Genomic DNA, 144,179 nt, shown 5'->3' on the forward strand with positions numbered 1-144,179 from the left:
GGATCCAGAACTTTCGGATCCGGATCCAGAACTTTCGGATCCGAATCCAGAACTTTCGGATCCGGATCCGGTACTTTCGGATCCGGATCCAGTACTTTCGGATCCGGATCCGTTTTGCCATCCCACATGCGCTTCTTTGGAAAGTAACAATGTGCTTATAACATATTGTTACCAGCTAATATACATATAACAGTTGGGCTGAAAAGTTCGTAGGCTAACAAAGTAAAAAATATTTTTTTGACAAAATTCGATTTTATTATTCAATATAGTTGCCTTCGAGGGCGATACAACGATTATAGCGGTCATACAATTTTTCGATGCCATTTTTATAGTACGATTTCTCTTTAGCCTCAAAATAGGCCTCAGTTTCGGCGATTACCTCTTCATCAGTGCTAAATTTCTTTCCAGCGAGCATTCTTTTAAGGTCTGCAAACAGGAAAAAGTCACTGGGGGCCAGATCTGGAGAATATGGTGGATGGGGAAGCAATTCGTAGTCTAATTCATATAATTTTGCCATCGTTTTCATTGATTTGTGACACGGTGCATTGTCTTGATGAAACAGTACTTTTTTCTTCTTCAAATGGGGCCGTTTTTTCGTGATTTCATCCTTTAAACGCTCCAACAACGCTATGTAATAATCGCTGTTGATGGTCTGACCCTTTTTGAGGTAATCGATGAATATAATACCATGCGCATCCCAGAATACTGATGCCATAACCTTGCCAGCCGACTGTTGCGTCTTTCCACGCTTTGGATTCGGTTCATCACGTGCAGTCCACTCGGCTGACTGTCGATTGGACTCTGGACTGTAGATATGGAGCCGTGTTTCATCCATTGTAATATATCGACGGAAAAATTCGTGTTTATTACGGTTGAATATCGCTAAACATTGCTCCGAATCATGAAAACGTTGTTGCTTTTGATTGATTTTGAGCACGCGCGGCACCCATTTTGCACACAGCTTTCGCATGTTCAAATATTCATGCACAATATGTCAACACGTTCCTTTGATATTTTTAAAGTCTCAGCTATCTCCATCAACTTCACTTTACGATCATTTAAAATTATTTTGTGGACTTTTTTTATGTTTTCGTCGGTAACAGCCTCTTTGGGGCGTCCACTGCGTGCATAGTCTTCGATGCTCATTTCGCCTCGTTTAAATTTAGCAAACCACTTCTCAACGGTTGATTTTCCTGGTGCAGAGTCCGAATAATGTTTATCAAGCCAAGCCTTGGCTTCAACAGTATTTTTTTTCGCCAAGAAGCACTGCTTTATTAACACACGAAATTCTTTTTTATCCATTTTTTCACAATAACAAAAGCTGCTTCACTCACAATGCTATATCTCACGAACTAATTATCCGGCAGCTGTGAAATTTATACACGTATATTTTGAAGGTTAGTACTAAGTAAAAATCACATGGATTTAATTCTAGTAACGCCATCTATGAGTCAGCCTACGAACTTTTCAGCCCACCCGATATATATATTATACATACACACACATATATATAGTGTGTGCGCGCGTGCGCGATTTGTAATTAATTAATACACTTACAAGGGAGGTCTAAGTCTCCCCCTCCGATTTCCATGAAACTTGCAGGGCCCAAATGAAGAAATACGTGTTTTTTTGTTTCGGCAAAAAAATTGTTCTAGGGGGCAACCACCTCTCAAATGTCAAGATGAGGACAAATTGAAGTGGGGATCTGACCCCTGTGTTCCCCTCCGATTTCCATGAAACGTGGCAGGTGTATAGTAGGGATGGTCAGATCCGGATCCTAGCGGATCCGAAATCCAGATCTTTATTTTAATTTGTAGAACTGTAACTGTAGAACAATTGTATAATTTTTGTATAACATTTCTATCTTGTTATATGTGTTAAAGGTTTCATCCTGGAATGTAATGTCTCACATTTATGTGTGTTTTCATTCCCCCCCTCAAATGTCAAGATGAGGAGAAATTGAAGTGGGGATCTGACCCCGAAACCACGTAAATATGGCATAGGAAGAAACAAGGGGCATACGGACTCTATATACCTGTCAAATTTCATGAGAATCGGAGGGGGACACAGGGGTCAGATCATCCTCACGTCAATTTGTCCTCATCGTGACATTTGAGGCGGGTTTTGCCCCCTAAAACAGTTTTTTTTAGCCGAAACAAAAAAAAACACGTATTTCTTCCTTTGGGCCCCTCTATACACCTGCCAAGTTTCATGAAAATCGGAGGGGGACACAGGGGTCAGATCCTTACTTCAATTTGTCCTCATCCTGACATTTGAGGGGATTTTGCCCCCTAAAACAGTTTTTAGCTGAAACAAAAAAAAACACGTATTTCTTCCTTTGGGCCCCACTATACACCTGCCAAGTTTCATGGAAATCGGAGGGGGACACATAAGTCAAATGCCCACTTAAATTTGTCCTCATATTGACATTTGAGGGGGGGGTTGCCCCCTAAAACAGTTTTTTAGCCGAAACAAAAAAAAACACGAATTTCTTCATTTGGGCCCGTTTATACACACACCTGCCAAGTTTCATGGAAATCGGAGGGGGACACGGGTCCGATCCTCACTTCAATTTGTCCTCATCTTTACATTTGAGGGGGTTTTGCCCTCTAAACACGTTTTTTAGCTGAAACAAAAAAAACTTATTTCTTCCATTGGGCCCCACTATACACCTACCAAGTTTTATGGAAATCGGAGGGGGACACAGGGGTCAGATCCTCACTTCAATTTGTCCTCATCTTGACATTTGAGGGGGTTTTGCCCCCTAAAACTGTTTTTTAGCTGAAACAAAAAAACACGTAATTCTGCATTTGGGCCCCACTATACACCTGCCAAGTATCATGGAAATCGGAGAGGGACACAGGGGTCAGATCCTCACTTCAATTTGTCTTCATCTTGACATTTGAGGGGGTTTTGCCCCTTAAAACAGTTTTTTAGCTGAAACAAAAAAACACGTAATTCTGCACTATACACCTGCCAAGTTTCATGGAAATCGGAGGGGGATACTTAGATAACCTCCCTTGTAATTATTTAACACTGCATATATTATAATGTTTTATTTTAATTTGTAGAACTGTAACTGTAGAACAATTGTATAATTTTTGTATAACATTTCTATCTTGTTATATGTGTTAAAGGTTTCATCCTGGAATGGAATGTCTCACATTTATGTGTGTTTTCATTTCCAATACATTCGAATGAATACATATTCGTTTCAATGGCATTTACAAAATCACCTCTGACATGTGTGCACGAGTGTGTTAGCCGATGCGTAGCAAAGTATTTTAGGAACAACACTTGAAAAAAATTCTTGTAGGACTAACGAAAAATTTCTTTGTAATAGAAGATCATAATACCTTTTAAGTTGTGGTAATATTATAATGGGATTGAGATACGAAACTCTCGGATCCGGATCCGGATTTTCGGATCCGGATCCAGATCCGAATCTTTCGGACCCGGATCCGGATCCGGAACTTTCGGATCCGGATCCGTTTGGCCATCCCTAGTTCAAACCCGGGACCCCTTCATTAGAAGGCGACGACGCTACCACTGCGCCATCGGGAAGGCCCATACAGGGAGAAAGTGATGAGAAATACAGAGACAGATGAAGAGGGAAGGAGAGAGGGGGCAGATGGAACAACAGTGGAAGAAATATATAAGGAAAGTGATAGAAAAGCTGAATAAGATAAAAGGGAGTAGACAAATAGAGAAAGGTAAAGGAAGATAGGAGACAGATGAAACAAAAAAGATAGAAGATGATAGAGGAAGAGGTGCAGAAAAAAGAAATAGAAAGAGGAAAATAGAAAACAGATCCCGAAAGAGAGAGAAAGTGGTAGACAAAAATAGGAGTTTGAAGGGATACAGAAAGAGAAAGAAATAAAAATACAAAGAGAAAATGGAAAATAGAGAATCAGAAAGAGAGAAAGAAAGAAGGGATATAGAAAGGGAGAAAGGAAAAGAGATTAAATAATATATTTCGCAACTGCAATTCTGTGGACAAGATATTGCGTGATCAGGTGTTTAAAGCATCGAGGGACGTTATTTTAATATTAAGAACCCTAAAAATGATCCGTCTAGCTAGCTAACAATGAAAACATTTGAAAAACACTTGAAAAAGATGGCGGCAACAGCAATACGTATACAAGACTACAATAAACGAATGGTTGCTTGCAAAGAACCATATAGGAGTACATAGAAGGGAATTAAACAATGAACTTGGGCCCTTAAATGAAATCAAATTGAAGTCTACTTGAAGTCATAGGCGGAGTTCTGGAGGGGCCAGGGGGGGCCTGGCCCCCCAACTAAAAAAAGGATTAAAAAATAACACATGATTAAGTTCAGTTACTACATTTTTGTTATGAAGCCATCAGCAAATCTTGACGTTTGGCATGATGGCATGTGCGGTTTTTGCGCCGCAATAGCGGGTCTTTGACGATTTGATTGATGTGTACAGTTTGAAGAAAGAAAAACGTGAAATGACTTTGTGTTCAGTCAACAGTTACTGCTGGGGCATCAAAGGAACTTTTCAATTTAATTTTTCTAAAATTTCTGAAGCTTACTATTGTACTGTAACTTTTTAAAGGTAATACGAGTATTGTATCAATGTAAATTTAATGAAATGCAAAATGCAATAATCGTACTGTTTTGCTTATTTTAAAACTGACAACCAATATACAAATTAATATTTGTTTACTTAAGCGAGGAAATTTAACATTTTCAAATCTAAAAGGCCTAAAACTCAGTGTTTTTTTTGTTTTTGTTTGTTTTTTTAAATTTCCGGGGGAAGGCCTCCGAACCCCTTATAAACTAGGGGATATTCAATAACCCTCAGGTACATCATATGCTTCTCCCAAAGTCTGCCCCCCCCCACCCAAAGCAAAAGCTCAAACTCCGCCCATGATTGAAGTATATAACCAGAAGCCTTTTAGAGAGAAATAAGAAAATTGGAGGAAACTGGTGGTATTATTATTACACACACAACATACAAATCAAAGATAATTTTATCCTGAATTGACTAGAAATGCTTCCAACTTCTTCTTTCATATTCTGTATAATCCAGAATCCGAACAACCTCTGCAGGCTCGGGTACCCTTTTCTACACCCTCAATTTTTCGCACATTTCAAATATTCTCGTTACAAAAATTAGTTCTTCATAATAAACGATGTTTCTAAATAGCGCGGAAAGTAATTTTTTAGATCTACGTGCTACGAAACTTACGTTTTTTATGAAATTAAAATTCTTTGCGTAACGTCAAAAAGGTTTTTCACAACTTTATGATGGCGAATGATGCATTCATGTCACAGGCGCAAGTCTGAAGATTTCGGATGATCGATTTATGTCACAGGCGCACGTCTGATTTTTTTCTTTTTCTTCTTATGATTGACTTGTGCAATAGGAACATTTGCGATTGCGATATGTTCTCTGTGCGATATATTGGTAGATTGGACATTTCAGACATTCGATTTCATTTATGCGACTTCAGAAATTGGAAATAATAATATTTTTTTCGCAACTGCATGCCGTAAAGGGGAGGGTTGTTTTTTCTAAATGACTTGTGGGATGGGATAATTTGCGACTTCTAGTTTTTATGATGGGAAGGGAGTGGAGGTTGGTATTCTGTGGAAAAGGCCAACAAGGACTTTCAACGTAGGTGTTACTTCATTTTTGGACTTACAAATTGAAATTCGACCCACAATTCAATACCTGGCCTTGGTAAAAAGAGGTAAGTTACCTTCTTTGGTTTAATTTTAGCCTTCATTACAGGGAGATGGTCTGCTGCCCCACGAACCATTGGCGCTAGCCCCACGAACCATTGGCGCTAGCCCCACGAACCATTGACGCTAGCCCCACAAACCATTGGCGCTAGCCCCACGAACCATTGGCGCGTGGATAGGTTAGTTCAGTTAGGTTGAGATCGATAGTTAAAATTTGGTGTCGTGTTAGTATCACGATCTAGAAATTGGAAATAATTGCGAACCATTTCAAACGACAAAATTTCAACTTTAAACGGCTGTACAGTCGTAAATACTTCTTTCCGCGCTCCAATTTTTTTTATTCACAAATAGGATCAAATAATGTTCATAATGAAAAAAAGAAAATTCAAAATTCGAGGGTGTAGAATAGGGTACCCGACCCCCTCTGCAAACAATATCGTCTCCCGGAACGACTTAAGACACCAAATTTTAACAATGTTTGCCTAACCTAAACGAAACTAACCTAATCACACGTCAATGGTTTGTGGGGCTAGCGCCAATGGTTCGTGGGGCTAGCGTCAATGGTTCGCAATTATTTTGCAATTTCTAGAAGTTTCCGACAAATTTTAACTTCAGATTCGTCATTAGCAGGCCTCAATTAGTAAGTATGCCAAGTATGAAGAAAATCGGAGAGGGGTCTGGTCATCTTAAGTCATACCCGTCTCCCTACTTCGTTTTTTGATGAACATTGCTGACATTACTAACTGTTATTTCCCATTGCCCGTGAAAGAGCTCGTGGTTGAAAACACAATTTACAGGTACAAGGTTGTTTCTCTTTTCTTTCCAAACTATAAAATCATTTCTAGCAACCGTGGGAGGGGGTGTTTCGTTACGGTGTAGTGGCACATTTAAGACTACATAAAAAGTGAAGGTTGGCGACACCTGATGTAGAGATACCGTTCGGTAATCGGTACTGCAACAACTATTTAGTTGGACTCTTTTAAGCAATGGGGGCACATTTGACGTACAGAAATACAAAATCTACAAACCTGCATGCATAACAAAATTAATCACACAACCAATTTGAAATTAAGAACTACAATCGAGAAATTGTGATCGAAAAGTAAGATACTTACGTCGTCTAATTGATCGGGGGACTGGGAAGTCGACATGCATACTACTACTTGCTGTTGTTATCTTGAACATGATGTACCGAAGTGTGCGCGAGCGAAGCACGGGTCAGTCAGCACACAGATAGAAAACATTTAAAATATGTCCTTGTGCCAAATGCATCACGATATCGAGAACTGAATCAAGTCACAGTGTCAAGAGCCGTCTGAGACTTGCGATTGCTTGGTTATTTCCGTTGGCCCTCTCCACTCCTTGGTAAGTGTTTGGCCAGGTTGTTTTTCTTTCTCTATACATCTAAACCTTTATAGAGCTATATTACGTACAGATAGGAGACCTATTTGCTAGACTTTTATACTTATTTGCACAACATAAAAGCACAATACATACAAGTTAAAACAACATAAAAATAATACAAATTAAAATTATATTCCCATACATAATACGCAAAATTCAGATATTAATCGATTAATTTGGTTTATTTTTCTTCGCTTTTCTTCCACTTTTGGCTAACTCCCATGCCCAAGCTCAGATTCGAACCCTGGGCAAAAATCAGATATATCCTACTTACATGATGATTATACTAATTTCCACAACGTAATAATAATACAATACACAGAAACGGGGAAAATTACAATTGTACAGATAGGAATAAAATTAGTAAAAATTCAAATGTGGTGAACTGATTAAATACAAAAAGAAGACAATTACAATAAAATAATATCTGTATTTTTCATGGGATTCGAACCCGCAACATCTGACTTCGTAATGAGTTAACATAATCTCCTAGGCTAGCTAGTAGACAAGGGCTTTTTCCTTCCAGGGGGAACTTATATTTGTTAACCTGACTTCTTTCATGTGACTATAAAAGACAGAGTTAGCAAGGCATGCAAAATAAAGTATCTAGCTTTTGTGGAGTGTTCAAGATTTCCAAACAAAAAACCTTCATCTTCAAATGTCGATTCTAGAATCATCGTTCAGAAATTCAATGTCATCTTGAACATCCTTTTTTAATAGTAAGTCAATAGATCCATTCAGGCTCCATTATAAATAATCGTAAATCGTAAATCCTTGTCAAACATTTTATCCACATAACCTTATACGAACAGTGGGATCCATGAGTATTACCGTGCAAATTGTTCATGACTATTTTCATAAACTTTCTTCTTCCATCCTATGTGCTTTTAAGCGATGGATTTTTATGTATGCTGGTGCAGAAGTTATCAACAGCTTGTTTTGAGTTTTGTTATACTTCTTGAAGCTCTTATTGGGTCAAATTAAGTGCATGAACATGGTGATGGACAATTTGCACTGTAATACTCATGGATCTCACGGTATCAACCGATTTGTATCAAATGTAATTAGTTGGCACAACTTAAAAAGGAACAAGATACGGCTTAAATTAAGTTCCATACAAAATTGCAATTCTTATCAAGTTGAAACTCCATGATCAATATTCTGTTAAAAAAAGGAAAAGGAAAGACATTGAATTATCTTAATGGACTCATGCTGAGGTTTTACTACCCCCACCCCCACCATCTCCTACTTTTAGCGTCCAAGACCGTCGACATAATTTTGAAGAGACATTTTCCGATACGATTGGAAATGAAGTTCATATTACTGTTAAGATAGAGGAAAGCAACAGACGCTACTCATTACCGATAACATCAATCTACCACATTAAAACATCTACTATGCTGCTGGCAAAACTTACCCTTGTACAGTTTGTATATTTCGATCTTCATATCGTATCCAATTATATTTTGAAGTTAAAGTCGACGTAAATAACTTTGTTGTTTGTCAACTTGAATCAGAATATTTAAGAAATGTCAAATCCTGAGAACTGAATCGATGTGTACAATACCTCCTACACATCCAAATGCTCTGACATAGCTCTGTTTTACTGCCTTAATTTAGAACTATGTACCAACACTAAAAGATTAAATCTTACAGTTCTCCAATATTGTAGGCCGAAAAGGATTTTGCCGTAATTTTATACCTAATCTTCACCAAGTATCGCCAAAGACCTTGTAAATAGGATGGAATATGATAAGTTGCTGGAAGGAATTTTGGCGGGCAATTTGCTTTTGACAACTATCTTGCAAAAGAACAAACTTTATCTTGGAACTAACTGTTCCCTGCGTCGTTCGCATCATTATTGTCCTGGAAATGCTTGATGGAGAATAAGATAGATGATCAAGAACTTCATGAATTGTGAGGCGAACCTTATGGCAGGGAGCGCTGTCTTGCAGAAACATCACTTGCCAGATATCCGCTAGAGTATTTACTGTAGGTTTACTAAATTTGGTAGATGCACATGCAAGCAGTCACATGCTCAACAATATCCACGTATAATTTCCACTGCACCTCTTTCCATCTTCACTTCAACCCTCCGTAGTGTACAATATTTACACACCATCGCTAAGTAGCGACAAAAAGAAAAATCTTTCAAATACACCTAGTCCTATGATAGACGATTCTTCAAATTATATAACTCTATATATTGTGTGGTCAGGTTTGTAAGTTAGTACTGAATTTACCAATGAGGAAGCTTTAACATCCAGTTTTCTGCAATTCAAGAACCTAATTTGAGAAAAGAATCCACTGGGTAGAAAATAATCACAGTCTCATGAAAAGGACACATTTTTATTACAATAAATTTTTAACAACTACAATATATGAACTGAGAGCATGAAATCTCTCTAAATTAGTCAAAAACAACGATTCATTATATAAACGTACGTAGAATATTACGAAAACGTACAAAAGATTATAATACATATACAATGTATACATGTCATTAGCTAACATATTTATGAAAACACTATATACACTATTTAATGCATATATATATAACGGAGCTTTGCCCCTTCGATTTAAGTAAATACACATCCGAAACATTACTTTTCATGTTTATAATATTTACTACAGCTTCGAAATTTATTGTACATTCGCCGTTAAATACAATGGATAATCAAGTGATATATATATAGATGTATATTATATGCAAAGATGCGTATATTATTTCTGTAACGAATGCTTTACGTCTTTGGTACTACGTACTTCTAGTATTATTATTATAATGGATTTAAATTGTACACTTCTTTGAGTTGAAAGTACCAATATTTGTTCCCGTATCAATATACCTATGATACACACTTGTGGCCTAGTACTTACTGTTTGTTTACTATAACGCTAATTTGCTCTTAGTATTAATATAAGAGTACTAAAATTTCTTCCTCAGAATAGCTAATATCACTTAAAAGTGGAGACCGCTTTGTTGAAGGAAGAAGAGGCGTATTTATTTAAATAATAATTTCTTACTGCCCAGAAGAATTGCTTCTTTTAAAGTTATAATACTAGGGTATATATATTTAATTTGCAAAAAATATGAAATAAATTAAACCAAATGAATTTTCTGAATTTGAACACGGGCAAAAGACAGTAAATTGACGTTTCTGAAACCTGTGCAAAAGTCTAATTTGTACTCGGTAATACGTAACAGAGCTAGTTAAGTTTGCAACTCCAATAGTTATTTTTCAAAGTAATGCTATTACTCAAGTTTGTTACTGTTGAATAGGGCTTTATAGAAAAATATATACTACCTATGTCAGTGTTGAATTTGTATTCAAGTTTCTGACCTTCTTTGAACAACTGTTGAGGTGCTGATAGTTTCAAAAACACAGTAGGAAAAACAGATTATGGGAAGCTGTAAACTTAAAGAGTTAGTGCAAAAACAGGACGTAGTAACCGTTTTGAAGTGACAAAGATAGTTATACAACCATAAAATATGCCTACAATTTGTATAGTTCGATTGATGCTATGCTAATTTAAATTTAAGCTGGAAACCATTAGCTGTTTTCGAACTATTGTACGACAGTCACATGGTCACAATAATAGCTAATCAAAGACATTAAACTTTCAGTTATCATTGCCTGAATGCAGAACTTGCATTTGCAATTATGCCTTTGTTTTCTATTTCAACTGTGCTATCATCGTAGGCAAGGAATACTCTGGCGTACACAAGAGTAACATCCTTTACTGGCCTAGAATAATCTATAACTATTACTTTGCTCTGGACGTTACTGGTTCATTTAGTTTCCAGGAAAAGATCAAATTCATTACTTGGCAGCTAATTCAGTGCTACTGGATGACTATTTAATATTAACAGTAGATAAGGGGCTATACTTGTAATAACCTCGGAGCTTACCATTCCCTGACAAAGTTGATAGAACACACAACGGTAGGGCACTGGAAATGCCTTTGGTGACGGATGTAGTTTTCAAGGACACTTCAGCTTCAGAAGCTCAAAGTTTCTTCTGTGTGTTTCTGAACAAGCACGATGTCTAAGGAAATCTCAGAACACAGAGCAGGGGAAAATACAAGTTGAGGTCAGCGACACACTGAACAAAAGAGAACGATTCTGAGGAAACAAGTCTGCCTTTGCTCATAATTACTATGAACCTACACAAATGAGACCATTGCTCATTGTAAAAGCATTCATGTTACATAGAATAATTTATGATTACTATTCTCTACAAATTCTCCTAGTTCTTGTTGCAAAATGGATAATGAAGAGCGACACGTCAGGTCAAAAAATTATCAATAAGGCATTCAGTAAGTACTTTCTACTCTAAATTTTAAGTACGAACATATCATTTTTTAGATATGTTAACATACAATGCCCATGTGATTCAGCTGTCGATGCTTTAAGTAAAGCGATAATGTTGCAACATTCAATTGTCCTCACCTAAAGTATCTTGTCAGGCACTGTGGACTTTGTTCCAGGCCAATGTCAAATGAGAGTCGAAGCTTCGGTAATCTTACACCCGCTGCCAACTTGAATAAAGGTAACTTTGCTTCGACTGGACAAGGTTATTTACATCGTTATGTACAAGATCATATAAGAGAATGACTGCAGAAAGACCTAAGGACGATGTGTTGAATAGTAGAAGGTAATGAAGATTGGCTCAACTGTCCTAAGTAAGGAGCAGGACAGTGGATGACGAGTCTGTGCAGGAATTATATTTCCATGTTCACTGTAATTCAAAGAACCATAAGTTTACCTTGAACAGGCAAAGATTTGCAGGAACAAATATTCTACAACGAAGAACGTAGAAGTTCTTGAAGAAGATGATGTTTTCAAACCATAAGAGTATCTTGAACAGGCAAAGATTTGCAGGAACAAATATTCTACAACAAAGAACGTAGAAGTTCTTGAAGAAGATGATGTTTTCAAACCATAAGAGTACCTTGAACAGGCAAAGATTTGCAGGAACAAATATTCTACAACAAAGAACGTAGAAGCTCTTGAAGATGATGATGTTTTCGCATTTAACTTGAGAATTCTCGCTCTATTTTTTTACACTTCTTCACCTTTAATAAAGACTGGCGTTTCCTCTCGGCATTGACGACCAGAAATCAATATTAACCAGCGGACGGCGAGTTTACTGGTGCGGCACAAAGCAAGCCGGCCGTGCAATTTGCAGCATCCAACATGCCCCTCGAATACCAATTTCAAACGACATTTCCTCCTCTGCGAAAATGTTTATTCTCTTCTCCAAAATGTGAGACTGAATGTTCGAAATTACATCAATTTGTCTCTCACTGCAATTATTCATATGCTGATTACTTTGCATACGTTCAATGCTCATTGGTCGAATTGTTGCTTCCATTACATGAATATATAATTTGTACGATTCATTGGTTACAAGTTAAGGCATGTTATACTTAAGAGTTTGAATGTATTCATGGACGTCCGGAAGGGGCCCCTAGAAAATTAATATGAACCTAAAGTTATCACACATATTACTTTATTTCAGACAAAGTAATTTATATTAATTATTAGAAAGGCATTCCACGAACATGATAACTTCAAACTGAAGGAGTGTTTTTGAGCGGGCAACATTATTATGGTAGAAAAATGCCTGGTTTGACTATCCCCGTAGGAAAAAAAAATACCCTGCTTGCTCCTTCCTGGAAAAAATCCTGTGGACATCCATGAATGTATTGTGTTCTATTTGTAGAACTAACGTTCTAAATTCATGACAAAAAGTTAAAATTGATTGTAGTTGTTTGATTTGCCGAGATAGGATCTTCCGTTGAATATAGTCTGAATAAAACTCTATCGTATGTATAGTTTAACATAAAGCAGGAACTACAATTGATTGGTTTGTTTATATTTAAGGCAGGATCTTCACTTCTTTGCACGCTTTAAACTCCAAGGCAAGAGTTTCAGTTGATTACATGCTTTAACTTCAAGACAGAAGCTTTTACTGTTCATACAATTTAAGACCAGAATTTTAACTTCCTAACAACAGTTACAATTATTAGTATCTTTTACACCTAAGGCAGGAAATTAAGTTGTTTTCATGCCTTAAATTTAATGTAGAAGTTATAATAACTTACATGTTTAAAATCTGAATCAAACATACATTTGTGTGCTGTATGTTTAATCGTCTAGTTATGCAATTTAAATATAAGGCAAAAATCTTTGACCGTAGGACTAAATCTACAACACGTCTCTAATCCAATGTACTTTGTCTTAAGTGAGTGCTATCAAATGATTGTACTTCTTGTAGAAGTTAATAGAAACAACTTCGTTATAAATTCTATTAACATGTGCTACCAATTATGCTATTACGGCAAAGAACAACCAGTAATGGTTTCTAAGGCTGATCACTGTCTCAAAATAATTCCATGTTCCACTTTATCATTTTTTATGTACGGATTTATTGTTTCCATGTCCTGAACATGTCCCATGCTGCCGCTTCTTTATTAAGTTTGTAAATACACCTAATACAACGGAAAGAGGCCACACCAACCCTGTGGCCGTAAATACAGATTTTCAATAGTCTTGTAAGCATCATGATAGTTATAAAGGCGCATTGTCAGTCTTCGGTAACTAGCATATCTTTATACATAATTAATTATCAGACTTGGATAATTAATATTAACGGGACTATTCTATTTTACATTCTATACATCTAAACTTTGAACAACAATGTTTGAAAAGTACAACAATTAGAAGTACATTCTCAAATACAATGTGTAAGCATTGTTAATAGATGAAATGCAATTAACAAGTTGAATATACATTAAAAATTTGACCATTTCTTCGCCACGTATTTCGAAATTCTCCTTTCTGTGGGTTTTATAGCGTCCTTTTGAATAGTAGAATAATTTTTTAAAAGAGGTTTCAAAACTATTGTACGAAGATATTCTGTTCCATTTACCAATTGAGAAGAGGGATCAGCAAGTCTGCCTAGCATAGTTTGTTCCGTCCTTATTTTAAGTGGTGATATGAATTCATAGAAGTCAGCAATTGTAAAACAAGTAATATTAGTCATAATAATCTGATGTGATAAATTGTCTCCGTTGCGCCACAACCTTTTGAGGCCCAAGGCCTGCGAAGAGGCTTTTCGATGGGATGACACGCTCGAATTCCATTGTCGCAGTTTTCCTGGACCAAGTCCGCTACTTGTTTTCTTAACTTCTAAAGCTATATATTTTTAAGAGAGAATTTACACCGAAGCGACATGCGACCGCTTCGGTGTCAATAATTCTCCCTAAGTATTATGTTCCCGATAGTGAATTTGAACAGCAGAGCTCCACAAGTGAAAAAACATCATACTAGATAGAAGTTTCTCTGGAAAAATAGTCATGTTGAACTATTGAAATACTGCTGCAGTATTTGCACATTAAATTTACACACTTAGAAGTGAGATTCAGGCCGCAATAATACTATGCATTGTTAGTTTAGTGTACAGTTGTAACATATTTGCATTGCTTTTTGTTCTCGAATACAGATAAGTATGACCATGAATAAGGGTTTGAAAGTAACCTTTCCTGTAAGGGCAAACATATTCAGATTTAAATTGTTTGAGCATGGTCGCTGATCCCTTTCTCGGCTAGTCATATTTACTATGTTACTATTACCACAGAGAAGATAATTTTATATAAAATTATCTTCTCTGTGCTATTACTAAGTAGCTATTTCCGAGTAACTTTTCTACTATTATACCTGAATTTTTGTGGTATTCAGTACAGAACAAACCAACTATTAAGATATCTTCACTGATACTCATTTAGTTGTTTCACATGACCTTGATAAATCAAAACATTCTGCATGGAAAACAAACGTAATAAATACGAACATGTACCAGATGCAGATCGGAGAAAAATTAAGTCCTTATTTCCAACATATATATTATATATGATGCAACTTATATGTTTATTTTCGTGCACCATTGGTCATAATGCTCATTTATGCCGTTTCTCAAATCGTGCAAGGGCACAAATAGACAAAACGATCTAAAAAAATATGCTTTGAGTCACCATCTTTACCTTAAGATGGTAAAACGGTCTTCAATAGCATACAGGAAAGTCGATTGGGTATTTGATCAAGTGATCACTTTAGGACACATGTCACTGTCAAAATATGGTTCAAAGTGGATGTGATGGTGTTCGCCAATGAGGTATTATTTGTCGTGGTTGTGTAACTCATGAATGGATCAAGGGGTAAGTACATATTTTGCCTCATATTTTATAAGGAACATTACGAAAGACAAAGTAGTCGCTTGTGGTGTGTGTGTATGGGAACATTCAAGCTTACAAATTCGGTGCTTAACTCGGGTAAATGTTGATCACAAATTTTAGGTTACACCATAGCAGACAGGGTTGTGTTTGCCCTTGCACTCATTCGCTACTTTTCCGCTTGAGCACACCATAACTGAAAAAGTCTCGGTTTCACAAAAAACACACACACAAAATAATGAAACAGAACAAGTTTCAACACGCATTCTCGCGCTGTTATCACCAAGTTGAGTCATGACGGGGGAGTGAAAACGGTAACAAACTGCAAGGAAGCACTTGGTTAGGTTGCTGTGGCGCTCTAAGGCACAAACGATCAAGTGCCGAGCAAGGTCTCGGTAATGTTCGAGACCGTCGGGTCGTGGAGGACATTCCACACGATACCCGCAGACACGGAGGTGAGGATTAGCACCCACGAGGCGTAGCGGACGTGCGACTTCCAGCCCTTGTGCTGCTCCACGCGGAATATGGCGAGTCCCAGGAGGAAACCAGCGATGGCGCCGCTGGAGTGGGCGGCCCAGCCGATGCGAGGGTACACGTTCCCGTGGAAGTGGTGGTAGATGGAGAAGGCAATGTCCGCAAAAGAGATGACGATTACTGCGAACGTGCGGTAGATCTTGTAGCGGAGTTGACGAAAATTCTGGAAAGAAAACAAGAAAGATTGACTATTTCAACACAAAATATTCTGCCAAGTTCCAGCACAAAATATTACAGTTCCTTTCAGGCACGTATCTAGAAATCCATTTGGGGGGTGTCCGACCAAGTGTCTCAATAATAATAATACAATTAGAATAATTATATTGAATTAAAATATTAATGTAATATGTAAATTAATTAATATTGTATTATTATTATTACATAAATAGGCAAAAATATGGTAAAATAATAGATAGCAGCATGTATTCATTATCTAGCTTACGTGTAGTTAAGATCGACAAAAAACTGTATAATAACAACTGCACTGGCACGGAAGTTAATGTCAAATAGATAAAGAATTGAATATTTATTGAATAACAAAATGGAGTTTGATTCAATTGACGAAAAGTAAACTTGCTGATTAATACTTTATGTATATTATCACAAGTAGTAGTGTGCATAAATAATGTTAGTACTTGGTAAGTCTTTCGGGAGGGGGATCCGGACCCCCTGGAATCCCTAAATACGTTCTTGGCTCCTTTATGAATAGGAGTTTGGCTGCGTAAAATTGGTCATGATAGAAACAGGCTAGGCCTAACAGGAACCATATTGGTGCGTTCCAAGCGGACGTCCGCCATATTGGTGGTCACCATCTTGAAATCAACTCAAAAATTTTAAATGGGAAGTGGGTAATGTGATATATCAAATCAGGCTAGGATTTCACGAGAAATGTAAAGGTGAAGGTTTTTTCGAGGTATCTTTAACCAGTAGCGAGTTATGACTGCATGATTATAACAAATGTCTCATTTCCCAGGTGTGAGAAAACAGTGCGAGAATGTTCCTAATACGTGTTGGTAGTGATGCAAATTATTACAGTTCCCAGGCGTGCCAGATCGTGGTAGGTCCTTGTAACGTACAGTACTGGATGCAGACATTTTGTCTTATTCTTATGCAGCGTATGCAATATACTCGTATTACTCGACCAGATGTGTTCAGCTAGAAAAGCCCAGGGTACAAATGCAAATAAACAAAGACCAGCTTACACGCAAATGTTTACAAACTGAAACACAGTCAAATTATCGCAACGAGCAAAATGAAACGGCGGAAGCTAGATTGAGCAGGAAGCGATTATGCTATCTTTAAATTGGATGAGCTAGCATTCTAAACACGCTGCAACATGGCACCAAGCCAATATTGCGTTGCAGCCAGTACTATTGTCAGTCGTGCATTTTCGTGACAGAATGTAAACCAAAATTGCTGTCTAAGCTTGTGAAACATATAGAAGTAGGACCTACGTAAATTTTACGTTACAATTAAATGTGCTTTTATTAGCTTTATAGAACTATTTTCCACTATTTTTTTTGGGGGGGGGGAGATAGGAAATAATACATGTAAGCCAGAAAGTGAATGGCTTGTACACACACACACACACACATTATATATATATATATATATATATATATATATATATTGGTTTGGTTTGAGTTGCTGTTTTAAGTCCACTTTATGCACAGTAAGGCTAATCGGGACTGGACCTACAGTTTAAAGTGGGATCCATATATATATATATGGAATTCCATGTGAAAGAGCCCCTGAACGTCAATTTTTAAAATTAAATGCAATGCTGTAACTTTGATTGAGTGAAAAATCTAAAATTGTCTTCTGGATAAAAATCCAAGTATTATACATAATTAAGTTAGAAAGTATTGATTGATTGATTGATTTGGTGTTTAAGTCCACTCTATGCACTGTAAGGCTAATCGGGACTGGACCTACAGTTTCAAGTGGAATCCGAACCAACATGTGCCTCCACCGGGTATCGAACCCGGGACCCTTTGATTACAAGGCGACGACGCTACCATTGCGACATCGGGGAGGCCCTAAGTTAGAAAGTAGAAGGAATTTACATATTATTTGTTTATTTGAACTTTTTGATTTACTTGTGCTTTCTATCGTGTCTTACCCGTAACATCAAAAAACAATTAATTTCTCCTTTAATTGTTACATTTCCCCTTCAACTCCACTAGAATATGCAAAGATCCATTACCTTCTCTCTTTGTCTTAAATCATTTATTTTTCATCATTTGAGGATTGACAGAAATTAAAATAAATTTCTTATTAAGTGAGGAGGCAGTGTTTCGTCTGTCCCATCCAAGACACAAATTGTTCACTTACAGCTACAAATCTGGGAAAGTATTTTCAGGGTAGTTACGTTTATTCTACAGTGTTAAGTTTCATATTTCATTGCACATAAACTGTAAGAAAAATGTTGCTTAACTATCAGTAGAATAGTTACTTTAATATAAAAAATGTAGTCTGCCGCGTGTTCCACCCGTGAAAATGGAATGTCCCACACACACACACGATAAAAGTATCACTTTCGAACGACTTCCTCTCTTCTTGGTAACTTCTCTTTCCATGGTTTCCCCCCTTTTCTGTTTAATTTCTTCTTTATTCTCTCTCTCTCTCTGAATATTTATACTGTTTCTCTTTTTATCTCTATGTCTTCCTTCAACAGGTGTCTCTTTTATCTCTCATTTTCTTTCTTTCTTCCCTTTTCTGTTTCTCTGTTCTTTCTTCTCTCTCTATCTCTCTGTTTTCTTTTCTCTATCTCTCTCTCTCTCTCTGTTCTCCATTTCTCTCTCTCTCGGTCCCATTGGTTTATATATCTTTTGTTCTCTTCTTTCTTCTTCACTTCTTGGCTTTGGAATTTTCTCCTTTCTCTCATTCTCTTCACCCCCTTAAGAAATGTCTTATGACGTCAATATATTCAATTTCATTTCGGAAGCCATAGTATTTCACTATAGTCACCCTCTCTTCAACATTGTGCACCCTGGGCTGCATTTTGCAGACTGCGTCTGGCGTCCGGAATGGGAGGGCAAGGGATGGGGGGCACACCGTCCCCTAGAAATTTAATGTCATCCTAAAAGTATGTACTACCAGTGGCGGCGATGTCCCCGCAGTTTTGGAATCCACTCGCCTCCACTGTATACTATACATACATAATTTCATTACAGTCACGTACATTTACGTATGTCTTGTCGTTGCAGGAACATGGTAACTTCAAATTGAAGAAGTGTTTTTTGAAGGAGCAACACTATTATGAGGAGAAATATGTTCAGTTTGCCCTTCTTCCATGGAAGAAATTACCATGTTTGCCCTTCTCTGTAATAAAAATACCGCGGACGTTCATGGCAGCCAATAAAATCCTCTATGTGTGTGACTTGTGTCGTGTTCTGTCCGTGTGTTTGTGATTGTCCCTTGATCCATTTCATCTTACCGCCATCCAGCCTCATCTTCTCGATTAGCCAAAAGTGCCAGAAAGTAGAAGTAAAATGAAACACACAAATCAAAATGGACTGTGGAAGTTCTTCGTACCAGGCGCTGCATTCCATAAGCATCCATAGATTTCAGACCCTGTTGCAGTGTATTCAGATACACCACTGGATCAACACTGCAAAGTATTTTCGTGATTGAAGTACGAAATGAACATTCCGAGTCCCATTAAAATTTGAGAACGTCACGAACGGATTACGAAAACAATCTTTCCCTTCACCATTGGCCGCATTAGACCTTGACCTACAAAATAAAGATGGCGCTCCGATGACGCTATCTTCTAATGCCCAATTATACCTTACTTCGAGTGGAGGGGAAATGTTTAGCATCACGCATATACGGTCAAGAAAATTACTGCAATTTGAAGATGTGATAGCGGCAAAAGATTCGGTGTCGATTTGCAGCGCTGTTGGCGTGAAGTGTCCAAGATGTGGGAGGATTGATGACAAGTTGCTTTACAAAGGAACCAACGAGGAACGCTTTTCGTTCAAGAAGATAATGAAGAACTTCGCTTGTATATAATTACAACACAGCCAACTCTGAACCAGTGCTCAGAATAGGGTACTACTTTACTATAGGGGTGACACCTATAAATAATTTATTTCGCACTTTTTTACATTGCTAACGTACTATTCTGCATTGAGGAACATTTTTTTAGGTGAAATAGTGAATTTCTAACGAAAGTAATGTCTATTTCTTACATTTACGAGTACTTACTGTTACTCGTTATTTCGATTCTGTAACACACATTATGGCGATAGCGTATTGGTTCATCGCGCGTTGTGAGTGTGTTTTGTCGATTTATGCAGTGTTGCAGCCTTGTTCACCGGAAAATACATACTTTCGTGCCCGGATTTGAAATGATGCTAATACCTCGCAAACCATTGACGTTAGCCTCACAAACCATTGACGTTAGCCTCACAAACCATTCACGTTAGCCCCACAAACCATTTTCCGTAAGGTTAGGTTAGGTTAGGTTAGGCAAGCATAGTTATTTTTTTTAAAAAAAAATACTCGACACGTCATGTTAGTGAAAACACGGCGAGATTGAAACACTGACTACGGGGTTTACGTCATCTAACACACGGAACATTGTGCTCTCGTGCAGAAAGCAAATGGCGGCAGCAGAAACAGCGTGTCGGACAGAGACTTTCGCATTAAAATGGATCAAAACTACATTCACAAACTTCCACAACGCTACAGAAACTGATTTGCGTAAGTACTTTCTCCTGTAAAAAGTAAGAAATCCGTCACCCTTATAGTAAAGTGTTACCCAGAATAGAAATGCTCGGTCCACTCTTGAGAATAGGTGCTGATAGGGGCGTGCACAAGAAAAGAAGAAGAAAAAGCTTTCGACAATGGTTTTGATAGGGGCCATAATTTTTATAAATAGCCGATAGTGGCGGAGTGGTCAGCACAGCGCCCTACGACACCAGGTGTCCCGGGTTTGAATCTTGGACCTGGGCATGGGTGTTCTTTGTGTGTGTCACTTTATCATCATCATCATTCATCCTCATCTTTGCGACTAATCAAAAACGTGTCAGAAAAGAAAAGTAAAATTAACCGAATCAAACAATTTTCATCAACAGACTATTATTGTTACAAATTTACTATTATTTCTTTCTCAACGTTTTAAACCTTCTATTATTTTCCTCGTTAGGCAGGGTGACCATAAAGTCTCATTACAAACACTTAAGTGCTTTCCATTCCCCATATCGTTTTATAATAATTCAAGCATTTTCTTGCTTTAGCAGTGACGTAATTGCAGTAGAAAGACTTCTTTTTGTTGTCATTGATTTTGTTTAGAGAAACAAGTTCTCTTTTGTTACGGTACTTGTATAGACAGTACTCAGGTAACACATACGTATTTAAAAAAAAATGGGAAGCTCTACAACTCCCTATCCTCCTGCGATGATCTCTATACAATTTCCCAATAATAAATATAACTCTTAAACCCTTCGCATAATCAAACAGTTGGGCATTAATGATACGATCAAAATATACTAGGTTATTCTGCTTAAGTTATGACGTCATTTGGAAAAAATGGCGCAATTGTGTAATTTCATAAAGTGACGGTTATGAACTAACCTGTAGATTTTCGGCTCCTAAGCATTGCTTTTTTGAGACAAACTAATGAAATTGGGAAAAAAAATATGAACGAGTGAAGGTGGGCATTTGCTCAAAAATCTAATTTATGAATGTATTTGAACTTATTGTGTAGAAATTGATATCAGAAGTGTGTCTTTAATTATTCAAAATTTATGCTGGACATAAACAGCCAAATTAAAGTTTTAAATCCAATAAAGTTGTTGTTGTTGATGATAGTTCTGATCCAATTTGATGTTGTTGAATTTTTGACAACTGTAATACACTGACTAATTTGGATTATTTTACTTAGCTTTTCTACCAGTTTTGGCTAATCGCGAAGATGAGGTTGAGTGATGATATGATGAAATTGATGCAAGGACACTCACAAAGAACACGCATGCCCAGACCTGGATTCGTACCCGGGACTCTTGGGGTTTTGAGTTTGCCATTAGCAGTTTTGCCATTAGCAGTAGCTTAACTAACACACTCTGCGCCTCCCCGCAACTTTGACTTGTGCGCCTCTACTAGTTACAAAAAATCGTCTTTTCTATAATATTAATGCATGCCTACATTTATATTATATACTAACTAATTGCTCGGCGTTGGCCGGGTATTTATTTATCCCAATCTTCTATTAGACAGGAAAATAATGAATTGTAACTATAGTGTAAAATGAACTTGCAGTTGAACGGCATTGGGAGTGTCACTATTAATCTTAGCGACCCCGAAAACTATGGATTTCACACTAATATCGGTCGTTTTACATGTCACCCCCTTCCCACCCCCACTCCTAGGGGTGCACGATGTGTCTTGGGGTTGAACGGCATTGGGACTGTCACTTAGAAATCCCGAAAACTATGGATTTACACTAATATCGGTCGTTTTCGATTACTTTTACATATCACTTCCTTCCCATCCCCGTCCCTAGGGGTGCCAGGGGTGTCTTACCCTCACAGTATTTCTTTCAAGTGATATGTATACCAAGTTTGGTTGAAATCGATCCAGGCGTTTGAGAGTTGTGGCGGAACAAACACATACATCCATTTTTAAATATTAGATTAGATATATGGAAATACATAGCCTGAATCAATGTAAAAACTGGTACGAAAGTTTTAGACAACAGACAAACTGTAAAATAGAAAATATATACAAGTATATTTCAATTTTTAAGTGCGTATAAGGCGCTTGGGGTTATATTTAAATTATATATGAAAATTCAATGTTACTACAAAAATTATGATATTGTTAAATGTCCATTACCAGTACTTTGCGTTTTGTGATGGAAGCAAATTATTGTGTGCTAGTTTGGCCAAGTCTAGTTTTCGAGCCAGTTCGCTTTCGATGCTTAACAACGCCAGTCCACTCATGTCACTCTTGTCAATGTGAATCTCAATTATTATTTTTTTGTCAATTTTAGCTTTGAAAACGACCTCTCAGCTGATGATGACGTCACAGGTAGGGTCAAATACAGCATATAAACAGTGCATACGTCAGGAATGCTACTAACCAGAATTTTGTTTTCTATCAACAGGAATTCTGAAACTTCGCTGATGTTCCACATGTTTCCTCTTTTAATTTCAGTTGGCACTACATTCCGAAAACAACTTCTGTGGCTACGGTGAAAGATACATACATTTTCATATAGCTCCCAGAAACTAGTATCGGATTCCATTGTCTGTCTGTCGGCGTGTTCCGTTAGAGCGATGGGCTTAAAAGGGTGAAGCTTTCTTTGATTTGTTTAATACTCTGAAATCTATTATTTACTTGATTTACTAGAATAGCTAAAGTACGGCAGAAAATCTTTACTTTAAAACAATCCAATGAGTCGAGAAAGCTAACTTCTTCTTGTCAGTTTGTCAAATATATTTTTTACTTTATTTTTTCGTTTGGTAGAAATTGTAAGTAGAAGCGGGGAGTGGTAAAAGTCAGCGTTGCCAGCCATTTTCTTCGTCTACCCTTTGATGATTTGAACTATTCAGCTGATGAAGGATTTCTGGTAATCCACTTTCTACTTTTCTAGTGCTTAACATTATAGGGGGAAAAATATAATGTGTTTGTTTGAAAATATATTTTAACACGGAAAGGAAAACTTGCTTAATTTATCATTCTTACTGCGCCCCCGAAGCTCGCGGGGGTGTTATCTACGCCACTGGCCATTAGTTATAATTGGACATTTATCAAGAAGCAAAAACTCTTCACACAAAACAAGCAAGTTTGAGCCGTTCAAGGAAAATGCTAACATCATCAGTTCTACTCTCCAAATAACCTTGAACCCCAAACACTGCTGCAGACTTTATTCTTTTTTTTTTGTGGGTTCGTTTTTAGCGCAGAGTCGAGACAAAGGAAATAAATTTCGCAGCCAACCCCCAGGGAGCGCTCGCCGCTCATGAGCTGGGTAATATATTCGCTGCCACGGATGGGGGGTAGAGAGCAGTCTGTGGCTACAGGGAAGAGACGACCGACCAGCGCAATGCTCGGAGTGTGCAAGGGGGAAGGACCACGATTTTGGGTAAATCTGAAATCATAAGCTTTCTCTCGTGCCATCAGAACAACAAACATCCGATTCGTTGTGCTATTGTCAGCTGTTTTCGATTTTTCAATACTGCCAAATGACCCTATATTAATAGTAGGACTGGGCCGATAGTATCGGTATCTGAAAGCATCGCTTGAATTTTATTTACCGATACCTGCCGATACTTTCCCGGCGTTTCGAACGAATTATCGAATTATCCTGTAAGTCAAGAGCCCCGCCCCATGAGATTTCTGGGAGGAGTTAATGTAATTCAAATTGTGAAATTGCAGCGATATTTTATAAAAGGTAAAGGTAAAGTGTTCCCCTGTGCATAGCACCACGCCATGAAGGCGTATAGGTGGTGTGGGGGTAACGCCCCACACTTTCTTGATCCGGTCGTGAGTGGGAATGATGTGATCAGCATCACGCCCCTGACCGCCTTTACCCCCCAGGGTTTCCCCCAGGTACCCATGTTATTCGACGCTGGGTGGGCGCCGGGGCCGCTTCCACCGTTAGAAAAGTTCCCGGATATGTTATAACCAAAAATATTGTTTTATGTGACTTATAGGCCACAAGTTACAGCAACTATTATTATTAATATTATTATTATTACTACTATTTATTTGAAGTAGGTTTACAGTCTATTTTACACTGATTTCAAAAACAGCTTTTTGTCCTACATGAATTAATGTTAAGTATACAGTTATGCAAATTGTATGTAGATAGACAGAATATGGAAATTACAAATGTATGTAATTTTTAAAAAAAACATAAAAATAGAAGTAGTAATAGTAGTGGTAGTAATGATGATGATGATAATAATAATAATAATAATAATAATAACAAAAACATTATTATTATTACTAATAATAATAATAATAATAATAAAAGTTTCTATGACCCTGCCCCCCTTAGTAAAAATCCTGCGGGCACCCTTGCTGAAAGTTATGCAAAATTTGAGTTTTTCATTGATTTTGCACCAATATTATGTACAAAAAAAACAAGAAAAAACTATATTTTGTGATTACTTAACAGATTGGTTTTAAATGTTTTAAAGCAAAACTCTGGTAAAGTGATGCTTAACTTAAAACAAAATAAACTTAAAACTCCTCTCCAGCGAGCAGAAAAGATATCATAGCTTCCACATGATTAGGATATCCACATTGAAATGAGGCTGTGCTCCGTATCTCGGTATAGCGGCTTCTCCAACCTTAGGTTTCCTATCTCCGATTGGTCAGTGGTCCATCATCACTTTCCTGTTTCCTTTTGCACGCTTTTACTGTGTGTGTGTGTGTGTGTGTCTATATATATACATGCACACACACGGGGGTTGCTCAGAAAGTAATGCCCCACATTTTTGCTGTGCAAATAGAAGGGTAGTAAAACATTGAAGTATAATGCCCACATGTGTGTAATTACATCGTTGTCCTACAGAGTGCCGCAGTAGTGCTCCGTGAAAATGACGTCTATGAGTGACACACGTTACAAACAATGATATGTAAATGAATTCTTCGTGGCATGGGAAACACAAACGGTTCTGTGCTGTGTATGGAAGTGCTGCGGTCGATATGAACACCGTTGGATGTTGGATGCTGAGATGTTTGCTTTATTTTACTTCGCTTTTTGTGCCACGTTTGGCTAATTTGCGAAGATGGGGATGAGTGATGATATGATGAATGGACACTCATGAACATCCATGCCCAAGCTGGAATTCGAATCCTGGATCCTGGCGTCGCAGCGCGATGTGCTAACCACTCCGCCACGGGGACTGGCTACTAGGTGCAGAACGTGGAAAAATGAAGCTGCATGATTGGCCGTGGCGACACGAGCTGGTACAAGGGATGAACTCATAAGAGGCCGTAGACATTGATGGAGATTATGTAGAAAAAGGAAACATGAAATTATACTTTGAGTAATTTTCATACATTTTGAACATATAGTTTCAGAGAGAAATATTGTAGGGCATTACTTTCTGAGCACCCCTCGTATATATAATATATATCGTCGGGAGTCTCACCAATAGCATATTTTCCATGTGAAAGCATTTCACAAAGCCCATCTCCATGGTTCAGCATAGGGTTGAAGAGCATCATTTATTATGCACCCCAAGCACAAGACTGTTAACGTACCATGTTAAATTCATAAACGACCCTCTTACCTTATCAGCGCCACAATTATCATCTGCAATATGATCCCATTCGCCCGTCACCCTTCCACTCCCCGCATGAAGGTTGCCTTTTCCCTCTCCACCCCCTTTTCTGTTCCTCGGAACCTATTCCCCAATTTCGCAAATGAGGAATAACCACTTCAATTTGCATCCAGGATCAAGTGGTCATTAGATTCCCTTAGTCTGCCCTCACGAAGAAAATAGTTGCAATGAAATTGTGCTCAATGACGTCATTAAATGGACTCAGACTGATCGCTTAACTTTACAATTCGTCCTCACTTGAATTACGTCATCCCGATGTAGTAACGTTGTCGCCTTATATTCAAGATATCCCGAGTTCGATATCCGATTAGCCTGTGCATAAAGTAGACTTAAATTTTCATACTCAAATCATAAAATCATCCACACATTAATATATATTACTATATATCTATTATCTCCTTTCCAAAACAATTTTTGTTAGTGTTACTAGTAAATTTCTTGCAAGTCGTTGATGACGTTTTTCCTCCGAGTCAGTGTTGCCAACTTAGCTCTCTTGGAGCCAGATCTTGCTCTTTCGTGCACTCGTTTGCTTGTGAACTGGGTCGCCCGCCCCCGTGCCCCACTATGATACCATCACTGGTTCCGACCCACATATACAAACTTTTGCCATGATTATACATTTTGCACGTCACGTGATATTGTTATATTGGCTGCGTAGCCCCAGCCCCTCTTATATCCCCAGCTACTTTTTTTATAGCGCCGTGTTTACGTGAAATTGACATAATATTGTTATCAGGGAATCCTTTATGTTCGATTTCATACGACCATGAGATGGATCATGCCGCCGGATCCAGATGGTGAAAACTAAGAATAAATTGTCATCAATTTAGAGTTAACGGTAATAGCAGCGCCCCACCCCATTGACAACTAACATTACTCTAGGAAGCACTTCGTAAATCTATCTCCTTGAATGTCAGTTTTAACTCCACTTAAGGTGAAATTTAGCTCCTTTATGCGCACCAGGTTTGGCAACACTGCCAGGAGGCAAGGAGAAATGCATTGGGCACATGGGAGTATTTTTTTATTTGTTATCTTGGGAATATCAAACTTCCGATGGAATAGAAAATGATATCAACGGGAAGAGGGCAGTTTGAAGAAGTGACTGCCCAGCAGACAAGTCGAAACTCCCATTTGATTAGCCGTAACTTGAAGTTGATTCCCCATAAGGAATACATGGGATTCCGAAAATTCTTATTCGCCATATTTTTTACAGGTCGTATCTAGCTTAATAATCAACTTTGAAAAACGCTTCGACCTGCCACATGTGGAGAAATTCATACTCTCCTGTACCCCAACGTTTTTCTTCAGTAGCATTGCCCATTCCGATGATATTAAAATAAATGCACACATGGTGCGTAACTGTATCTCCTCGCCTTAGATTATTTACCTTGGAACCTTCTAGCCATTCCAGAGATTATTAAATTTTGCCATTATATTATTTATGCGTAATTCGGTAAATATAGCCTGTGCTTGATTGTATTTCCTTGTTAGAAGAATGATACATTTTGATTAAATATTTGTTTTTTGGATAAAAACGTTTATTGGTTGATTTGATTTATTTTACTTTCTGCCAGTTTTGGCTAATTACGAAGATGAAGATGAATGGTGGTATGATGAAGTAGATGAAGGGACATTCACAAGCACATATGATCAGTACACAAGAGAAGTCCCATAGAGGATTACCTGGCTATGTCTTGATCTGAGAAAGGGTCACCCCTTCCAACCACAAATTCGTTATGGAACTCGATGTATAGAATTTGTACTTACTGGAACACTGGAATTTGTACTTACTTAAAGGAACACATACGAGGTACAGAAATGAGACTTCCTGATGCACAGGAATCTGTAATGCTATAAACTTACCAACAGAATATTGGCGAGTTGTGAGATGAGCAAAGCGTAGACCCCTCCGGATGCGCCGACCATGTACAGTTCGGGTTCCAGAACAGACGTTCCCAGAGATCCTAGAAGAAAGAAATCGGGAATTTACTGTTACCTGATGCAGTTACGTGGTACAGGCGTACAGCTGGCTGCAAATATAATAGTATGCCATTGTCAATAATCGAAAGAAAAGTGCCAGTGAAGTAGAGGAGTCCTCCGGTATCAACGCAATGCGTTCTGGTTACGATGGTAAGGATATGGCCACACTGGATCCGGTTTCGGCAGAACTTTGACACTAGCGTACACGGCAGAGAACTGCAGAACCAACAACACAATGAGGGTGCGAAATCCTAAGGGAGACAGGGGGATTTTCCCCCACAAACAATCTTGGCCTCAGAAATCCCTCCATCACCAAAGATTATCCGGGAGGAGATTTTTCTTACAGCAACAAGAGAAAAGCAATTATAGTTTGACTTCAAATGTACTTTACTAAGCATGAGTGTTGCATGCTCTCTCTCTCCTCTCTCTATCTCTCTCTCTCTCTCTCTCTCGATATTAACAGATGTAGTACACCAATAGCAATATACGCACAAAAAAGTGAAACAAGGATGCAAGACAAATATAACTATGAAACCTAATTGATTTTTATTAATAGAAAGCAAAAACTAAAAAAAAACCACTTACACATACTGAAATTATTTCAGCTATTTTGTAATTCATTGACATCTTGAATCAGTCAGTAAAGGAATTACTTTGTTACTTTATAAATATCCGATATACTATATATAAAAGTAACAATTAATTTCTTTATATTTAATAATAATAATAATTCATTTTTAATTATCAATTTACTTGTGTGTGTGTGTGCGCGTGCGTGGTAGCTAAAGATGTTCCTTCCGTCCACCAGTCTTCAATGATTTCTCACCCTAAACACAATGTAAATAAGTGTGAGCGATCATATACTGGTGCCAAGCTACTTTGGCCACATATAAACACAAGGTTTAGCGATAATCCACCAACATTTGACAATGTGCATCATGGGCGTAATTTTCCATCTCATAAAAATATCATCCAGGACTATTTTGCTAAATAACTTACATTTGTGCAATCATAGAAAATACACTTCAATACTTTACATCTCAGGTCCAAGGAGGTTAACAAAAATATCCTTCACTTATAAATTCAGAAACCTGAAAATTAGGGAGGGGGAGAGTACCCCTAACTATTGGCCCCATCGTCGATAAGTGGATTCTAATGGAAAATTTTCAATGGCAACTTCTACCAGCGCTGTAGAGTTAGGCAACACACATAACGCTTTGCAAGGAAGAGAGTATTTCAGGATATAGGTGTCCCATTTTTATTGCAGGTGAGTGTACATGTAGCACTTGTTATAGGCAGTGCTGTAGTCCGTCAAGTGACCATATTTCCATTAACTTTGGATGTTTCAATTCCATTAAGTATATGGATAAAATCATTTAACTTCTACAAGAAATTCAATGTAGAATACAGATGATAATTATTTATTATTATAATGACAGGCATTCATAACTGTCATAAAAGAGGTATCTTATATATCTAAATGGATGCATGTGTGTGTGTGTGTGTGTGTGTGTGTGTGTGTGTGTGTGTGTGTGTATGTTTGTTTGTTCCGGCATATATATATATTATGTATTAACTGTCTATGTTTGTGAATATGTGTGTGTGTAAAGGAGGAAGGAGGGTGAATGTGTACGTGTGTACATACAAGTTGTAAATGAAAATGTAATATTTTGATATTACCTTTCTGTAATTGGAGACTTGTCTCTGTTGAAGGGAAATAAATAAATAAATAACTCTCGAACGCCTAGACCAATTTCAACCAAACTTGGTACACGTATTATTTGCAGCCTGGAAATAACATTTTGGGGTAAGACACCCCTGGCATCCCTAGGGGTGGGGTGGGAAGGGGCAACATGAAAAAATTATCGAGAACCACCGATATTAAATTCCGCACAAACAGACATCCGTGACTCTATGCAATCCGCACAACGATAGTGTTTCTCGGGTTGTCTAACATTCAGGCTGTGTTGCGAATGGAATCCATAGTTTTCGTGACACTCCCAATGCGGTTCAACTCCAAGTTCATCACCTATCGGCATGGGGGGGGGGTGAGAGGGGGTGGATAAAATGCCACAAATGACCTAGATTAGTGTCGAATTCATAGTTTTCGGAGTCGCTAAGCTAATTGGTGACATTCACGATCACATTTAAAATTAAGTTACATTTTACATTATATTTAGAATTCATTAGTTTCCTGTCTAATACAAAATTGGGATAAATAAATGCCCGGGCAACGCCGAGTAATCAGCTAGTATTATAATAGGGAAGGTATTTTAATAAACAAAATATGAAACAATATTTTATTGATTGATTGATAGATTGAGTTGGTGTTTTAAGTCCACATTATGCACAGAAAGGCTAATATGTAAAAACGTTTACACCTTAGGTGCATCTTATGTAATCAATTAGATGAAGCATAGGAAGTATTTAGGGGCAGGAGTGTCCACAGGCGGCTTTGTGAACACACACACTGCGTCCACCCAACTTTAGGGGGGAGGTCTTGTGATGGAAATTTTACGTGAACAGAATAGCATTGGACATAAGTTGAATTAGTTATCAATTACCATTGCTGCTATGTGAATAGCAATTTGTAGACTTCCAAGGGAATTTTAACGGGTAAAACTTATTATCGCGTAAGGAGGTGCCAAATCCAATTCTTACATATTAGGTCTCAACGGACACGTGGATTCTGGTGGGGGATTGAGAATTAAACGGTGGGAGGGGGAACAATATCAAACTCTTGAATATCAGTGTTAGATTATGACGGGTATTTTAGTTAAGTGAGATTGAGCATTAAATTGGGGGGTATCTAATTATTGTATATTACTATTGTCTTAGACTGTTGCAGGAATTCTGATCCGGGGACTGTCTTGTTTTGGAGGAGGCAATATCCACATCTCAATATCAACAGTAAGTCTAAACTTGGTATGGGGAGATATGAAGCTGTTGATAGTGTTAGATATTAGATTGTCAAGAGATTTCTGGGTGGGGGAGAGTTTGAATATTATATTTTGGGGACTATATTTAGCGATATGGTATCCATACGTTTTCGGCGTCGAACGTGCGAAAAGAGAAGCTGGAAAAGAGTAAATAACGTGGGATGCTAAGAAAGTATTGACACCCCATTAATTTTTAATTGTTGAAAGCCTGGAAAGAAATGGATGTAAAAATTTTCTTGCTCGCTTCGTTCGCAATAGTGTGCTACTGAAATGCGTGTTTATTGTTTTACTGAGGCGAATTTTTAAGTTTTATACTGTAGCTGCATTACAAGACATGAACGATATTCTCGACATTGCTTAATAACATTACTTCTTAAAATGCAATGCTTAGTGTTAGTATACTGCTTAATTTAAAGCACGTGCGTCATTTGGAAGATGCGATATTATTGTATTTGTATTATTGATTCCCTGTATGCGGTAATAGTTGTACTAAGTACACTACGCGATAAAGCAGAAAAAATAAATATCAAATTCGCATTTCTAACTCTGTTCAGTAAAGTTAACCTTTCTCATTATTAGATTCATGTGTTTTTCGCATTTTGTTGGTCTAAACTTATATCTTCCACACTTAATAAGTGTTCGTGTCTTCGTGAGTCTGCATAATAATGATTCCGCTTTGCACAGGCGATAGACATGAACGAGATATCCTCATTGCAAGGCCGCCTGCGCAACGGACTGACGTTCGTGCTGCACGCCATCTGTGATGAGATAACTAAAACTCTTGTAGGAACGACAGTCTGTGCCGATCCACAAGTGTCCGAGATTCGTGACATGCCAATATTTCGTTAACTTTGCCACGGAAGTTGTTCTTTTGTTGTTATGACACTTTCAGAGTACAGACAAAAAATATACGATACGTAATCAGCAACAATAAACCTTGAATACTTTCGCCGCAAGCCACTTTAATTTTTCAGTCTACAGGTGGCACTAGTGTTGGTTTGTATATACCGTAACTACCCCTGCCGTACCTTCATATTTTCTTTCCTACAGGGAATATTATTTTCCTCAAGGTTTTAGTATGGTTCACGACTTTTGTTTCATAATATTGATTTTTTCATGGTTGGTGAAAACGCTTTGTAGTGCCTGTAATCAACATGTAAAGTTGATCAGAAAGGATGCATTCCATTGCATTGTAACTGAATCTGGAACACAATGTGGAAATATCCTGACAGAGTAATTGTTACCATACAGATCAACAACCCTCGTAAGCTTAACTGAAGAAAGTACAAACTTGAAACTTGACGTTGTAGATTTCACTTCAGCAAGAACCCCAACGTATGTTGAAGTATCGCGTGTAGTCACGTGACTAGCGAGAGAGGGAAAACTGACAATTGCCTGACAGAGAAACAGGTAAGCGTGAAGCCCGGGTACAAACGAACCAAGGAAATCAAATTAGCGTAATCCTGTTACTCCCTCAACAGCCAAGGTTTCTTTTGTTACGTAACAACTGCGACTGACATACGTCCAGACCTTCAATCCATCTTCGGCGTTTTTCAACTGCTTTTTCAAAACAATGGACAAGAGTACATAGTTGACTAGCAAATTGCGTTTATAATTCACCCCCCTTCCCTCCGGCACGATATGCACGAAGTAGACAGGATTCGTTGATGCTGGGGGAGGGAATAATGATTGGATCATCCTACGAAAGTTCTCATGCGATACGGGTGCCTGTTCCCAATATATTCCCTGTTGTTAGTAATTTCCCGTAATTTTCCATTCCCCTCGTGCGTGTAAACAGCAGATGCTTGCGAATCCAAAACGACTGTTTGATTGCTAAGTCAACGAAAACACTTTTATCAGGCCTTAGTGGCGAGACTGACAACCTAACACTAAAAAACTTGACAACCTAACACTACCCAATACTTGTGTATTTTACTTATAGATTTTGAACCCTTCCCTGATGGCCATGAAAAGAGGCAGTTAACTGAGTAAAAAAAAAAAATAGCGCCAAATGGTTAGTACTCAGGTGCGAGTGGGTCTCGATTCGATCTAAGCTGAAAGCTACAAAATTTCCGGTGTCGACCGAGCATCGTGGGGGGAAACACTACAATTGCGTAAAATGATTCTAGTTATTTCGCGAATTCCTGTGTATAAAGAGTGTAAAACATAATTTTTTCTACATTGTAATGACTTCTTCGTAAGAAGCAACATTTTTTTTCAGTATTGCCTAGCAACAAGTTTCACCAATCGTTGACGTGTTTACCTCACTTCCGAACGGGTACGAAAGACAGATCTTTCACTGTGGCCAGATTGCCACCAGTGCGTAGTTAGAGATCGGTTAGTTCATCGAACTATCCAGCCTGACTATTGCCTATTTTTGGGGGAGCAGGAAAAGGTTTATAAGCCCTTGCCTTATGTCACCCAACAGGTCGATAGGTGCCAGGGTTTGCCCCGAGTTGATATTTTCCTGAAGATGAGGCCTGCTCGAAAAGGTTTTACAGTATAAGTAGCCTTATTACGCCCGGAGCGATAACATGATTTGGCACTCAAATAACGAATTCGATGTCCCCGTTCTTGGAATAAATGTACGTGTGTAGTATTCATACTCAGTGGCAGCAATTAGGGGTTCGAGGGGGGCAGTTGCCCCCACGTTTCGCCATTTTTGCCTCGCACCAGGGACGGCGACAGGGGTGGGCACGGGTGGACAAGCGTCCACGTAAAAATTCCTGTGCCCACCCGATTGCCCACCCAATCAAATTCAATAAGTACATATACTTGGGGATATGTGAATGACTCAATAAATAAGTGTATTCTGGTGTTCATAACATGTATATTTTAATCCATTAAATTAGGCACACACAGGAGATGTACTATGTAGATTTTCAGCGAAAAATGCAGGCTCGGCCAGGACTCGAACCCGGGTCTCTGGCAATCCGTGCCATTGCTCTAGCACTGAGCTACCGAGCCGGCCTGGCTTCCCCTGCATTTTTGCTGGCGCTGTTTTACCTGTGTGAAATCGTCTCTGCAAGTGCTGCTGCAACGGGATCTGTTGCCTTTGAAACATTTTTCGCTGAAAATCTACATACTACATCTCCTGTGTGTGCCTAATTTAATGGATTGACATCTCTACGCTGGGAGGAACCAGGCAACGTCGACGTATATTTTACTTGTGAATATTATCTGTGCTAGAAATGTTCACATATTATCAACCCATAAAGGCCAATTTTGCCATTAGAAAGTGAAAGAGCTTATGACAATCAGTTTTTGTCACCTACTTTTTTTATCCTAGGTTTTCGTTATTTTATATTTTTCTGTAACTTCGTATCCGCTTGAAGCTTCGGTAGAAAAACGCCACGTTCCTGAACCTTTTGTGTTTTTCTGCCTTTGTCAACTTTTCCCCCTTTCGGTCGTAGGAGCTCGGGACCGACAGTGTGCTGTGATAAATCCTTCACTGTTTTTGAGCGACTTTTGTGCATTTGGCGACGGAAAAGTCAACTTGGGAGGCCAATTACTGGAAGGAACATGTTACGTACCGGATGAGGGTAGAACTATTCTTTTCACCCCATTTTTAACGCAACACGTGTGCTTGAAGAAGCTGGACCAGGCAAAAAATGGACGCTTGACCACCAACGTCGTAACTTCAGATTCCCGCGCCTAAAAGTCAGTCCGTTGTATTCGAAGTTTCAAGCTGTCTTTATATAGTGGCAGAACGAACAAACAAGAACAGTCTAGCGCCAGTTTTCGAACCGACAACACCTCTGCGACAGTCGGAGTAAAGATTCGGGACTTTGTCTTTTTCTACCGCGCCGTGTATTTTATCCTGCGTGAGTGAGTGACAGTGACTAGTTGTACGAATACGCAGTGTTAATTGGTGACCTGTGCACTGGATTCGCGTTATTCGTTTTGTGACGAGGAACATTAATACCACTATGGCGGGCTAATCACGAGAGAAGGAGGGCCTGGGGTCTTCCTAGCCTGCATGAAGCCGACAACGCAGCAGATCATCGCTCAGCGTCGCGACGTCACGCCACTAAAACGCCGCCACAAACGCTACAAAAGCCACAAACGACACATCACCACAAATGACGCCCACAGCCCGATTAGAAGCCAGGAAATGATACCGCCGAAAGCCGAAGCCGAATCAGCATCCTAGAGTACTTCGACGCCGACACCGACGCCCGACGAGAATTCTACGGAGAGAGAGAGAGAGAGAAATTGGAAGATGAAGCGACACCAGCCCACACTTAGATCTACCGTCTAGAAGAGAAGATTGAGATAATGAAGCGACACCTACTGCGTCTTGAGACGACGCCGACGTCCCGCGTGAGATTAGCAGCGAGAATCCACGAGTACCCCCGGTAAGGAACTTCGCCCATTTTTTCGCCGTCCCCCGAGTAGAGAGAGAGACGATGCGAATCAATTAATCGCTCCATTACGAGGCCGACAAGATGACAGAGAGGCTGTTTTCCCTCGTCTATGGTCGCCGGATGTAGAAGCGTAGAAGGAAAGTGTGTCAAAGAAGATTGCGAAGTGCCGCTACAAAGAAGTAATGTGGGGAAGTGTTAGTGTTGCAAAGAGGACCGCGGATCGACGTCCCGCCGCCGTTTAGAGGACTACGGTAAACGTCGCTGAAACGTCTAGAACGTCGAGATGGTATAGTATACTACTGTTAATTTTTTATATGTGTGAGTGATCATCTACCCAAGCCTCCAAAGATCGGCCGTCGGACGAAAAGATACCAGTATTTAAAATTAAAAGTCGCAAAGGAATTGATTAAATTATTTCTTGCCAACGTCATCTAAATTTCACAATTGTTAATTCGGAAGAGATATTCACAGCATACTGTTGTTTTTCCACGCTCTGCGCCGAGCTGTTGAGTAATAATTTTTATTTATGTCACCTTATATACGTTACTCGGTAAATATTTGATTAAAAACAGCATAAATCGTGTATCTATTGCAGAAATCATCCCTCAAGTTTGCTAAGTGAGGAAGTAAGTTAACTTCGTGCTATTTTTTAACATATATTCATACATAAGTGTCTTCATTTTTTCTGTAAACATGTATGCCTTGCAGTTGATATCTATGTTGCACGAGTTGCGTGCCCTGCCTAATGTTACTGAAGTTCCAAGGCGCATTAGTAATAATTTAAACAATAATTGTTTAAATGTTTTGGTAAATTGCAAGAATAAAAAGTTTACGTGTCATGCCCGTTGGCAGAATGTAATGAGCACGCGCAGATGAAAGTTTAGTATCTTTAATTCTAAGCCAATTAACGTCTTCGGGCGCAGTTTAATATTCATAGGAAAAAACTAAATATTGCATGGTGTCTAAAAAAGGGCCAATGTATTTATCTTAATGTAATTATTCCCCTGCGGTATGAGAGAGTGTGTGAATGCTTGAATGATAGTGAGGGGTTGTGTAATCTGTCTATTTTTGTGTGTTATATAATATACATTTTTGTTATTTATGATTTGACTATGATTTGTGTTCATACAAATAGTATACTAATCCTCATAACTGGTGGTATTTATATTTTAGTTCAACGTTAAGTCAGCAAAGCATTTCTGCTGGCTAACATCAATTATTATTATTATTGATTATTATTATTATTATTCAACGTCACTTTATGCACGAGTCGGCTATTCGTCGGGGGTAAAAACCGATCCGGTCACACGTACCCTGGAATCAAAACCGTTAGCTGGGCCCGGCACCTAGGAAGGGGACTTCGGTCTCCGGACTAAGTGTCAAACATAGGTCACGTAGTAAAAAGGTCCCGGTGAGAATTTGGCGCCCGAACAGGGACCGGTCTATCTTTTACCCTCGTCGAGGGAAGTACATTTTCATTTTTTTTAATTGATAGATAGCGTGAGGATTTTTTCATTGCTTTGGAAGAACTTTTATTGGGTATTTTGTGTTTACGTGTATTCTTGTGGCGTTTTTATTATTTTTGTGTCATTTAGTATTTTGAGTTTGCGTTATTCATTCTTGGCGCGTATTTGATTAACGTAAGGGCAATTAAGTAGGCGAATATCGGCAAGGGCGAATTTTCTAGGAATTATTTCATGCACATTTAGTGGCGACTTTATTTGTGTGTGTGTGCGTAGGCTTTTATGTAGGTAGCAGAAAGGGGACCCGTCGTGCCCTCCTCTCTGCACTTTGATAGTTATTTGTTTGTATTGTTTTTTCTGTAGTGCGTTTCATGTTTTTGAAGTGTAGACTTATTTTCTGACTACCTCAGGACATAGTGAGTGTTTTTAAGAATCTAATGAAATTGCGAAGTGATAAAATTATTTACGGAAACATGAGCGAAGCACGGAATTGTGTAATTTGTGGGATTGAAATCCCATTAGGTGTAATAGACCCGTTGAACGAAGCGCAGCCGCGTTGTAGTAATTGTGTTATTTCGTCAGGAATGTCAGGACACGGGGGCTTAGTCGTAAATACTGAATCCACGCCACCTTTTGAAGACCTGAATCAGCTGGCCGTTTCCCCCCCGGAAGAAGTCGCTCCGATGGAAAAAACAGATGATGCATTGAATAATGGCGCCGGCACCAACGACAGGATGTTCGAGATGATAAGACAGCTGATCCGAGCGGAGCATGCAGAGACACAAAAGCGGATAGAACAGCTTGAGACCCGATTCCAGGAAGTGGTGCGTGTTTCGGCGGAACAAATAACTGAACGTTTTTCCACGCGCTTGCAAGACTGTGAAAAGAAACTCGACGCAGAAGTCGCTCGCTTGGATTCCCGTGTTGATGACCAGGACCAGCAGTTGGCAACACTGTCGCGACGGACAGACCACACGGAAGAGAAACTGGCACTTATGAGGAAATCCTCGGCCCAGCTTGAGGCGAGCTGTCACCAAAACTTCGAAGGTATGAGAGAGCGCGTGGCGAAAACAATAGGCGAGGTTGATGACAATTCCCAAAAGATACAGGCTTTGGAAAGAAGAATGGACATTTTGGGCCCTTCTCACCCTCGCGACCGAGAAACGCCGGAGGCCAGGAGAACTTTACCACCCCCTGCTGCTTCTAATGTTTCTTTGCTCAACCACGATGAACCTTCAGCACCGAGGAGGACAAACGGCGAAAGGGGGGCAAGGAATGATACATCCCCACTCCAATCACCCAGCTGGGAAGACCGTCGCCCTGCACCAGCTATGACCAGAAGAGCCCTTTTGCCCCTTGAGTATAAAAAGGAGTTTCAAAGGTTCAATGGAGCGGACCGACTTTTGCCTTCTTCCTTTTTAAATCACTTCGAGGCAATCGCGGAGGAACTTTCCATGGAGGAAACCGAAAGGTTAATTGTACTGCGGGGATTAATGGAAGATCGGGCGAAAAATTGGTTTCAAACGAATGAAAGGCATTTCACATCTTATGAAGCTTTCCGGGAGATGTTCCTAGGGCACTTTCAGCGGCCGATCCAAGTAGAACGCATGTTAATGGAACTGCGCAACGAAAGGTACAACCGAAACGCGGGAGTTACTTACGCGCAATATTTCTGGAAAAAATATAATGAATTCAAGGCACTGCAGCCTCAAATGACGGCTCCAGAAATAATCGCGGCGCTGATATATCATTTTCCTCAAGATGTCCGGCGTCACCTTAATGGCAGTTGTGTGTTCGACCCCGAATCGATGTCGCTGACGCTGGAGAACCTGTACCAGTGCTCAGAAGAAGAAGAACGCGACAGGGCAGAGCGCTGGAATAAGCGTCCCAGAGGAGAAGATGATCGTCACGGCCGGAACCGACCCCAGCGAGTTCAGATGGTTCAGCGAGGACAGCACCACGATCCACGCGCCAATGATCAAAATTTTCACCCCTTACCACCTTCGCCACAGAGAGAACAGCGGCAGTACCAGAGAGGCAGACGTGGAGGAGGAAATATGCGTCGACCGCCGCACGGCACAGTGCAGGGCAACCGCGACGATAAGTTTCAACTAGGTCAGATATGTGATGGGTATTACCGACCCCACGGTCGATCAAGGAGCCCGCGGTCGGACCGAGGAACTGAAGAGCGAAATCAGGTGCAAACAAGCAGTGACTCTCCAACACCTGGCGTCTCCGGACTACAGCCTTCGGGATACCGTTAAGTTCAGCTCTCATATCAGTGACTTCACAATTTGATTTGTTTTGTATTATTATTATTTATATGTCACCTATTTCTATATTATTAATATCATTGCTATTTCTCAACATTATGTATTTTGGTATTATGTATTATTTGAGCCCTGTTTACTTGTGTATTATTATTGTGAATCATCAAGGAATTTTCGTGTGAAGTTTTATATACAGGGTGCTCACATAAAAAGTTTTTTCATGTATAGGTTCACATACAGGGTGTTTCAAAAAAAGTATTCATATACAGGGTGTTTTGAAAAAAATATGTAACCTTCAAAAATCTCCCCAGCCGAGAACGATTTTCAAGCCTACATTTTTTTTTGAAGTTAAGGGGGGCGAGATATGACAATCAGTTTTTGTCACCTACTTTTTTTATCCTAGGTTTTCGTTATTTTATATTTTTCTGTAACTTCGTATCCGCTTGAAGCTTCGGTAGAAAAACGCCACGTTCCTGAACCTTTTGTGTTTTTCTGCCTTTGTCAACTTTTCCCCCTTTCGGTCGTAGGAGCTCGGGACCGACAGTGTGCTGTGATAAATCCTTCACTGTTTTTGAGCGACTTTTGTGTATTTGGCGACGGGAAAGTCAACTTGGGAGGCCAATTACTGGAAGGAACATGTTACGTACCGGATGAGGGTAGAACTATTCTTTTCACCCCATTTTTAACGCAACACGTGTGCTTGAAGAAGCTGGACCAGGCAAAAAATGGACGCTTGACCACCAACGTCGTAACTTCAGATTCCCGCGCCTAAAAGTCAGTCCGTTGTATTCGAAGTTTCAAGCTGTCTTTATATAGTGGCAGAACGAACAAACAAGAACAGTCTAGCGCCAGTTTTCGAACCGACAACACCTCTGCGACAGTCGGAGTAAAGATTCGGGACTTTGTCTTTTTCTACCGCGCCGTGTATTTTATCCTGCGTGAGTGAGTGACAGTGACTAGTTGTACGAATACGCAGTGTTAATTGGTGACCTGTGCACTGGATTCGCGTTATTCGTTTTGTGACGAGGAACATTAATACCACTATGGCGGGCTAATCACGAGAGAAGGAGGGCCTGGGGTCTTCCTAGCCTGCATGAAGCCGACAACGCAGCAGATCATCGCTCAGCGTCGCGACGTCACGCCACTAAAACGCCGCCACAAACGCTACAAAAGCCACAAACGACACATCACCACAAATGACGCCCACAGCCCGATTAGAAGCCAGGAAATGATACCGCCGAAAGCCGAAGCCGAATCAGCATCCTAGAGTACTTCGACGCCGACACCGACGCCCGACGAGAATTCTACGGAGAGAGAGAGAGAGAGAAATTGGAAGATGAAGCGACACCAGCCCACACTTAGATCTACCGTCTAGAAGAGAAGATTGAGATAATGAAGCGACACCTACTGCGTCTTGAGACGACGCCGACGTCCCGCGTGAGATTAGCAGCGAGAATCCACGAGTACCCCCGGTAAGGAACTTCGCCCATTTTTTCGCCGTCCCCCGAGTAGAGAGAGAGACGATGCGAATCAATTAATCGCTCCATTACGAGGCCGACAAGATGACAGAGAGGCTGTTTTCCCTCGTCTATGGTCGCCGGATGTAGAAGCGTAGAAGGAAAGTGTGTCAAAGAAGATTGCGAAGTGCCGCTACAAAGAAGTAATGTGGGGAAGTGTTAGTGTTGCAAAGAGGACCGCGGATCGACGTCCCGCCGCCGTTTAGAGGACTACGGTAAACGTCGCTGAAACGTCTAGAACGTCGAGATGGTATAGTATACTACTGTTAATTTTTTATATGTGTGAGTGATCATCTACCCAAGCCTCCAAAGATCGGCCGTCGGACGAAAAGATACCAGTATTTAAAATTAAAAGTCGCAAAGGAATTGATTAAATTATTTCTTGCCAACGTCAACTAAATTTCACAATTGTTAATTCGGAAGAGATATTCACAGCATACTGTTGTTTTTCCACGCTCTGCGCCGAGCTGTTGAGTAATAATTTTTATTTATGTCACCTTATATACGTTACTCGGTAAATATTTGATTAAAAACAGCATAAATCGTGTATCTATTGCAGAAATCATCCCTCAAGTTTGCTAAGTGAGGAAGTAAGTTAACTTCGTGCTATTTTTTAACATATATTCATACATAAGTGTCTTCATTTTTTCTGTAAACATGTATGCCTTGCAGTTGATATCTATGTTGCACGAGTTGCGTGCCCTGCCTAATGTTACTGAAGTTCCAAGGCGCATTAGTAATAATTTAAACAATAATTGTTTAAATGTTTTGGTAAATTGCAAGAATAAAAAGTTTACGTGTAATGCCCGTTGGCAGAATGTAATGAGCACGCGCAGATGAAAGTTTAGTATCTTTAATTCTAAGCCAATTAACGTCTTCGGGCGCAGTTTAATATTCATAGGAAAAAACTAAATATTGCATGGTGTCTAAAAAAGGGCCAATGTATTTATCTTAATGTAATTATTCCCCTGCGGTATGAGAGAGTGTGTGAATGCTTGAATGATAGTGAGGGGTTGTGTAATCTGTCTATTTTTGTGTGTTATATAATATACATTTTTGTTATTTATGATTTGACTATGATTTGTGTTCATACAAATAGTATACTAATCCTCATAACTGGTGGTATTTATATTTTAGTTCAACGTTAAGTCAGCAAAGCATTTCTGCTGGCTAACATCAATTATTATTATTATTGATTATTATTATTATTATTCAACGTCACTTTATGCACGAGTCGGCTATTCGTCGGGGGTAAAAACCGATCCGGTCACACGTACCCTGGAATCAAAACCGTTAGCTGGGCCCGGCACCTAGGAAGGGGACTTCGGTCTCCGGACTAAGTGTCAAACATAGGTCACGTAGTAAAAAGGTCCCGGTGAGAAGCTATTGAAAAGAAAACTGTGATCAAATTAATACTTTATGATTAATAGCAGCTAGTAGGCTTAGGAGGCTCAAAATTATGCAGGGTATGATCAAGATTAGATCAAAATTTAGGGTGAACTTGAGGACTGAAGCTCCAGGTCTTCACTGGGAAAGACTGCTTTGAAAAGTACCACATAATTAAAAATTAGGTACTTCGGACGTGGTCAGGTTAACAATAACAAACCACACCATGTAACTTGGCGAGAAGTTATAACTGAAACTGTGTAGAGGGGATTGGAGTGAGGTCTTGGTGATGTAAGCTTCGGGCCTCCACATACGTACATAAATCGCGGCCTGAGTATAATTAAAATAATCTCCAAATAAAGAAATAAAAACATCATCTTAGCGTTACTTCCTCCAGCAACACAATAAATTATTTCGACTTTTTAATTATTATTAGAATAATTTCATCAAGAAGACTTAGATGGGAAAGTCATGTGACACGAATAGCAGAGGAAAGAATAGTTTGCAGGATTCTTGTTGGGAAACCTGATGGTGTAAGAGACCAGTAGGATGGCCAAAACGAAGATGGGGGGGGGGGGGATAACGTTGAGATGGACCTAAAGAAAATTAGCTCTGCATTGAAGTTCCAGAAGTGTCCCTTTCTTTATTTCATTACAATTTTTATATACCTGTCATCTTCAAATACCAATATGGTATGTGAAATATCAACTTTATATTCGTTCTATTAATAAGAAGTAATCACAATAATCACTACAATACCGACGTGAATTAAATTTCGATCAACCAGTTATGTATGGAAAAAGCTGCAGAATTATTCAATTGCTATTGAGTGGCTTATCATATTTAGAAATCCTCGTTCGACACATGAATTTTGCCACATCAATCAGCCGAAAATGTAGACAGAATCTGTAGATGCAGCTGAAGTAAAGAGAAAAGTTATGTCACGAAATATCTTCAAGACGTTTTTGTGAGTGTTTTTAAGCCCACTTTTATGCTCAGATAGGCTAATAGGGACTAAACCTACAGTTTAACGTGTAGTTCGAACCAGTGTGCATTGAGGGGGGGGGGGTGAACACAGGACCTCTTCATTATAATGCAACAACGTTAATCCATTGGAGAAAAAAAATATACAGAAAGAACTCGCGACAAACGTGTCATTTTACCACCACAGAAGATGCGTCTATTTTAAGAGCGTGTATTGCCTGAGACAAATATTTGAGACTTTTGGAAAACAACGTCATTGTTCACGGAATTAGCTGCCTTGATCTAATAATGAACACTGTGCAATGTGTCTCATTAGTAGAAACTACCACCTCAACTTTCGAAGTGGTATGTACTAATGAAACTCCATTTTGGAAGAGTAAGTTGTGGATGATTTGTTTTATTTGAAGTCATCTTTCTGCTAATTTTGATAATGACGACGATAAGGTTCAATGGTCATTAGATGAAAGTGACGAAGGGGACACTCAAAATACAAACCCCCATAAATTATTACTTCGACTGTGGTTCCAGGTGTTAAGGACTCGTTGCCCTGCAAGAATAAAGTTTGCAGGGTATGCTGTACAGGACAGAGGTTGACATTCTAGTGTGTTCGAAATGGTCATGCCATACAACCCAAGTCATCTATGAAAAATAGATGGATTATTCCTGGTACGGTGATTAACTTCGATGAATTCCTTGTGTCTGAAATCATTTTGTTACCTCAAAAAATATGTTCATGTAACCATACGTGTATTGCATGAGTAACATGACTTAGTTCAGAAAACTAATATCAACTGAGGTAATAATCTCTTCAATTCTGAACAGATTTTTCAATCTTACCTGTTTATTTCTTATGGGTGATATTTTGTCAAAATAGCCTTTCATTAGCCTAGGAATACTTCATGGATAAAGAACAAAGAATTGGTTTTCCGTGTGTGTTTTAAATCACTCAAAATAAGACGTTAATTTTAATCGAAACATTGAGTGGCGGCGATTAGAGGGAATCGGGAGGTGGGGGATGCAGTCCCCCCGGCACATTTTGCCACTTTTTGCTCCCGCACTATGACTTCTTTATGCTAAGCCTTTTCTACCAAAATAAAGTATATTGCCCTTGCCCCTCAAATGTTGGCCCCCAATCGCCCCTACTGCAAACATTCAGATAGATTTTTCAGTTGTACAAACCTTGTAAGCTAAGAAAAGTGACCCCCAAGGAGTAAGAAAACTCTTTCAGTCAAAAATTCATACGATGAAAATACTATGCTCAGGAAAATGCATTTAAATTACGAGAAACATCACGATTGTCTACCATCGCACTTTCTATCACTGTCGCCGAATACATAAAATCAAGTATGCGCCTGGTATTTTTTTTATCTCGAAGGGTAAAATGTCATGCAACACAAATTTAAACCTAATTCACATTTATTTCATTATATTAACATGTATGAAACAATGTGACTGTGAATGTACGGCTGCGCATGGATAAACACTTCGTTGAAATAATTGTGCCCATCAGAGACAAAGCGAAAGGAAATGGAACAAGTTGCAAGAATAGATTAGAAAAGAATAAAGAGGAAAACACGAAAAGGAAAGGGAAAATTGGCAGTGTAAGAGAGAGGGGGATACATATACGTCTTACGTGCACACATATGTGGTCTTAACTTTATACTGCCCACCCTAATCTATCAATATGGAACTTCTGCCCACCCGGTCGAAAATTTCTGGCGCCGCCCCTGCCTCGCGCTACGCTAAACCTTATCTACAAAGGGAAATTTGCCCCCCCCACTTTTGGCATCATGCCCCCCCTCGTTTTGGAACCCAATCGCTGCCACTGTTCATACTACATATATAATATGAATATACGCCGTTTTTAGTATTCTTTGCATATTTGTTTTCGTAAATTAACAGGCATTTTGTTTAATTTTAACAGTAGAATATTGTACATTTTACATTAACTTCTAGAGTTGACGAGCTGTATCTTTGCGGCTATACCCTAACTGCGCAGTAGCAGGTTGCCTTATCCGTCATTCTCCTTTCATTCTGTCCTTGCTGTCGACCAGTAAAACGGCAAGTGGGTGGGCAACTACGGAAATGTAGTGCGAAGTAGGTAAGGCCACCCGCAAAGACACAGTTCGCCAAAGACGGTGGAGAACAAGATGCTTCAACTGGCCTCGAGAAACATCACACGTACGTAACGGGCTAATTTAGCAGCAGCCCAACAGATGTCTCTATCTTAGGCGTTGTTCTTTTATCGTTCTAATACCTTACAAATAGTCCTTGGGAAGTACGAAATTCTGTTATTGCACAATATTTGTTTCGAATTGAAACAGATTTTAAGCACAAAATACATAAATTTTCAATCTGCGGTTCCTGTTAATAAACGCCGTAAGTAAGTGCCGCTGTCCTTTCGCAGTATCTGCGATCGTGACCCGATTCTCCCTAGATGTTATTCTGAAGAAAAAGATACCAGCTAAACCACATTTAAAAGGTTATAGCCAGTCAGAAGTAGCATCTCGCGTACTGTTTGGAAGTAGTTTAGCGCTTGACCAGAGATGGCAGCACTGGACATGCTACACGATTTGCTACATAGGGTATTCGATAATCGAGGCATCTTGTTTCCTCCATTGTCTTTGCAGCTCTAACAGTGTAGACATAATTTGAATTGTAATGAACCAATCGTTCTTACCTGCGAGCACCCCTCCAATGTAGACAACGCTCGTCCTGAGATGTCCCTGTTCGATCTCGAGCGGCGACGCGAGGAGGACCTGGATCGCTATGTTGAGGGCGAGATGTAGGTCGCTGGAGTGCAGGAGCATGTAGCTCAGGAAGCGCCACACCTCCTCCTTGTGGTACGGGTCGTACACCAGGAGGCGCTGGATGCTGGATTCAGTTTCCTCGCTCAGCCGGCACCACACATACACTGACACCTGGCGGAGAAGAGAGAAGGTGGTAAATGCATTGAAACTTCTCTACTTTATTAGTATTTTGTGTTTTTGTCAGTGGCGAAGCGCCTATGAGGCTTTTGAGGCTTAGCCTACCCAAACAATGTTGAAATCAAAATGTTCTTGTACCCTGTAACAATCAAAGTTCGTTAAAACGAATTAAACTATGTAATCCGAACGTTTGGTTCCGCCAATACTTCCAGATATCTTGTCAGTCAAGCCAGAAAGAGAGAGCGCGTTCGGTCCGAACTGTGAGGCTTTTGACGAAAAGCCTCGCGTTAAAAGGCAGCTACAGCGTGAGCTCTGCGTAGGTGGAAGGGGAGGGGACTGCCTATTCGCTGGGTGAAAGCGGCTAGCCTCAGAACCAACCTATTGTGCTTCTAGTCTTCTTGTGCAAAGTGCGTCGTTCACGCCCTGCATTGTTGAATGTTAATTTACTTCAAGTGCATGCGCGCGTGTGTTTGTGTGTGTGTCACATAGTGTATTTATGTTATAAAAATATACTACTGTGAAATTATGTGTTGAAAACTCTAGGATGATTTGCAGTAAAATAAATGTAAGTGAACAAGACTTCGTGGCTCTAAGATGCTTAACCTACGAAATATTGGAGACACTGACTGTCCAAATGGAAATACGTTTTGGAGATCTTGAAAAGATGAAATTTGTTGAATTGGTAGACCAAAATAGCTTTGGGGGATATAAACTACATTTTCCTGTCATGAAATTAAATGCCTTCTGTCCACGTATCCATTTTTCAACAAAGAACGATTAGAAAATGATTTAAAGAATATCTATACTGATGAAGAAAAGCATTTATCTCCTGCAGACCTTCTAAAATTCAATTAGCAATGATCTTCAAACAATCTACAAAGAAGTAACACAACTTATCAAGTTAGTCTTGACATTCTCTGTTACAACAGCTTCCTCCGAAAGAAGTATGAGCATCCTCAAGAGAGTAAAAAATTATCTCCGTAATTCAATGAAAAATGAAAGATTAAGTTCTCTCAGTACAATAGCCATTGAAAAAAAACTGGTTAAAGAACTTTCTATTGATCAAGGCTTCAAGGAAAGAGTAATTTATGTTGACTTTTGCGACCAACAAGAATCGACGCATGGATCTTCTGTATAAAAAAAATATAAGCAGATTTTTCAGCCTACCCAGTATTTACGTCTTAGCTTCGCCACTGGTTTTTGTTCTTATTTAGTGGAGACAACTTACGAGGTCAGACAATTAAGTAATGAGACAGATTTTATATTGTGAAAATAAAACAAAATAATTGAACATTGCTTATTTATTACTAAAAGTACATCCCTCCTGCATCAATACAGCAATTGGTATGGTTGGCCAACGATCCATACGACATCTGCAAGTCTTTATGTGGTATGACTTGAAGATTGGACGTCTCAACCTGTTGGCTGGTCCTGTGTTCATCAAAAGTGCGTAATTTCAGCAGCAGCTTCACTTTCGGGAACTGGAAATAATCACAGGGGGATAAATCTTGGGAGTAAAGAGTGCTACGATAGTAACAACCAATTACACCAATTACACTTTGTAAAGGGTTTGACCATTCGTCCGGGAGACCGAAGTCGCCAGTTCGAGGTGCCAAACAACTCTACCGCTGGTCCGTAGGTTCAGGGTTCCGCGGCCGCCCGATTGGACGGTCGTCGGTCCTTGGTTCGCGTCTCCGGTTAAGGAAGCACGAATCCTACCACCAGCTAACGGTTTAATTCCAGGTTCATGTCACCGGGTCGGTTATTTACACCTCCGGCGGTAAGCCACGTCGTGCATAAAGTGGTGCTGTTATTCATTTATAGCAATAATAATAAAAATTATTAATAATAATTGTGGTAATAATAGAAAACTATAACCCTTCTGGTCAATGGAGACAAGCTATACAGCTTCAAACTCAGGACTAAAACCAAAAATATCGACCATACGAGGATATACATCTATACATATATATAAATGAATCAAGAACACCTGTAGGATAACGAATATATACGTGTATTCGGCAAAAATAAACACAACAATGATAATATAACCCTTTACATATCCCCTCACACTCATTCAATCATGCACTCACACACACACGCTGCAGGGATGAACACAAGATACCATTACATGATAAAATATCTAACCGCCTCTTTGGTTTATTTCCCGTGTACCTTCGAATATTTGAGATTTCTATTAGCCCCTTAGGCTTGCTTTCAATGTAAATACGCGCGGCCAGCGCTCTGTCACGTACGAGACGCGATTAGCTAGGCGTCATAGTTACCAAAAGTAAATAATAATTGACATTACACTTGTTGAGGCACTACTATGCAAAAAGAATAAGCATACACTAAATGAGTGACAAGAGGAATTTAACTTGATTACAAGTACACGAGTGCTGATAATACAAACGACTGTAATATAAACTAGGATATATTCAAAATGATTAACTCAGCTATACTATTTAGTACCTAGTTTTTCTAGTACCTATATATATATCAAAGAGCACGGTAAAAGTCGAATAATTAATTATATAAATACTCGGCGCGAGAATAGGAAAACAATAACAAATAGTAGGTCTTTTACATTTATAGAATTTCGAAGGGTCAGCGAAATAGGTTCTTAATTTTTGAAGATTTATAGTACTTTTGATTGGATTGGCCAAAATAATTAGTAATTGCAGGCAACATTGTTCGATTTCATCTCGCTTTGTCTTATGACGAATGTTCACTCTCACACATAAAGAGATAACTGGAGGATACTATACCGACTCATTGGCGGCGTGGTCCTCGCTGATGTCAACGGTCCTCGTTGCGGCGTCCCGACGACACTCGTGGCTATGCCAGTCTGTCCTCCTGGCGGACGAAAACTGTCTCTTCGACGTCGACGTAACCTTCATTTTTCTTCCCTTTTTCCATCGCTGCGACGAAGATGGGCGGAAAAAGCACCTCGCTTCCATCTGTTTGCTCGGGGCGTTGCATCCGATCGTGGCTTCAATGGCCGTTCGGGGATACGCAGGGCGTCGGGTCGTCTAAGGGCTGACGTCGTTTCATCTCTCTCTTTTCTCTCTATCTCTTCTCCTTTTCTCGGCGTAACATCCGTCTCACCGATGTGGTACTGTCGTCTCTCACCTGGGTTGGCAATGCGAGTTGTCGCTGCGGCGTGGCTTTCATATCAGACACCGTTATGCAAGCGTCGTGGTGCGGTTCCCTTGACCTAAGGCGTCGTATAGTTAAGCAAGGGTCGTGGCTTCTTCTCTTGGCTTCATGGCAGCAGTAATCGGAAACACGAAGGTCCCGTCCCTCTCGTAGCTTTCAGCCGCCCATATTTATTCAATGTCCCTCCTTGCAAAAAAGGGAAAAACACAACTGGAGCACGTGAAACACGTAATTAACACGGCCTCAATTCCTCGCACTGTCACTGTGATCACACACTCACGACAATTAACACGACGCGGTCGAAAGGTTAAAACAAAGCAAAGTGCCGTAACTCGCGCAAAATGACGCGGAGATGGTGTTCGGTCTGAATATGGCGCTAAACTGTGTCGGTCCTCTGGAGTCAAGGGGTATTTAAGGAAATCTTGAAACTTCAAAAATCAACCGCCTCGAAGTTCGTTTGCTTAGAAAAAATGCTGGACGGTGGTCCTTCTTCCAGCCTCATTGTCCACTTGGGGGGTTTGGGGGCGAAGAGAAAAAACAGAGCAGTCTTCACACGTGTTGCGAAAGAACTCCCCCTCGGTCGGCAACTAGGACGTTCTTCCTATTGCTGGACAAGTAAAAGTCACCCTTAGTGTCAAAAATTCCACAACTCGGTATTGTTTTCCTACCCTCGCCGTCTAGAACCGAAAATCTAAGAAAAGCCAAAAAGCACAACTGGCTTCAGAAAGTTGTTAAGAGTATTTACGAATTTCTAAAATACACTCACATAAACTACAAAAAAGACTGGTGACAAAAGTAATTGTCACAACTTTCACCCTCTGGAACAATTTCATGATGAATAATGTCCTTGCTATCATTAAAAAACACAACATTGTCTTCACCCTTGGCTTTGAGAGCTGCATTTTCTTGCCTCTTGGTAAATTTAGTGACTTCTATTCAGCGATTTGTCGGTTCATACGAGGACCGTAGTAAAAATGCTCTGTTTTGTCCTCCACAACAATAGAATTCAAGAAATGTTTATTCCCGCAAGCAGTTTTCAGGATGTCCTTCATGAAACTTGATGTTCACTCGCTGCTCCATAGCTTTTACCTGACGACACCCTTGCACCTCCTTCACGACATGGCGGCGTAATTCCCAGCATGTCTATCGCAAGTTCATGAGGTGTTGCCAGGTTGTGGATTATGGACTACACTACATCAGGAACGCGTTACTTCAGAGATAGAATGCACATGTGGGACAATATAAAAAGTCTCATTACTTAATTGTCGGACCTCGTATATAGGGCCGTGGGGTCCGAGCCCACCCAATAATTTGTCGTGTTGTTATTGTTGTTATTATTATATATTATTTATATTTATTTGTTATTATATTATATTTATATTTATTATATTATTATCAGTGGCGTGTCCAAGGAGGGTTGATGGGGGATTGGCCTAGTATTCCTAAAAAAATTGAACGTCATAGGCAGAGAAGATAGCAAAATGAGGGAAAACCACAACAAGAAAGTATACGTAACCCCTCATTTGATTATTATTATATTTCTTATCGTAATTCGTGATGGATTGCTTATTGAAATAAATAAAAGATACTTGTAAAAAATAACTAAGGATATATTGATGGTACGTATTAATATCATGATACATCGAAGGAAGGATGATAAACATTAAACTCAAGTGTTTTAAATCCACGCGATATTTTTCTGAAGTTGGCACCCCTGTTTTCATTTTATTATTATTGGATGTTGTGGTGAAGGAGACTTAGCACCATTTTACGATGTAAAAAGTTGACTGAGGAAAGAATAGTGTAAGACCGTCAATTTTATGTCACCCAATTAACGTGAAAATGACAGTGTCTGTTTTTAAAGTATTAACATCCAGTACATAATTACTCTAATTAATGTAAATGATTCAGTTCTTAAAACTGTGCCCGCAATTGTAATTTATAATCTTTATGCATGATAAAATGTTAACATTTTAGAAATCAACGACAGTGTATTTGTAAATTAACAGGAAGAGTTAAATTTTAACGGTAAAATACTGGAAATTTCTAACAGCGTGTATACAAGGTGGTTCCTATGTTGCCAAACTTTCTCGAGAAATAAGCAGACTACGCACACCTGTCTCTTCCAGTGCAGAGGCATCGTTCTCCTGCCCAACCAAATTATCTACATCAGAAATTGTCAGAATCATTTGTAACAATGATGGAAAAATACATACGGAGAAGGATTAAGAAAAGATACATAAGAGGCAGAAATAGGTGAAGAAATTAACGAGCGAGAAAGAAAGTGATAAATAGGGAGGTAGAGAAACAGATAGAAAGAAAGCGATTGATAAAGAAACAGGAAGGAAGAAACTGAGATAGGAAAAGGAAGGATGAATATATACAAACGATAAGAGAGAAAGTAACAAATAAACAGAACGAAAAGGAAATATAAAAATTTAGAAACAGAGAAAGAAGATTGAACTAAAAGAAGAAATAAAAAAATACTAAGCGATTGGTAGAAATACGGGAAGGAAGACAGAGAAGGGAGAGGGGAAGTTACACAAACGAGAAGAGAGAAAGAAAGAAAGATAAACAGAGGGAATGGAAATAGTAAAGTAAGAAAGGAAGAAATTGAGGAACGGAAAAAGAAAGATAGAAGCAAGAAAATATGAAAGGGATTGGTAGAAAAAGGAATATGGAAAGAAGAACAGAGGGAGAAAGAAAGAACGAAAGGTAAAGAGGAGAGAGAGAGGGGAAGAGAAGAATGAGGAACAGAAAGACAGAGATGGATAAAGACGAAAAGGAAGAAAGGAGACAGAGGGAGATAAAGACAAAATGTTAGCAGTCAGTGACCACTGAAACAGAATTCACTGAAAATATTTATTCATCCCCTTGAACTACTGCTTTCTTCACCTATCTGACGTTAATTTCAGGAAGATCATCTCACTAGGGAGAGGGTCGCCACTTGCTCTAAATTGGGCCATATCTACCAGGAATAAAGCACCTGCCCAAAGGTTGTATGGATAGAAGGTGCGTCACAACACGATCCCTTTTCTCACCTTTGTAGGTTGCTTTGATTAATCCAATAATTCACTGCCCAAAAAAAAAACAGGTAAAAGAAACGAACCTCCCTTTACTTACTTGTAACAGCAACATTATTACAAAGGATAATAAAATCCTTACCTCTATCCCAGCTTAACGTTGCCAAACACGTTCAGAGATGGCAGCACGAGCGTGCCTTCCCTTCGTCTCCTTTTTTTTGTGCACACCCTCCATGCGGTCGGTTAGATGAAAGGAACGAAAAAAAATAATAGGATCCCTCGTTATGGTACGTGCTCATTGCCAGTAACAGAAGTTTCTTGTGACGATTTCTGTCCGGAATAACAACGAAGGCGTTATCGCACATTTCGATTCAGGTGGCGCTAGTAGTCAGGCTTAATGGCGGGAAAAAAGGGTGACGTGTCTTCTTTCCCCTTTGTTTTCTTCCACCGCGTTGAATTATGGTCCATCACGTGGCCCAGGGATGAATTCTTGGGTTCAATGCGATAAATATAGGAACCGACTTTGAGGAAAGAAAGACCGAATAAAACTGCAGGCCTTGAAATGCACACAAAAAACAGAAAGCTGAAAAGAAGTTTGATCACAGAAGAGAAATTGTGCCGCGTGTTTGCTGACAAAATAGCAACGACCTTTGGCCCAGGCGTGAGTATAAATTTGTTAATTGTGGGTCGAAATGTCCCATTCTAGTCACGTAGTATAGGGGATTCTTGTATTCGTGCAATTTTTAAGGATGTCAATGGTACAGTAACAACTTCCCAAACTTGCTTCAGATGAAAGTATATCCTTGCTTTCAAAAATCGTATAAAAATTCTTATGAGAAACACTATACACGAAGGTGTTTATCCAGAATTTTGCACTGGGGGTATTTAAGGGGGTGTAAGGATTAATTTAGAACCAGAATTGTCATAAATTTGGCTTTTGTGAAAGATTTTGTACTGTATTTCTGTAGGTTAATCGCGACGATGAAGAGAAATACTGATTAGTATGGGCTTGTTTTTTGACGAAAACAAGGAGGGTGAAATAATATAATACACTGTTAATTTTTCATGTTTTTGAAAGGTGTGAGGTGAATTTTGCTGCCATGCTTTGTCATGAAATGGTGGAAATGGAAAATAAACTGCAAAATGTGAAATAAACTCTTTAACACAAAATTTAGCGTCTATTTATCGATAGGATACCTTCTGAGGTCTGAATTATCCTGCGAGTTATGCAAATCACGGAAAATTGATTAATTCTTCTGTAAATATTTGAAAAGTAAAATTGGACTCTTTTGCACAAGAATAAACGATAACTATATAAATGTGCTATTAGAAGTGAAATGTTAATTTTGTGTAATAATTATAGTTTTTAAATTCATGACATTTCCAGAAAAGTAAATTCCCTGATTTTTCCAAGATTTAGGTTTTCATACACCATTTTAACACCAAAATGCCATTTTATATACAGCTCTTGCTTGATCCTGAAATGTGCTAATTTTTGGTACCAAAATCTTGATCTTTCGTTCACCATAAATATGTGGCTTTACTGATTAGATAATATTGAAGGATACTCGCATAGGAATGTCCAAGCCAAACCGTGACTTGAACCCTGAAACTTTTGTAGCGGGGTTGTGAATCGACCACTGAACGCGCCACATTCGTCGTCCGCGAAACGAGCAAGTTACAACATGTCGGTACGGTATCTTATCTCACGCCAACCCACTCGATCGCACAAGAGGAAAGATTTGAAAGATAAAAGAAGGAAGGATAAAAAAAAATAATCGCAGGAAACAAAAGGGGGACAATTATGTCCTCTACCTCGAAATCAGGCGAGAAGACCTTGAGAGCAGATAGCCTAAATCACCGTGATCAAAGCTGTCGGAATCAAAAGGGACCGGCAAATAAATTACGTTTCGTCTTCCAGCCGGCAGCGAAGCGTTTGTGTTCACGTAATATCTGTTTTGCCACGTGACCTCCTCGGATCTTAAGTTTGCTGAAGGATTATATTGCAGGTTGAGGAGACGTTGTGTGTCACGTTTCCAGCTGATTTTCCATCTTCACGAGCATTTTGCTCATGCTTGTATTCAAAAGCTTTGGGGATTCAGAGTGAATCGGGTATGACCGCAATTTGAGATGAAAACTTACACCGATGCATATTAACTGACAACTGTAATGGAAATGCTGTCGTTAAATGATTGTGTGAGCAGGGACGGCGCCAGCCTAAAATAAATGAGGGGGCTACAGATTTTGGAGTCAAATTCTCGTGGGGCTAACTAACATGGGCTAAAAGGTAATTACGTATTACTTTACTACGGTATAATTTTACCAGTGACATGTTTTACAGTCAGATCCAAAGACAAATCACATGAGATGTTATCTTGCATTTTGTTCCATGAGCACGAATCTTTTATGTCAAATATAATTGTATTGTTTTCTTTTCGTAAGCCATTTTCGAGAGAATAATATCACAGACTTACTATTCATATGAACAGCAGAGGCGTCTCCTGAACGCATGCGTCAATTATGGGAAAATGGACAGCTTGCTCTGTGACGACATTAATGAGCATTTCTACATTCTAATTTCTTCATATAGGAGAAGTATTTATTTTACACGAGAGCGCTCAACTAAGCTTATACACCAAGAAATGTAATATAAGCTTAGTTGAGCGCTCTCGTGTAAAATAAATACTTGTCATATGTGAAGAAATTAGAATGTAGAAATGCTCATTAGTGTCGTTGAAGTGCAAGCTGTCCTTTTCCCCACAATTGACGCATGCGCAGCATGCACCGCATGCGTTCACGAGACGCCTCTGATGAACAGTAAACCAAATACACCATAGAAACTACACTTATTATCAAGTCGCTGAATATACGTATAAATACCACAAAATAACATTCTTTCTATGTAAAAAGTGTGAGTATTTTTTGCTCAAATAAGGAAATAACCACAGCAAAATTCTACGGTAAGATACATCTGTTTTCATATGCCTTACAACCTTGTTAAATCCAAAGATTTTGCAAGTTCTTGTTATTATATTGAGTTTTAAGTTCACTTTATGCACAGATACGCTAATCGGTACTGGACTTACAGTTTAAAGTAGGATCTGAACCACTATGTGCCTCCACCGGGTATCGAATCCGGGACCCCTTGATTACAAGGCGACGACGCTACCACTGCGCTATCAGGGCAGGCTCTAGACAAGTAAGCTCTTTCACAAAGGACAGATTGGAAAGAGCACTCAACCTCTCATTACCAATTCGAAGATAATACTTGATTTGGGGAAAGCAGTCGTTGATGGGGTATGCACATTTCAATAACACGAAGCTTATAAAGTTCGTAAAAGCACTTTTGAATATTTCAATCATTGCAAGCAGCTGCTGAAGGGTCTTTATTTTAGATCATTTCTGCCTCATAGTGTGCCATAACTCTAAACTGTCCAAATCACAGCAGTAGGTAGCGGCGAAAGATTGTAGTTTTTCGTGCTTCAAAAAAGCGGAACTAACTTAATAAAAGTAGGCATCATGTAAACAACATCACCCTTGAATAGAAATCATGTTAATGATACCATTTTTTCTTTCATGATGAAATATCTTACATTTTCTTGTTCAACGACTGGAATTCAGAAGTTAGGGCCAAATTGGGGAGGATGCGATAAATACCATCCACTCTCAAGGAACAAAAATATATATTCACTACAAATACACCTCCAATAGGAGATAAATATATGAACATAAAAGTAACTAATATAGTTGCAACTCTTACACTGAGCATTTTGATTAGTGAAAGTAACTGCTGTAGATTATAATTTTATTTCAGCAGAAATTATTTTCTAACCTCACAAATTATAATTAATAAACATGTAGGACTAGGACTGCGAGTAATATAAAATTGCCCAAGCGTGCTGATCTTAGCACCGTATTGCAGATTAGCCTCTATATGCACAGAGGCTAATCTGGACGAGAGCTACAGCGTCTAGTGGAATTGAATTGATTTTCAAAGTTCACTTTATGTACAGATAGATTAATCAGGACCGGACCTACAGTTTAAAGTGGGATCTGAGCCACTGTGTAATGTGCCTTCCCCGGGTGTCGAACTCAGGACACCTTGATTACAAGGCGTAGCGTTGCCATTACGACATCAGGGCATCCCTTCTAGAGGAATCCAAATCACTTAATGAAATGTTATCTCCACCGGGGATCGAACCCGGAACCCCTTGAAATCAAAGCAGCAATTTTATAGCTAGACTATAGGGGCTGGAAGACCAATTCAAATCTTTCCAATGCGTAGCATTTAGGAATTAGGTAGTTTGTGTATTCTTTGATTCTTTGACTTGGTATTTCTCCTCCTTAAATATTTGCAACGATAAGGATAGATACTTTATAACGATGAAACCAATGAGAGAACATCACAATTGTCAGTACTCGAATGAGGAACTAATGAACAGAAAAGAAACATGACACTTCTTTAGATTTTGAACGTCCTTCTACTTATAAAAAATCATTTGTCACACCTGTTAGACCTATTCCGTAATATAGTGATTCGATTTACAGAAGCTAATAATTGAGCACATTTAGCTGTATATGCCAACAACAATCAAAGAACAATCTCACATCCACTGAATACGTCCACCTACCAGGCAGGCAGCAGACTTCGTAGCAAGTTTGGCGACTCATGATTCGCCGATTCCTTAATATAAAATGATCAGTGGTCCCTTAATTTTTAAACTCATCGTAAGCGATATAAGCGATCTAGAAAATCTACCGTGCGTCTATTTCGATCTGCAGCTGAGAGATCGGAAGAAGCGTGGCGGGCGGCGCTGACGGAGATGCCGACATTTGCGGCCTGAAATGCCCGCTTATTTTTATGGACATATGCATACATTCATATAAATATTGCAAAACGAGCACTAACCTGTGTTATAAGAGTATGTCTTAATTTTAGTAGCTTAGTAGCTGTATGTGCCGATGATTTTGACACGCCCACCTCTTGTGAAACACGGCGTAGAGGTTTGTTTGGAGAACGTTCTAACGCTGCACCAATATCATCGAGTTTTGCTTCGGTTAGAATCCGTCGTTTTTGCTTAGGTCTTTTAAAATTTAACGATACAGTTTCTCGTAATTTGAGGACAAGATGTCTAACCGTATCTCTGTGTGGAGTTGAAACGCATGGGAATTTCTGTACAAATTACCTACACACGTCTCGACACGAGTTTGTTTTCACGTACGTGTCATACATAAAAAATATTTGTTCTAACGTGAATCTTGCGGCTGGCATTCCAATCGTCTCACTGACACGTCACACATACACACTACAATAACACAAACAAGTAACTGCAAGTAACCAAGAATAACACAGTACGAAATTAACACGCTCTTGGTTTACATTGCTCGCCACTATATTTACAACTCTGTCTTCATCTAGTCGCGAAGGAACAAAAAACTCGAGCTCGGATATTTCGGATTGCGAGGAAGCTCACGAAAACCATCACTTTTATCGGTTTCGTCTGCAGTGTAATCCTGATACAGTGTTGCACATTCGAAACCTCCAAACGATCCCCATCGACACAAAACTCTTTCAAGGATATAAACCTAAGCAGGACGTTACTGGTCAAAACTATGATTAAAATGCTTTATTATCTGTGGCTCTTAACATCGTTTCTGTAGAGTACTTATTTGTGTATATAAGAGCAGAACTTAAATGAATTACAGAAGAACTTTTGCGTGTTATAACACAGGTTAGTGCTCGTTTTGCAATATTTATATAAATGTCTGCATATGTCTATAAAAATAAGCGGGCATTACAGGCCGCAAATGTCGGCATCTCCGTCAGCGCCGCCCGCCACGCTTCTCCCGATCTCTCGGCTGCAGATCGAAATGGACGCACGGTACTTGAACGTTGTACAATCAACAGCAAATGAATTAGGAGAAAAAAGATTTTCCCGACGGAAAATGAGTTGGCAATGCTGCGAACACCGAGGCAATCTTGATAAGACGCTTGAGGAGCGTCGAGCAAACTTTCCTAAAAAGCACAACTCCAGTATCGAAGGTCATGCTACACGTGGATTGGCAACTTTCGGGAGCATGCTGTCTGTCTACACAATTCTCCCCAAATGCCTGTTTGAAGATGAACCTTCTGTTCGCATTTTATTTTCCAAATGTAGTTCTGACGTTGTAGTCATTTTAGAATTATTTGTATTTGTTCTTATTTTACTTTGCTTTTATGTCACCTTTACAATTAATCGAAACTATGAAGATGGATGATAATGATATTAAATTGATTAAGAGACACTTACAAAAGAGATTGCCAGACCAGGACTCGAACCCGGAACCTAAAGCGGATAAAGTGGGGAGACCGTCAATAACTCCCGGCCATGAACTGGAGTATACCATTTGTAATTGCTCAGGAATATTTTTTGTTCTGTTCATGACTAATACCTGCTTTCGGACACTTAATTTATAAGTGACACACTTCGTTCGGTGGGACACATCTCGTTGATATACTAGATACAATCATGGACTATACTTGAAATGTGACGTGCTAAACAATACTTTCGGAGATCAGTTGGACATAACAAGTTGCATTTTCTCTACTTATTCATTATGCCTCATAGATAATCTCGCAACAACGTAAAATGTTTTAATTGACTCGAATTCACAATGACTAATATATACTGGACCTACATATTTTAAACGCAAAATGTAGGTGACGAAAATATGCCTCAACACGAAATGAAAATGCAATATTCATTCAATACACTAAAAAAGCTAACCAAAGCAGACTTTTAACAACATTACACACGTAACGTTTCCATCCTCTAACAGGGTTTTTGTTGGAGTAAGATTCACATGGCGTAATAGGATTATCATTCACTACAAAGCAATAGCTATAAACATGAGATAAACCTGAAATGAGGGGTTAGAATTCACCATAAGAGAAGTGCAGCAGATAAAACAAAACACATATGTAAGGAAGAGGTGTGTAAGTGTAAGTTTCTATGTGAAAATTGACTGAGCGGTAGCACTAGACGATTTTACGTCAGGGATCCTAGGTTAGAATACCGGTCTGGGCATTGGTATTGTTTCTGAATGTTCTATTTATTTTATCTTCACTCATCTTCGTCGTCGCGATTGCCCAAAAGTGGAAGAAAAGCGACGCTAAATAAAAATAAAAAATATATGTGGAATTAGAAGGTTAATTAAGAGCTGATAGGTAAAATATACTCTATGAACGATGTTCGATAGAAGTTCTGTTAAGATGTCAAACCTGTAAGAAGCAAATAGCGAAGTTGTGTGAAGGATTGAAGATAAGCTTCGATAACATGATCACCTGGATTGTCTCGAGCTGAACCAGTAAATGCGCGATGTTTAATCCCCAAGGCCATTCTGCAAAACGAATGCCAAAAGAGGTTTGTGTGTGGATTTGGTCAGCATGAAATTGTTGGGAGATGATAAGTGAATGGTATTTTTTCTGTTTTTGTTATTTTACGTTGCTTTTCTACCTCTGGATCTTGAATGACGAATAAATTAATTTGGTGAACTGATAAACACAAAAAAGCCAACCCCGTGGCTAATTGGTTAGCGCACGCGCTTCGAAGTAAGGTGAGGATGTGTCATTGTCTGCATCCCACTTCCATCTATCACATCTTCAACCTTTATCATTGCGATTATCCGAGACTGGTAGAACAGTGACGTGAAATAACAAAAAGATCACCCTCGGTGTCGATTTCAAAGTTTGAAATATTGCTGTTTCTGCATTCAATAGAGGCTCTAGATTGTGACAGTGATGTGAAATGCTTCAGATTTTATAAGAAATAGTAAAAGGAGAAGAGCGATAGATATTCCTCTATTTTCAATTTTCTCTAAAACTATTTTCCCCGACTGTGGTGATAATGAATTCTATGTAGTATGAGAAATATACTTTAAATTAATTTATACTAATTTATGCATATGCAACTGATTAAGAGAGCCTCCACGATGGCGCAAGGAAATCGTCGCCGCATTGTAATCAAGGAGTTCTGGGTTCGATGCCCGGTGGAGGCACATAGTGATTCGGATTCTAGTTTAAACTGTAGATCTCGTCCCGGTTTGCCTATTTGTGCATAAAACTCAGACTCAGAATGATTAAGGACTTTTCGAAATATTCTGTCTGTATCGGAATGGCAACTTTCTTCAGAACGAAAATGAATTCGTAAAGCAATAATACGCACAGCACCTCTAATTACCCACTGCCATTCAACACGCTACTATTCGTAAATTCAGAATTATTATTTTAGGGTTCAAATTCTGGCATCTGAAAGAGGGACACTTGGCCCCAAAAGTTTCAGGTTTGTTAACATTTACTAGTTAAGGATATTTTTGTTAAGCTCCTGGAACCTGAGGAACAAAAATATATATCTTTTGAAATGATTTCTCAAATCAAATGTAGAAATTATGCAGCACACTAGCCCAGGGACGCTATAGCTTATTCATGGGATGGAAAATTTGTCATTTCCGCCCCCTCGCCAAGCTGTATATTCGATTGACTTAGATTCGAGTGTTGATATTGGTTATGATTATTGGTAAGGTGATAAGGGGTTACATCATTCATTGAAACTTACGTAACTATGCTATTGATTTGATTAGATTTGATTTAGTTTATTTTACTTCGCGTTTTGTGCCTCTTGGCTAATTTGCGAAGATGGGGATGAGTGATGAAATGATGAAATTGATGAATGGACATTCACAAACAACCAAGCCCGACCGGGATTCGAACCCGGGACCCTTGGCGTCGCAGCACGATGTGCAAACCACTTTTTTTTTTTTTTTTTTTATTTACAATTTTTCTTTCATACAGTAATTTTACAGGTTTTGGATAACAATACTTCTTTTAACATTCCATAAGCACCTTTAAAAAATGTGCAAATAATATTTTTCTTTTATCTTGAGACACTTTATGATATTCCTGTTTAACATATATTAAAAATTGATCATGAAAATCTATACCTTTATATATGCAGACAAACAATATATAATTTCCAACCAACCATTGTACACTACGCAATTTAGTACATGGAAAATACGAAAACGTGGGTAACATTATGTTATGCACCGTAAACGCATTGGGATGGGTGCGAAAAATTTTTCCTAATAACACACATAAATATTTCCATGTTTCACGTGTCCGTATGCATTCACTTAGCCAGTGTGAAATCGAACCATTTTGTTTACACCTACCACATAGTGGGTCTTGTAACAGTTTTAATTTATGTAATTTCTCTTCCGTCACCACTATATCCTGTACCACACAGTACCACGCAGATTTTACCAAGGGCGATAAATGTGGTGCTTGAACAAGTAGTTGTATTTGTACTATAACCAGGACAAGAAAGGAAGAGCTCCCCTCAAGCAGAATTGTCTACACTTAAACCTAGCTCAACATGCCCATATGAGCTTTTTGCTCAAGTGTAGAACCCTGTCTAATCCAAGATTTTTGTAAAAAAGCCCTCATGGATTCCATGAGAAAGGAAGAGCCCCCTCAGATTGATGTGCCTATACTTACAAAAGGCACTTCTGTGAGATTGTTGTCCATAATTTTGTTAAAAATATGCCCCTCTTGATATTTTTTTTGGCCACACTTAAAACTAGGCCACGATACACCCATATACACACCCACATACACACACATATTTACTTCCGGTTTAAGTTCAATTGGATACCAGGTTCAAATTGTATATTAAAACAATGCAATATGCAGAGCCCCTCTAGAATTGCTCCGTGACTCTCTCATTTCTTACATCATAAACATATGATTTTTCCCCTATGAGAATAACACTACATAAGGTGTCATCAGGAAATGCCTCATGGAATTTACAGATAATTTTAATGTTTGTTCTGTCATTTACCACAACCTGTTTCCTTTTTGAAGTGTTAATTACAAACATGGGTCTCTGTGCCTTGAATTCATCTGGTGTGTAGTACATGTCAGTATTGCCAGTAGTGACCCTCTTGAATGCCGAAAATGCCTCATATAATTTGAGGAAATCATTCTTGGACATGTCTAAATTGTAATTTTCTCTAGGAAAGACCTCATTTCTGCCATTTTTAAGATATATGTTCTTGATGTTGCAGCTATCAAATTTACTTGAATTTTTTTCCTGATTGTTGTGTCTTCCAATCTGAAACAGTACCACCACAAAATCAGGCATGTCAAATTGTATGCTGGAGAATGAATTTGTAGCATCAAACTCATAATAGGTACCAGATGCGGGCTTCTGTACACATTGATATGTATAAAATTGTAGAGGAATCTGTGGATTTTTTATTATATCAGCTTTGTATTTAAGAGCATAACTGGCTTCATATTCAACAACAGGGATTCTTAGCTCCATAGTCTGAATAATGCATTTGCCTGCATCTGGTAGGGTATTGGGCAGAGCTTCCCCTGTAGAGTTTATTGCACTGTACCTCATCAAAGCATTGTTATCATTTGCAGCTCTTCTAAATGTAATTCTTAACCCACCCTTCCACATAATATCTTTGTAATCTGAGAAGAATCCTGGCAATAGGCGCATAGGGAATAGCACTGTGTGGTTCTTAGATAATATCTTATCACCAGCTTCAAATCCGCCTATTTTGTAGTATGAAGCCTCGGTTTTGGATAATTTTAATGTGGCCAAAGCTGTGGAGGTAATTCCGGGATAATCCACTCTGTTTATAACAACGCCATGCTTTCTGATCTCAATTTCAGAGAACAGATGCGGCACAAAATTATCCACCAATCTTATATTTGAATTTGCCGGATAATCGGTACCATCGAGCTTTACAACATCAAATTTGATGTATAGATCTGCTCTGTGGGGGTGTATAAAGCCATCCCCTACATCAAGATCAACCTCAATTTCTGTGTTGGGTTGATTTAAATTTGCAAATGTCCTCCTGTTTGGGGGGAATGATTGTAGCTCATAACTCTCAATATTTTCCATTTTCTTCTTGTATGTATTTTTATTTAAATATTAATCTCTATGATTGCAGTTGTTGTGGCTCCAGCAAAATCAACTAATTCTTCTTTTTCATTAGTGACCATCAATTCAATATAATCTATTCTATTATGACACACAGGAAAATATAATGTTGGGGATGGATTGTAGATGATTGGCTCCATGAATTCAGAATTAGGTTTGAATGTTGCAATGATCCCAGTTTGTTTGTGAGTGCCTATGCCATTTGATTTGGTGATCATACCCTCTGCTACATTACAGTGAATATTCAGAGTCTCTATGGCTAAGAATTTGGGTATATTCATAGCAGTGTGTTTGATGCCTGCTTCAAGTTTTGTATTGTTCTCAAATCCTAACAGCTCTCCTATAGTAGCCAGATCCACTGTTTCTGTGGCAGATACAATCTCTACTCTGTGAGTGACAGAATTTTGACTTAACACTATACCTCTGGGTAATTGAGCATTTAGAGTGGAGAGATTATATTGCCCTGGAGTGATGACAATTTTTTCATCCCCTACTGCAATTGTGTTGTTGTGGTGTGTAATATTAGGGATTAGGTACATCCCATAAAATGCTCTGAGAGCTATTGTTTTGGGATACACTATGTCATCATGTAATTTGAGTTTCAATATTGAATTTTGGCTGGTGAGATGGAATACCCCCATGATGTTTCAGATACCACAAGGTTTTTTGAAAATCTTCAATTGTTGGTTTATTTATTTGAGACATATATCTAAGAACTGATAAACACAAATGTCCGCAATTAACATCTTTGAAGTTTTGAACACGGGCATTATTGTAATAAAGATTAGGTGAATTTAGATATTTTATTAAATTTTCAGGTGGAACACCTCCAAATGAATCAAACACAAATGCCTCATTGTTTAAATATTTAAGATAGCAAATCCAGTGAGTGCCCTGATTTTTGTATTCATCCAAATTAACAATGCCACACTCTTTGTTGAGTGGTTGTTCTGGTAAAGAATCAGACATGTACACACCTCTAAAATGTTTGATGCCCAGTGGCTTGATTAAAGCTTCAATATCTTGGTTTGTAAGTGCTTCTTGTTTTTTTTAAACTTATTCATGGCTCTCTTAACACCTTTGCCCTGTTTCTCCATTGCCAGGTTATGGCGCTTCTGCTCATCTAATTCTGCCCTATTCTTCTTGGCATCTATTACTGTTTTTGCTATGGCAGCTGATCCCCCAGCCAAGCTCCCAACAGCCCCGAGAGCAGCTAAGATGGCAGGGATGGTAAATATGAATCCCCCCACATGTGATTTTTTTCTTGATTGCTTACAAATCTGCCAAATGCAGCCTCTTCTAATTTCTTATCTGCAACATGTCTCTTGTCAAGATCAGAATGTGTGTTGTATGCAATATCATGGTCTCTACAAGCAGCATCTAAAGGATTAACACCAGGATCCCCTCTGTTTAATCTATGATCCAGTTTTGTGCCTGGACCACAATACTGATAGCCTGGAATATGTAGTTCAAATGGCAGCTTGTTTATAATGTCATTAACAAGGCCCCGACCCTCAGAAATATTCCAAAATTTAGGTGGTAGAGTATTAATAATTTTTATGAGATATCCAATCCCCTTAGGATCATTCACTATAAAATTAGACAATTTGGTGCTTATCATGTCCATAATTCCAACCTTTTCATTGTAAAAATTGTGGTTCCCAGCATTTTCCTCCCCAGCTATCACCAATAACCTATCTACAAGTTTTCTGACATCATCAACCCACACAAATTCTTTGGGCAGGGTGTTGTATTGTTTGATTCCACTGCCAGTCTTGATTTGTGACCATATGGGCTTGATTAAATTATTGTATTTTGCCCCACTGCTCGACTTAACCCTATTTTGTGTGGGATCATTGTTCTGGTACAGAGCATCTGATTTTATTAATATTTCTTTGTAATCCTCATAATCTTGATCTGTATAGCTGCCAGGCCTTTTCCTCGTCATCAGTTCCCACAATCCAGGTGTTCCGGTGTACTTAACAAAAGCACCTTTTTCTCCGAGACGAGATTCTGAATATACAATTATATCATCTCCCATAAATGTTACTCTGAAATTGCCAATTCTATGAATGATGCTGCCATCAAGCTCTGTGTCAGCATATAAGCCAAACACCTCATCTTTATTGTCTTTAGGTGTGGTTAAATATTTTTGAGCAAGAAGACCCAATTCAATAGGATCCTGACTAGCTTCAATTCTTCTAGGAGGACTAGGTGTATGAATACTGGATAGTGGGGTGAATGGATAATCTAATATGTTCCTAGCAGCTACAGGTACAAGCTCTGTGAGCAAATTTTGATTTTGCTCTGTAACAGTTTTGATATTCTTACCTAAATTATTAATAGCATCAATTACAGGCTGTTCTGTTTGTTTGTGTTTTTCATAAATTCCACGGTTCTCTGATTTCCATCCCTTAAATCTTTTTACAAGATAATCTCTTAACTTATGATCATCAATGATTGGCCTTTTCATGTTTATTTATATACGTCTCTACGTCTAAAAAATTGTTGATTTTATTTCTGTATTTGCCACTATTGGGTGTTCTTGTCATATCAATTGTGACAAACCCATAACTGTCCTGGTTCCAGCACTTGCTGCAAAACTTGGAAAAATCATTGTAGCTCAGGTCCCCACCTACATATTCATCATGTATGTGTTTGAGGTTGGTATGGTCTTGATGAAACACACATATAAAATTGCTGTTGTCCCGGATCAGCTGCTTGGGTATTTTTGAAAAAGTCTGTGCCAGGTAGAAGCAATCAATGTTTTTGTGCCGGCCCTGTGTAAAAAAATTTCTAACTTTGTTTTGATTATCCAGTATAATGTCATCAAACACAACAACAGAATTATCGAGACATTCATGAAGTGGCTTAACATCTGGTTCAAAAGTGGCAATATCCAATCCATCATATAGCTTCATCAGCTGCTGATATTTTAATTGTTCCAAGCTCTTGGAGAAGATATACAAGTGCCTGTTTTTCCAGTCTAACCAGTTGGGTGCCAATAAAAAATTATCAACCATTAGTGTGGTTTTACCACAGGCAGATGGCCCAACAATAAGACACCTAATATTATCAGGTAGCAGCACTCCATTTATCTTATTCTGCTGTTCAGGTTCTGGCAGCCTCTTTATAACATCCCAGGTGCTCATATTATTATTTTGTTTGCATCGATCCAGCTGTTTTCCGGATGACCCAGCCATTTGACAAGTAACTTGTTGCCTTTTCTGCGGATGATTTTTTCTATGAGATATGTGTCAGGCTGTTTAGTTTTGCTGAGCTCTTGTTCATAGAACCTGCCTTTGAGAATTTCTCCTCTGTGATCCTTTATTATATATGTGTTAAGGGTCCCGGGTTTAACCTGAACCACTGTAAATAATTCAGTGCTCCAGTTTCTTGTAAAGCCTCTCTTGAATAAGTGCTTATATTTGCTGATTCTTACTTGATCCCCCACCCTGTATTTGGCCTTTCTTGTTGTTGGCTGGTATTTAGTATAATAAACAGTGCTGATCAATTTTTGCTCATCAGATGAAGTTACTTCAGAGGGTTTCATGTTGATTGTGGAATGGACAGAATTGTTATATTTATGTAGAAGTTCTGGAAGAATATTAATCCATTTATAATTACCCTGCAGTGTAAATTGTTTATACATAAGATTTTTTAAGGTTCTGTTGAATCTCTCTACAATTGAGGCCTTGAGGTCACTGTAACTCGAATAATGTTTTATTGCCTGGCTTTTAATAAATTGTTGAAACACTGAATTATAAAATTCTTTGCCATTATCTGTTTGCAAATAGCGCGGTGATCTTCCACTCTGATTGATGATTGTTCTAAAAGCTTCTGTAACACATTTTCCAGTCTTGGATTTGAGTGGCACAGCCCAGGCAAATTTTGAAAATGTGTCTATTACAGTAAGTAGATACTTGTAGCCCTTGTTGATTTTGTCTAAGTTTTTCAACTGCCCACTTGCCATTTCAATCAAGTCGCTCTGCCATAAATCATCTATGCCCTTTGTGACTACTGGGAGTCTCTTAAAATTATGTCGGGCTTGTCTGTGTAATTCATCAACAATAATTTGTCTAGACATAATATGTAAACAAGAATATTGCAACTATGGGGTGTTCAGCAGCTGAAACTGCAGGATTTTCTAAATATAATTTATCCCCTATTTGTATTTTAAATTCCAGAGTGCCATCATCTTCAACATAGGCTGTTTCCAATGTATTGGGATCTGTAAAATCCTCCAATTCTACACTGGTGATTTTCACTTTGTTATCAGCATTTGTTATTGATAAGGTAGGGTAGTGGTGTGCCTGTGGCTGTAGCCAATATTTGATCTTGATTGGTCTCAATGTGCCCCCAACAAAAAACTGGTAATAAAATTGTGCAGGGGACAGCATATATATTTTGCCACCTGGTGTAAATGGAGAATCATATTCTTTGTTGGGGATGCTGTACAATTCAAGAATTACTGTATGTTTAGGATTTTCGATTATGCCTGTTATTTCTTTTTCTGCTGTGAGCAATCTGCTTGTTACAGATTCAAGGTGCTCATTGATGGTCCTAACAACATCATCATGGCCTGGCTTGATTTTTATGTCCACAGCAAGTCTCTTGTATTGTTGCACAATTTCTTGAAGCTGGGTGGCAAAAACAGACAGGGCATTTGCTTGATTGGATTCCATGGTTCCTAGCTGCTGCTTGATATTAGCTACAATTTGTTGCAAATTTTCAACAATTGCCAATTTTGAATTTTGAGCTGTAAGATCATGGACCTGTCTTCTGATATCCTCAAATAGGGCATGCAGTTCATTAATATGTTGATTGGTTGGTAGAGTGGCCACTGTCTGAGTGAGATGTTTGATCTCTGCCTGGATATTCTTGATATCTTCTGATTTCAATATCCTATTCACTGCTCTCTTAATATTTTTAAGTTCCTGTGATGTAGGAAGATTTGATACTGTATTTTGCAAAGATTCAAGTGCCAATTTCACATTGTGTAATTCAGAAGCATCAGCCACATTTTGCATAGCATTTTGGAGCAGGGCTATATCTGCCTGAGAGGGTGTGGATTGTTGTAAAATTTCAAGTTTTGTTTGGATATCATCTATCAAGTGATGAAAATGAGATAGTTCAGATTCAGTGTTGAGGTTTTCAAGCTTTGTGATTTGTTGCTGGACACTGACAAGAGTATCTACAATCCCAGGCAATCTGGATTCTAGTACATTTGCCAAATCACTTTGCACTGCTGCTATTGTACCTTCAAGATGGGTTATGGAACTTTGAATTTTTCCAAAATCTTCATATGTTTCAAGTTGCAGCTTAATATTTGCTACACTGCGAGTTATTGCATTCAGAGCATCAGAAGATGGCAAATTGTTCATAAAATTTTCAAGTGTCTCAATTTTTTCTTTAACCTCGGCTATGGCATTGTTCAGAGGGTCCAGATTAGGTATTTGGAGTGACTGAATCTGTTCTTTTAGAGTGGAAATCACAAGATCAAAATCTTCTTGTGATTTTATGCTTTTCACAATTGTTTGGAGCTGTGTCTGGACATTATTTATCTGCTCTTCTAATTGCTGCTTCAATTGCTCAGAGTTGTTAGCCTGGGTCTTAAATTTGGCTTGAAGAGCTGCAACAGCCTCTTCTAAACTTTGAAAATTATCCAATGTGGCCAGGTCAGTATATTTCTGAAGCAACAATTTGAGTTCAGAATCAATTTTAAGAAGAGGGTCCATGCATTGTGATTGCAAATTTGTAATTTCTAATTGAAGACTGGCATTGAGTGTAGTTTGTAAAGCTTGTAAATCACTTCTTAATTTCTTGACTCTGACATCAAGCATCAGAATCTCATCACTGTGATCTTCATGTCTTGTATGGCCAAATATATCATTAGGCATTTTGTTTAGTAGTTATTTATTATTGAATACCTGATTCTTAATTCTATAAAAAAGGGTATAAGTTTGTCATAAGATCCAGGGACCTCAATATATAAGCAGTCACCAGCAGAAACAGTATAAACAGTACCAGAAACCATGTTTGAGTGCTTAATTCTATAAATATTTCTCCCTACTGAAATTTTAACATCACCCTCGGGGGTTGTAATAAATTGCAATTGACCACCTACAGGTAATTGGTAGTGATTTAAATTATTGTTAAATATGTACAATATTTTGCCTGTTTCATCATCAACATCTGTAAATATGCTGTTCAGATGAATAATTAACAAGCCACTCAGTTTAGACTGCATATCAGAAGAGGGTTGTGGTGTTGGCAGGTCCATAATAGCCTGTTTTTTGAACCCAAATAAGTTCATAGGCATGTTTATTTATTTCAAATCATGCTCTGTACTTGTGCATTGATTGCCATTTTTCAAATCACAATGACCCCATGGTAAAGTATGGATGCCACATGATAAAATGCATCTCTTATCATCATGTGGGTCCAGAGCCACTTTTCTTACAACATTTGAAGTCAATAAGTGATCCACACTCTGAATTCTATTTTCTGATGTTTTGATTAAATTCTGGGATTTGAGGCAATTTTTATAATCTTCAAATTGGAGCTCTTTTTCAACAGTTACTCTGCCAATGCCCTTGGCCTTTTTAGCAGCAACACCACTACATGTTTTAAAACTGTACATCTTGGCACTTAACCCAGCAAATTCCACAATAACATCACCAAGTGTCTCATCTTTTAACTTGCCAGGCACCTTTTTGTTGTGGGGTTGAATATTCAAATGGCTTGGCAATTCACTGGTATCAAAATATTTAAACAATTCAGGCTGGGCCATATCTTGATAAACATCTTCTGTTTTAATATCAAGAATAAAACTATCCGTGTCCATGTACATCAATTTTACATTATCACCATAAAAAGGTTTCAGCACATCATAATACAATGTTAACATATGTAATTTGGACAATTCCAATATTGCAGCCCCTACATAAATAGGTTTATCAAACTTAATCCTTGTTTTTTTCATGTTGAAAAGTGCCATATGCTCATCATAAATTCTTCTGTAATTGAAATTAGGCTTTGCAACCAATTTTTTGCTCAGGCTGGGGTCAGTAATTATTTTAACATCGGTATGTTTTCTGACATTTTCAATTGTTTTGCCATATACAGAATTAACCATCAATTTAAACAAGCCCTTATCAAATTCGCTCTTTGCAGACGTTCGAAGCTCTGTATTTGTATTAATGTATGGTTTCAACCATTCTGAGTGCCTGAACCTCAAAACTTTCCCAAGTTTGGTCACTTGAACACCATGTTTCATCAGGAACTGGAGATTCTTGTAATATATGACATAACCCTGTTTTGGATCCAGTGTCATCATCAATTTCCTCTGTTTAGAGCCAGGTGAGCACTGAACCTCAGGAATTGGGGGCAGATCAGAAAATTTCTTGTGTAAATGATCTGGAATTGTCAAATCAACCTCTAAGAATAGGCCACACTCACTATCATCAAAACCCTGAAGATCCTCAATATTAAAATTTTCAACCCATTCAAGCCCTGCATATGGCAGTTTTTGCATCATGGCATGACCATAGAGGCTGTTTGCATCCACATACACTATATAATTTGATGGCAATTCTGGATTATAATCATGAATATATTTGTTATTTGCTCTGGCATATCTCTGAGAACATTGCACCATGCCTCCTCTTATACGTTGCTCCATAAACAGATACATATCTTGATCCTGGATCAGATCCAATGGCATTTTGGTATTTAAAAACATTGCAGCCCATGCTAGGCCCGGGGCACTGAAAAAATACACTGGGTCCAGTCCATAATTTTGCATAGAAGATTTTCTGAATGCCTGCATTATATCTGCTGAGATGGTCACATCAAGTTTCAAATATGCCATGTGATAATCACCAAATGTCTGGCATTTTAAATTGTTCCACACCAATTGGGCATGGTGATAATCCTCATCACTAATTCCAGATCCTCTGATTTTGCTGTAAAACTCTTCTTGTGGTGGCAGGGAACATTCATCAAATTTAGAAAAATCTGTAACATAATCATATGGATATACACCCTTTCGCCTAATTAATTTCAGATCCTGATTTGGAAACAATGCACGTGTGATTTTGAATTGATCATCAGATAATTGAGTGGCCAGTGTAGCCATGCTAGCAGGTAAAAATCTGTAAGAATCAAGAAATCTCATGTGAATAGGAACACCATTAACTTTAATTGTTTTGCTAATAGATATATATTTCTCATCATTTTCAGCTAAAATATTTAAATTCTGCTTCTCAAACCCCTCGTACCTGATCAGATGATGAAAATCATAATTGGATGCTCCATGGCAAAATATGGGGATAAATTTTGGTCTCTTGATCTTAATATTACAGCTATTACACAGGGCCATTAAGAATTTACCATCTGTATGAGAATGGTGTTTCACCTTGATATTTGTATCTGAAAATTCAGAATCACATACGGGGCATTTTTCTGCATTGTTGAAATCTTCAATCTGTTTCTCTGTTAAAGGCAAGATAAGCTTTGATTTTAATAAGATGTTAGATGCTATGTCACGGCACTCATTTTCTATTTTATGTGCAAATATTTTGATGGCATCTGGCCCCAAGTATGAATCTTTTTTGGTAACAACACCATCCTGTACAACCACATAACAAAAGCTGGAAGGTTCATGTAGCTGGTATGGTGTAATAGAAGATTCTTCAGGATCTGGATTGCAGGATGCAAGAGATTTGAGGATTGATTCAAAATCACAGACAATATATGCTGGGTGTTCCAACAAGGCTTCAAACTTTTTGAATTTGCAATTCTCACTTGGATTGGGCATCACCATATGAACAGGTTTATGATTGCCACAGTATTTCAGATGCTCAATTAATTTGTTTTTGGCAATTTCTGCATTTTTTTCCGGAACCCCATTCGCCATTTTCCTGCCATCAAATACAGCTAAGCATCTTCTGCATATTCTGAATATTATATTGGATTTGTCAAGTTGTGTTCTCACTAAAGCTTCAAGATTATGTATCAGAGTGTAATGATATTTGCCATCCTCTTCAATTAAGAGCAAATCAATCAGAACAGCAGAATCATCATCAAATGCACTGATTCTGAGAGGTTCTATGGAGCAATTGCCAGTGGAGCAAATATATACATTAATAGATAATTGTTTGCCATTCATATCCCAGGCCTTTTTTTCAAATTTATCAATATTCTGAACAGACATTGGATATTCTAAGCCCTTCATTGCATCGTCAAAATCATGTTCATGTTGTTTGTAATAAGTTATTCTCTCAGGATGCCTTGAAACTGGATACAAAGCAGCTAAAATACACCACAAAAAGCATTTCTCATCATTATTTTTAATATTAACCACGGCTTGTTTGTTTTTAATATTAGCAGGTAATGGCAGATATGTAGATCCTTGTAATGGAGTGAATTCAGAAATATTAACATATAACTTGTGTGGAGAGCCGCATAGGCTCCATCCAGACTCTTTTCCAGCAAATTCAGAGTGTTTAATATTTAATTGCTCTATCAAACTGCTTATTATTCTGTCTAAATTTGTATTTGAATATACAGGTACAGTTTCTGTTATGTGGGGCTGTGTAAATTTTGTGCCGTTTGGTTTCTTATATTGTGCAAACAATTTGAGGGAGAGCTTATAAGAGCCATTTTGTGCATTTAGAATTGCCTGCACATCAGGATTTACACTGCTCAAAAAATTCTTAATACCACATCTTGGCTCTGATACAAACCGATAATCCCTAAGTTGGGCATTAAAACTGCTATGGATGGGTTCATAGCGTGGCTGCTTTGCTGCTCTGGCATTAAGAGGTGCTTCATGCTTCCTTTTCACACCAGATGTGGATGGTTGTGGGGGCAATATTGATGACTGTGCAGAGCAAGTATCTTTATGTGTATATGTGAAGTATTGCATGTTATATTTTCTATTGCATTTGGGGCAAATTTTTGTGGGAGCTCTGCATTTGTCTGGGTTACAAATCTTTTGGTGTCTAGCCCAATTAGAGCTAAATATATTTTTATTGCACTGATTACAATATTTTTGACTTGGCATTTTTCTTATTGTTTATTATATATATTTCCTGGGCTTCAATTCAAAACTCTATACTGAATAAAAAATATCAGTTGGGTTCAGCACTGTGCTTTGTGTGTGTGTGTATGTGTGTATGTGTGTTAATATTTTTGGCTTTGGTATTTATATAAAATTTCCTGGGTTTTAAATCTAATCTCTATGCTTAATCAGTTGGGTTCAGTACAGACAAAAAAACTGCATAGCTGGAGTATTTTCTCCTGTGCGTACCTCCCGTTTCTCTGCTGGGTGTACATGCAATCAACACTGCACGCCATGCCCTGGCGCTCGCAGGAACTAATCCATTAAGGCAATTGCTGAAGGCAATAGAACAAATCAATATATTGATTCCCAGGCCGGTTGAGAACTGGGTCTTGAGAAGAAAACAACGGCCTTCAGAGGCACTGACCTAGCACAAATACCTGCACAAACATGCATGTCCCAGAAGGCACTGACCTAATGCCATGTGTATTGATTTTTGTATAACAAGCTGTGACAGGTATAGGCCCGACCCTAAATAAGAGTGGATTGCAACAAATAAGCTAGATGTAACAAATATCAGGCAAAATATTGTTCAATATATATTTAATATGAATATTAAATCAAACAGGCCTGTAAATATGAGAAGCACTGTAAAAACACATCTGTTCTCCTCAGCCACTCTCACAATACTGGCTGATGCAATGCAAAATCTCTTTATATACCCTAATTTCACGGGAATTTCCCGGCTGATGCAATTTTGTTTGCACGCAAAGCTTCAATAATCAGAAATTGCATCAGCCGGGAAATTCCCGTGAAATTTGTTTTTTACAAGAATTTCCCGAGGGTTTTTTTCACAGGAAATTCCGAGGGGGCATATTTTTCACAGGAATTTCCCGGCTGATGCAATTTCTGAGTATTGAAGCTGGTGTCCAATTGAACTTAAACCAGAAGTAAATATGTGTGTGTGTGGGTGGGTGTGGGTGTGTATGTGTGTGTGTCTTGGCGTAGTTTTAAGTGTGGCCAATTTTGACAAGTTTATGGACAACAATCTCACAGAAGTGCCTTTTGTAAGTATAGGCACATCAATCTGAGGGGGCTCTTCCTTTCTCATGGAATCCATGAGGGCTTTTTTACAAAAATCTTGGATTAGACAGGGTTCTACACTTGAGCAAAAAGCTCATATGGGCATGTTGAGCTAGGTTTAAGTGTAGACAATTCTGCTTGAGGGGAGCTCTTCCTTTCTTGTCCTGGTTATAGTACAAATACAACTACTTGAACATTGTTGAATATTTTGTGCCAGGGATGGGTTGGTTGATTAATCATTATCTTACAGCTAGGCAGTGTTGCCAAACAACGTGACTTGTATAATTGAGATACTTTTGGTATTTCAAGAGGTTTCGCTGAAAGTAGTATATAACAAATTTCTAGCACTGATTCTTGTAAATATTTATAATGCGGTGGCACCGTCGCTATAGCGATCGGAGACTGCAATGGTATGGTGTCCAAAATCTGCTTAAGTATCACACCCGTTAAACTGTCTGGGAAGTTTACTAACATTGACATATCTGCTTGTACGCGGAGCGCTTGGCTTTTTAAATCCACGTAAGTCAAGCCAAGCCCCCCGCACCGTACCGGCAGACATACATTCTCGTGACTCACCCGCAACATTTGGTGTGCCCAAACAAACCAGTTTATCGCACTCCTTATCTGTACAAAATCCAATTTCCTCATCGGAAGCACTCGTGCCACAAACCAGAGCTTTGAACTCGCATAAATATTTACAAAAGCTACCCTGGCAACCAAGCTAAGGGCACGAAGTTTGTTGTGTTTAAGGATACTTTTCAGGCCAGCAATACATATTGAATAATTTTGAGCAATCATTTCTTGTAAAGAGTGGGTAAAAACTATTCCAAGTATTTTCAATGCATTTACTTTTTGAATTTTATCGTTTTGATACGAGTGGTTTGTAGCATCTAAGTCCATCCAATGAGTTTTATTATAGTTAAGCTTTAGGCCAGCCACCGAGCTGTACTTTTCTATCACATTTTCAAGTATTTCCATATCTGTCGGCAAATTCACAAACACCGTGACATCATCAGCATAACCTAATAATTTTATCGTTGTTGAGTGAATATTTAACCCCTGCAATTGCATTTCAAGTACTTTTAAAAATGGCATTAACGCTACACAAAAACTTATCATAGACATGGGATCACCTTGTCTGACACCCTTTTGTATAGGAAATGTCTTAGTTAAGAACCCATTGATTTTTACACACGATTTGGCATCAGTATATAAACTCTTAATCGCATTTACAAATTTTGGACTACAACCCATCCTTAAAAATACAGCATATAAAAATTCGTGCTGTACAGTATCAAAAGCATTTTGAAAATCCAATGCCACTATACCATGGTGACCTTGAATGGTCGTATGTCTATAACTAGTTATGACATCACGAATTGTCTGTAAAACAGTAAAGATCGATCTATTATTACCATAACAGTATTGATGGACACCGCATTCTTTCCATATAAGGCAAAAGACGACGAAGTAAACATCTTGCAAAAAATTTATAATCCGTGCACAACAAAGATATAGGTCTATAGTGTTTTACTACCGTAGGATTAGGAACTTTGGGAACCAGGACGATTACACCTGTATTGCTCGTCCTTCCAAAGCAGTTTTGATTATATACTGCATTTATCCAGTCTGTCACAATATTACCTACAAGTGACCAAAATCTTTTATAAAATTCTATATAATACCATCTATTCCTGGCGATGAGTTATTCTTCATTCCTAGAATCGATTCGTACACCTCAGCAGCGGTAAAGGTATTTTCAATCCGCAAGTTGTCATCAACAGAAAAAATTTCCGGAACTTGTTGTAAAAATAATTGTTCCTGAGCTGGATCATAACTTGTTCCTTGAAATCTAGAGTGATATGCGCGGTAAAAGATTTCCTTTATGTCAGTCACATTATTATGTTCCGAATTATCTTCGTCTATTATCTTATGAATCGTTTGGCTTTTTCCCCGATTACGTTCATGTAGAACATGACTAATATTGGCCAATTCAAAAGTGTCAAAAGGTAAAAGTTTACTACGTATTTTGCACCCACTTCTTTTTTGCGCGTGTAATTGCAACAATATTGCCTGTACTTGTTTAATGTTCTGTTGCACTTTTCCCCCTCTTACCCCTTCATCAGTTAGCTCTCTCAACACTTTATAATAAAAATTGTATTTATTATTCCAATCCTGGTTCCGTTCCCTACTATATTGTCTACAAAATCGTGTGATAGCTGGCTTTAGATATTCATCCCACCACTTAATTATATTTATTTGTTTCGCTCTTAATCGTTCCCAATACTTCCATTTCTCTTGGAATTTGTCAGCAAAAAGTGAATCATCAAATAACGATATATTCATTTTCCAATATCCATACCCATATTGTATATTTGGCAGTTGCATATTTACCGCCATTATAATTGCACTATGATCTGAGAAGCAAGTTGGCACCATATTAACATTAGTGATATTAGGGATAATTGATGGTGAAACATAAAATCTATCTAACCTTGAAGCACACCCATCCTTTACATATGTGAAGCCTGCACTTGTTGGATGCAAAGTGTCCCATGCATCTTTCCATTGAAACCCAGTGACCAACTGTTGCAGCGCATTGGATGTATTAAATCCAGGGCGCTGGTCTTTTGGCAACAAAACACAATTAAAATCGCCTCCACAAATAATATGTTGCTTATTACCTTGAAGTTCCGTCGCTACTTCAGTTGCGAAAAATTCATTGCGTTGCTGCCTTTGATTACTACCAGAAGGCGCATACAGATTACATATCCACAGGTTTTCCACTTGTACAGTTGTAATTCTACCACTCGGATGGTATTCTACATTTAATACAGGTATATTGTCTCGAACTAATACAGCTGTTCCTTGCGCTGAATATGTGGAATTATTATAGACAATATAACTAGAGGGTAACTCATAATTAGTTATTGCTACTTCTTGAATGAGAGCAATATCGATAGCGGACTGAATTAGAAAGTCCCCCAATGCACTTTGTTTTGTTTTGTTTTGTAGTTTGTTTATGTTTATACTAGCAAGTCTAATGGTGGTAAGCATCACTATGGATATGTAAACACTTGCTTTTACAATACTGTTAAATATATACATTGTTTTACTGTTTTTAAGTCTACCTTACACACCAAGATTCTTAATGTTGGTGTTCATCACAACAAAATCAATATTATAACTTACCAAGAATACAGCATGTCGCACCTCATCCTGGAAAAACATATCGTACCACACCAAAACACACCATATACTAACGCGAAAAACTAACCAGCACCAATTTATCATATTGAAAAATTCTAATTTTTCTCACTTTCAGTTGCGAAAACATTCGTATTTGGATTACTCTGGGATCTTGTGATACGTGCCGGGGATGGATACGGAGAAGGTCGATCGTCAGGTTTTTTTTCAGAAAGTGAAGTCACCTCATTCTTTGCCTGACCTTTCTTCCTTTTGTGTTTGCCCACCTGTTTCTTACTTATGTTTGAATTGGAACAATCGGGGATGTTTTGAGGCAATGGGTTCTGTAATTGCTCTGTACTGGATAGGTTCATAGCACCAGTCGGATCAAAAACCATACAAGAACTATCACTTCCGTTCAGCTGCAAAGAGGAGGGATCCTTCTCCGCGTTTGTCTCGGTATTATCAGACATCAGACTTGAACCCATTTCACTATCTTCAACTTCCTTTATCCACGAAGAACTACTCGTCGTGAATTTCTCATCCTGCCGGATTTCGGAGATATTTTCCTCTTGTGGCGAATTTGTTAGTACACACACTGGTTCATCCTTATGTATCACTGGCTCTTTCGGCACGTCTCCTATCGTGGTGTGAACTGAAGATTGTAATTCAGTCGGTCGAAATTCCATTGTGTCCTCCGCAAGGGGCAGCTGGATCGGAGAGCGAAGCACACTTTGTGCATAAGTCACTGTTGAATGGGAAACACTGTCAGAAATCGTTGCGGGAGGGCGAGCTCCCCCAACTACTGAACGGGTATATGAACGTCTTTTCGGGCACATTATAGCTGTATGGGACACTTCCCCACACAGTCGACAAGTAGGCTGTTGACCCGGATAAGTTGTCCAATAACGAATACCTAGAATTGTCACATAAGACGGTATTGGTTTCTTGAGTGACATTTCAACTAGCTTCCTCCCAGTACGAACAGGGTATATATGTTCACCTGAATAAACTTCATCATAGATAGATTTGATTTCACCATAGGATATCAACACAGCCCGAATCGCGTCGTCCGAAAGTTCCATAGGCACTACATGTAATCGAACCAGCACAGTGTTTTTATCCGCCCAGTCAATTTTCACGTCATGAGAACCCTCTTCGTCACTATATTTCAGAGAGGCACCGCATTTAGCTATTAACTGTTCACCCAGAACTCGCGAAATCAGTTTAACATACACACTTTTCCGAAAGTAATCTATCTCAATACTTAGCACTTGATCAGGGGTCAATAACAGCTTGTCACTAATGAAACGATGAATATTCATAGATGCCGGTACACGAGATACAGTCGTAAAACACAATTTCAACGTATTCACTCGCTTAGTTTCCATAGTGCGTCACAATCTATTCGATTTCTCGCGTCAAGCTACCGTGGCCGAGCACCAGTCCACGCAACACACAGGAGCTCACAAGCGATGTTGCTCCTTCGAAGGCTGACCTTCGACTCACCACTCGGCCACAGGGTCGGGCTATGCTATTGGTTATACAGTATAAACAATAATAATGACAATTATCGTGCCTAGCACTCTGATTACTCTACTGGGAAGATAATTTACACCTGTAAGTTTTTCGAAACAAATACACATTTCACTTCGTATGACAAGAATCGGCGATGAAATTTCGTAAGTAGAAATTGAGTAGCATTAGAATACCTTAACTTTCGCAAGATATGAAAAATTCCGTTTTTAAATTGTTGGATCGTAATGTCGTGACCATCCCTGATATTTTCCTTGCATATCAACGATATTTTTTTTTTTGAAAATACGGTTAGCAACCCTTAATTGAAGACGAAGTGAATGCCTTGCGATTTGGTAGTCGGAAACCTGGCCAGGACGAGCTACGGAGTCAAGATGCCATTCACGTCTGAAGCTACTCGTGGCCGTATAATTGGCATGTTCGAATGTGGCCGCACAATTTCCGATATCGCAATAGCCAATGGAAGGCATGAAAATGTTGTTCGTCATTGGATAGAGCGTTTTCAACATGAAGGAGAAGAGGGCCTGAAAACAAGAAGGAAAACAGGGCGCCGCAGACATCGGGAGAGCAAGATGCTGCTATTGTGGAACACATTGCAAATCATCCATTTTCTCCAGCCAGTATTGTTGCCAGACATTTACAACTGCAGTGTTCAAGTGATATAATACGAAGGCGTCTAGAAGCTGCGGGGATACGGCACAGAACACCAGCGAAGAAAGTGCAACTCACAGCGCAACACGTAAATGCTCGTCTTGGGTTCGCTTTACAATATCTACTCATCACAAATGACTTTCGGGAAACAGTAATTTTGACTGACGAGAAAGTGTTTTGTTCGGATGAAGATGGCCAAATTAATTTGTGGCGACCGGACAGAACTGTAGCAATCGAAGAAGTGGAAGAATTTCAGTGGCATTTTGAGCGTGGATCAGTGCAGCTGGTGCAGGAGATATCGTAGAAATATCCTCGACGATGGATTCCGAAGAATATATTAAAGTGCTTGAAGAACATATGCTACCGACAGTTCGCGTTATTTATCCTTGGGAGGAAATGCCCATCATCAACTTCGATCATGATAATTGCAGTATCCATACGTCCAAAAGAACGAAGCAATGGCTTGCACATCAGCCTGACATTCAGCCATTCGAATGGCCAGCAAAATCACCTGACCTCAATGCAATTGAAATCGTATGGTCCATTATGGTGAGAGAATGGGAACCTGGCTATGAAAGAACGAGAACAATTACGTGGCCATGTGTATGACGTATGGAGAACTATACAGAACAGGCCACGTATTTGTCATAGACTTGTTGAATCTATGCCCAGAAGATTACGTGAGGTAATCGACAACAATGGCTGGTGGACTCATTACTGAACACACGTCAATATTATTTGAAACATTGAAAATCAAGTTTACTTTTTGTTTGTTTGAATGAGTGTGTCCTTTCTTTCTTTCTGTTTTCCCTAGAGACAATATATTTATTTTCTTTGAAACATTTTGCATTAATTTAGCATGTGACACAATGGTCTCAAAATATGGCATTTCAGTTTGGAACAGGCAAACTAAGTCGAGTTTGCAAAAGCAAATACATTTTTCTTCGCCCTTGTAAATCATTGTTTCTTCCAATTATCGAGTGCTTTCTTTGCTTTGCGTTGCTTTAGGTCACTCAGTCCTCTATCCTTTCATCATACAACTTGACTATGGGCTTCAGGTTTGACATCTTAATAGAATTTCTATCAAATATAAATCATCAACTTGAAATATATTTCACTTACTAGCTCCTACTTTCCAAAATTTGGTATGTTTGGTTTTCTGATGATACACGTGATATCGTAAAATTTGAATATAATAGATTTGTATTTTATACCTATGGAGATTACTTACTTACTTTTGTATCTCAGGTCTCTTGTAATTACCTACAAATTATGCGAAACAATGCACTAAACATCTCCTCCCCCCGACCTGTTTTCAAGGATCGATCCAGCATCCACCTCACAGAAATTTCCATCTCGATCATTGCATATCAAATGAGTGTGGGTCTTCGTGAATCTTCCCTGTAATGCAGATCCATAATTTGCTCTAGAGAATGTGAACATAACTGAAAGCAATACTTGTGTATATAATTTCAATTTTGAACTATTGATTCATCTATTTACTTCTTTCATTGTGGGAGGGAGACTGGAAACCGGGAGATAGGCCAAGGCCCTTCCAGGGCTGTATAGCCACTTATTTTTATTTACTTCTTTCGATCCCAGGTTCCATACCCGGTGGAAGCACATAGTGGTTCGGATCTCACTTTACAACGTATGTCAAGTCCCGATTAGCTTTTCTATGCAAAACGTGGATTGAAAAAATTACTTAGTCAAAATTTGTGACAGTTAGTTACTGATCGCAAGTTGCATTGTTGCAGAATATGCGGATACTAGACGTGTTGAAAGCAGAGGTGTTCATTTGGAATCAACCTCCCTCACCCCCCGAGATCGCAGTCGCCCTCACCCTCACAAGTCTTCCGGAGGGTGAGGGTGAGGTCTGCCCTCACGAGGGTGAACACCATGGTTAAAAGAACCACGACGATGAGGATGAGTCATGATATGATAAAAGCGCACAAAAAACAATGCCCAGGCCGGTATTTTTTTTAAAAAAAGGAATACACCTATTCGGTAGTATCCCCGTCATTCACACATTTCTTAAACTTTCACACATGTCAATTTTTACTCTAATTGTTTCTCGGATATGAACGAGATGTGCCTCCCCAAACGCCCCGTCAAACAAAAAGCGGATTCTCCCCGACGAACACATTTTGGATCTAATACCACTCATAAATTAAGTGTCCAGAAACAGATATTAGGTATGAATATACGATTAAATACTCCTTAGCAATTACAAATAATTATAAGCTAACTCGTGGCCGAGAGTTAGAACGATGTGACTAAACTTCCCCGCTCTTGCTTACAGGGGCGGCGCCAGAAATTTTCGACCGGGTGGGCAGAAGCTCCATAGTGATAGATTAGGGTGGGCAGTATAAATGTAAGACCATGTATGTGTACGTAAGACGTATGTATCCCCCCCTCTCTCTTACAGTCCCGATTTTCCTCTTACTTCTTTTCTCTTTCCTTGCTTTCCTCTTTATTCTTTTCTAATCTATTCTCGCATCTTTTTCCATTTCCTTTCGTTTTGTCTATGATGGACACAATTATTTCAAGGAAGTGTTTACACATGCGCAGCCATACCCAGCCATACATTCTAATCACATTCTTTCATGCTTGTTAATACAGTGAAATAAATGTGAATTAGGTTTAAGCTTGTGTTGCAAATACCAGGCACATACTTGATTTTATGTATTCGGCGACAATGATAGAAAGTGCGATGGTAGGCAATCGTGAAGTTTCTCGTAATTTAAATGCATGTTCCTGAGCATAGTATTTTCATCGTATAAGTTTTTGACTGAAAGAGTTTTCTTACTCCTTGGGGGTTACTTTTCTTAGCTTACAAGGTTTGTACAACTGACAAATCTATCTCAATGTTTGTAGTAGCAGCGATTGGGTGCCAACATTTGAGGGGCAAGGACAATATACGCAGGGGTGCCCATCCGCCCCAAGGCCAATGGCGCATCCCCACAAAAATCATGTCCATGTCATCCGCCCCCCCCCCCAATTATATTTTGCGCCCTGAAACTATATCGTAATCCCTACACCGAAAGTAACTTTTTTCTTAGCTTTTTGTTACAAATGATGCACCTGCTTTAAAATAAGCAGTATATTTTAAGAAGTGATGTTACTCATGAATATGGAGAATATCGCTCATGTCTTGTAATGCAGCTATAGCATAAAAATTCACATCCACCTCAGTAAAGCGCCAAACACGCATTGTTGTAACAAGCACATTATTGCGAGCGAAGCAAGCAAGAACATTTTTACATCCATTTCTTTGCAGGCTTTCAAGAATATTAATTTAACGGGGATTTACTTTCTTAGGATCCCGGGATATTTAGTATTTTCCAACTTCTGTTTTGGCACGTTTGGGGTCGGAAACGTGTGGATACCATATCGCTAAATACAGTCTCCAAAATTTAATGTTCAAACTCTCTCTTCACTACAGAAATCCCTTGACAATCTAAGATTTAACACTTTATCAAAAGCTTCCTATCTCCCCCTTTAAATGTAATACTCAATCCTACCACAAAAATGTCCATGCCAATTTTAGACTTACTGTTGATATTGAAGACTGGATATTGCCTCCTCCAAAAAATTAATTCTCAGTCTCCACACCAGAATTTCTGCAACATTCTACGACAATAGTAATACACAAGAATTGGATACCTTAATGCTCAATGCCCCTCTAACTAAAATACCCGCCATAATCTAAGACTCAGAGTTGAATACTGTCCCCGCCAACGTTTAATTCAGAATTCCCCCCAGAACCCACGTGCCAATTAAGGCCTAATATATAAGAGTTGGATATTTATCTCCCCCCCCCCCCTCGTACCTTCAATAATGACCTTAAACGCTTTATTTTCTTCATCTAATGGATTAAATATGGTGAATTTAAGGTGTAAAATTTTTACCTGTATTTTGGAAAGATTTATAAATGTTCAATTTTACATTATTTGAAGGGAAATAATCTCGATGGCGCAGCCTGTCACCCCTGAATATACGTTTTCTTGGTAGAAAAGGCTTAGCATAAAGAGGCCATAGTCCGTGGGCAAAAAGTGGCAAAATGTGGCTGGGGCACTGCATCCCCCACTTCCCGCTACTCCTAATCGCCGCCACTGAATGTTTGGATTAAAATGAACGTCTTATTAGGAATGATTTAAAACACACACGGAAAACAAATTATTTGTTCATTGTCCATTAAGTATCCCTAGGCTAATGAAAGGCTATGTTGACAAAATATCACTTGTCATAAGTAATAAACAAGTAAAATTGAGAAATCTGTTCAGAATTTAAGAGATTATTAGCTAAGTTGCTATTCATTTTCTGAAGAACTGTCATATTACTAATGCGGGAGAAGCAATACACGTATGGTTACATGAACATATTTTTTGAGGTAACAAAATGATTTAGGACACAAGGATTTCATCGAAGTTGATCATCGTACCAGTAATACTTCATCTATTTTTCATTGGGTTGTATGGCGTGACCATTTAGAAGACACTAGAATGTCAACCTCTATCCTGTGCAGCATACCCTGGAAACTTTATTCTTTCAGGGCAACGAGTCCCTGGCGCCTGGAACTATTGTCAAAGTAATAATTTATGAGGGTTTGTATTTTGAGTGTCAGCATGTGTTTGTTTTCGCCCCTTCGTTACTTTCATCTAATCACCATTGAACCTTATAACGTCGTCATTATTAAAATTAGCAGAAAAATTACTTACAATAAAACAAATCAACCAGAACTTACTCTTCCAAAAATGGAGTTTCATTAGTTTATACCTCTTAGAAAGTTGAGGTGGTAATTTCAATCGCACATCGTTTCATTAGTGGATCAAGGCAGCTAATTCCGTGAACAATGACGTTGTTTTCCGAAAGTCTCAAATATTTGTCTCAGGCAATCACCCTCTTAAAATAGACGCATCTTCTGTGGTGATAAAATGCCACGTTTGGTGCGAGTTCTTTCTGTATATTCTTCCCCAATGGTATAACGCTGTCGCATTATAATGAAGAGGTCCTGTGTTTGACTCCCCCATCTGGTGGAAGCACAATGCACACTGGTTCGAACTACACGTCAAACTGTATGTTTAGTCCCGATTAGCGTATCTGATCATGAAAGTGGGCTTAGAAACAAACTAACATAATCGTCTTCTATATACTTCGTGTCATAACTTTTTTTCTTTACTTCAGCTGAATCTACAGATTCTGTTGACATTTTCGGCTGATTCATGTGACAAAATTTATGTGTGGAACGAGGATTTCTAAATAGGATAAGCCACTCATTAGCAATTGAATAATTCTGTAGCTTCTTCAATATATAACTGATTTATTAAAATTTATTCACTTCGGTATTGTAGTGATTGATGTGATTCCTTCTTATTAGTAGAACGAATATAAAGTTGATATTTCGTATATCATATTGATATTTGAAGATGACAGGTATATAAAAATTATAATGAAAAAAAGGGACACTTCTGGAATTTCAATGCAGAGCTAATTAAAATTATATTATACTCTATAGCAGGCATGTCCAACTTCAATCAAGCAGTGATGTACTTTTTATTGTCACAACAGGCAGCGAGCTACTATTAATCGTTCTTCTTTGCAAAAATTTGTACCTACTCAGCCATTATACATTATAAAAGTTGAATTCAAATAACGGAAAATTCGTATAATTACAATAGATAACTGCGATCGACCAACAAACGCCCCGCGATCGACGCGTTGGACATGCCTGGTCTATAGCATACTTAAACTAGAAGGTTTATGGCTGCAGCAACATAAGCCTTCCATCTGTCCCTATCCTGGGCAAGATCAATCCAATCTTTCCCATCCTTACCGATTAATTTTATGTCCATCTCAACGTTATCCCTCCATCCTCGTCTTAGCCTTCCTACTGGTCCCTTACCATCAGGTTTCCCAACAAGAAACCTATAAACTATTCTTTCCTCTGCCATTCGTGTCACATGGCCTGCCCATCTAACTAAGTCTTCTTGTTTAAATTATTCTAATATTAATTAAAAAGTCGAAATAATTTGTTGTGTTGCTGGAGGAAGTAACGCTAAGATGATGTTTAGATTTGTTTATTTGGAGATTATTTAAACCATAGCCAGGCCGGGATATAATACGTAGTGGAGGCCCGCAGCTGCAGTCCTCAAGTTCACCCTCAATTCTGATTTAATCTTGATCATACCCAGCATAATTTTGAGCCTGCTAAGCCTACTAGCTGCTTTTAAAAATGGAAGTATTAATTTGATCACAGTTTTTGTTTCAACAATGACAAAAGTGGCTTTTTATGGGTTGATAATATGTGAACATTTCCAGCATAGATAATATTCACAAGTAAAATATACATGTTATGAACACCAGGTTACACTTAAATATTTAATCATTCATATATCAACGAGTATATGTACTTATTGAATTTGATTGGGTGGGCAATCGGGTGGGCAGAGGAATTTTTGGGTGGGCGCTTGCCCACCCGTGCCCACCCCTGTCGCCGTCCCTGCTTGCTTACGAGTTCGAGGCCTGGTCTCAGCATGGAGTTCTATCTCTGCAGTGTTTCCTTATCAATTTAATGTAATTATAATCCATCCTCATAGTTGCGATAAATTATAAATGTGTCATGGTAAAAACAAAGCAAAATAAGAAAAAAATATTGTAACATTACTGCAATGTCAGAACTATGTTGGCAAAAAAAAAGTGAACACCAGATCATTTTCAAACAGGCATTTGGGGAGAACTGTGCAGAGGTAGACAGACAACATGCTCCCGAAAGTTGCCAATCGACATGACCTTCGGTACTGAAGTTGTGCGTTGAGAAAACTTTGCTCGAGGCTCCTCAAGCGTCTTATCTCAAATGCCTCGGTGTTCGCAGCATTGCCAACTCATTTTTCGTCGAGAAAATCTTTTTTCTCCTAATTCATTTGCCGTTGATTGTACTTGCCCCAATGGAAGTTTCATAATGGAAAATGAAAATTTTACTTTTTAAGTTTTCGGTCGAAATGCGTCTACCGTAGTACAAAAATCTAGGGGGCTACAGGGGGGATGAGGCCTGGTTTTGGGTGCTTCAGCCCCCCTGTAGCCCCTTAGGCTGGTGCGAGAAACAAGAGAAAAACAAAAGAAAATAAGCGACAGGTGAACTTGAGATATAGGAGAATGGGAGAATCTGGGAGAAAGGAAAATGTATGAAAGTGGAGGAGAAGAAACTGCAAAAAATGGGAGATAGATGAACGTAAGAATTGAGAGAAAGAGGGCTGTTGGAAACTGAAATAATGCCGGTGTGAGAAACGGGAGAAAGAGGAATGTGAGAAAATGAGAGACCCGTGAACTTGGGGAAATGGTAGAAAGATTAATGTGAGAATGTGGAAGAAAGGCAAATGTGTGATAATGGGGGAAATGAAAATGTAAAAAAAGTGTGAGAATTTGAAAGCTCAAATATTGGAAACTGCGTAGAAGATCTAATGTGAAAAACTGGGAGAAGCAAATATAATAAATTGGGAGAAAGGGAAGTGAGAAACTGGAAGAAAGTCTGATGTGAGAAACAGGAGAGACATGAGGAAGGTGAAAGTAAGATTTTGGGAGAAAGGATATATAAAGGAACTCAGAGAAACGAAATTAAAGAAAAATATATTGGAAATTGAGATGTCGAATATGAGACTGCGTATAAAAGCTAATGAGAAAAACTTGGAGAAAGGCAAATATAACAAGCTGGGAGAATATAGAATGTGAAAAACAAAGAGAAATGTGAAACTCGAGAAAAGCCGGGTGTGAGAAACGTGAGGAAGGTGAAGGTCAGAAACTGTATCGTCCGCAAATCTTCAGCAGTAAGCCCGATATCGAACCCTTTACGTGGGGTGATATTTGAAGCTTGCGCAATTCATTTAACGGCCCATTACGTTCCCGAGGATTTGCACTTCAGTGAAGTGGGGTAACTGCTTCTTTTTTGAAGACACGTTCTTTTTTCTCCCCTCTACTTTTCTGTTTTTCTTTCTCTTTTACGTTGAATCTTTTTTACTTCCACAAGACTTGCCTTACAAGTCCGTATGGGAAAACAGCTGTGGCGATGTTTATTCAAGGTCACGAAGATGAGAATAAAAGAGAGAAGGGAGCTAGCTACATTATGTTTTTTTTCTTCATATTTGTCGCGGAAGTCACGTTCGAAGGTTGCGAAGTTCCATAACTTTAGCGGGAGCTGCAAGGTTTCGGCTTGGAATTTGGGTCACGAAGTTTTATAGTAATTTGTCATCAGCGTCTTCCAACTTTTTTTTACCTGTTTCTAGTCATTAAGAATGCAGAGGGAGTTGCTATCTCTTCCGAATGGGCCGATTGTCTTTTGCTTAATGTTTTTTTTTTTGTCTTTCAACTTTTAAATGACCAGTTTTGTGGACGTGAAGAAATGGAACGTCAAATCTGATCACCATGGCGCACAATATTGACAGATTCAGCCGATGGCAACCACGGAAAACTGTTTTAATGGGAGTGGTAGATCAAAATCGAGTTTGGGCACTACTGTACCGGCTTCCCGTCAAAAGAGCAGAATACAATAGGGGTGCTTTATCGGAGTGGCCACAAAGCGAATTCTTCGCTCCCGAATATACTACATAGGGGACATTGCATGTAAAAGTACACCTGAATCTCAATTTCTGAAATTAAATGAAGTGCTGGAACTTTATTCTATGTTGTAAATCAACAATCTAAAATTGTCATTTGGAAAAAAAATTCAAGCATTGTAGATAATTAAGTTAGAAGGCAGAACATTTTAACATCTTGATTTGTTTTGCATTGTGTGTCACCCGTGATACTATATCGATTTTTCTTTGCTTTTACTAATGCTATTTTTATATTCTGCCGTCGAACAACTTCAGTAACACAAAAGATCAGCAGTGAATTTTTATAATTAAGTATCTAAGTATTCATACACCACAGAATACGGTATTAATATTTGTTAAAGGCCCAGGTACCTGACGTCTGTGGTTTACAAACGATTCCGGAATACACAGATTAGTCAGCTTCCGGTGTGAATTTGTTGAGACATAAGACAAACTTCGTGGTTACTTCACTGAGCACTTACGTCTTCGATGTAACTTCTTAGGTATTCAATTCACTTGGCGATAAACACGCTGAAAAACACTAACGGTGAACACTTAAGGGGAGTTGGGGGGAAAACACAAATCTTGCTGACACCGAGTTCGACGTCTTCAATCTTCTAATCCTCCTGTCGTTGTTTCATAATAAACATGTAGCCTCTCTTCTTTAGTAACATGTTCTGGTAGAGATACTGCACAGACCGATAGTTCACTCACAGTTTATTCTATAGACTCTATATCTCTTTCCGGCTGAGATCATGGCCGTTAGTTCAATTACAGTTTTTCACAGCCAGCGAAACCAATAACCAACGTAACCAATAACCAACGTAACACGAATCCTAACCGTATCAATGCTTGACTCGGACTGTCTTCTCTGCAACGCACATCAACCGTTCGCTAGAAAAGACGTTAGCTTATCTTGCCGCCCTTTTCTCGCCAGCGAGGGCGGGTCAACTTTTATAAGGGGTGCGTTAAGATCGGTTACAATACCAAAAAACAGCTGTTGTTGTTGAGTTGGTGTTTTAAGTCCACTTTATATACAGAGTAAGGCTAATCGGGACTGGACCTACAGATTAAAGTGGGATCCGAACCACTTGTGCCTCCACCGGGTATCGAACCCGGGACACCTTGATTACAAGGCGGCGACGCTACCACTGCGCCATCGGGGAGGTCCTACCAAAAAAAACCAGTTAATTTATCCTTTAATTGTTACATTTCCCTCCTTCTCGCTTTGTCTTAAATACTTTATTTTTCATAATAAATTTCTTATTAAGTAAAGAGGCAGTGTCCCACCCGTGACACAAAATTGTTCATTTATAATTATAAATCAGGGAAATATTATAAGGGTAGTTATGTTTAATCAAAAGGGTTTAGTTTCATATTTAATTGAACAGGAACTGTAAGAAAAATGTTATAAAAGTTGCTTTAATGTAAAAAATGTAGTCTGTGACAATGAAATGTCCCATACTGCTCTGCAGATAATTAAAATAACAATTTTCCAAAATGTTTGTGCAATAAGCTGTAACTAATCCATTCAATACACTATTAGCATGTCAAACTATATCTGTACATTATAATATTTTCTTAGAGAGTAACATTAGAAAGTATGCATTATTGTAATTATTGAATCATCTGCAAAGAGAAGACACACAAAAGTTGATTGTGAGGGAATAGTTGGTTCGGAACTACAGACGGGACCAGTTCCACTTTCAAACCCTGGCTGACAATATAGACTGCAGGACTGATTTCCGATTGATTGGTTGACTTATTAACGATCTTCATTTATCTTCGTGTAAAGCAGGTCGAGGAAGTGGGCGGACGATAGAAACATGTGTGAGCTTCGCTAAAGGCACCATCCAGGTATTTGTCTAGAAAGACAGATGATAAGTACGGGAAAACGCGTATTTACAAACCCTATAGTACTGCAGAACCTCCAGTGATATTTGGCTACTGATTGGCTGCCATTCCGGAAGTTGATGCAGTGTTCCTTCAAGTTAACGCTAGATGGCAGTGTTCAAATTAACAGTGTAGATTTCAGATATCCATCCCAACAAGATAAGAAACTCATTTACACTACGGTTCATTTTTTAGCAAAATTATTTAAAATAATGTTTTAGAAGACAGAAATCAGAACTCTTCTTGAAGTGAATGATTTTTTCTATTTAAAGTCACATCAGTGCAAACATTGTAACTACCAATGACTATTGAGAAAATTATGTATATCCACGTATAGCATTTTAAACATTATATTTTATTATATAAACGTATATCTCTTAACATAATTTCGACAATATGTTTACAAACTTTATTACTATATAATCACAAGTCTAATTTTTCCATACTTTTGCTGTAAATGAAGAAGCAAGGAACAATGGACACGGAACATAAACACTTCCGGTGCACACAGCCAATAAAAAAGTGTTATATACCTCTGGTTCTGCAGCATTATAGGGTTTGTAAATACGCGTACGGCGTATGGGAAAACCTCAGCCAGGAACACCGAAGGGTGGGGTTTTAACATTGGGAGTGTGGTAGCGAGTACGTTGATAATTTCGCCGCTGTTGAACGGTGCGATTCGAAAAGGTGAATGAGGTCATAGTCTCATAGCTATACCAAGACAAAAGGAACTTCTGTTACGACGCACAACATTTGCATACAATCAGAAGCTTTCTCCCGTTAAAAGCAACATCATCTTATATTGCAAAAGATTATAACACTGTAACTCCTATTATTATTCTTAAACAACAGAAAAGACTTGTTGGCATCATAGGCGTGCGCGGACCCTCTGATTAAGGGATGCAAAACCTTGATGCAAGTTTAGTTCGAGAAAGGAAACCCTCATTCCATCTCACAGTTTCATTGTATTGACGGGTATTAAACAGAGGCGTATGTAGTGTGTCTCCGGACCAACCGAAAATCACTGTCCTTGTTATCTCAGAAAAGCGGGGGGGGGGGGGGGAATCGAGTGGGCAGAACGAAGCGGTGCAGTCCCCCCTTTACTGTTCTTGTATGTGACTCAGATTAATTTACATATGAACATGATTTCGTACAGCAGATTCAAAACAACTGCACATAATTGATTCGTTTATAATGCGTGACCAATTTTTTTCTGCGACCACATAGGTGTAACACAACTAGACTAACGAATAAGATGCGTGCGTCTTAATAACAACTAATCTGCTGGAGAAGGAAGTGAGATAGTGCAATTACATAGGAAATAAACCAGCCGTAGTTGCTTGGAACTATCGTCGGCTTTAAAATACTTTATTTATTTTAATACTTTATTTTTTTACGTTGCTTTTTCTGCCATTGTTTTCTAAACGCAACAATGATGAGTGATGGTTAGGTGAAAGTGATGAAATGATACACACAAATAATACCCATGCCGGGACTAGAACCGGGGAACTTTGGTTAAATCCCCGAAAATATCTTGAAACTTGACATTTGAAATAAAGTATGGACGCCACAAGTTGTAGAAGAAACCAGTGTCACAGAATGGACAGTGGCTTGGACAGTGCACAGAACCACTGCCCATAACTGGAAGGAACAAATATCAGAGATATTAAAATATATATGATAAATAGCCTGTGCATTTAATGTATACATAATTTATAATGTAAGAATGGGTGTTCACGTTCTCATGTGAACATCACCACGCAACGTGCCTGGACATGAGACATCACATCAGATTCCATATCGATATGAAGAGCAAAAAAAAATATTTCAACAGACTAAACTGGAATAAGACACCAAGAGCTATCTCGTGACAAATTGCAAGTCAGCTCACAACCGAGATATTAACATGACCAAGATCGAACCTGATTAACATGCATTCATCATGGAAGCTGTCTGGAACAATGAGGTTGCGCTCTCCCTTCCAGGAATTAATTCGCGTGATGGAATCGTTTGCTCCAGATCAGAAAAATCAAGGAAACCAGACGTTGTGTGGTCTTTCAAGCACCATGCACTCATGCGTGCATCCATCAATTTCTTTTTCTTTCAATTCTTTTGCCCTACTTTCATTTCTCTCTTCACTTTTTGTCTCTTCTTTTTTTTTTGGTTGTTTTGGACGTATTTTTTCTTCTCTTTTTCTCGATCGTGTTTTTGGTTCTTCGCTCCACTTTCACCGATTCTGCGGTTATTTATGTCTTCCATCTCCAGTTCTGAGTTTTGGAATGTGACTATTTCATTTCTTCGCCTATCTCTTGATACACTCAATTTGATTTTTACGTTAATTGCTATTTCTTTGAAACTTTTTTAACACTTCGTTTTCATCATTGTTGTTCTGTAGTTTTCTTTCTCATACAAAGACTCCCATAGTTTCTATTTTCTATTTTTTTCTTAATGGAGGTGTTTTTTTTTATTTTTGCTAAGATAGTGTTATTTACGTATTTCCATTTATTTGCGTTTCCTTTGTCAATCTCTCGTTCTTTGCTTTGGACATACACCTACATACACAGTCAGCACGGTCTCCTCGGATTCGGGTTCGAATCCCGGCCTGGGAGTTCTCTATGAGTGACACTTCATCAATTTCATCATAGAACCAGTCATCCTCACCGTCATGATTTTTCAAAGTGGCAGAAAAGCGACGATAAATAACATAAATAAAAATTTAAAAGAATCAAATCGTCTGATTCGCCCCTCCGCCTTTCCAAAAAATTTGCAAAACTGCACTGCTTTAAAAATAGTTTTTTTTAGCCCTTCCTAATGGATTTTTTAGTGTGGCTGGTGTATTCCAAAATTATATTGATTCTTGTTCATTGGCTCATATTTTCATGTGACGGAGGCAAACTTAACTGAAACCACTGCAAATATCGTATCTATGTCCTACATGAATATATTTTCACCACTCATCTCCTAAGTCACCGTTTACCAAATTACCGTATGCCGAGACCAATGGCATACCCAGGATTTTCAAAAGGTGATGTTACGTATACCTTTTTGATAGTCAGCCTTCATTTTGCCATCTTTTCCTGCCTTTGATGTGTTTTTTTTTAAGGAATACTGGACAAAAATTGGGGTTATGACCCCACCAACCCCCCTTGGGCACGTCATTGGCCGAGACCGAGAACGAGAGAAACGTATGTCAAATCGAAACGAGGCTGTTCGAGAGTCTTGCCTAGTTTGACACTTTAATAAGGTATCGGGACCGGGACGGACTCGTAAAAATCGTCAGCAGATCCTTCAAGACGAGACCGAGACATAACATTCGAGACCCGCTCAATCTCGGTCGGACCTCAGTACCATAAACTTAAAATTGGTAAAAGAAAAATGTTTGCGATATTATGCATTATTCTTAGAATAAGCAGATGTTAGAGGTTTCTGCAATCTGCTCCCAAAATATTCTTTGGCCGGATCCACCTATATGAAACCCAGAATCTAAATGGGTGGTGGGATCCACCTATAGGAAACCCCACATCTACGTGGGCAAGCAAATCAATGTCCACCGGTGCAGAACGGGCTTCAAGGAGGGACAAAAGATGAAGGCAACAGGATAAGGGCGTGTTCACACTAAGCTTCACCAAATCGTGGAGCGTGCCGTCATCCCCAGCAATAACCAGAGGATGCCGTATACAAGCGGTCAAAGACTATTGCAGCAATGTTAATATTTCATCCCCGTCCTGGCATTGTCATACGCAAACGACCGGCGCATGGTCGGGTTACAAAAGCAATGTCCACGCGTCACCATTGTCTTGCGGATTGTGGTTAATCGTTACATCAGCACGGAATGCCATCATTGTCTCGTAATGCATTCCCACAGCATTGCACACTGGAAGTACTTTCTTTTGTTTTATTGCTTTCTTTTCTCTTGGCCTATTAATCAAGATGTCCCTTTTCCTTTCTTTGGCCACAGGGAATTCGATTTTCAGTGAAAAAAGTTACAAGGCACTGGAATAATAATTGTGCAACATAAGTTTTGCAACAATTTGATTTATTTATTCCTTTTTTGCGGCAAATCAGTAATTAATTAATTAATTCGATTTATTTTACTTCACTTTTGTGCCGCTTTTGGCGAAGATGGTGATGAGTGATGGTCTGATGAAATGAATGAATAGACACACAAACATATCCATTCCCCAGGCCGAGATTCGAACCCGGGACCCCTGGGCAAATCAGTAAAATTGAAAAATAAATAAAAAAGCACTATTGTGCACGCCACCTCATTCAGTGCATGAATTTTATTTATTTCCAGGCACGAGAAGCTACACAAGACACTAACTTATTATTTTCTTAGTTTTTGTTTTAAGCCCACTTTATGCACACAAAGACTAATCGGGACTGGACCTACAGTTTAAAGTGAAATCTGAACCACTATATGCCTCTATCGGGCATTGAACATTGGACCCCTTGATTACAGGACGACTACGTTACCATTATGCCATCGAGGAGCCACACTAACCTATTTATATTATAAATTGGGTCAGTACCTTTGCTCTCAAATGTGAGTGGTGAGTAGGAAGAATAATTTCTGGGATACTTAACAGTAACACTCATGTTCTTTTACATTATTTTTACTTAAAGATAGTCTTATGTTAATGCAATATTTGTTTTTAACTCCATAGTTTTCTCTACTCACATTTTCTCTATCATTTTTTAAAATTATAATTAGTATTATGTTATGATTGCCGTTATTGTAACGGGTATATCATTAAATATAGGTGTATGTCTATGTGAAATTCTTAATTTCTTCTTTAATTTTTTCATTATTTATTTTTGTCTGCATTCCTATATACTTTTATTATCTCTGCTTAGATAATCTTATGAAATTGATGACAAGGGTTAGGTGATAGGGAGGTCATGGATGAACCTCGCCAGTTAAACAAAGGGATTATTATTATTATTATTAATTTTAAAATCACATCTAAACTGCGTGTATTGCCGCATGTAACAGGCGGCCACACGGATCCCACTTTAAACTGCAGGTCCATTCCCGATTAGCCTTTCTGTGCATAAAGTGTACCTTAAAAAAGCTAAGCGTAAGTCTCAGATATCTACGTTTATATAATACAACTTCGACATAATCTCTACCGCAAGACCAAAAACAGATAAGAAAAATAGCACGACCGTCGCCCCCCACCCTCACGTACTCCCCCAACAATAATACATCACCTCCCCTTCCTTTATGGCGCTCGGTCACAGAAATTAAGACAAACCACCCAGAACCACCCGCATTTCCGCGCCGCGAATTTACAAAAGGGGATGAAAAATGAAAGAACTATTGTTCTCTGCATGAAACATTGAAACACGAGCTTCGTTGGACCCCTTGCAGAGAGGCACGCGGGCCTTCAATAATTCATCGCGGAGGAATTTGAAAAGCACTCTTACATTGCAGCGAAGAGCAGATTCTTCTATTGTCTACGGTACTTTTTTTTTTCATGTGGGGGTGGAGGGACTTGGCGACAATTTGAGAAATCAAAGTGCTATTTTCTTTTCAGTTCCCTCTCTCCCTTCGCGTCGTGAAATGTGGCCTAATGCTTCTTTTGTTCCCAGAATGGAAGGGTTGCTGAGGGTTGTATTGGAAAAAACCTTCTCGGTAACTCAAGTTGATATCTGGAAAGTGTCTGCACGTACGACATGTCGCAATGAATTAATGTTGATTAGTATTGTGCGGTAGTTTTAAGACTAGAGCTGTTGATTTTCTTTTTTTTAGAAAACCAAGTTGTTGTTTTTTTGAAGAAATTCGTAAAAACGTTTTTGAAAAGTTGAAACTTCATTAAACCTTTTTTTTTAAAATTGAAATTTCATAAAACCGTTTTCGGTTTTGAAAATCAAATTTCGGTTCCCACACCGTTCTTCGGTTTTAAAAACTACTTAAGACCATCACATTAAATGTAATGGGAGTTAATGGAAATTAGTGGTCGCAAGCCGCAAAATAAGACTAAACAAGTTTGGCGCCTAAGTAAGTCTATAGCTATCGGTGATCATTTTTTTGATGACTATGCAATTCTGATTCTTATAAACACCGTGTCATTTGAAAAATTCCCAGTGTATATACACATGCACAAATATCAAGAGTTACTGATTTTGGCCATGATAGAGGCAAATGGAAGATGTACGTTGATGCGACGTTAATCCTTCTGGTTTAGGAGTGCCAAGGAGTTATTTAATGATCACCAGATTGATTGCCGCTGCAAAGCTGGATTTATTGGATACGATTCCAGTCTAAAGCATTCTTCATCCAGTATTTGCGTAGCAATTAAGTTAGCGAAATAGCGGAGTTATGATTTCGCGCGCAACCGGAGCTCCGAGGGTCACTGACGTCCGCACGATCTCACTGTAGTTGGCTGGTTGCATGGGAAATCAACCGCCCTGTATAAAATCAATTGTCCAAAGGAATATAAGGCAAGTTAGCCAGTAATTAATAATATAAAAATATATCAATAGTCCAAGCTTCTAATTATAAAAAAATTAAAATACAGATGCAGGGGCGGCGCCAGGGGTGTGTGAAGGGATGCTTGCACACCCATTAATGTTCTTTCGCACCCCCTTTTCAAAACTTATGTTCAAACGAAAACACCAACTCTTACAGTGTCATACTATGTCATGTCATATTGAGCGCCGAATGTTAGGTATTGAGGTGAGACCGCTGTTATTGTATACAACAGACAAGCATTGGAAATATCCTCCGGTGGTCCATGTGTGTCATTGGTCTCGCTTGAACAAGCTCTTCCTTTAAAATTTCCAAACATATCGTTGTGCTAAAATTAATGAAAAATGAAGCATTGGCATTTTATCATAGAAGCCTACTAAATGCTCATTGGTATTTGATTTACTGGCTAAAACATGCATCATGTTTTCTTTATTTTCAACATCACACCCCCTAAATTTCAATCCGCACCTCCTCAGCACCCTTAGATGACCAATCCTAGCGCCGACGCTGTTTATAAGTAGAGTGGCATTGGAGAGAAATTTGGGGAATTACCCTGAATGAATTTTGTATTCAACTCTAGTCTCAAACTTGAAAGCAAACCAAAGTTAGTTGTTGTATCTCGGTAGATTCATCACAAAGAAAAAAAATGGATATTAATTTTGAAGAAAGTAGTTACTGATAGTGGACACACAGTTTGAACATTTATATACCCATCGAAAAAACAAACGCGCCACTATCTCGTAATAAATTATATTTAATATTTTTTTTATTTATTACTGTGGAACAATTAGGACGTTAATGAGGGAAATGAAGTGCAGAATCTAATTAAGCAATAAGTACACATCCTATCGCCATCTATACGTGAAACTCTCGGACAAAGCTTTATGTGGTGGCACGTTGTCCTGCAGCAGCATTTTGCATTATACCCCGGGAAAGACAAATCCATACTCGAACGTTCGTCACTTCACTTTACTTAGCGATCGAGCTGATAAACTTTATCACACTGACAGGTTGAGACTTGTTCGACTTTTCGACAAGCACGCTCACGTCTGTGGGGTCGTGACATTTTGACTGTGGAATGTTTGCATGTAGGAGTTTGTTTCCGTGTTTATTTGAGTTCAGTCGGACCTTGTCGAAACGGCTTTCATCGGGGTTATTTTGAGAATCCGCCTGTATATGGATCAGGGGAGGAATGTTTTGCAAAGGACTTGACATCGCGAATCTAACGTCTAAAAGAGCTGTGATTACATCCTTGGGCTTTTTTCCCCCTCAGCAAAGAAACGTCCAGAAGAAACAAGCGTTGAGGGATCGCGGGTCTACAACACAGCTGACGGAGGGAGAAGAAATCGCTGAATGATGTAGAGTCCAAAATTAGTTCCCGGTAAACGCTACGTTCTGGGTTAACGACCTACCCGACTAAAAAGGGCTTCGAAAAGGAGAAATCGAGAGGAGTCGAAAGCCTCAGAATTTGCACACCGCCGAGAGCATGTCCCGACAGGTGTCGTGCGTTTTCACGCGAAAATTTTGTTCTCACGAAAATCTCTTCTTCCAGTTACAGATTTCCCCCTTATTCCTATTCGTCAGTGTTGCCAAGTTCATTGAATTGATCACCTTTCTTGCGCTTAACTTTCATTTTTTCGTTATTGTTAGCATCTTGTTGGTCAATGTTACTTTCAAATTGTTAACTTAATCACGACGATGTGAGAGCTACCCGATGGCGTATAGGTAACTAGTAACATTGTGATCAAGGGATCCTGTGTTCGATACCCGGTGGAGGCACATAGCGATTCGGGTTCCACTTAGAACTGTAGGCCCAGTTCTAATAAGTCTTTCTGTGCATAAAATTGACAACAACTACTCAAACAACATTGAGGTTGAATGATGATTACTTGGTATGAATGGAATATTTTTTGACCATTGATTGATTTGATTTATGTTACGTCGCTTTTCTTCCACTTTTGGCTAATCGCGACGATGATGATATGATGAAATTGATGAAATGGATATTCACAAAGAACACCAATGCCAGGCCGGGATTCGAACCCAGAACCCCTGGCCACGTAGCGCACTGTGGTCCACTCCGCCACAGAAGTCCGCACATATATGTGCGACACAACATAAGTTCTACAGCTTTCGGTCCAGGCGCCAGGGCCTCGTTAGTCTCCTAGATGCTGTCCAGGGTGTACTACGTGAAAGAGAGATAGTTGAGGGTATTCAGAAAATGGTCACTCCTTAGACCCCATTGACATGGTGAGGTAGGAATAAAATGGAAAGTGATAATGAAAAGGAGAAGGCAAGAAAAATAGGACGAAGCAGCGATGGAAAAATACCCAAGAAAACACTAAGAATGAAAGAAAATAGAGAGGAACAGAGGATAAAAAATAAAGAAAAGACAAAAAGAAGTGGAGAGAAGAGAAACAAAAGGGGGAGAGTGGAAGAAATAAACATACAAAGAGAGAAACAGAGAGAAAAGATAAAGAAAGAAAGAGTGGAAGAAAGAAACACGCAGAGAGAAACAGTGAGAAATAGAGGAAGAAAAGTAAAGAAAAAGAGACACAGAAGAAGGAAGAATGAAAAGCAAAGAAGAGGGAGAGAGAGAACCTGAAAGACAAAGTGGATAAAAGAAATATGGACATAGAGAAACAAAATAAGAACGTAAGATATAGAATAAAACAGGAAGAAAATAAAAAGAAACAGGAAGAAAGGGAGGGAGAATAAGAAGCTAGAGGGAGATTATTTCCGTAACAACTTTGGCTGTTATGCATTTGAAGCATCGGAACGAGTCACAACTCTCAAAGCAGCCAATCAACCAAGCGAGCCGCTGACGTCATCTCAACCCAAAACCTATTGATAAGCCCCTTGGTCAGGTTCTACACGCCCACTAGGATCGCTAGACAGACTCGCTCAGTCCGCTGGAGATATTCCGAAAGTGATTCGACTCTACCACCACCGAACCGTTAATACAGTAATATGAAAATACTTTGTATCCTCTTGAGCAGTGGCGGCTGGTGGCTCAGAATTAGGTAAAGAACTAGTAGGAGAAAATGGATAGAGAAAATTAGGTGAATAATTGCACATACTTATTAGAGAATGACGTTTATTACAAAAACACACAAATTTTAGTTTCTTGTTAGAAACCTCATTCATACGACTGTTGATCTAATATTCTCTATTATCCCAATTCTCTCTTAATTCAGAGCCACAGCCGCCGCTGCCTCTTTTTACATAATATAAAGAGCGACCTGGAGGAATTTCTTGTAAAATTGTCCTGGTTTTCTACAAGTTCTTAACAAAAACTCAAACTTAAAAGAAAATTATATCAAGTCACAGCATGCTCGCTAGATGTCACGCTGGTTCGACTTCGAATTGGATCGTAGCTAAAATCGATACTAAAACACAGTCGATTCGATAATGATCGATATATGAAATCTTAACAAACCGCTTCACGAGTCTCATCTCCTCGACACTCGAACTCGTATATACGCTATATTTGAACATTGTATCATGTAGCGTTCAGTTGATTTACCGTGTTTTGTTGTTGTTATTGGGGTGTTATTGGTAACCCCAAATTCGCTAGCACTGCGCTATTTTTTACATAGTACGGGGAGGAATCGTAGACAGAGAGTGGCCCGAGTATTATAACCGCGTTTGTTACAACCTGTCCCCTTTCCCGCGCTAGGGAGCGCTGGACAGTTTCGGTGCCAATGAGAAACGAGGAAAAAATCGTCTGCTGGGCAGCGAGGAGCGAATGGAAGCCAGAAGAGAGGCGCTTACGTAGACGCTGTTGCGACGTTGCGTATTTTAATTGGCTGCCTGGCTTTGACTTTTCCCAGCACCGAGAAAAGCCAGGGAGCAACTAGCGCGGGAACCGGGACAGGTTGTAACAAACGCGGTATAATGCGCAAAGAAGTTGGACAGGAGTGAATGTTAAGGCTTTCCCGTGAAAGTAATACCATTTTATTAAATTGCTCTAATTGTCAGTTTGCAAGTAAATAGATCAAATAACTTCGCTAGCAATTGGTTTATTTTGCATTTCTGCCACCTTTGGCTGATCGCAAAGATGAGGATGAATGGCGATTCTGTGAAATTGAAGAAAGGACAATCAGGAACATATACGGGCAGGACAAGACACAACTTCCCACAGAGGATCAGCAGTGGCGGGGACCGGGTTCCAAAACGGGGAGGAGGGCAGTTTACTTTTCCTAGGGACGCTCACAAAGAGTGCTCATCATTGCCAGGTCGGGTTCGAAATCCTGGACTATAATAATTTGCGCAAAGTTTATGACATAAAAGAAGGGTAGCGTCAAGGACTTTTGAGGCGGGGGAGGGGGGCGGGCACCTCTGATAGCTAGTGTAAATATAAATGCGCCCATTACACGGACTTAGAAATTACATATATGCGTATGTGTCTGGGGGGGGGGGGATACGCTACATTTTAGAAATTTATTGCACTAAACCAAGGAAAATTAATTTTTAAATTCGTTGGAAACAACTATAACAAAATTTACAAAATTGTTATTAAGAAACAATTTCTAGAAATATTGGATCAGAAATACCACGAGCAGGCTTATCAATATGCTCCTATAGTATCATATGGTTTATTATATATATTATACGTAAAGTACAGGGTCTCCCAAAAATGTACACACATTAACAGGAATATCGAAATCAAGTGTACATTTTGAAGCATAAGAAGAGTCCATGCTCTCAATGCAGATGATTCTGACCGGAGAGTACGATTTTTTGAGTGGTACTTGGGAAAATGTGCCAAGCAAATGGATTGAGTGAAGAGGTTCAGAAGAATACCCTCCGCGTTCACCAGACTTCACGTCCTAGACTTTTTGTATGGCGATATATAAAATATAATGTTTACAGTATCAAACCGGCAAGAGTGGAAGAATTGGAAGGCAGCAATTGAATGAGAATGTGCCCAAATACCGAAGTAAACGATTCTTGATGTTCGCGATTCTGTTACGTCACGTTTCCAGCAGTGCCTGGATCAGAACGGTCATCAGTTTGAAATCAAGCGTCGACAAGGAAAAATTATTCATGTCTGTAGTTGAAAGTTAAGTCTATTTTAATAAACAGTGACATTTATTGATTGATTGTTTATTTTACTTCACCTGTCTCCTACTTTTGGCTAGTTGCGAAGATGAGGATGAGTGATGGATGAAATGACACTCATGTCAAGACCGGAATTGGAACCCGTCGTGGCGCGCTGTGCTTACCACTCTGCCACGGAGGTCGGCAATGGTATGACTGAAGATGACTGGACCCCTCTCCGATTTTCTTCATATTTGGCATACTTACTAATTGACGCCTGCTAATGACGAATCTGAAGTTAAAATTTGTCGGAAACGTCCAGAAATTGCAAAATAATTGCGAACCATTGGCGCTAGCCCCACGAACCATTGACGTGTGGTTAGGTTAGTTTCGGTTAGGTTAGGCAAACATAGTTAACATTTCGGTACTAGTTTACTATCCTTCGGACACATTTATTTATTTTTACAGAAGAAACTACGTACCGTAATAAGTTCCTGTAGCATTGTCGATCATCGGGAAGGTGTTTTGTGTCATGTGGGAATGTTACATAGCTGAAATTCATGTTGTTCGTTGAAAATTAATTCTCCGACGGAGAAAAGCGTTTGGCGCGTACACCTTCGTACACCATCACGCGACGTGACTGTAACATGACGCGTCGTGATTGTGTTTTGTTCATGTTCATTGGGTATCCAGTGTTTCAAACTGTCTGCGTTTGCAACGAGAGTCAGAAGGATGGCGTGTCGCTAGCCCCACGAACCATTGGCGCGTGGTTAGGTTAGTTCGGTTAGGTTAGGCAAACATAGTTAAAATTTGGTGTCGTGGTAGTATCAGGATCTAGAAATTGGAAATAATTGCGAACCATTGACGCTAGCCCCACGAACCATTGGCGCTAGCCCCACAAACCATTGGCGCTAGCCCCATAAACCACTGGCGCTAGCCCCATAAACCATTGGCGCTAGCCCCACGAACCATTGGCACGTGGTTAGGTTAGGCAAACATAGTTAAAATTTGGTGTCGTGGTAGTATCAGGAATATACATATTTGGTTGTGAAACAAAAACAAATCGCGAAAATCGACTGCTTCCATTCCGAAAACTAACGCCTTATTTTCGCTTATTTTGCAATTTCTAGATGTTCTACACCTTCAGGAATGTTCCGCGAAGCAGATACGTAAGTACGAATGTCAAAAATTGACGAAACGAAAAAATTAGAGGTGTCCGAAGGATAGTAAATTTTTACCGTGAAACAAAAAAATTCGCGAAAATCGACGGTTTATATTCCGAAAACTAACGCCTTATTTTCGGTTATTTTGCAATTTCTAGAAGTTTCCAATTCGTGATGAGGAGGCCTCAATTAGTGAGTAGGTAAGACTGCAGAATATGGGCTGCTTAGGAGGAACGCGGTTCATAATTTTTTGGTAACGTTTTGTAGTTAGTAATCGGGAAAAGTAAGTTTTAAAGTGCGGAAAAATGTTTTTCTTTAAAAAAACAACAGAAAAACGTGTCCAGGTTGGGCGGTATTGAAATCGTAGCAGCGAAGGAAAAGGCATATTCCTGCACAAATCTAGTGAAAGCAAAAAATGCCTATGTTGTTAGGTAGCTAGGTTTAGTTCACTTAGCCTAAATAATAATTAGTCATTGTATTTATGCTAATGAAACCTAACCTAACAGGCCTAACCTAACCTTGTAGGCATTCCTCGAAGAAATGATGAAAGAAACTGTGCGTAAACAATATGGACACGAACGAATGGAGAAATGCATTGCTTTTAGTAGCAGACCGAAAAAACATTTTTCATTGTATTTATGCTATTGGAACCCAACCTAACAGGCCTAACCTAACCTTGTAAGCATTCCTCGTCTGAAATAATGAAAGAAACTGTGCATCTGTGGGTGGAATCCGGAGCGACAAATCAACTCGAATTCCGCGAAACGAAGGGTCTCACTTATCGCACAACACTTGAGTCCGTAAACAATATGGATGCGAACAAACGGAGAAATGGATTGCTCTTAGTAGCAGGAAAAACATTTTTTACGGGCAATAATATAATAGTAATCGTAAAAGGAACGCCAGAAAATAGAAGTAGAAAGTACATACTTTCAGGGGATATAAATTTCGTTCGTCTATTTAGAGGGAACAAGCAGCCCATGTTCTGCAGTGAGACCAGTGAGTATGCCAAATATGAAGAAAATCGGAGAGGGGTCCGGTCATCGTCAGTCGTTCCTCGTTTATAAACACTGACGCTATAATTACTCAAAATGTATACATTTTATTGGGACACCCTATATTATTCAAACTTCGCCACCGTATAGACAACTATAAATACAGAAGTTCGTTGCCCAATTTGATGTGTTAATGTCAAGCCCACTTACCTCCAATATGCTAACAAGTAGTATGAAGTACGGAGCGTGCAAGGTAGACTGGTAATCGAGTCCCGGTTGGGTCACGATCCCGGTTCGCTTGGCCGGTTTTAAGTACGACTGGCATATCAGCTGGAGCCACAGCCTCCAGCGGGTCACAGCGGACAATTTCTTCTCCACCGGTCGCGGCGTGAGCTTCTCTTCGGCACGTTCCGGTTCCACGGGATTCGCGATCAGCTGAGCATCCTCCTCGCCGCGATCCGCCCTCCCGGACAACTCGAACTTCAAGAACACGTCGCCGTCCGTCATGACGTCATCTCCCGCCGACGCGAAGGTTCGAACACGGGCACCACCAGCACCAATTCAGTCTTTTTCGCGACCACCGACAACGCTGACTTCCTCGTGCTGACAAGTGACGTCATAACTAGATGGGAACGCACCCCATACACACACGGGTTATCCCAAGCGTCTACACGCACGACCCGGCCGCGAACGCACGGGCTCTCAGTCTGGCCGACGCATCTCTACGCCTCACTTGTTTTGTGTTGTGCACGGACCGAACCTTGGGAACATTTCACCGATGTCTCTCAAGGAATATAGAAGTATCTTAGGAAGAGCATTCCGAGACACGGAGCTCTCCCATTGGCTAGAAGCCGCAACGAGCTCTGACGTGACCAAGGGGATCTGTTAAGGGGCGTGGCTCGCGTAGCAATGGAAGCTTACGGGAAATATTTTCATTTTTAATTGTCCATATCTTGCTTCTGTTAACCATTTGAGGCAGAATAATAAGCAAAACGCAAGGAATAAGACCTAGGCAATAATATGAAGAAGTTTACAGCACGCAATTACAATAAATGGCGTTATACAAATCAAACAAAAAGTATTCACGACTATCCTCTTATATCGGCCCTACATTGAAATCTGAAGTTGCGTATGGGTAAATAAATACAATTTTACGTATTAAATATTTCGCTACCACACCAATACTTATTATCCTTCATACCTTCAAATTTTCACAGATGTTTGTTATTAATAATTTGTTCATTATAATTTATATATCTAGTATACATAGGATGTCGCTGTTGTCATATGACGTCGCTTTTCTACGTATTTAGGGTAACCGCAACAATAAAAATGAATGATGAAATGATAAATTTGATGGGAGCGTAGGCTAGATGAGTGTGGCAAGCACTGGCGTACGCAGGGGGGCTTAAGGGGCTGCAGCCCGCCGAAATTCTTAGAAAATAAAAATATCAAATGAAGACAGTAATGAAGTAAAAAAAACAACTTTAAAATGACCCCCCAATAACTATTTTTGTGTTTGAATAACTTTTAAAACGAAGGATTAAAATGGTAATTGGAGCTCGTATCTAATGAAAATAGAACAGCGACAACGGGATATCAGCGAAATTGATTTTCGGCGATACATTCTATGAACCAATCTCATTCTGTTCAGTAAAGGTTAGATTCATGGCACTGAACCCGCGTACAATTTGAATTGAATTAACATAATCCTTGAGTGAGGTGGAAATGGGTTTTGGATATTTTTTTTGTAGATGTGAAAATCTTTAACTAGTGATGCACACATGCTTTCGCTTACATTAAAGTTTACACTATGGTAAAATTGCAGAAATATTCTACGTAAACTGATTTGTGTTTAAAAAACCGTAACATCAAGATATGTTTTTTAGAACTTATAAATAAATAATAAATGGATAAAATGCAATGTCGTGGGAAAGCGTAATCCCTTAATAAATTCAAGAAAACTCGTGCCGGCTCGATGGCGAATCTGGTCAACCGCGTGTTCGACTTTGAATCCCATCACTGAAGTTCCCGACTTGGAGTCACGTCGTGGGCATTGATGTTCTTTGTGCCTGCCCTTTCATCAATTTTATGTGATCAACACTCATCGCCGCGATTAACCAAAAGTGGTAAAAAAGCGACGTCAAATAAGAAATACATGAACAATAGGCCTGGTCTCTGTCTTGGTTTAGCAATGTGATTTGTTAATCACTATACGGTGGAGGCCGAGGCGGAAATAAATATCAGTAAGAATAAAAATTCATTACAACTTACCCTTCCTGGAGACTTATGATTTTGAAGACGATGCTACCCACTGTCGTCTTTTTCTCGCTGCACTTGCTTCCATGGACTTGAGTTTCATTAGTTTATTCAAATGTCGAATTCTAATAAAAGTTCTTGTTCTGACATACAGGGAAATAATCCTTTCGTTAACTTCAGGAAATTTTGACTGAAGTACTGTCTTTAGAGTGTCCATAACTTTATGTTGCTTGGAAACAGTTGACCCATGGAAGGATGCAAACACAATCTCAAATTGAATAACTTTTTCCATATCCGAACCACTACGTGCCTCCACCGGGTACCGAACCGGAATCCCTCGATTATAAGGCGATGACGCCACCACTACACCATCGGGGAGGCCCTCAAAATAGAAATAGATGTGGTGCCAGATTCCTTAAAGCCCCAATTGGTACACTCTGCAACAGCACAAGAATGTTTACCTTTGGCACGCTTATTCATGGTACAGACACCGAATACACGTGATACGACCTAAAATTACTCGCTTTAATATTCAAGACAAACAGCACAAGCACTTCTGTAAACGAATACCTGATCGCTACTACTGAACCTGCAGATTTTTCTGACATCTGGGAGAAATCTGTGCCTCGAAGTTGGCTTATACCGAACAATGAAAGCCATGTCGCTTTCGGAAACTGGAAGAAATTACTTTCCATTTGAATGTTCCCAACTGCAGGTATGAACCCCCTCGGTGTACGTCAAATCGTCTATCGTATATCCCTTACCTGGAGGAATCGCTAGCGTAACGCTCTATGAACACAGAAGCGAACCTTGGTTGAGGCATGGGTGTGTATCATTGTGTGTCTTATCTATTTCATCTTTCATTTTCATTTCATTGCCCTATGTCAAAAAGCGACGTGAAATAATAAAACAGATTGATTGAATTGGCGTTTTAAGTCCAGTTTATGTACATTGAGGCTAATTGTACCTACAGTTTAAAGTGGGATCCGAACCACTACGTGCCTCCACCGGGTACCGAACCCGGGATCCCTCGATTATAAGGCGATGACGCCACCACTACGCCATCCGGGAGGCCCTCAAAATAGAAATAGATGAGAACGTTAATTGGTTCAGTAACGATCTCGCTACCCAGCGAAGGTTTAAGGCTCGAGTCCCGCCTGGACATTGTGTCCCTTTGCGGGTGTCCATCAATTTCATCCATTCGTTACTCATCCTCGCCTTCCAATTAGGTAAAAGTTACAGGAAAGCAACCCAAAAATAAGAAAAAAATATTTGCCTCGTAATGACGCAATTTGACAAGGACGACCGCAAGATTTTTTCACAGGAGAGGCAGCAGTGCTCAAAGAGGGAAAGGTTTGGGAATGCTATCTCTCTAGTTAAGAAAATCCTCTTAAAGAAAATTCCCCCACTAGGATAAATTGCATAGACATCCTCCACCCACTGCAATTTGTCTATGATTTTGCAATATACTCGTACTTATTATGTTATGCAGCAGTAACTTCAATTAATTCTTGTCAACAATAAGAAGTTGCTGAAATTCTACTGCTGGAAATTTTTAAAATACAACACTACCTGAATATATGTACAATATATTGACATAATTTGATGCATGTTTCTTCCGTATCAAAAAAAACTACGTGTTAAATAAAAATTAAATAAGAAGGATACTGTTATAGACATTCGTATTATTGAAACTGATGGCAATATTTGCATTCATACGGCTTAGACGTTTATTATTGCTTAACTGTAACTTCATAATAATAATAGTTTTAGTCACACACACACAACACCGAAATTTTGGAGCTTCCCGTGGATGCAACTCGACAGGACCCAAAGACTACAAAAAAGCCTAAATATAGGATCGTTACACACACACACACAATATATATATATATCCTGAGTGCCCAATTGTATTAATTTCCACGTAGTACACCCTGGACTGCATTTTACATACTAGTGACTAGCGAGGCTCTGGCGTCTGGACTCGTGGCCATTATAATCCTCGGTGGGGCTCGTATTGTGTTGTCCTTACATGTTTATGATTGTCCCTTCATCCGCCTCATCTTATCACGATTCATCCTCATCTTCGCGATTAGCCAGAAGTAGCAGAAAAACGAAATAATAATAAATCAATATGTATGTATGTGTCGTTCATTTAAAGACGATTTATACTGGGTTGATCGCTGCTATGAGGATGAATGATGAACTAATGAGTGGAGAATGAGACAAACATTGCTATATGCCTTACTATGGTTCAAACTGGGGCCTCTGGCTTCCTAAAGCGTTATGCTGTCATGAAGACCCGTTGTATACATGTAGGTAGAGGGACTTACTTAATCCTTTCCGTTCAATCTTACTCTCTCGATCCTGTTTGCAGTTATGTCCACGCTATAATTAATTAAGTTAGTAAACTATTTGCATGAAAATATGCGCACGAGACTCTACTCCCATCCCCCTCCAGCACACACAGGAATTTAAAATTGTTTCACTTTACGATTTTTCGGATGTTCTATCTATTGTGCTCGTCTCAAGATGAGACCCTCATCTAATAATCATTTAACTTCATTGCTGTGTCTCGTAATCAAGGAGTCCCGGGGTCGATACCCGGTGAAGGCACATGGTGGTTCGGATTCCACTTTAACCTGTAGGGCCAGTCCCGATTAGCCTTACTGTGCATAAACTGGACTTATAACACCAAATCAACCAATAAACCAACCAACCAACTTTATTGCTGCGTGTAGAAGTGTAGCCAAATAGTGTTAAAGAACCAAATACATTGATTCCCTTTTTGCTGAATTCAGCATGAATTTGTTCGTTTGCCACCCTCAGTTAACTTGAGAAGGTACGGGAAAGCAGTGAAGAAGAACTGCATGTTATCAACATTGCTTCCCAAGAGTTATAATCGCCTCTATGAGGCGATAAACTTGTATGATTTTACATGTTATTAAGCGGCCCGCAGCTGAGGGTTCCCCTTTTTGACGTCACTCTAGCAGAAGACCTTCACGTGCCGCTGTAGCGCGGGAAGCCGGAATAGCACCCCCTGGATGTCTCTATGGTCTTCCGTTACGGACGCATGCGCCGCTGTGAATTTTTTTCTCCACTCCCCTTTCGCTAAATGCTGCCAAGTACAGTAAAAACAGGGTTGCCGGGTCACTGTTTTTATCGCAAGATTTCAACATTGTTTATTTCCTCTTTATCTATGGATATTAATAGTGGTGGGATAGTGTCCCTGAAAAATTATTGGGCAAGAGTAAAGACGGAAATATTAGCAATGAACAGATGAAAAAAAGATGGACGCTTTCGTGTTACAAATGCCGCACCTTGGTTGATTCAAGAATCAACGTCCATAGTCTCTCTCGCTTCTCTCCTTCTCTCTCTCTCTCTAGGGAGATGAGATCTCTCTCTCATCTGTCTTCCTCCATCTTCTTCATTTCTCTCTCTATTTTCTCTGTGAAAAAGATGTGTGAGATAGAGAGAGAGAGGGAATACTTTCCACACACACTCTCTCTCTCTTTCTTTCCCTTTCTCTCTCTCTCTCTCTCTCTCTCCCTATCTCACCCTTTACTTCTTTCACACTCTCTCTCTCAACATTCACTTCTCTTCTAATATTTCTTTACTCACAAGGGAGGTTATCTAAGTGTCCCCCTCCGATTTAAACGTGGCAGGTGTATAGAGGGGGCCAAAGTAAGAAATACGTGTTTTTTTTTTGTTTCGGCTAAAAAACTGTTCTAGGGGCAACCCCCCCCTCAAATGTCATGATGAGAACAAATTGAAGTGGGGATCTGACCCCTGTGTCCCCCCCCGATTTCCATGAAACTTGGCAGGTGTATAGAGGGGGCCAAAGTAAAAAATACGTGTTTCTTTGTTTCGGCTAAAAAACTGTTTTAGGGGGCAAAACAACCCTCAAATGTCAAGATGAGGACAAATTCAAGTGGGGATCTGACCTCTGTGTCCCCCTCCGATTTCCATGAAATTTGGCAGGTGTATAGAGGGGCCCTATGCCCCCTGTTTCTTCCTAAGCCATATTTACGTGGTTTCGGGGTCAGATCCCCACTTCAATTTCTCCTCATCGTGACATTTGAGGGGGGGGGGGTTGCCCCCTAAAACAGTTTTTTAAGCTGAAACACAAAAACTCGTACTTCTTCCTTTGGGCCCCTCTATACACCTGCCAAGTTTCATGGAAATCGGAGGGGGACACTTAGATAACCTCCCTTGTCAGTGTGCCATATTCTACCTAGTTACCTCATTTAGCGCCTGTGAACCAACTTTTTTCATACGAATATAAATTCCCGGAAAATTTCAAGTTGGCCGATTTTGTTTTACTTGCTTGCATTGATGTTTTATTTCTATTATCTAATTAATATAAATATGTACAATAAATAATAATTGTTGCGGTAAACCAAAACACAAATTTTCAGAATACGCCTTTACTGTTGTAGGTAGTATAATACGAAACTTATATTTCCTAAAAACTTACATGAGGGAAGGATTAGATTGTTGACAGTGTCTGCAAAGATTTATGCGTACCAATACTAACAATAATACGCACAAAATAATGATAAGCTGAAACTAACAACCGCTTTGGTGTTAAATAAATAATCCATTTAAAAATTTTCTTGACATTTTTTGTGGTAGGACAGCTGCTTTCATACAGATTTTAGTGATCCTAACTAGACATTAGTTTCTGGTTCTGTTTGTATTACTTTTATCTGACCATGTAATAATAATAATTTATCTTTTTAATAGTACTACGAGACATTTTAATCTTATGAATATATTAATTATCATTACATGTGAGTCCCCTTGATAAAGGTAAAGTGCTTCCCTGTGCTTAGCACTACGCCATGAAGGCGTATAGGGGGTGTGGGGGTGACGCCCCACACTTTCTTGATCCGGTCATGAGTGGGGGGTGATGTGATCAGCATCACGCCCCTGACCGCCTTTACCCCCCAGGGTTTCCCCCAGGTACCCATGTCATTCGACGCTGGGTGGGCGCCGGGGCCGCTTCCAACGTTAGAAAAGTTCCCGGATTTGTACCGGCCGGGGATCGAACCCGGGACCTTGAGCATGGTAGTCAGACGCGTTACCGACATTTTTTTTTTAAAAGGAAATACCCCCTACACGGAGGTAACCCCCACCATTCACTCTTTTTCTCACTTTTACACTTTTCAATTCTTACATTTTCTTTGTTTCTTATCAACTGGACGAACAAAAATACCCATGCCTTACCCGGGACTCGAACCCAGAACCCCTGGCGTTGTAGCGCGCTCTGCTAACCACTTTTTTATATATAAAGGAAATACCCCCTACACGGAAGTATCCCCCACCATTCACTCTCTTTCTCACTTTTACACTTTTCAATTCTTACATTTTCTTTGTTTCTTATCAACTGGACGAACAGAAATACCCATGCCTTACCCGGGACTCGAACCCAGAACCCCTGGCGTTGTTGCGCGCTCTGCTAACCACTTCGCCACGGAGGTCGACAATCAAAATACCACTTCGCCACGGAGGTCGACACCGACTGAGCCTTCTTAAAATATACTTCTAGATCTGAGGGCTTCCCCGATGGCGTAGTGGTTACGTCGCCGCCTTGTAATGAAGGGGTCCCCGGGTTCGATACCCTGTGGAGGCACATGAAACAGTGGTTCGGATCCCACTATAAACTGTAGGTCCCATGCCGATTAGCCTTTCTGTGCATAAAGTGGACTTAACAACAACAATTTCTAGATTCGTAGCTAGTTGCTACATATGATAATAAAAATAAACATAATGTTTGCAACAATGACACCATATTGTGCAGCTTAACGTATTAAGTACTAGTATGTTATGTCATTGTGAGCAGCTTGTAAAGTTCACCCAGAAACTATTTAATTTACGACTACAACACAGGTAACAAATCTTTCCCGATTAAAAAATAAATTGCATGGCAACCCTGCACAAGGAAGGGAGACATTTCAGCTCCAGCAGCCGAGCAGAAGAAAGTTGCAGTCTTGCAACGCGAGCACGAAACAAGTCAGCCCCCCCCCCCCTTTTTTTTCTGCGTCAGTCAGCTGTTTCCTAGATACCCGCCCGTCTGCTGCTTGCCATTAGATTAGAGCAATATCGACTTCAATATCGCTGGCTATTCCGCCGTTTAACAAATGTAACCTTGAGTCCGATGTTTGTCGAAAAGATAATGCAAGTGCATGTCGAAGCTTGCTTTCCGTGCATGAATATAGCATGTTAAGGGCTTGCGTATTAGTTGCATGTAGATATTTGTCCAAAAATTTGCATCTCGCTATGTATGTTCGGAGGGCGCAATAGTATTTTTAGAGCCAAAACGACCATAATTGACCTTCGTTAGAATTTTTTGCGGTTAGGTCTCGCTTATTGCACACCATATTGATAGGGTGACTATAATATTTTGACCCAAAAACGGGACATCCCAAGGATATCAGTTTACCACCCCCTTCCCTAAAATATCGATTAGGCCTAATTATAAAATTGTTATCGTTAACGTATTAAAGGATGAATCACATAAATTATACAACATAAACAATAAATAAAATATGATCTCCCGTTGTCAAAAGGTATTATTATAATCTCGTTTCTCATCCTTTCTGATCAACCTTAGGTGTTGAAGTTGAGTAATGCCAGAAGTATTTACCAGAAGAACCAATCTTATTGAGAGGAGCTTTATTCTTCATTAACCGTTCATAAATATCCTCCACATATCACTCACACAACGTGAGATTTGTCTTTTGATTTGGTGTCAAGATGCAAAAACTTTAAATTCTCCTTGATATTCCGTAAAGAAATGCATGCTTAGTCACTGCTCTACAAATACGAGACTAGACACACACACAAAACAATACAAGATATTTTTTTAGCATGAAATGTCTCTCAAATTTTGACTTTGTTTTCAAGGAAACTCCTAAACTTTTATAAAACGGGACAAATATGGACGCCTCTGAAACGGGACTGTCCAGGTCAAAACGGAACGTATGGTCACCCTATATATTGAGCTCCGAGGGAAATGGACCCAGAAGCAGTGGCGTATGCTGGGCTATCTCACTATGACACGTGGTCCTATGCTATGGAGGAAGGGAGAAGAGTAGGCTCACGTAAACTCCGTGTGTAAGTTGTTAGACACACCATTTAATCGTTTTCGGCGTCTTCAAGAGGTCACTTTGCCATGCAAGTGGCAGCAAGGTTGCCAACTCGTACGAAATCAGGTTGCCAACTCGTAAGAAATGAGGTTGCCAACTCGTAAAAAAATGAGGTTGCCAACTCGTAAGAAATCAGAGGGCCTCCCCGATGGCGCAGTGGTAGCGTTGTCGCCTTGTAATCAAGGGGTCTCGGGTTCGATACCCGGTGGAGGCACATAGTGGTTCGGATCCCACTTTAAACTGTAGGTCCAGTCCCGATTAGCCTTACTGTGCATAAAGTGGACTTAAAACGCCAAATCAATCAATCAATCAATCGTAAGAAATCAGGTTGCCAACTCGTAAGAAATCAGGTTGTCAACTAGTAAAAATTCAGGTTGCCAACTCGTAAGAAATGAGGTTGCCAACTCGTAAAAAAATGAGGTTGCCAACTCGTAAAAATCAGGTTGCCAACTCGTAAAAAATCAGGTTGCCAACTCGTAAAAAATCAGGTTGTCAACTCGTAAAAAATGAGGTTGCCAACTCGTAAGATATGAGGTTGCCAACTCGTAAAAAAATGAGGTTGCCAACTCGTAAAAAAATGAGGTTGCCAACTCGTAAGAAATCAGGTTGTCAACTAGTAAAAAGCCAGGTTGCCAACTCCTAAGAAATGAGGTTGCCAACTCGTAAAAAATCAGGTTGCCAACTCGTAAGAAATCAGGTTGCCAACTAGTAAAAAATCAGGTTGCCAACTCGTAAAAAATCAGGTTGTCAACTCGTAAAAAATGAGGTTGCCAACTCGTAAGATATGAGGTTGCCAACTCGTAAAAAAATGAGGTTGCCAACTCGTAAAAAAATGAGGTTGCCAACTCGTAAGAAATCAGAGGGCCTCCCCGATGGCGCAGTGGTAGCGTTGTCGCCTTGTAATCAAGGGGTCTCGGGTTCGATACCCGGTGGAGGCACATAGTGGTTCGGATCCCACTTTAAACTGTAGGTCCAGTCCCGATTAGCCTTACTGTGCATAAAGTGAACTTAAAACGCCAAATCAATCAATCAATCAATCGTAAGAAATCAGGTTGCCAACTCGTAAGAAATCAGGTTGTCAACTAGTAAAAAGTCAGGTTGCCAACTCGTAAGAAATGAGGTTGCCAACTCGTAAAAAAATGAGGTTGCCAACTCGTAAAAAAATCAGGTTGCCAACTCGTAAAAAATCAGGTTGCCAACTCGTAAAAAATCAGGTTGCCAACTCGTAAAAAATCAGGTTGTCAACTCGTAAAAAATGAGGTTGCCAACTCGTAAGATATGAGGTTGCCAACTCGTAAAAAAATGAGGTTGCCAACTCGTAAAAAAATGAGGTTGCCAACTCGTAAGAAATCAGGTTGCCAACTCGTAAGAAATCAGGTTGTCAACTAGTAAAAAGCCAGGTTGCCAACTCGTAAGAAATGAGGTTGCCAACTCGTAAAAATCAGGTTGCCAACTCGTAAGAAATCAGGTTGCCAACTAGTAAAAAATCAGGTTGCCAACTCGTAAAAAATCAGGTTGTCAACTCGTAAAAAATGAGGTTGCCAACTCGTAAGATATGAGGTTGCCAACTCGTAAAAAAATGAGGTTGCCAACTCGTAAGAAATCAGGTTGCCAACTCGTAAAAAATCAGGTTGCCAACTCGTAAAAAATCAGGTTACCAACTCATAATAAATCAGGTTGCCAACTCCAGAATCAGCATCATCATCTCACTGATATGAATAATATTATTTACAATTTCTGATCGATTTTTGGCCTGTATTTTATCCTCTAGACTTCAGGCTTCGCAGGTAGCCTAGCTAGCCTAGAATATAGGCTCCTGCCCAGAAGAACACACAGAGAGAAAAGGATAAAGAAACAAGAGACAGGAGAGAGAGAGAGAGCGCGCGGGAAGTGCGATAACACAGAGAGAGGGAGCGAGATAGAGAAACAGAGAGAGCTAGGCAGATAAAGGGAATAAGAGAGAGATAGAGCAAAGTAATAGTGATAAACGACCCTGATAAAGACATTGACGGAGAGAGAGAGAAAAAAATGGGACTATACGTTTCCAAATTTTGTATCCTTTAAATTCACAATCGAATAGTACGTACGTTCATGCATCGATATATACAGCTGACTCTTTTTAATTCGAACTCCAAGGGGAAACAAAAAATCGAATTATCCGAAATTTGAATTAACAAATGCATGTATCATTAAAGAGGATTTCAAGGGAAATAAACATGTATTCGAATTACCAAATAATTCGAAATATTCAAGTTCGTATTAAGAAGACCACTCTCAAATTTCGGGCCTCCCCGATGGCGCATTGTCTGTCACCTTGTAATCAAGGGGTCCCGGGTTCGATACCCGGTTCGGTTCCCACTTTAAACTGTAGATCCAGTCCCGATTAGCCTTACTGTGCATAAATTGGATTTAAAGCACCAAATCAATCAATCCACTCTACATTTAAATTTTATTATTTGTGTTAAATTGATGTACTTTTAAACTTTAGTGAAATAACCTGCACTTGTTCTTTAGTTATCTGCGTTGGAAATAAATATCTCTTAAATTTTTTACGCCTACTTTTAATATACCCTATATATATATAAAAAAAATGTATCTGAATTCAGCCTTTACTGTAGAGTTACGCCATTACAGTCAACAACTGAGGACCAAAACTGGTAAACATTGTAAGTGCCAAAAGCGAAAGTGTTGGGAAATCGCATCGTTCAGCACATCAGCCAGTAAGAACGTTCACACTAGTGCCTCTTTACACGCCCTTTGAACTACTTAGAGGGCTACCAGCCACATTTCACGTTTACCACAATATAAAGCATGGCTCATTTCACAGTTTAACGTGGAAAACGGTGTTTGAATTATTGTGGCACTTACAGCGTTTACCAATTTTAGTCTTCAATTTTTGGGGGCGCCCTATTGGTGGTTCCTGTCCGGCCCTGACTATGAGTTCAGGCGCCAGCGCCTCGCTAGCTTGCAATGCAGTACAGGCAGATGTACTATGTGGAAGAGAGGTTGACATTTTTGGTGTCTTAACAAAGGGTCACCCCTTATAGCCCAAAAACACAATTATTTTTAACCTAATATTAACTGCTGTCATGAAAAAATTCATATATCGTATATATTTGTAAGGCTCGATCAATCCTATAATATTTTTCCAGATCTACTTTTTTTAAGAACTAATGGAAGAAATAATAATTGTGTCGCAATTCAATTTTTCTGAGGTGAAGATAATATTTGTATGAAAAAATGTTATTTTGCAAGAAAAGGTGTGGCAACACTGACCCAGACCAGCTGTTAAATCCAGAAAATTGATCCCGTACACGAAAACCAACACTTTTATTGTTTTACAGGGCGTGAAAATATGTGTGAATATTACTGTATAAATGATCTCTATAATATTCATCATTGGCTGTACAGTGTAACGAAGAGCTCGCGTATTACTACTTACGCTACAGTTTTTTTTTTTAATAGCATCCGTTCTATGCATGAAATGATATACGCTAACATGTCAATCTTGCAAAGAGAGACATTGAACGTGGTAGCAATGCCTGTGAAAATGTAGCTATAAAAGATGCATGAATATCAAGGGGATACTGGCAACCTGGCGTTGTTCCAAACCACGGAATCCATGTTCCAGCGCAAAATAGACGGTGCTGGAAACGGGAAAGGCAGGAAACGCAATTTTCATGGAGCCTGCAGCGGTCTCAAAATGGCTGCAGGGCAGTGAGGTTGGCATGGATATGATATTTCAAGTAATTTGGCTCTGAAGCAACGAAGTTCTATATTTAGGTACTTTTAAACAGCCAAAATTATAATAAATTTCAATAAACAGTACTTATTTTAAAGAATTTTCCTTGATACTGCCTTTCTTCTCTTTTTCAGACAAATGCGTAATGATATTCTAACCATACTTAAGTTCGTCTACCTCCGTGATGGAGTAGCTGGCACAGCGCGCTACGACGTCAGGGATAGTAGGTTAGAATACCTGCCTGAGCGTGTTTTTTCATCAATTTCATCCTGCTCGTCGTCGCGATTAGCCAAAAGTTGCAGTAAAGCGACGTTATACCGGTTTCAATCAATCCATCATATTTAAGTTCTGTTGACAGAAATGTCACGCACCCACATGCACACGTTTACTGCTTGCTTTACTTGATGTTGTTCGAATGATTGTTTTCTTGTTTAAGTAGACTTTGTACTCAGATAGGCTAAGCTTTGAAATTAATGATCTATATCCGTCTAACTTCTAATTACCTGTCCTTTAGATAATTAACGTAAATTATTGTGTCTGAAATTATATGTGTGAAATTGGTTGACTTTACGTTTCACTGGGGTAGGGGCCTCCTTGAACCCTTCTGGACGCCTGTGATTGAGGTGAACCCAGTTCAACTTACGAACCATTTATTTCTCTCTCTCTCTCTCTCTCTCTCTCTCTCTCTCACACATACACACACAGAGAGAGAGAGAGAGAGAGAGAGAGAGAGAGAAGCAGAGGAAGATATATATATATATATATATATATATATATATATATATATATATATATATATAGAGAGAGAGAGAGAGAGAGAGAGAGAGAGAGAGAGAAGCAGAGGAAGATATATATATATATATATATATATATATAGAGAGAGAGAGAGAGAGAGAGAGTGTGTGTCTGTTAGGTACCTTACTCTCACACCCTTCATTTAATTGTCTCTCATTCCTTCTCTCCTTTTTTATCCTGTCTTGTAATCTTTATCCTAGCTCACTGACCCTGTCTACTCCTCACTTTTTTATTACTTCCCTCTCTTTTTATTATATCTTGTTTTCTTCTCCATATCAAACTTATTTTCACTTCTTCACTTTTCCTACTTCTCTCTTTATATTCTCTCTTGTTCTTTTTCCTATCCCACTGACCCTTGCCCCCAGCACTTTCTATTACTTCCCTATCTTTTTAATTCTATCTTGTTTTCTTTATCTTGTCTCGCTGACCCTGTCTACTCCTCACTTTCTATCACTTCACTCTTTTCAATTCCCTCTTCTTTAATTTTCCTACCCTCCCCGATGGCGCAGTGGTAGCGCCGTTGCCTTGTAATCAAGGGGTCCCGGGTTCGATTACCGGTGGAGGCACATAGTGGTTCGGATCCCACTTTAAACTGTAGGTCCAGTCCAGATTAGCCTTACTGTGCATAAAGTTGACTTAAAACACTAAATCAATCAATCAATTTATTTTTCCTATCTCATTGATTCTCTCTCCCCTTAATTTTTTCTCCCCCTCTCTTCCTCTTTGCGTCTCTCTTTTCTCCTTCCCTTCTCTTCTCAATATCCCCACTTTCCCTCATCTTGCAGATCTGACTCTCACTCATGCATAGAGATGTAAGCAAAAGTGCAAGATATCCGGTTTAGTAGGAAAGACTCCTTCCGCAGTACCTCGCGTGCACTTGCGGTTGCCAGAAACTTCACACTTGGATCTTTTTATTTCTCAGCTCTCGATTTCACTAAACCGATTTAATTCCTGGAAACACTTTTCTTTGTAAACCTCGTCCTTAAGCCTTGTCGTAACTTTCTCTCGCAGGAGCATTACGAGATTAAATAAATTGAGAATGACATCTACAATAATGATGTAAAATTTTTCCTGTCCACTGTCAGCTATTGATGAACGTAAAACGTTATATGTATCTTTATTTTCAACTTACAAAAGGAACAAGAGCCTTTCGACAAATATAATATGTATAAGTCGATGTTAATAGTAAATTTTCAATGGCAACTGACACTACGTCGTAGATTTAGGCAACACTCAAACGCCTTGCAGGAAGCCAGAATATCAGGATATAGGTGTCCCATCTTTATTGCTGGTGACTGTACGATAGGATAAATAACACATGTTTTATGTTTTTTCTCTCCATGAAAGCGGAACTTTCCCACTCACTTTATCTTTATCCCAGTTTACAACAACAAAAGTTTGAGTAATTTCGGGATATCAGTTTGGAACCCAATTTGGCACTAAAAGGAGTAACAAAATGACTAAATTTCAATTGTGATTATGAAAACTAACGAAAACTTAAGCTTCTGAAGCTCACCTTCTCTCTCATGTAGGCAAGCTAGGCTACCTGCGAAGCCTGAAGTCTATAGAATAAAATACAGGAGAAAAATCGATCAGAAATTGTAAATAAAGTTACTCATATCAGTGAGATGAGATGGTGATTCTGAAGTTGGCAACCTGGTTTTTTCTGAGTTGGTAACCTGACTCCCTATGAGTTGGCAACCTGATTTCCTATGAGTTGGCAACCTGATTTTCTATGAGTTGGCAACCTGATTTCTTATGAGTTGGCAACCTTATTTCTATTCATAGCCTAGGACCACGTGACATACTGAGATAGCCCAGATCTTGGAATCAGTATACGCCTGCACATTGCAACATACCCGACATATTTAAAAATTTAGGCCTTTTGTGGGTGTGATCAGCACCATGCTCCAGCAGCCTTTAGTTCCCATTTACCCTTGTAATAGAAAGCAGAGTCGCTCTGCTCAGGGACATTGCTAGAAAAATTCTAACCTGAAATCACCCAGCCGGGAATCGAACCGGCCACTCGCGTTTCAGCCAGACACCCTATTGACTGGACCACTGCGGTTCACACACACACACAAACACACACACACACACACACACGTACATACAATATATACTTTAAAAAGTTGGGCTAGTATTGTATTTGAGAGTAACCGGTCAATATATTTCCAGATTGAGGACGAAAATGGTTCTTTCCTTATGTTGCCAGTACCAAAACCTGTAATTTGAGAGATGTACTGAACTCAAATTTTTATAACAGCTACATATATTTGAGTAATACCAAAGATTTTAGCTTACAGTAATTAAAATTTAGCATGTAGTTGACGTGCAAAAGAAAAGTGTATGTTGAAGTGCAACTTATCTTCTTAGTGGCTTCCCCATGGCGTAGTGCTATCGTCGTCGTGGCATTGTAATCAAGGAGTCCCGGGTTCGATACCCGGTGCAGGAACATAGTAGTTCGAATCCCACTTTACACTGAAGGTCCAGTCCCGATCAGCTTTTCTGTGCATAAAGTGGACTTAAAAACAAATTCACATCAATTCAATTATCTTCTTAGCGCACTTAGAAGTAAAACACACTTTCACTTGCGAGAATGATTTGAATATTCTGACATGAATACACATATGTAAGGACCTCTAGGATGACGTAGTGGCATTATCGTCGCCTTTTAATCAAGGGTACCTGGGTTCGATACCCGGTAGAGGGACATAACGCTTCGGATCCAACTTTACATTGTAGGACCAGTCCCGATTAGCGTATCTGTAAGTAAGGTGGGCTTAAAGCAAAGCTCAAAAGATTGAACGTCTTCCCATATTGTTGTAAGGCAACGACGACGCCAGGGGAGGGAAGGGAGGAAGTGGGTGTTAATGAAATATCGAATAAATAAGAGAGTTATTTTCTAAGAGTATGCTGATTTTCACCTTTTCTAAGTGGTGGATTCTGCATGATACCACTTACCCTGCCTATAATAGCAACTTCACTAACAAAAATCATATTTCTTTTAGTATGTGTGTGTGTGACTTTCGTTCAAGATTTCAGAGCCGACCTGGATAAAGGTTAATTAGCAAAGGGCGCCGTGGAATTAGAAGAAAATTATACTGCATATCAGTTGCTGATGTGTAAGGATAACTTTTCATACTCTTTCTTCCAAATTCGAACAATTTCGCACCTAGGAAGAAACCTAACATAGGAAATATTCTAGTGTTTTATGGGGAAAAGACCACTCTTGCCTCACGACTGCCATCTGTTATTGTTTCTGGAACGAGTTTACAATACCGGACCACTCTCCAATTTCTATGAAATGTCGCCTACTCACTAATTGTGAACTCCTAAACACGAATCTGCATGTAATAATTGGCGGTCAAGTATGGAAATCGAGAAAAAAACGAAATAAACTGTTTTCTTAACGTAACGTAACCCTACCATGAGAACAATAGCTCCACGGAAGACGCCATTTTCCCAACATGAAGAAATCAACAGGCAAGACAAGGTATAGTTCTCGTAGCTAAAATATTAAATTTTCTTTGTATTTATGCTAATGGAACCTAACCTAACAGGCCTAACCTAACCTCGTAGGCATTCCTCGTCTTACGTCAGCAAGATTGTTGTGCATAAAGGAAGACCATTAACGATTTGCGAAAGAAAGATGGTTCCGAATTGCTGTGTAGGGACAATCAGCGTGGTAAATCGCAAGGTTATTTTACAATTTCTAGACGTAAATGTACAATTTTAACTAGCGACCGCCAAATATGAACTACAGTTACGTCATCAGGACACCGAAATTAGTAAGTAGGTGAAATTTTATAGAAATTGGAGAGTGGTCCGGTATTGTAAACTCATGCCTTGTTTCTTGCATACTATTTATCTTCTTCCATAGTTGATAATAGAAGGGAAGAGAAATTTTGTTGTAAATAGGATTATTTTCATTTCGTTAGGAACCAGTATAGTTGAAAATTTCACTTTCCTTTCATGAAACCCTTGAAAATTAATTTTAGTGCACTTTAGATTGTCTACGTAGTCTATGTAAACTACAACCCAATGTAATCTACGCGTAGATTACGTGTAGACAACGCATGTAGACTTAAACTTATAGTCTACGGCACATCACTGATTGTCAGAAGCAACGCTAATTAGTGAAAAACATTCAAAGATGGTTCAAGAAAACCGATACTATCAGATATTGATAGTATTAGGTATTTCACTAACGGACTCACTTTTTCGACTATAAGAAACAAGAAAACGGAACATTTTATGCAATAGAGCCATTAATACACGAAATATCTAGTTTTAGGTGCTTCTAATGTTCGGATCTCAAAATTAACTTACGTCATCAGTTACGTCACAAAAATACATGACGTTAGTTGAGGGTTAATTTCGTGGTTGAGAGACTACGACTTCCTGGGATCATTTTCTAACACTGAGAGACATCTGTGTTTGAGGTTGAGAAGTAATATAAACAAATGTCTTTCCATAAAGACGTTGAGCTGTCAAGAGAATAAGCTGCTATGTCTATCTCGCTGAAGTAGCTTCTTCGAGGAAAGGGTAATAATTTCAAAAGGGGTAGAAGGAAAAAGGGGTGGAATAATTTTGCTTTAACGGGGGGACGTGAATCAGAAAGTATAGAGAGAGCTGTATATCAGAGTAGAGTAGAGAAAATCCTGAAGGTTTTCAAGCGGACAAGTGTGTGTGTGTGTGTATGTATATATATATATATATGTGTGTGTGTGTGTGTGTGTGTGTATATATGTGTATATATATATATATATATGTATGTATATATGTGTATATGTGTATATGTATGTGTATATATACATATATAAAGGAGTAGTTGGAACAGCCTTCAAATCATATTCTGCAATACTGCAATGGGTTTCAGTGAATTCTCTTGTTGAATTTTGTAGTTTTTAAAGACGAAAAGGGTTGCATAGGAATTGCATTCGCTCTGTTATTGCGTACATAGACGCCGACTCCATGGGGCTTGGAGGGAGGCTCGAGCCCCACCCCCCAATGTTAACGATGTGGATAATTTTGCTTAAAAGGATCTAATATATTATTTTGCTTCTCTTGTAAAGTTTACTCTGAATTGTGTCACATGAATTTAACTTTAAATACACATTTGAAATGTTCTTGACCATCAACTTTGGGGGGCTGAGACCGCTAAACCATCAACTTTGGGGGGTTATGACAAGAGACAGCAAAACACCTGACTTATTACTATATACTAAGTATATAATTATGAATATTGTTAACATTTTTACTAAAAAAAAAAGAGTTTCAAAATAAGATGTGTAAGAACTAGGAGAGTGGATGGGACATTCGGGCTACAAATGGCTCTCACATGACATTCAGAACGAGATCATTGATATATTAGGGAGATCTGTTTTGCGCTCCGTGGTAGCAGATATTAAAAGTCGGGAATATTTTGCTATTATGGTTGACGAAACTTGTGACATATCCATTCGTGAACAATTGACATTTTGCATTCGAACTGTAAATGAAAATTTTAATATATTTAAGGAATTCATGGGCTTTTTACGAGATTCCGAACACTGAGGTCAAAACTTAAAAAGGAAGGGAGTGAGTCATTCATTAATTTATTTCAGTGATCAGAGTCCCTCCCAATAATTTTGACAAGTCGGAGCCCCTGATTGCGTATATATATAATATCTACAATCACGGACAATTCTGGGTTGTAACGTTCCTATTGAAAGTAAATGAAAGTGAAAAACCTCTGCTTGGGTGGTTATAAAAAACCTATCAACCGAAATGAAATCCTTAATACGCCACTGAATGGGTACATCCCCTCCCCTCCCCCTTCCAAGCTTCATTCGCACACTGAGTAGGACCTAACAGGAAAACAGAGTTCTGGGTAATTTTGAGCTTACGTTCTCATTACTCCAGTTCATCGTCATGGTAACTACACAGAAACCAACCTAAAATCTCCGAAACACCAAACATTTACATTGAAATCAATCACTTCTTCACAATTGGAGCGACACCAATGCACTAAAAAAGAGGTCAACGCGTCTACTGATAGACTGGGGGGAATATCTTCTGTAAAAGCAACCACACCCCCTTAAACACTGGGCGTATTCAAGGCTCCTGGGTCCATCCATCTCCCAAAACAGGGGTCACCCAGCGCTAGAAGGTCATTATGCCACCAACACACTTTTACAAGTCTCTTTCTGGACAAGCAACTCTTTTTTTTACGCGACAACGGTCGTCCATTCCCAAACATACTGGTGGACTACTTTTTTTTTCTTTATGCACCTGTCCTTTTTTTATTGGCGAGGACAAACACATGTAGGATGATATGGCAGGACAAGTTTGTGACGTCACAAGTAGGTTTCTCGTGGGCAACTCAAGGTTCGCAGTTTTGAATTTCCTATCAGAATTCCGCGCAGGAAACATAGCGAGTCGTGATTCGTCTTGGCACCGCTACGGACCGCAATGCAGTGTGGGAGTCGGGTGAAATTTCTCAACAGGTGTTTTGCCGCTTTTTTGCTAACGCTGGAGAGGAAGTATTTCCTTTTCGTTATTTTTGCAATGGTGTAAATATGGTTCACATTTCTTAATGTCAGTTCATTAAAAAAGAGAGAGAGGTAGATTTATTGACTTGCTTCATTTTGCTTCACTTTCCTGACACTTTTGTCAATTCGCAAAAATAGGGATGAGTGTTGAGAGGACAATCCCTAACACGAGTGCAGACACCAGAGGCTCTCAAGTCTGCAAAATGCAGTCCAGGGTAGTGTGCTACGTCGAAGAGAGACTGATATGTGGGGTGTCTTCAGAAATATCACCTATTACATGTATATGTATGAATAGACCTGTGTGTGTGCGTGGATGCTTGTATGCATGTATGTACACACCACAAACCAGCGGCGTAGTGCCCACGTAAGGCTTGTAAGTCCACCTTACAAGTTGAAATTATTGAAGAAAACGTATTTCATTCCCGTATTTATCGCTTGAACACACATAGCAATATCAGACTGCAAGTAGAACTTTTAACGAAACAATTGAGGACTTGTTTTGATTCGAGTTGTTTCTCTGTAAGGCTTCTTGAGAGGACTTACGTGCGGGTGAATGGAATAAATGATTTGGACTCGCCCATGGCGGGTGTGTTTGCTTACGTAGTATATTCTCAACCAATGACAGGGCGCCCCGATTCTCAAGCACTGTAAGGCGCATTACCAGTGGGTGCTAACTGTCCCCGCTGCATGTGTTTGTTTACCACGGTCGGAAGAGATCCAAGAAAATCACTCCCGTGTTGTTTCAACAATGCTTGACGGGAGGTGTAGCTAACAAAACTGGTGTCATTTTAAATGTGTAAACTAACTATTAAGTTCACAAAGAGATGGTTTAATGTTGGATATTACCGTCATTAGAAGCAGCGAAGTTAAAGATAAAATATGAATGTCTGGTAATCCTAGATCCGGCAGCGCCCGCAAAGTTAGGAGCGTGCATCCCAGTTGCCTATAATGTTGAAAGCATAGCCTACGCATAATACTTAGCGTTATGATTTACAGTTGTTTTTTTTACCTTTTCCTTTGACTAAGTTGCTTGATATGCTTTTCGAAATGTGCGCAAATATCGTAACCATGATAATGAGTAATATTCTCGAATTCATTTGCATTTGTATCCTTGTGTGTGTTTGAAATTGAGTATGCCCATGCATGACTTACATTGAAATAGATTATATTTAGTTAAAATATCTTTGGGTTTTCTTTATCCAATATTCAGATCAGGTTTATCTAAGGTTTATCAGGTTTACCTTTCATACAATCACGCTACGCCACTGCCACAAACATTAATATACACAGTGGCGTGCCCAGGATTTTTGTAAGGGAGAGGTTACGTACACTTTTGTCTTGTAATACGCCCTAATTTTGGCATTTTTTCCTACCTTTGACTTTCATTTTTTAAGGAATACTGGGCGAAAGGGTGGGGCTTATGAGACTTATGACTAGGGGGCGTCATCTTTTTTCTGACATCTCGGATACGATGCCTATTAAATGTACGCAATGTTACACTTCGTCTAGAACCCAAAAAAGGTAATTTTAAAGTGTATTTTTTTGCCAATTTTCAGGTTTTAGGTCATTTTCCCCGTTTTTCGGCATTTTCCCGTCATTTTTCTCAATAATCAGTGTATTATTTCGTCATATTTTGTCACTTCTTTCATTTTGGTAAAATTCTTGAGTCTTTTCACCAAGTTGAAATTTACGATCAAAAGAAAACTGAACTGGTGACAGTCTTTGTTGTGTCGGGGGAAACCACCAGGTGCCCGTCTGGGCAAACTCAGATTTAAGATCAGATAAGGAGAGGCTGGAAATACCTTGGCCAGACCCTGTTTCCACTGGAAATCCTCATTGCATATTTTAATTGAATGTGCATGTGGTATCATTTGGTGACCTTTCTTTTTAAAGCAAGATTGCATTTTGTTTAATTTCCATTTCATTTCAATTTTTAACCTGAAACTAACAAAATTTAATGGTTATTTTTTGCATTTTTTACGTAATTTTCCCCTTTTTTTAGAACATTCTATAGATCATCAACTTCCGCTCCCTACTTATGACCTTTCCACCCCCCCCCCTTGGGCACGCCACTGCACATACATATAAGACACAGGCCATCTACAAGTTAAGCACCCCCCAATTCGACATCCACTTGGCCCCGCTATGTAGAAATTCCGGTGACTGGTCATATTTTAAAATGTGGTCAACTTCCTAATTTTTAGTTGAACTTCCGAACTGTGGTCATGAAGCGGTAGCACCGACGCTGTATTTTCAAGAAAGATGCACATCAGAGGAAGGAATTTGCATGCCGTGGGTAACGTTCGTCATGAAGCACTATTGGGAACACATGGGACTTTTCTACGTACACAGGAGTGTTTGTTTTCTTGCGGTCGTGGAGAGGAAATGGCCCTTCTGCTCCAAGAAACAAGCTCCTCCAGCCTCAAAAGCATCTCCACAGAACAAGGCAGATCCAAACGCGCTTCTTTTTTGCTCCGGTATTCTGGTCACACAACACAACGCAACCCCCCTGTTTCCAGATCCCGACCAGCCCGCCGTTGACAGCTGCTCACAATCTTCTCAAAGACCTCTTTTGACTATCAGCGCCTCTGGTGGCGGCGATGAACATAATCGAGAGAGGCCTGCGAGTTCTCAAGCGAGTCGCTTGTTTTTTAACAAGCCTTCTGGGAAACACCGTCATCAAAGAGAAAAAGTGAGAGAATTTGTTCTCCGGGAATTAAGGCTAAAAGTGGGATACAGTTTGGTTGCCATGGCTATTTGTAATGAGGCAGAAATTACAGCTTTGCAATATGGTTCTTCCTTGTCGCGTCGATTTGGCTGTTCCCTTTGTAATCAATGGATCGTGAGCTGTTAGAAGTTACCGTCACTGAAGAAGTTACCGTCACTGAAGAAGTTACCGTCACTGAAGAAGTTACCGTAAATCACGGTAAGAAGCTACCGTAAAATCATTTAGACGTTACCGCAAAATCACTGTTAGACGTTACAGTAAAATCAGAAGTTACAGTACAATCATTTTTAAAAGTTAACCTAAAATCACTAGTAGACCCAGTGCACCGGTTCTGCAACCGAAAGTGGAGCTCGGTGGAGCTCACCTTAATGGATTTCTCTCGTAAGGCATGAGCTCCATTTTCTCGCAGTGTTGCCAACTCCTCACTCGAAAAAATCACCAAGGTTTTTTTTTTTGGGTCTAACCTAACCTAAAGCAAGGAGCTGGCAACACTGCTTGAGGCTTGCCATGCATGATGTGCTATACACACGTGCGCGCGCTGGTGCTTTTTATTATTTTTCGTATTGTGAGTAGTAGGTGGAATGCTTCGTCCTGGAAGGGCCCTTTGACCTACTTTTTATTTTACGACGTTTTACGCGCTAAACTAACCTACAATGAAAGAAAAAATGGACAGAAAAAGCTCTGGCATCACTTTTTAAGCTATTTTTTATGCTAACTCGTTTTTTTGACCTACATTTGAAATGACTTACGACATTTTGCTATAAGGCTGCCTCCCTCTTACTGTCAACTCGGGTGAGGCGTAGCCTTTTACAGTGTATGTTAACGTCACTAGCAGTATTGCCAACTCGGCGTAGCCTTTTATGGTGTATAATTTTTTAGTGTGTGTGAGTGTACATGTGTTGCCAACTCGGCGTAGCCTTTTGGGTGTATGTTAACCTCGCAGTGTTGCCAACTCCTCACTCGAAAAAATCACCAAGGTTTTTGAGTCTAACCTAACCTAAAGCATGGAGCTGGCAATCTTGCTTGAGGCTTGCTTTGCAGTGTTGCCACTTTACTCGAAAAGTTACCAAGGTTTTTTTTTGGTCTAATCTAACCTAAAGCTGGCAATTTTGCTTGAGGCTTGCCACAGTACATAAAACAATTTGCCAACCTACTGGTTTGCCATAGCTTTTTAGAAAAAAAAAAGAGAGGAAAGAGAGGGAAGAGTTAAACAACCGACAATGTTGCTAATATTTACCTACAGCTTTTTTTTACTTGACAAGGGCTTAGCCAATTTATATACTGGCGTAACATACACTGGGCAAGAGAGCCGGCAACAAACACACACTGCCGTAAAAGAGATGGATGGATGGCAACACAGTATGTGTGTGCGTGTGTATAGCATTAACTGGTGTTGGCAACCCACTTACAACTAAAAAAATAGAGATGCCAACGTTGCTGTAAGATAAAAAGAGAAAGACTTGTAACCGGTAGCAATGGTGAGCAAATGCGCCTTATCGTAATTTTCTTTGGGGGGGCCAAATGTTTATGTATATGATTTTCGCAAACCTACCTCTCTCGGGAACACGATGTGTCGCACACACACATATGCGCGCGCTGGCGCCTTTATTATTTTCGTATTGTGACGCAAGCAAAACAAATAATAATTGTTGTTTTAGGATGCCTGGCCCCTAACCCCGCCAGGGCGCGTGGTGCCCAACCCAAAAAGGTTCTAACGGCTGCGGTTGTAGATTACCGCACCTCTGTAGGGTTTCACGTGTTTTTTTTTTTTCCCCCAAACTTCCATGAAACCCTACAGAGGACCTCCGTAATGCATGCAACGTGTACTAACGACTCTAGTGTTATTTGATGTTGTAATATTTTGGATATAGAGTTTTATTGTGTGATAGATAAAAATAATTATGTTTATTATAATATTTTTTGATGAAGATGGAGAATGTATGTGTGTGTTACAAATAAAGTTGCATGTTTTTTTTCTAGTGTGTTTGTATGTGTATGTGTTTTTGATGTTCGACAGCACCTGAAACGATAAAAAAAAGAATTTTATTGTTAATTTTCTCATGTAAAAACAACAACAACAAAATTTTTGTGCAAAAATTTCTGATTGTCTCGTGCTATAGTGCAAAAACTGATGAGAAAAAAGATATTCTAACTGATAACTGATGAAATTGATATTGTGACTGATCTTGAATTAGTGAAATTTTCGTATTGTGCTATTGAAACTGATTGTGCTAGTACAGAAATTTCTTATTGTGCAAGAAAAAATGTTAAAAACTTGTTAAAACTGCTCTGTGACCCTCTCGTTCTTCACGTCGTGGACGAAGGACTTCTCGGCGACCAGGATGACACTGCATACGGTATCCTCGGGCAACGGACTGTTGAACTCGCAGACGATCTTGATGTTGGTTCGATCGTTGACCACCACCTGCTTTCTCTTAGATGTGTTGATGACGAACATGGGTCTGCGGGTTTTGAATTCGCTGGGCGTGTAGTACATGTCCATGCTTCCCTCGGTCACGCGCTTGTAAGCCGTGTAAGCTTCGTAAAGTTTGAGGTAATCGTCTTTGGTCATGTCGAGGTTGTAATTCTCGCGCGGGAACACTTCGTTACGTCCATTTTTCAGATACATGTTCTTGATCTTGCAGTCGTCGAATTTACTGGAATCTTTTTCCTGGTTGTTATCGCGCCCGGTCTGAAAGAGCACTACGACGAAATCTGGCATGTCGAACTGTATGTTGTTGAACTGTGTCGTCACGTCGAATTCCATGTGACTTCCCGACGCCATCTTCTGCACACACTGGTAACCGTGAAAGTGAATCGGTACCTGCGGACTCTTCAAGATCTCCGCTTTGTACTTGAGGGCGTAGTTTGTTTCGTATTCTACGATCGGCATTCTCAATTCCATGCTCCGGATGACGCACTTGGCCGCTTCAGGTAATGTGTTGGCTATCGGCGTGCCGTCGGCGTTCAAGTTGGTGTATCGCATCAGTGCGTTGTTGTCGTTGGCCGCTCTTCGAAACGTGACGCGCAATCCTCCCTTCCACATGATCTCCTTGTAGTCCGAGAAGAATCCCGGCAGCAGACGCATGGGAAAAAGCACCGTGTGACTTGTCGTCGATATTTTGGTCCCTGCTTCGAATCCCCCCGCCTGGTAGTATGCTGCGTCTGTTTTGGATAATTTCAATGTTCCCACTGCCGTCGACGTGATGCCTGGATAGTCTATTCTGTCTATGACGGTGTTGTGTTTCCTCACCTCCACCTGCGAGAACAGGTGAGGCACGAAGTTGTCAACGAGTATCAAATTTGCATTTGGCGGAAACGCGTCTCCGCTTTCCTTCTTCACCACGTCGAATTGAAGGTAGAGGTCCGCTCTGTGAGGATGAACAAACCCATCCCCTACGTCCACGTCGTATTCGATCTCCCTGTTTGCTTCGTTCAAATTGGCGAACGTGCGACGGTTGGGAGGAAAAGATTGCAATTCGTAACTTTCGATTTGCTCCATTTTCACTATGTGTGTTATTTATTATATGTTGATCTCCACGATGGCAGTGGTCGTTGCACCTGCGAAATCCACCACGTCTTCTTTCTCGTTCGTCACCACCAACTCTATGTCGTCTATGCGGTTGCGGCATACTGGAAAATAGATCGGCGAAGAGGGTGTGTAGATGATCGGTTCCATGAATTCGGAACTGGGTTTGAACGTGGCTATGATTCCCGTCTGCTTGTGACTTCCTAACAATCCATTCGAGGATTTCGTGATCATGCCTTCCGCTACGTTGCAGTGAACGTTTAGAGTTTCTATGGCTAGAAATTTAGGAATGTTGGTTGCCGTGTGTTTGATGCCAGCTTCGAGTTTGGTGTTGTTCTCGAAACCTAAAAGTTCTCCCATGGTACCCAGGTTTATGGTTTCCGTCGCCGATAGGATTTCCACTCTGTGCGTGACCGAATTTTGAGAAAGGTACGTGCCTTTGGGTAATTGAGCTTGCAAAGTGGAAAGATTGTATTGGCCTGGCGTGACGACGATGTGTTCGCTTCCGACGCTAATTTTGTTGTTGTGCTGCGTGACGTTAGGTATGAGGTACATGCTGTAGAATGCACGCAGAGCTACGGATTTAGGATAGACGATGTCGTCGTGCAGCGTGAGTTTCAAGATTGAAGATTCGCTCGTGAGATGGAACACGCCCATCGTGTTTTAGGTTCCACAATGCTTTCTGAAAATGTTCCACCGAGGGGTTATTTATTTTAGACATGTATGCGAGAACGGAAAGGCATAGGTGACCGCAGTTAACATCGGTGAAACCCTGGATGCGTTTGTCATTGTAGTAGAGGTTGGCAACACTGAGATACTTCACCAACCTGGCAGGTGGTGTGCCACCGAACGAATCGAAAACAAATGCATTGTTATCGTCAATTTTGAGGTAGCATATCCAATGTGTACCAGGATTTTTGTAACTGTCCAGGTTGACCACGCCATACTCCCTTTTCTTCACAGCAGAGGGTAGAGAATCGGACATGAAAACACCCCTGAAGTTTTTTATTCCCAACAGTTCGATCAGAGATTCAATATCGAAGTTGGACAGGGCTTCTTCTTTTTTTTATATTTCTTCAAAGCATCGAGGTTGCTTTTTTTGTTTTTTTGGTTATACCTTTCCCCTTCTTCTCCATAGCCAGGTTGTGACGTTTCTGTTCTTCCAATTCTGCCTTGTTCTTCTTCGAGTCGATGACGGTTTTTGCGATGGCGGCGCTACCGCCGGCCAAACTTCCAACGGCCCCTAATGCTGCCAGGATGGCTGGGATGCTGAATATGAAACCTCCAATCTTTTGCTGTTTTCGCGAACGCTGCAAGCGTCTCAATTGAGGTGTGCTGAGAAGTAATTTCATTCCGTGTCCTTTCGTCAAGCAAGAACGTTTCTTCTCGCGTTGTTTCTTGGTGAGTAACCCATCGAGGGCACCTAGATTTTTCAGATTGGAGTATGGTATCTGGTACACGACACCCTTGGGCTTCATGTTGATGCTCTATATGTTATTTTCGCGATATGTTATTTATATATATGTTCTGAGATTTTTTTTGTTTTGTGTAATTTTTTTTCGGTATGTTATTTATATATAAATGTTCTGAGATTTTTTTTTCCGTGTAATTTTTTTTCAAGAATATACTCCGCGCAGAGCCGTTACACAAATTCTATTACATGCTTTGTTTTCTTACCAAGAAGTTCCTTTGTACCCTTGTACACGATTTGAGTTTTGTTCTCGATTAAAATAGCTAGCTTCTCGTCGGATAACATGTTAGCGTATCGATCTGGTAAAAATAGACTGTATTGTGCGTTGAGCAACAGACGCGCCTTGGGGCCATACTGGGTAGAAACAATTGAACCGGAAGTTATCGTGTAAGGTTTGTCCACTTCTAATTCCTGAATTTTTACATATTCGACTGATGAATTTAGCATTTGTTTTAATGCTTGGGCGTCTAATGATTGTTTACTCATTTTATAAATGGCAAACACAATTAGAGTTTTTTTTTTTTTTACGTAGTGTTATTTATATACCGAAGAAATTTTTTTCACGGTTCGAGAATTCTTTTATTTCTACACACCCCATCCAAGTTTTTGTTTCGTGTTCATGACGATGGTGGTGCCCAGTGCTGCAACTCTTTCTCCCAGCGAAGCGTCTCTGCTAACGAATCTTTCGAAAGCTGCGTGCTCTAACTTTCTGTCTGCTTCGTGACGTGCATCCAGATCGGAGCGAGTGGAGTTGTAAGCGATGTCGTGATCTTTGCATGCGGCGTCCAACAGATTCACACCCTTGTCTCCTCTCTCCAATCTTTTCTCGAGTTTGGTACCTGGTCCGCAGTACTGGTAGCCAGGTAAATGCATCTCGAAAGGTAACTTGTTGATGATGTCGTTCACGAGTCCTTTTCCTTCGGCAACGTTCCAGAATCTCGGAGGCAGCGTGTTGATAATTTTGATGAGGTAACCTATGCCCTTGTCGTCGTTCACGATGAAGTTGGAAAGTTTCGTGCTGATCATGTCCACGATGCCAACCTTCTCGTTGTAGAAATTACGATTGCCTGCATTCTCCTCTCCTGCAATAACCAACAACCTGTCTATGAGCTTGCGCACGTCGTCCACCCACACAAACTCTTTGGGCAGGGTGTTGTAGAGTTTGACGCCGCTGCCTGTTTTCACCTGGTTCCATATCGGCTTGATGAGATTCCTGTACTTCTCGCCGCTGCTTGATTTCACCCTATTCTGCGTAGCGTCGTTGTTTTGGTATAAGGCATCCGTCATGATCAAAATTTCCTTGTAACTCTGGTAATCTTCGTCGGTGTAATCCTTCGGCTGCTTTTTGGCAACGAGTTCCCACAGTCCCACCGTACCCGGATACCTGTTCCAACTATCCTTGTCGCCTAAATTAATTTTAATGTCGTTACCTTCGAAGGTAACTTTCGATTTTCCAATCTTCCAAACCACACCACCACCTTCGTTACTCTCCATGGTGGGATACAATCCGAACACTTCATCCTTGTCGAACTTGCCCGTGCTCAGGTAGTCTCGTGCCAAAGGTCCCAACTCGATCTTATCCAAAGACGACGGCGTGCTACCTATGGCTCGACGTCGTGCCGGTACGTCCTTCAGTTCGAATGGTGTCGAAGGAATGCTCGAAATAGGCGTGGGTACGGTGTAACTTTTAGCTGCAAGTGGTACAAGTTCGTTGATCAAATTTTTATTTTGTTCTGTGACGCCTTTAATTTCTTTACCTAGATCGCTGATGGCATCGATCACAGGTTGATCTTGACGTTTCTTCTCTTCGTAGAATCCGCGATTCTCGGATTTCCAACCTTTGAAGCGTTTCGCGAGGTAGTTTCGCAACTTGAGATTTTCGTCTTCGATTTTTCGTTTCGCCATAACGTTATTTATACATGTCGTTTCTCACAACGTTGCAACGTTTAGAAAGTCGTTGATTTTGTTTCTGTATTTTCCGTCGTTGGGTTTCCTCGTCATGTCGATCGTCGCGAATCCGAAATCGTCACTGTTCCAACAGTGGGAGCAGCAGCGTTCCGAAAATTGATTGTAGTTCATGTCTCCGCCTACGTAGTCATCGTACGCGTGCTTGAGGTTGGTGTGATCTTGACGAAACAAACATATGATATTAGCGTTGTCGCGTACTAACTGTTTTGGAATTTTGGAAAACGTTTGAGCTAGGAAGAAGCAATCCATTCCTTTGTGACGACCTTGCGTGAAAAAGTTGCGAATTTCATTTTGATTTTCCAGGATGACATCGTCGAACACAACGACTGAATTTTCACGACAATCGTCGAGTGGTTTTATTTCAGATGCGAAAGTTGCAATGTCCAGACCATCGTACAGTTTTATCAGTTGCTGGTATTTCGCTTGTTCGAGACTTTTCGAAAATACGTAGAGGTGCCTGTTCTTTCAATCTAACCAATTCGGTGCGAGGAGAAAATTGTCCACGAGCAGTGTCGTTTTCCCACACCCTGAAGGGCCTACGATTAGACAACGGATGCTGTCGGGAAGCAACTCGCCGTTTCTTTTCTTCGTTTGATTTTCCGAATCAGGTAGACGTTTCACGACATTCCACGCACTCATAGAATCACTTCGTTCGCGTCGATCCAACTCTTTTCCGGAAGCCCCAGCCATTTCACCAATAGTTTGTCACCTTTTCTACGCAATACTTTCTCGATGAGGTACGTGTTGGGATGTTTTGTTTTAGAGAGTTCCTCTTCGTAAAATCTTCCTTTCAAAATCTCGCCGCTACTATCTTTTATTATATATGTGTGTCGGTTTCCAGGTAAAACTCGAACCACCGTAAAAAGTTCCGTACTCCAATTTTTTGTGAAACCCCTGTCGAACGTTCGCTTCAATTTGCTGATCCTCACCTGGTCTCCAATTTTGAATTTTGACTTCTTGGTAGTCGCGGGAGTGTACTTTGGACAGTAAACTGTAGAAATTAAACGCTGCTCGTCGGATTTCGTAACGTCAGCTGGCTTCATGCCTATGGTTCTGTGTACTGTATTATTATAAGTGTCGACGAGTTTCGGCAGTATGTCGACCCATTTGTAATTTCCCCGAAGCGTGAATCGTTTCCACATGTGTGTTTTCAAGGTTCGATTAAATCTTTCCACGATGCTGGCTTTGATGTGACTGAAGGTTGAATAATGCCGAATGTCATGTTTTTGAATAAACTTTTGGAATACGGCGTTGTAAAATTCTTTACCGTTGTCTGTTTGCAAAAACCGTGGCCGTCTGCCGCTTTCGCGAAAAATTGTCTTGAATGCTTCCGTTACGCACGTTCCTGTTTTGGCTTTCAAAGGTAGAGCCCATGCGAATTTCGAAAACGTGTCTATGACGGTGAGGAGATACTTGTTGCCTTTGTTCAATTTATGTATATTTTTTAGATTGCCGCTACTCATCTCCACGAGGTCACTTTGCCAGAGGTCATCGATTCCCTTGGTTACCACCGCCAAACGTTCGTAGTTGCGGCGTGCAGGTTTATGCAATTCTTCGACGATGGCTTGCCTAGACATTTTTTAGAGATTACGTTTGAAGAGAAGCACCAGCGTGATGGGATTCAAAGAGGGTGGCACTTCGCTCGTGTTTTGAATGATCAGCTTATCGCCGGCACTTACGTCAAAAACGGTGAGATCTTCGTCTTCGTGTATTTCATATATGTTACGCGTTTCGTTCCAACGTGCCAGAGGAATGTTTCCTGCTTTATGGACACCACGATTCGATATCAAGGTCATGGTGGGAACGCTAGCTTTTCTACCGTGAGACCAGTACGAAAATTCATTTATCTGAATCGTGCCATCGAGGAGAAACTTGTAGTACGGATGATAAGGATGTAACATGTACAGTTTGTTACCTTCGACGAACGTGGAGATTCTCTGTTGATTGGGTACGCTGTTGATTTCGATGGCTTGCAGAGAATGCAGTTTAGCGAATTTAGTATCGACGCTAACGAGGTTGCTGTGAAGCTGTCCCAGTGTATTTTGTACGGGCAACAAATGTTCGACGATGGTATCCGTTACTGTAGAAAATGACGGTTTGATTTTCACTTCCACGTTCAACTGCTTGAAGTTTTCGTTGAGTTCTTGTAATTTGGCACCGAAAGAGGCCAGCGTCGATTCCTGCGTGGATTCCAGCACCCCAACTTGATCTCTGATGTTGACGACGATGTTCTGAAGGTTCTCGACTTGATTCAATTTCGAGCTCTTCTCGGTAAGATCGTTCACGATGCTTCGCATTTCGGTAAACTGGGTGTGAAGGTCAGAGACGCTCTGCGAAGTGGGCAGCGTCGACACCAGCGAAGCAAGTTCGTCTCGAATCTGTTCCACGTTCGCCGTTTCCGTTTCCAGTCGTTTCAGCATACGTGATATGTTTCTTTTCAAAGCATGCAATTCTTTGGAGGTGGGGAGATTGGCCACCCTACTCTCGAGATCGCTCAACGAACTTTTGATGTCGCTCGATTCGGATAGTGCCGTCACGGCTGTTTTCAATTTTTCCAAATCTTCGCTCGAAGGTACGCTCGTCCGTAACGATTCCAAGTCAGCCTGTATGTTGTCCAGTACGTGATGAAAATGAGCAAGATTCGTTTCGACGTTCAAATTTTCTAAATATTCGATTTTTTGCTGAACCGTGCTCAACGTGTCCTGAATGCTCGTCAACGCACTGGCTTCAGCGTGAATATTTTTAATTTCTTCGTTGATCAACTCCAGAGACGCCTGAAGCGTAGCGATGGTGGTTTGAATGTGTTCGAAATCTTGATAAGCCTCCAATTGAATTTTTATGTTCGCGACGCTTTTGATGATGACCTGCAGTTCGTCTGACGATGGTAGGTTCGTCATGGTATCTTCCAAAGTCTGTAACTTGGATTTAATTTCTTCCAACGTGCCGGCGAATTCTTCTTGTAATTTGGAAACAACAACATGCAAGCGTTCTACATCAATATCCTTCACGACGGTTTGAAGTTCAGAGAAATTCTTTTCTATTGCTGAAGTTCGTTCTTCGATTTCGAGTTTCAATTTTTCCAAATCTTCATTTTTCGATTGAAATTGCTGTAATTTGAGCAAATCATTTTGAAGCTTATCCACGCTCAACTGTATATTTTGAACGTTGTCGTAAGAAGGTACGTCGACATAATTTTTTATGAGCGTTTTCAGTTCGGAATCGATTTTCAGAATGGGGTCGAGACATTGCGTTTGGAGCGTAGCGATCTCCGACTCTAAACTTTTGTTTAAGGTCTCCTGCAAAGCGATCAAATCGCTCCTCAACTTTTTAATTCGGACGTCCAACATGAGAATCCCTTCTGCATGGTCTACACGCTTAGTGTTGCCGAAAATGTCGTTAGGCATTTTGGTTAACGGTTATTTATAATAGGATAGACGATTCGTAATTCTACGAAGAGAGGAATGAGTTTGTCGTAATCTCCTAGGAGTTCGACGTACAGGTAATCTCCTGCGGAAACATCGTACGTAATGTTAGAAAGCATCTTGTCGTGCTTGATTCGAAAAATGTTCTTGCCGGTAGATATTTTGATTTCGCCTGCGTTTTCCGGATTCACGGTGATTTGAAGTTTTCCATCGATCGGAATTTTGTAAAAATGTAAATTGTTGTTGAAGACGTAAAACATCTTGCCCACATCGTCATCCAATTTCGTCCAAATGCTGTTAAGGTGAACAATCAGTAGACCGTTGAGTTTAGTTAACATGGAAGGTAGAAATTCATGATCTGTCGTCGTGTGGTGTACAGTCTCCATGTTGGCTTGTTTTCGGAAACCAAAGAGATTCATATTATGCCGGTTATTTAAGAATACGGTCAAAGTTTTTTGTAATAACAGTCAGTGCTTTTTTTTTGTAATGACTAACAAAGTGATTTTTTTTTTTGTGTTTTTTTTTTTGGTTTTTTTTTTTGTTTTTGTTTTTATGAATCTTCTGTTGAAGATGGGCATATGTTGCAGGTTTTGCTTTCTGCTAAGCGATAGTGTCCCCACGGCAGTGTGTGGATTCCACATTGGAGGACGCACCTCTTGTCGTCGTTGGGATTCAGGGAAATCTTCCTCACCTTGTTGGTGGTTAACACATGGTCGACGCTCTGGATGCGCTGTTCCGCTCTTAGAACCGACGACCTGGTCTTGAGGCAATCGACGAAGTCCTCAAATGTGAGATGCTCCCGAACCACCTGCCTGCCGACACCCTTGGCCTTCTTGGTAACACTGTTTTCGGCTTTGATGGTATAGGCCTTGGGGCGAAGACCTGCAAACTCGAGAATCACGTCTCCCTCCTTCTCATCTTTGAGTTTGCCGGGCTCTTTTTTGTTGCGAGCCGGGATTTTGTATCGGTTTGGCTGGGGATAGCCCGAGGTGTCGAAGAGGTTGACCAAAGATAGATCTGTGGCTATATCCCCGTATGCGTTGGCTGTGCGAACGTGGTACACCAAGCTGTCCGTGTCCGTGTAGAGAAGTGAGATGTTGTGCTTGTAGTGTGGGCGTAATGTGTCGTAGTACGTCTCGAACATGTGGAGCTTGCTCAGATCCAGAACAGCAGCTCCAACGTAGATGGGTTTGTTGAGCTTCACCTCACGTTGCTTCATGTGAATCAGAGCCAGCTGCTCGTTGTAGATTGTTCGAGACTTGAATAATGGACTTGCAACAAGCTGACGACATCTCTCTTTCCTCGTCACCAATTTTATGTCCACGTAATTCCGTACATTCTCCATGGTCTTGCCAAACACCGCATTATTCATGAGCTTGAAAAAATCCTTATCAAACTCGGACGTGGCTGTGGTGCGGCGTTCAGTGTTGACTTCGATATATGGATGCAACCATGGAGAATGTTCGAACTTGAGGATGCGGTGAACTGTGTGGACTGTGACCCCTTGCCGCATCAACCACCGGAGATTCTGGTAGTGAAGAACGTATTTCTTCTTGGGTTCGAAATCCATGACAAGCTTCTTCTGGTTGGAATCGGGTGGACACTTGAACTCGGGTGCAGGGGGGAGATCGCAGAACAAATCCTGCAGCTCCTCGGAGAACTCAAGGTCCACCTCGGCGAAGAACCCATGTTCCGAATCGTCGAAGTTTTTGATGTCGAATTCGGAAGGATCAGCCCACTTGAACCCTCTAAAGGGGAGTGGCTGCATCATGGAGTGCCCGTACAAGTTATTCACGTCCGTGTACATGATGTAGCTCGACGGTTGGGTGGAGTCGTAGCCAGTAGCCATGTGATGGTTGTTGGCGCGCGCGTGCCGTTGCGACACCTGGACCATTCCACCCCGCACGGCACGTTCTACAAACAGCATCATGTCCACGTCCGAAAGAAGCTCAAGCTCGATCTTCGTCACCAGAAACATGGCTGACCACGCCAGTCCGGGGAGGCTATAGAAGTAGGCGGGGTCCAGTTTGTAGATGCTCTTCGCAGTTGCACGAAACGCCTGGAACACGTCGGCGAGGAGCGTCACATCAAGTTTGAGGTACGCGTCGTGGTAGTCCCCGAGAGTTCGACAACCCAGCTCGCGCCACATGGACTGGGCGTGGTGGTATTCTTCGTCGGTGATGTTCGAGCCTCGTAGCTGACTGTAGAACTTCGCCTGGGGAGGTAGTGACGTCTCTGCGAACTTGGTAGAGTCGGTGACGTATTCGTAGGGGTAGACCCCTTTACGCCTGAAGAGACTGGCGTCCAAGTTTGAAAAATTCGCAGTGGTAATGAGCATTTGCCCGTCGCTGAGCTTTTTCGCCAGGGCATCGAGGCTAGCCGAGAGGAACCTCAGGGAGTCGAGGAAGCGAAGCTCGACGGTAGAGCGTAATTCTGGGATTTGAACCCATTTGCTCACACTGATGTAACGCTCCTCGTTCTCGGCGAGAACGTTGATTCGCATGTCGTCGTACCCAAGATGCTTGATCAGGTGGTGAAAGTCGTACCCCGAGCCATTGTGGAAGAAGATCGGAATAAAGCGCGGGTCCTGGGCCATGCGGTTACAGTCGTTGCACCAAGGACCAACGTACCTACCGTTAAAGTGATCGTGGTGTCGGACTTTATGGTTTTTGGCAGTGTACTCCTCAACGCAGACAGGGCAAGCGATGGCCTCGTCGTGTCTACGTTGATCGTTGGGGGACAGTGGGAGCATAGACTTGGGGGTCGACAATACCTTCCCTATCTCGTTGGCTTCCACAACCATTCTTTTGAGGAAGTGTTTGGCTGCGTCGGGACCACGGTACACGTAGGGCTTGGGGGCGATGTGCTGGTCTCGTCGCACCACAACGTAGGCGTAACTCGAGGCCTCGTGGAGTTGGTAAGGGGTGGTGGAGGAAACTTCGGGATCGGGATCGCAAGTGGACAGGGGTTTGAGGAAGGCCTCGAAATCCGCAATGATGATGGCGGGGTGCTCTACCATGGCACCGTGCATTTTGAAACGCATCATGGTGCCAGGTTCGGGCAAGACTGTCGTCCCAGGCTTGTTGGCATTGCAGGAGAGCTTGTGGTTAGCGAGCTTCTCGGCAGCGATGTTGCGACCTCTGATGCGCTGGTAATCCTGCTGTTCCTGATTACGAAATATAGACAAGCACCTGCAACAAACTTCTATGTGGTGACTGTCTTCGCTCCGTTGGCTCGAAACAAGTCGAGAGAGGGAACGGATGAGGGTGTAATGGTGGTGGGTCTCATCCTTGATGAGCAGAAGGTGAATTTCCTGCACACCATCGTCGTCTACGTCGCTCACCCGGATAGGGTACACCACATTTTTGTCGGTGAGGCCATAAACATTGATAGCCAACCGAGGGTTGTGTGTACGGGCTTCGAACTTTCGAATGTCTGAGACCTTCACCGGGTAGTCGATCCCAGCCATCGCATCTTCCAGCTCTGGCTCGTAGGGTAGGTAGTGGTTAACTCGGTGTGGTTGGTTTTTCCGGTGGACAGGGTGCAACGCTGCAAGCACCGACCAGAGAAAGCACTTGGCGTCACTGTTCTGAATGTTCACGACAGCCTTTTTATCCACAATCGTAGGTGGTAAGGGGACGTAGCTGGAGGCGGAGAGAGGCACAAACTTGCAAAGTTTGACGCACAGTTCGTGAGGCTCGCCACACAGCGAACCCCCCGAGCCCTTAGCTTCATGTTCTTCTTGTTTAACCAGCAGCTCCTCCACAAACTTGTTGTAAATAACCTCTAGGTTGTCGACATCCGCCAGATGCAGCGTCTTCGCCTTGGTGTTGTGGCAGAAGCTGTAAATTTCACCAGACGGCTTCTTGTACTGGCAACGTAGCGAAGCATAGAATTTGGTGGAGTGCGTTGCAAGCGCATCGCCGAGGATAGAAATAATTTGCGCTTGCACGTTCTCCAAAAAGCTACGCACGTCGCATGTGCCCTCCGAAGTAAGGGGAAAGTCCTCTAACAACCGCTCGAAAGCAGACTGGTCTGCTTTCGCCACAGTCTTGATGCGTTTGGCAGATAGTGGCGAGTCGGCTTCCGCTTTCCTCTTGGTGGAGGTCGAAGACTGAGCCCCAGATGTACTTTGGCTCAGACAAGTAAGCTTATGCTTCTTGGCATACGCAATTGTAATATGTTTATTGCATCCGGAACATAGTTCGGTGGCAGCTAAATGCTTGCCTGGCACGCAGGTGCGACAATGTCTTGCAAAATGTTGGCTTGATATGTTCTTTTTGCAAACAGGGCAACTTTTCATAGAGCGCATTTTTTCGAGGTATGTTTATTTATATGTGATCTGTTGGTGGTAGAGTGTTTACAAAACAAAAAATATCTTATGAGAAAAATTTTGTAAGCTAATTCTAATTGGTGTTAGTTTGAGGGGTTTATTTATATATGGGTAGTGTTGTCTTCCTCAAATATGTGTTTTAATCAACCCTATAAAAAAATTAAAAAAATATATAAAAAAATATGATTGTAGATAGAAAAAAACACAATAAATATTGTATGCAATACGAAAATAATAAAGGCGCCAGCGCGCGCATATGTGTGTGTGCGACACATCGTGTTCCCGAGAGAGGAAGGTTTGCGAAAATCATATACATAAACATTTGGCCCCCCCCCAAAGAAAATTACGATAAGGCGCATTTGCTCACCATTGCTACCGGTTACAAGTCTTTCTCTTTTTATCTTACAGCAACGTTGGCATCTCTATTTTTTTAGTTGTAAGTGGGTTGCCAACACCAGTTAATGCTATACACACGCACACACATACTGTGTTGCCATCCATCCATCTCTTTTACGGCAGTGTGTGTTTGTTGCCGGCTCTCTTGCCCAGTGTATGTTACGCCAGTATATAAATTGGCTAAGCCCTTGTCAAGTAAAAAAAAGCTGTAGGTAAATATTAGCAACATTGTCGGTTGTTTAACTCTTCCCTCTCTTTCCTCTCTTTTTTTTTTCTAAAAAGCTATGGCAAACCAGTAGGTTGGCAAATTGTTTTAGGTACTGTGGCAAGCCTCAAGCAAAATTGCCAGCTTTAGGTTAGATTAGACCAAAAAAAACCTTGGTAACTTTTCGAGTAAAGTGGCAACACTGCAAAGCAAGCCTCAAGCAAGATTGCCAGCTCCATGCTTTAGGTTAGGTTAGACTCAAAAACCTTGGTGATTTTTTCGAGTGAGGAGTTGGCAACACTGCGAGGTTAACATACACCCAAAAGGCTACGCCGAGTTGGCAACACATGTACACTCACACACACTAAAAAATTATACACCATAAAAGGCTACGCCGAGTTGGCAATACTGCTAGTGACGTTAACATACACTGTAAAAGGCTACGCCTCACCCGAGTTGACAGTAAGAGGGAGGCAGCCTTATAGCAAAATGTCGTAAGTCATTTCAAATGTAGGTCAAAAAAACGAGTTAGCATAAAAAATAGCTTAAAAAGTGATGCCAGAGCTTTTTCTGTCCATTTTTTCTTTCATTGTAGGTTAGTTTAGCGCGTAAAACGTCGTAAAATAAAAAGTAGGTCAAAGGGCCCTTCCAGGACGAAGCATTCCACCTACTACTCACAATACGAAAAATAATAAAAAGCACCAGCGCGCGCACGTGTGTATAGCACATCATGCATGGCAAGCCTCAAGCAGTGTTGCCAGCTCCTTGCTTTAGGTTAGGTTAGACCCAAAAAAAAAACCTTGGTGATTTTTTCGAGTGAGGAGTTGGCAACACTGCGAGAAAATGGAGCTCATGCCTTACGAGAGAAATCCATTAAGGTGAGCTCCACCGAGCTCCACTTTCGGTTGCAGAACTGGTGCACTGGGTCTACTATCACTGTTAGACGTTACCGTAAAACAATGTTACAAGTTACCGTAAATAACTTAGAAATTATCTTAAAATTACTGTTAGGAGTTATCTTAAATCACTGTTAAAAATTACCGTTAAATCACTGTTAGAAGTTACCGTTAAATCACTGTTAGAAGTTACCGTTAAATCACTGTTAGAAATTACCGTTAAATCACTGTTAGAAATTACCGTTAAATCACTGTTAGAAGTTACCGTTAAATCACTGCTAGAAGTTACCGTTAAATCACTGTTAGAAATTACCGTTAAATCACTGTTAGAAGTTACCGTAAAATCACTGTTAGAAATTACCGTTAAATCACTGTTAGAAGTTACCGTTAAATCACTGTTAGAAATTACCGTTAAATCACTGTTAGAAGTTACCGTTAAATCACTGTTAGAAGATACCGTAAAATTTTACAATATTCTACCGTTAACATTTAATGGCGTTTCTGTTAATTTACAAAAACTGTACGCCACCATTTTTGTCTTAAATTTCAATATTTTTATCATACATAAAAGCAGATAATGATTATAAATTACAGTTAGGTGCACATAAATATATTTAAAAAGATATTGATTTGGTTTATTTTACTTCGTTTTCTGCTACTTTTGGCTAAATACGAGGATGAGTGATGATGGTGAAGTGTCCTTTCATCCCTTGATGAAGGGACATACGAAGAATTCGAACCTGGGACTCCTGGCGTCATAGCGCACTGTGATGGCTACTCTGTCACCGAGGTGGCATTTTTTTTAAAAAAAAAAAAGAATAATGGAATAATTATATAATCAGGTTAACTATGTAATATCGAT

General features: G+C 39.8%; 1 protein-coding gene across 1 annotated transcript; it reads right to left on the reverse strand.

Annotated features, from left to right (window-relative positions):
• Positions 1-9,460: 9,460 nt before the first annotated feature.
• LOC145992118 (protein rhomboid-like) lies at positions 9,461-104,658 on the reverse strand. Its single transcript, XM_083128365.1, has 4 exons — positions 104,097-104,658; positions 45,782-46,022; positions 28,059-28,159; positions 9,461-16,054 (listed from the first exon to the last, which is right to left on the reverse strand). Exons 1-4 carry the CDS (start codon positions 104,391-104,393, stop codon positions 15,731-15,733), a joined length of 963 nt encoding a protein of 320 aa, XP_082984491.1. The 5' UTR covers positions 104,394-104,658; the 3' UTR covers positions 9,461-15,730.
• Between the last annotated feature and the right edge of the window lie 39,521 nt (positions 104,659-144,179).

The sequence above is a fragment of the Lepisma saccharinum genome, chromosome 9, assembly GCF_977018435.1.
Source record: "Lepisma saccharinum chromosome 9, izLepSacc3.1, whole genome shotgun sequence".
Taxonomy (NCBI): domain Eukaryota; kingdom Metazoa; phylum Arthropoda; class Insecta; order Zygentoma; family Lepismatidae; genus Lepisma; species Lepisma saccharinum.

What these genes read in the sequence shown, in the direction of transcription:
- LOC145992118 (XM_083128365.1), bottom strand. Translation starts at nt 104,393, where the DNA reads ATGACGGACGGCGACGTGTTCTTGAAGTTCGAGTTGTCCGGGAGGGCG. An exon ending in CATTGGAGGGGTGCTCGCAG is followed by an intron (nt 28,160 to 45,781) that starts GTAAGAACGATT and finishes TCTTTCTTCTAG; the next exon opens with GATCTCTGGGAACGTCTGTT. An exon ending in AACTCGCCAATATTCTGTTG is followed by an intron (nt 16,055 to 28,058) that starts GTAAGTTTATAG and finishes TTTTCTTTCCAG; the next exon opens with AATTTTCGTCAACTCCGCTA.